This window comes from Sycon ciliatum, chromosome 1 (genome assembly GCF_964019385.1).
Source record: "Sycon ciliatum chromosome 1, ocSycCili1.1, whole genome shotgun sequence".
Taxonomy (NCBI): domain Eukaryota; kingdom Metazoa; phylum Porifera; class Calcarea; order Leucosolenida; family Sycettidae; genus Sycon; species Sycon ciliatum.
The window spans coordinates 64,747,721-64,889,621 of record NC_088643.1 but is presented as its reverse complement, the minus strand read 5'-3'; the positions used below and the strand labels follow the sequence as shown (position 1 = coordinate 64,889,621).

At 46.4% G+C, this 141,901-nt stretch overlaps 9 protein-coding genes, 1 long non-coding RNA gene and 2 other non-coding genes across 16 annotated transcripts; 6 read left to right on the top strand and 6 right to left on the bottom strand.

Moving 5' to 3' along the window:
- Positions 1–205: 205 nt before the first annotated feature.
- On the top strand, positions 206–2,327 carry LOC135804872 (uncharacterized). The gene is made up of 2 exons (XR_010551089.1): positions 206–535; positions 1,484–2,327. It is a non-coding gene; the product is annotated as an uncharacterized LOC135804872 (long non-coding RNA).
- Positions 2,328–7,930: 5,603 nt separating this feature from the next.
- LOC135804871 (Golgi SNAP receptor complex member 1-like) lies at positions 7,931–22,469 on the bottom strand. Of its 2 annotated transcripts, XM_065318845.1 has the most exons (10): positions 22,164–22,469; positions 20,103–20,208; positions 19,728–19,803; positions 18,800–18,940; positions 17,823–17,884; positions 17,436–17,504; positions 16,776–16,805; positions 9,699–9,781; positions 9,304–9,431; positions 7,931–8,619 (listed from the first exon to the last, which is right to left on the bottom strand). In XM_065318845.1, the coding sequence occupies exons 1-9, from the start codon at positions 22,180–22,182 to the stop codon at positions 9,313–9,315; spliced, it is 705 nt and encodes a 234-aa protein (XP_065174917.1). In that variant the 5' UTR covers positions 22,183–22,469; the 3' UTR covers positions 7,931–8,619; positions 9,304–9,312. The 2 variants fall into 2 exon arrangements, with proteins under 2 accessions (XP_065174917.1, XP_065174915.1); XM_065318843.1 differs by lacking the exon at positions 7,931–8,619 and having other exon boundaries at positions 9,242–9,431.
- Positions 22,470–22,639: 170 nt separating this feature from the next.
- On the top strand, positions 22,640–43,242 carry LOC135804870 (unconventional myosin-XIX-like). 3 transcript variants are annotated; one of them, XM_065318841.1, is made up of 27 exons: positions 22,640–22,903; positions 24,520–24,648; positions 25,164–25,365; positions 26,033–26,121; positions 27,051–27,173; positions 27,596–27,660; positions 28,616–28,680; positions 28,999–29,068; positions 29,205–29,307; positions 29,622–29,733; positions 30,824–30,903; positions 31,313–31,373; positions 31,893–32,091; positions 32,326–32,399; positions 33,151–33,272; positions 33,826–33,936; positions 35,136–35,324; positions 35,698–35,817; positions 36,764–36,844; positions 37,239–37,346; positions 37,846–37,916; positions 39,051–39,756; positions 40,341–40,458; positions 41,327–41,745; positions 42,180–42,257; positions 42,596–42,643; positions 42,749–43,242. In XM_065318841.1, the coding sequence occupies exons 1-26, from the start codon at positions 22,877–22,879 to the stop codon at positions 42,623–42,625; spliced, it is 3,552 nt and encodes a 1,183-aa protein (XP_065174913.1). In that variant the 5' UTR covers positions 22,640–22,876; the 3' UTR covers positions 42,626–42,643; positions 42,749–43,242. The 3 variants fall into 3 exon arrangements, with proteins under 3 accessions (XP_065174913.1, XP_065174914.1, XP_065174912.1); XM_065318842.1 differs by having other exon boundaries at positions 24,523–24,648; positions 42,596–43,242; XM_065318840.1 differs by having other exon boundaries at positions 42,596–43,242.
- Trnaw-cca (transfer RNA tryptophan (anticodon CCA)) lies at positions 40,954–41,025 on the top strand. Its single transcript has one exon. It is a non-coding gene; the product is annotated as a tRNA-Trp (tRNA).
- Positions 43,243–45,734: 2,492 nt separating the features above from the next.
- LOC135804868 (uncharacterized) lies at positions 45,735–56,928 on the bottom strand. The gene is made up of 10 exons (XM_065318839.1): positions 56,630–56,928; positions 56,442–56,503; positions 55,392–55,471; positions 52,403–52,487; positions 51,360–51,451; positions 50,648–50,731; positions 50,324–50,370; positions 49,454–49,570; positions 48,835–48,981; positions 45,735–47,875 (listed from the first exon to the last, which is right to left on the bottom strand). Exons 1-10 carry the CDS (start codon positions 56,699–56,701, stop codon positions 46,559–46,561), a joined length of 2,103 nt encoding a protein of 700 aa, XP_065174911.1. The 5' UTR covers positions 56,702–56,928; the 3' UTR covers positions 45,735–46,558.
- Positions 56,929–72,863: 15,935 nt separating this feature from the next.
- On the bottom strand, positions 72,864–75,997 carry LOC135806442 (transcription factor SPT20 homolog; the record flags this gene model as incomplete). The annotated part of the gene is made up of 4 exons (XM_065320631.1): positions 75,899–75,997; positions 75,489–75,692; positions 74,556–74,855; positions 72,864–73,940 (listed from the first exon to the last, which is right to left on the bottom strand). Coding segments are annotated over exons 1-4 (1,680 nt in total), but the record flags the coding sequence as incomplete, so codon positions are not given.
- Positions 75,998–83,749: 7,752 nt separating this feature from the next.
- LOC135804866 (fibroblast growth factor receptor 4-like) lies at positions 83,750–96,956 on the bottom strand. 2 transcript variants are annotated; one of them, XM_065318836.1, is made up of 11 exons: positions 96,001–96,956; positions 93,461–93,697; positions 92,723–93,029; positions 91,147–91,257; positions 90,292–90,431; positions 89,515–89,697; positions 88,960–89,030; positions 88,018–88,058; positions 87,381–87,477; positions 86,607–86,706; positions 83,750–84,363 (listed from the first exon to the last, which is right to left on the bottom strand). In XM_065318836.1, the coding sequence occupies exons 2-11, from the start codon at positions 93,587–93,589 to the stop codon at positions 84,283–84,285; spliced, it is 1,260 nt and encodes a 419-aa protein (XP_065174908.1). In that variant the 5' UTR covers positions 93,590–93,697; positions 96,001–96,956; the 3' UTR covers positions 83,750–84,282. The 2 variants fall into 2 exon arrangements, with proteins under 2 accessions (XP_065174908.1, XP_065174909.1); XM_065318837.1 differs by having other exon boundaries at positions 93,461–93,692.
- Positions 86,948–87,029, bottom strand: Trnas-cga (transfer RNA serine (anticodon CGA)). Its single transcript has one exon. It is a non-coding gene; the product is annotated as a tRNA-Ser (tRNA).
- Positions 96,957–100,384: 3,428 nt separating the features above from the next.
- Positions 100,385–107,572, top strand: LOC135804867 (neudesin-like). The gene is made up of 4 exons (XM_065318838.1): positions 100,385–100,640; positions 103,431–103,491; positions 104,675–104,784; positions 107,087–107,572. The coding sequence occupies exons 1-4, from the start codon at positions 100,524–100,526 to the stop codon at positions 107,219–107,221; spliced, it is 423 nt and encodes a 140-aa protein (XP_065174910.1). The 5' UTR covers positions 100,385–100,523; the 3' UTR covers positions 107,222–107,572.
- A 900-nt stretch (positions 107,573–108,472) lies between these two features.
- LOC135804864 (uncharacterized) lies at positions 108,473–113,064 on the top strand. Its single transcript, XM_065318834.1, has 5 exons — positions 108,473–109,301; positions 110,497–110,784; positions 111,174–111,329; positions 111,438–111,848; positions 112,372–113,064. The coding sequence occupies exons 1-5, from the start codon at positions 108,480–108,482 to the stop codon at positions 112,570–112,572; spliced, it is 1,878 nt and encodes a 625-aa protein (XP_065174906.1). The 5' UTR covers positions 108,473–108,479; the 3' UTR covers positions 112,573–113,064.
- LOC135804865 (uncharacterized) lies at positions 112,952–123,211 on the bottom strand. The gene is made up of 8 exons (XM_065318835.1): positions 122,974–123,211; positions 120,899–121,065; positions 119,793–119,913; positions 118,983–119,142; positions 115,871–116,034; positions 114,531–114,662; positions 114,100–114,172; positions 112,952–113,782 (listed from the first exon to the last, which is right to left on the bottom strand). The coding sequence occupies exons 1-8, from the start codon at positions 123,026–123,028 to the stop codon at positions 113,701–113,703; spliced, it is 954 nt and encodes a 317-aa protein (XP_065174907.1). The 5' UTR covers positions 123,029–123,211; the 3' UTR covers positions 112,952–113,700.
- A 1,594-nt stretch (positions 123,212–124,805) lies between these two features.
- Positions 124,806–138,160, top strand: LOC135804863 (serine/threonine-protein phosphatase 2A 55 kDa regulatory subunit B alpha isoform-like). The gene is made up of 8 exons (XM_065318833.1): positions 124,806–125,264; positions 129,077–129,174; positions 129,909–130,062; positions 130,322–130,612; positions 130,942–131,106; positions 132,677–132,938; positions 133,392–133,671; positions 137,914–138,160. Exons 1-8 carry the CDS (start codon positions 125,177–125,179, stop codon positions 138,013–138,015), a joined length of 1,440 nt encoding a protein of 479 aa, XP_065174905.1. The 5' UTR covers positions 124,806–125,176; the 3' UTR covers positions 138,016–138,160.
- Positions 138,161–141,901: the final 3,741 nt, after the last annotated feature.

Genomic DNA, 141,901 nt, shown 5'->3' with positions numbered 1-141,901 from the left:
TCAACAAAAATCGAAATAAAATGCATGCATAGCGCATGTACATAATGTGTACGTGCGTGTATGTACGTGACATATGAGGTGACGTCATAACATTAATACACAGCGTATGTGTACGTCAGTATCACCGCCATCAGGGACAGGGCCAGGGAGTTGTATCAGATACCTTGAAATACTGCCTGGATGACTACTCCCAGTCGATGCGCCAAGCCAGCTGAGTGGGTCTTTTTATTTTTTCGCGCGAAAGTTTATGTGGTGAACTGTGTTGGTAAAGATGAAGATGTCAGTCAATGAAATTTGCTATATTTCTTGTGTCTAACCAACCCTGTACGGATCGAACTGACGATTCCCGAGTGCGACAAATGTCCTGAAGTCTGCTCCTATTAGCTAGGTATCTAGAAATTTCAACTTGAGTGTCAAGTGAAGACTTTGCCAGTTGCAGACGAGGGAATTCTCGCTTCACGATTTTCCTGGTGTGTGGAGATACGCCGGAATGCCGACCCACCACACCCGACATGATGCTTCGGCCGGAATGCAGGTTGGTGCAGATAATTGCCTAATAATATATGTCTAAGCGTGTATACCTTTCCTTTCGTTGCATGCTTGGTTAATCCGACGGCACGAAATTATAGACATTTCGAAATTAACTTGAATATTATTTGGTCGTTGTATGTCTTAGTATTCCCTGTCAGTTTGTGCCTTTTTGTCGCGCTCGCCGACTGTATATGATCTAGCGACATTGGTACATGGTGGACAGTTAGTCATAACTCGTAACATTTTGTCCTTATTCTTTTTATCCATGATTACATTGGCTCACCATCCGAGTTTATTTATATATTTTTGATAGGGCAATATGTAATGTACACACACACACACACACACACACACACACACACACACACACACACACACACACACACACACACACACACACACACACACACACACACACACACACACACACACACACACACACACACACACACACACACACACACACACACACACACACACACACACACACACACACACACACACACACACATACACACACCACCCACACACACAGTGACACACACACCACACGCACACACCATCACATTACGACAAAATCAAGGCAATGCCGGCGAAGCTCTATAATTTTCTTGTGCCGCGTGCTAGGAGCATAATGGCATTGCCCGATAATAGCACTTGGTGTAAATGGGTTCCCATGTTCAAACACACACACATACACACACACACACGCACACACCATCACATTACGACAAAATCAAGGCAATGCTGGCGAAGCTCTATAATTTTCTTGTACTGCGTGCTAGGAGCATAATGGCATTGTCCGATAATAGCACTTGGTGTAAATGGGTTCCCATATTTGTGAAGTACATGTATTATTCGGTTGCTGGCTATCAATTGTGCTGTGAGCATGGCAGAGTGAGGTCTTCCAGCTTTGTTGGTGTTTGCTCTATCTTGTGTTTACGCTCTGCAGAAAGGATCATATGTAGTGCCTTCTCAGCATTACATTACATCCATTGCGTAGCAGCAATGTGCCATCCTTCCGCGACTTAGGTGGAATGACGTGCAAGTGGTGCTCCAGGGTCAACTTCAATTTGCCGAGCACGTATGCCGCTGGCTTGGGGTCAGCAGCTGGGTGCAAAGTCTCTGTATACAAATCGTGCACTGTTGTCAACAATATGGCATCCTTGTCCAGCAATTCCCGTCCTGTAGCGGCAATGACTATAATATTGGGGAAATCACTCTCGGCACCTTCCGTGCTGTACTGAGAGATGATGCTTCGCAATTGGTGGTCTGTGCTTGGTGCATTGTCGGCAGGGAGCATGTCAATTTGCTTTTGGTAGCAGCGTCTACAAAATCGACTCTCGTCTGAAATCCTGACATGGTGCATGCTACGCAACACATGCTCTGCAAGCTGAAAGTTTGGTGACTTCCACCTGTGTTCTGGTGTGAGTCTCGACTTACACCAAGCACATGTTGCATGGCCCACACACTGCTGGTAATGGGTTGGGCACAGAAGCGGTTCGCACTGTTCTTTCAGACTGTGCACGCGCAGTTTGTCTGCAGGACAGTGTACGGATGCCGCTCCGCTGCAATCATGTACACTGCATGTGCTTTGGCTGACTGGTGGCTTATTTTCTTTCCCTGCTGTGCATACTTGGCGTCGTAGTGCTTTGACGCACTTGCAATAAATGCATTGGCCTGACGTGATGGATGTGCATGTGTGTAGCTTTTGCCAATTTTGCCAATCTGACAGCATTGAGTCATGTGTAAATCGCTTGTCAGATGGCACTTTGGAGCAAATGCTTCATTCTGGGCCACATGGTCGTCAAGTATGTATGCTTGTGCCAGTTGTGGCATTGCTGGGTCTTCCTGCCGCTGACATCTGTGCACACATGCATGGAAAATATACGTAAAAACACTAGTTAGAAATCACGTCACCAGAGGCATGCCCTTTTTTCGGCCAGAACATAACTTCCGCTCCAATGTCACAAAGACTTACTCTTTCGATACGTCCAGCATAGAAGCAGCGAAATGCCTGGTTAATTCGGTGGCACGAAATTATAGGTCGGGCGACGAAATTTCGACGAAAAAAGGAAAAGAGACAAACCGACGTGTAGCGACACCAAACTACAGAATTTCGTCGTTCTTGAAGAACTCATAACAGAAAAAGGTGAAAGGCGACTACTGAATCCTCGAGTGTGACGAATAACTCCGAGAAAGCGTGAGACTGGCCAGCACGTACATACATGAAAACGATCGTATGTTGAGAATGCCTTGAGAAAAGTGCCCAAAAAGGGTGTATCTGAAAAATAGAACTCTGTGTTCCGACGTGATTTTTCAAATCTGGCGCATCGACTGCTCCCTTATAGCTTATACATAATAAAAGTCATTCCCTGACCTCAGCCCTGATGTTTAAAAGACGAATCAGGCTTCAAAGACAAAGAGTCCAAGGGGCAAGGACTCTTTGCCAAGTCACTTGGTGTACCGGCATACACAATGATACAGAACCCCTCGGCCTCGGGTGAATTTCTTGCAGAGTTGGCCTCTGCATGTCTGGCAGGGCATACAATCATTTACCATTCCGCTATCGGGCCATTCACATAGGCACTACGAGTCCATGTACATGTATGTTCTCCTTCATTGCACACAGCATAGGCATAATGTGTGGGTATACATGTATTACGCTTTGCACATTCTTGTTGCTGTTCAATCTTTCGGCTACAGCATGCGAATAATTAATTAATTATACAGAACACTGCACACAAAATTGCAACTTCAACTTTAGACTTCATGGAGAAAAAAACATTGCACAGCTCAAGAAATGAAAGCCTTCAATGCATAGGCAGCACGTGGGAAATCAATTTCCAGGGGAGCCTGGAAATAGAACCCCAGTCAACATTGGCGCTTTTTTTTTTTCCCCCCCCCGATTCCCATCGGAGCAATACTCAAGTCCTCCTACGCAGCATGTAAAGCGAGCGAGCACGTCTATAAAATATAAGCTAGGAGACCTGGAGAGATTCAGCACATTAAATGATTATAGAAAAAAAACATAAGAGCATATTCAGCCTTCTGTGCAAACTATTGGCAGATAAATTAATATGAAAACAAATTTAAACAATGAATATAATACAGACATATGTCAGTATACGGATACGTCATGTCCAGCTATTGGGCCAACAACGTGCATTCAACTATTGTACAAGAATAAGATATGCAATAACAACAGTATGTTCACTGATACGCCTGATGTACATGTACGTGTACAGCGTGGAGCCGCTCGTCAGTCAAGGTGCACTGCACTCTGCCGCCACTTTGTGTACTTGTAAAAGTTATCCTCGTCAAGTTAAACGGGATAGAATTCAACGAAAGGCGCACCAAGCAAGCACTGTTGCACTTTCGTCGGGCACATGACTCGCAGGGCTGGAGAAGACGCATGGCTATGGTCGCTCATGCAATCATGAACAGAAAGAGCAGAATAGAAAGAGAGTATAGAATCGCATGGTGGGACGGGTGAATACAATTTGTACATGGACAGCTTTTAAAAAGCTCAATGGCAGGCAGTCCCTGTGCTAGTGCTCGATAAGCAGCAGCAGCAGGATGGACTGAAGGCTACCGGTCACCCGGTCAGCAAGCACCGCAGCCAGCGGATGCGCCAACGAGAGAGCTTGGAAGCTCAGGGCCCTACGCTATGCTTTTTTGCCTTGATGACCTAGACAAAAAAAAAGCATAGGGATGTTATAAATTCTTTAAAAAATTCCTTTTTTTAGACATAACCTGGGATTCGAACCCGCACTATCGCGCGCCCTGCATTCATCCCCCGATGCACTTCGCATACATACTAATTCTTCCAAGTTGTTTCACATTGTGATCTTGCATTTGAAAGCCCTATTTGAGTTATATGCATTGTGGCCAGCCGTCTTTGATGGCACGGTACGGTAGGGGATAGGGACGGGACAGGTACGATCGAGGGTAATACGACACCGTCTCCAGTACCGTACCGTACCATCAAACACAGCTGGCCACATACAGCTTCCCGCAATATTCAAATAGGGCTTTCAAACGCAAGATAATAACGTAACGCAACTTGGAAGAATGGGTATGAATGCGAAGTGTATGGGGGAATGCATGTAGGGCGATAGTGCGGGTTCGAATCCCAGGATATGCCTGAAAAAAAAGGAGAATTGAAAAATTTATAACATCCTATGCTTTTTTGCCGTCAGATACGGATAGCGCCAGGCGTGACACAAACAAACACACAAACAAACACCAAATTAAAGCTGTGTGGACCCTGGCTAGCGCCAGACGTTACTGAAGTAACGTCTTCTGCATAGCTACGGGAATAAATAGTATTACATGAAAAGGAAGAGGACAATGATGCACACGGCTATCACGCTGCCAAGGATGATGCTGTCACGACGCTTGCGCACATTGATGCGGCCCACCAGGCTGTTGATGGCAGGAAATCGATCTAGGTAAGTACACGGGTCAAGGAAGACACCTACAAAGAGGCCAGGAAGCCTTGACTAGCGTGCACACACGCAAGCACGCACACACACACACACACACACACACGCACACACACATCTTTTTCAAAAAGCCCTGGACCCGCCGCGTTCATAACAGACACTACACTAGTAACACACACACACACACACACACACACACACACACACACACACACACACACACACACACACACACACACACACACACACACACACACACACACACACACACACACACACACACACACACACACACACACACACACACACACACACACACACACACACACACACACACACACACACACACACACACACACACACACACACACACACACACACACACACACACACACACACACACACACACACACACACACACACACACACACACACACACACACACACACACACACACACACACACACACACACACACACACACACACACACACACACACACACACACACACACATACACACACCACCCACACACACAGTGACACACACACCACACGCACACACCATCACATTACGACAAAATCAAGGCAATGCCGGCGAAGCTCTATAATTTTCTTGTGCCGCGTGCTAGGAGCATAATGGCATTGCCCGATAATAGCACTTGGTGTAAATGGGTTCCCATGTTCAAACACACACACATACACACACACACACGCACACACCATCACATTACGACAAAATCAAGGCAATGCTGGCGAAGCTCTATAATTTTCTTGTACTGCGTGCTAGGAGCATAATGGCATTGTCCGATAATAGCACTTGGTGTAAATGGGTTCCCATATTTGTGAAGTACATGTATTATTCGGTTGCTGGCTATCAATTGTGCTGTGAGCATGGCAGAGTGAGGTCTTCCAGCTTTGTTGGTGTTTGCTCTATCTTGTGTTTACGCTCTGCAGAAAGGATCATATGTAGTGCCTTCTCAGCATTACATTACATCCATTGCGTAGCAGCAATGTGCCATCCTTCCGCGACTTAGGTGGAATGACGTGCAAGTGGTGCTCCAGGGTCAACTTCAATTTGCCGAGCACGTATGCCGCTGGCTTGGGGTCAGCAGCTGGGTGCAAAGTCTCTGTATACAAATCGTGCACTGTTGTCAACAATATGGCATCCTTGTCCAGCAATTCCCGTCCTGTAGCGGCAATGACTATAATATTGGGGAAATCACTCTCGGCACCTTCCGTGCTGTACTGAGAGATGATGCTTCGCAATTGGTGGTCTGTGCTTGGTGCATTGTCGGCAGGGAGCATGTCAATTTGCTTTTGGTAGCAGCGTCTACAAAATCGACTCTCGTCTGAAATCCTGACATGGTGCATGCTACGCAACACATGCTCTGCAAGCTGAAAGTTTGGTGACTTCCACCTGTGTTCTGGTGTGAGTCTCGACTTACACCAAGCACATGTTGCATGGCCCACACACTGCTGGTAATGGGTTGGGCACAGAAGCGGTTCGCACTGTTCTTTCAGACTGTGCACGCGCAGTTTGTCTGCAGGACAGTGTACGGATGCCGCTCCGCTGCAATCATGTACACTGCATGTGCTTTGGCTGACTGGTGGCTTATTTTCTTTCCCTGCTGTGCATACTTGGCGTCGTAGTGCTTTGACGCACTTGCAATAAATGCATTGGCCTGACGTGATGGATGTGCATGTGTGTAGCTTTTGCCAATTTTGCCAATCTGACAGCATTGAGTCATGTGTAAATCGCTTGTCAGATGGCACTTTGGAGCAAATGCTTCATTCTGGGCCACATGGTCGTCAAGTATGTATGCTTGTGCCAGTTGTGGCATTGCTGGGTCTTCCTGCCGCTGACATCTGTGCACACATGCATGGAAAATATACGTAAAAACACTAGTTAGAAATCACGTCACCAGAGGCATGCCCTTTTTTCGGCCAGAACATAACTTCCGCTCCAATGTCACAAAGACTTACTCTTTCGATACGTCCAGCATAGAAGCAGCGAAATGCCTGGTTAATTCGGTGGCACGAAATTATAGGTCGGGCGACGAAATTTCGACGAAAAAAGGAAAAGAGACAAACCGACGTGTAGCGACACCAAACTACAGAATTTCGTCGTTCTTGAAGAACTCATAACAGAAAAAGGTGAAAGGCGACTACTGAATCCTCGAGTGTGACGAATAACTCCGAGAAAGCGTGAGACTGGCCAGCACGTACATACATGAAAACGATCGTATGTTGAGAATGCCTTGAGAAAAGTGCCCAAAAAGGGTGTATCTGAAAAATAGAACTCTGTGTTCCGACGTGATTTTTCAAATCTGGCGCATCGACTGCTCCCTTATAGCTTATACATAATAAAAGTCATTCCCTGACCTCAGCCCTGATGTTTAAAAGACGAATCAGGCTTCAAAGACAAAGAGTCCAAGGGGCAAGGACTCTTTGCCAAGTCACTTGGTGTACCGGCATACACAATGATACAGAACCCCTCGGCCTCGGGTGAATTTCTTGCAGAGTTGGCCTCTGCATGTCTGGCAGGGCATACAATCATTTACCATTCCGCTATCGGGCCATTCACATAGGCACTACGAGTCCATGTACATGTATGTTCTCCTTCATTGCACACAGCATAGGCATAATGTGTGGGTATACATGTATTACGCTTTGCACATTCTTGTTGCTGTTCAATCTTTCGGCTACAGCATGCGAATAATTAATTAATTATACAGAACACTGCACACAAAATTGCAACTTCAACTTTAGACTTCATGGAGAAAAAAACATTGCACAGCTCAAGAAATGAAAGCCTTCAATGCATAGGCAGCACGTGGGAAATCAATTTCCAGGGGAGCCTGGAAATAGAACCCCAGTCAACATTGGCGCTTTTTTTTTTCCCCCCCCCGATTCCCATCGGAGCAATACTCAAGTCCTCCTACGCAGCATGTAAAGCGAGCGAGCACGTCTATAAAATATAAGCTAGGAGACCTGGAGAGATTCAGCACATTAAATGATTATAGAAAAAAAACATAAGAGCATATTCAGCCTTCTGTGCAAACTATTGGCAGATAAATTAATATGAAAACAAATTTAAACAATGAATATAATACAGACATATGTCAGTATACGGATACGTCATGTCCAGCTATTGGGCCAACAACGTGCATTCAACTATTGTACAAGAATAAGATATGCAATAACAACAGTATGTTCACTGATACGCCTGATGTACATGTACGTGTACAGCGTGGAGCCGCTCGTCAGTCAAGGTGCACTGCACTCTGCCGCCACTTTGTGTACTTGTAAAAGTTATCCTCGTCAAGTTAAACGGGATAGAATTCAACGAAAGGCGCACCAAGCAAGCACTGTTGCACTTTCGTCGGGCACATGACTCGCAGGGCTGGAGAAGACGCATGGCTATGGTCGCTCATGCAATCATGAACAGAAAGAGCAGAATAGAAAGAGAGTATAGAATCGCATGGTGGGACGGGTGAATACAATTTGTACATGGACAGCTTTTAAAAAGCTCAATGGCAGGCAGTCCCTGTGCTAGTGCTCGATAAGCAGCAGCAGCAGGATGGACTGAAGGCTACCGGTCACCCGGTCAGCAAGCACCGCAGCCAGCGGATGCGCCAACGAGAGAGCTTGGAAGCTCAGGGCCCTACGCTATGCTTTTTTGCCTTGATGACCTAGACAAAAAAAAAGCATAGGGATGTTATAAATTCTTTAAAAAATTCCTTTTTTTAGACATAACCTGGGATTCGAACCCGCACTATCGCGCGCCCTGCATTCATCCCCCGATGCACTTCGCATACATACTAATTCTTCCAAGTTGTTTCACATTGTGATCTTGCATTTGAAAGCCCTATTTGAGTTATATGCATTGTGGCCAGCCGTCTTTGATGGCACGGTACGGTAGGGGATAGGGACGGGACAGGTACGATCGAGGGTAATACGACACCGTCTCCAGTACCGTACCGTACCATCAAACACAGCTGGCCACATACAGCTTCCCGCAATATTCAAATAGGGCTTTCAAACGCAAGATAATAACGTAACGCAACTTGGAAGAATGGGTATGAATGCGAAGTGTATGGGGGAATGCATGTAGGGCGATAGTGCGGGTTCGAATCCCAGGATATGCCTGAAAAAAAAGGAGAATTGAAAAATTTATAACATCCTATGCTTTTTTGCCGTCAGATACGGATAGCGCCAGGCGTGACACAAACAAACACACAAACAAACACCAAATTAAAGCTGTGTGGACCCTGGCTAGCGCCAGACGTTACTGAAGTAACGTCTTCTGCATAGCTACGGGAATAAATAGTATTACATGAAAAGGAAGAGGACAATGATGCACACGGCTATCACGCTGCCAAGGATGATGCTGTCACGACGCTTGCGCACATTGATGCGGCCCACCAGGCTGTTGATGGCAGGAAATCGATCTAGGTAAGTACACGGGTCAAGGAAGACACCTACAAAGAGGCCAGGAAGCCTTGACTAGCGTGCACACACGCAAGCACGCACACACACACACACACACACACACGCACACACACATCTTTTTCAAAAAGCCCTGGACCCGCCGCGTTCATAACAGACACTACACTAGTAATGGAGACCTGCACTTACAACAGACACAACAGGAATTGGGGCAAGACACGGAGGTCTGCACTGATAGCAGAGAACGACAATAGCACTGGAAAGGATACTCAGCAAGTTTCTGACACTTCCAGTGATGTTCAGCAGTCGCCGTCGCTGTGCTTCCAAACTCTGACGCGCTCGAACAGCCACCCTGAATGCAACAATGGTATTGTTTAATTAATAGGGAAAACAATATACAATGAAAAAACTAGGGGTGAAACGGTTACCCTTTTAAAAGGTAAAAAACGGGTATCTGGCTTAACGGGCGGGTTATCGGGTACCCTTTATCCGCCATACTTTTTCCAAAAACGTTGCATTTGCTTGGGATCGTAAGCGCAACATGTCTTTTACAGGCATTCTGATAGGAGAGCGATTTTCGGGCAACAATTGCTACAGTAGCCTTCCGGATTTCACGCCGGGAGGATATGCGAAGTCATACAAGTACACTACACCACGACAAGCACAGTGTGCACAATCACTGCGCTACATGCTAACAGTCGAAATTGTCGTAGCTACAATGGATACCGTGATATGTAGCAGGATTGAACGAGGAAAAACACACTCAAAACTGTGCACTGAACTGTACAACTGTACAACTGTACAAGCAAGCTTCTAATACTGTACCCTACAATCCTACAAGACTATCGGGTACTCGTTTGCTAACGGATCAGCAGCTAAACAGACGGGTACCCGGGTTACCCGGATCACCCCTTTCACCCCTAGAAAAAACCCACTTGAATTGAGGATGATGTGTGGAGGGGTTTTCATGTAATAATCTTAAAAGCAACGAATAAAACGCTCTGGAACCCTTTCAATTGTTGCTACGATTGTGATATGAGCGGCAACATAGTTTTATTCATTGCCTTATTAAAACAGAGGACCATCACACTTGTGCAAGTGCAGATGATACTACAGTTGCGCTCACTGAAATCCGACCCAAAGTGCAAACCTGGTGCCCTGGACCAGTTCCGATTACATCACTGTAATTGTACATGTGTACGTCCAGCCGCATTCGTGCCACTGCCAGGGCGACAAGGGCCGTGCAAGCTGAGGGCCGGATTTCAGCGAGCACAACTGTAGATACCATATACATTCTCTATTATAAGCGCCGTGCTTATATTTTTTCAACACCCCTCTACCCCGTGCTTATATTTTTTCAACACCCCTCTACCCCGTGCTTATATTTTTTCAACACCCCTCTACCCCGTGCTTATATTTTTTCAACACCCCTCTACCCCATGCTTATATTTTTTCAACATCCCTCTACCCCGTGCTTATATTTTTTCAACACCCCTCTACCCCGTGCTTATATTGGAGACCGCGCTTATATTGGAGACCGTGCTTATATTTTTTCAACCAATACATCCATACAAAGCAAGAAGAAATACATGCTAGATATCATGCATGCAGCATTGATTTCCACCAAGACCGTGCTAATAATAGAGACTGTGCTTATGTTTCGAAAGGTGCTCACAGTGTGCTAGTATTAGAGACTGTGCTAGTAATGGAGACCTGTGCTTATAATAGAGAATATTATTATTTGAAACTCGGGTATAGTATAGTATCTAGTTACAGTGGTGGAGAGTTACTCTTAACTCGTTTCCATATGTCCTTTTCCTTTCTAATATTATTATTTCAAAATTTTGCGAGTGGCGCGGGGCTCTAGACACCTCACTGGTGGTGTGAGACTGGAACTGGGCTGTTATCACTGCTGTAGCGCAGTATCTACTTTCCTCACCGTTTGTGCTTGTGTTGTCATGTATATGTAGTAATGCACACCCGCCATGACGCGCTTTGCACTTCTCTACGCGCGCTGTCACTATGTACCGCGCTTTGCTTGCTTGCCTCCTTCTTTTATACTGCTGTTCTTTCCATGTCCACTTCATTCCTGATGATGGTCATAAAGACCGAAACGTTGTAACGATACCAATGGATTTGTGTGAAATGCAGTGCTCTCTTGAGTGTAGGCAGGTTGCCTGCAAACAATTCAAGTATAATGAAGCTGCGTGAAGCGTCCTTCAAAATTTTGAAACGGTTCTCCCCCTCAAGGACTCAGACGCCCTGGTTGTTCGTGAAGTGGGCATGGAAACTAGAGCGGAGTCTTTGTCAGGTGCATTTTCTGCTTCAATGTCGGCGGAAACATTTAGTCCCATATTTTATTCAGCGCAGCGTGCCCCAGCCTATAGGTTCCCGTCCTTCCAGAGCTACCCGTCGCGATGCCTATGTTCGCAACCTTCTGAGGGATGCCATCGAGGACAAATTTCGGTGGAAGTCCCACTGCTATGGACTATTCACGGCGCGGAGGGCCGACCTGCGCTCGTACTCCAAGCAAGACTATATTTGGCTACGTGCCTTGTGCAATGCTGTGTGTCATGCGGAACGACTTGCCTCCCGACGACGGCTCACCCTTAAGCTAGAGCGTCTATGCCAGCAGCAGTCGTTCGTGGGCTTCCCCCATTGCCAGCTGCCTGCAGGTGGTCACCGCAACAATGTCACGACGCAAGACCGCTCTGGATGTGCTCTTGACTTAGACAACTGTGTGTCGAGTGAGGCGCTGGACCTCCTTAGACTCGGGCCGGGCTTTGTTCCGTCGGCTGGCAAAGCCAACCAGAGAGTTATGCAAGACGTCGAGGTGGGCGTCGAAAGAATGGCGTACTCTCTTCGCTGGTGGAGGCAGTCCTCGGAACAGCAGCCATCTATGGCTGACGGAGGTCCCGCCAAATTTGAACCCAAGATCTGGCACCTGAAGGCACATGGTTTCCAGCAGGGCCCTAAACTGTCCAAGGACGAAGAGTACAGCCTGGCGAGCTTCAAGCGCGAAGCAATGGCCCTGTACAAAAACTCGCGAGTGCCGCAGCCGAACCTGTCTCACTCTGATCGTGAGCAGCTCATGAAGGTCGGCAAGGACGAGTCGGTCATCATAAAAAAATCTGATAAAAGCAACAAATTTGTAGCAATGAAAATGACCACTTAGCTGGAGAAGGCAGAATCCCTGTTGTCGGACGAGTCCCGGTTTGAGAAAGTTGAGCTTACTATCGACCAGTGGGAGGAGGAGACCCGAAAGATACTCCGCCGAGTTTGCGAGGGATCCTTGGAAAAGGATTTATACACAGCCGTGATGCCGGGTGACAACAGCTTCCCTGAAATGTACGGTCTTCCAAAAGACCACAAGTCCAATATTCCTCTCAGACCAGTCGTTGCGGCCTGCGGCAGCCCAGTTACAAACATCTCCATAGTCCTCGAACGCATCCTCAATCAATGTCTCCAGTTCGTGCCAGCACACCTGGAGAACACTGTTGAAGCACTCCAGTGTATGAGGAGCGCGTTTCCCAACCTCAAGGCCCCGCCCGGCACCATCATTGTGACTATGGATGTGGTGGCCCTTTACCCTAGCATCCCGATTAACGATGGCATTGCAGCAGTCATGAGAGTCCTCCGACAACACGAGGGCAGCATCGATCTGTTCGGTTTCCGAATTGGGCAGGTCAAGGAGCTCCTCGCACATGTGCTGAGCTCCAACTACTTCCGGTTTGGAGCGCAGGTGTACCACCAGAAGGATGGTGTGGCTATGGGCAATAACCTAGCGCCCCCCTTTGCCATCCTGTACATGCATGACCTAGAGAGTTCGCTCTTGCGTAGTGCACCTGCCAGCCCAGTTCTGTACAAGCGCTACATCGATGATGTTTTCATTGTGTGGAACCTCGGTCCGGAACTTCTGCAGAGTTTCCTAGATCACTTCAATAATGCCGATCCTAATATTAAATTCACTCACCAATCCACGGAGTTGACTGGCTCAATCAATTTCATGGACACGACCGTCCATGTCTCACCAGATGGATCTATATCCTATGAACTATACCGCAAGCCATGTCACAGCGGACTGGTATCAGACTACAACTCGTCAGTTCCCAACCAGCAAAAGAAAGCAATTGCTTCCTCTGAGTTCCTGCGTGCCGTCCGCCTATCCTCCGATGCCGACACCCTAAAAAGAAGTGAAGAAAAAGTAACCAACATCCTAAAATTCAACAACTTCCCAGAGTCAGTTATAGTTTCGGCACGTGAACGAGCTATGCGCCCCCGACGTGTCAGAGTGCAGAATGAATACCGTGTCACCCTCAACCTACCGTTTCACACCGAGTATATCCACAACAAAATTCATAAATTACTCCGGAAGTACAAGATAAATGCCCAGCTGATTTACAGGAACCGCCGACTAAGTTCTATGATTTGCACGTCTGCCCTCCGCAAACCACCATGCCGCAGGTATGTAGACCCGTCCAGGCCCCGTAAACGGGGGCGGCCCAAAGCTGCTTGTGTCGCCTGCATGTCCGGTTCAGGGGCATGCACGGAGCGAAATGTTGTATACCACCTCGAGTGCAGGTGTGGTGATAAATATGTCGGAGAGACGTACCGCAGCCTCGCTACCAGGACAAAAGAACACAACGACGACGCACGCAACACAGTGAGCGGCACCGCGCTGGGTGAGCATTTCGCGGCCAAGCATGCATCTGACCCATTGCCATTGGGAGCAACGGCTTTCTCAGGTATCCGGGTTCTCGGTTCTGAGCGTGACCGCCCCAGGAGGAGGATCCGGGAGGCCATCAATATCAGGGAGCGATCCCCGGAAATTAACAATAACAGTGGCTGGGATCTGCTATAACACCACCTTACTGCGAGTGGCGCGGGGCTCTAGACACCTCACTGGTGGTGTGAGACTGGAACTGGGCTGTTATCACTGCTGTAGCGCAGTATCTACTTTCCTCACCGTTTGTGCTTGTGTTGTCATGTATATGTAGTAATGCACACCCGCCATGACGCGCTTTGCACTTCTCTACGCGCGCTGTCACTATGTACCGCGCTTTGCTTGCTTGCCTCCTTCTTTTATACTGCTGTTCTTTCCATGTCCACTTCATTCCTGATGATGGTCATAAAGACCGAAACGTTGTAACGATACCAATGGATTTGTGTGAAATGCAGTGCTCTCTTGAGTGTAGGCAGGTTGCCTGCAAACAATTCAAATATTATTATTATTATTATTTAAAAAGGCGACGTGGAGACAATAATCTTAATAATGCAATGAATATAACTAAATGCGCACTCATATCACAACCATGGGGACGAATCATGTATTCCAGAACGTAATTGAGTCACCTCATTTACTACTTTGAATGCCGACAATGTGGTAGTCGGTATGTTGGTAGGACCCTTCAACATCTGTCCGAACGTATCAAACAACACGTGCCGCTCTCAATATTGTCACAGGCGGCTAGGTCCTCCCGACCAAAGCGTGGCCGACCACGTAAGCACCCAACTCCACTGTCCGTTCCGGCAGAGGCTTCTGCTCCACAAACGGTGTCTCGGAAAAACCAACACAGCACGCAGAAATTGGGAACAAACATTAATGTAAACAAAGACGAACACTGTGTCTTATCTTCATTATCAGCGAGTACCGGAACGCCGGACGCAGACAACCGCAACTCACCAAAGCTGAGAAGGAGCAAACGGCTGGCGGCAGCTCGGTTTGCAGAGGTGACTGGAAAGATGCATCGAAACTCTCCGGATATGGATGATGCCAGCGGAAGAGTTGACGACTGTCAGGCGTTTGGCAATGGCAAGGGAAGACCGGTCAGGAAGAGAACGCGACGGCAGCTGGAGGAGGAGTGTGGAAGCGACGTGTGCAGTGACGATGATGAACCCGGTGGTCAGTTGCTGGGAGAGCCGACGACAGGTGAAGGTGGCAGCGATGATGAAGAGGACGGTGACGATGATGACGATGATGGTGCAGATGGTGTGAAGGACGGTGGCGGTCAGAAACCAAGTGAAGGCGGAGGCGGTGAGAAGAAGAAGAATACATCGGCAATTAAATTGCATTTGTTGTCTAACCCCGTGTGTCGTGAAAGTTATGATGATTCTTGGTTCAGTGTTGTTCGTTCTGCAAGTAGTTTCAAGCAGTTAAAAGTTCTAGAAGCAGTCTACATTCGCATTCGTGATCCAAATCTTTGTAAACAAAAAGAAAATGTCACCGCACTTACGCTATTCCAGTAAATTTGCACTCACACACACTTACACATGCATGTCCATTGTCACACTGCACTTGCTGAATTTCCTATCATTTCTCACCTCACCTATAGTTTATTACCTGTGCAAATTGTTCCTAGGTTTGTGCTATTTTTCTTACTATGCTTGTATCCTCGCTGTTCCACTGCAAGTGTATAAATCCTATTGTAGTTTCATCATTCTCTTTAGTCACGAATTCCATTGATAATTGTGACAAGAAAACGTTCTGGAATACATGATTCGTCCCCATGGTTGTGATATGAGTGCGCATTTAGTTATATTCATTGCATTATTAAGATTATTATTATTACTCATAAAAAGGACACACTTCAGGCTCATTACAAACATCTTGAAAGTTTTTGTCTTCACAAGTATACTTTCAAGCCTTCTCATCAGGTGAAATACAGGCAAGGGAAAAGGAACAGGAACAGTGGATTAAATACAGTAAGAAGGTGGTAAAACAGCAAAGTATACTTGTGAAGACAAAAACTTTCAAGATGTTTGTAATGAGCCTGAAGTGTGTCCTTTTTATGAGTATTATCGCATTTTTGTCTCAGAGGAAACTATTATTATTATTATTATTTATTTGTAAGAAAGGGTTTGCTCCCCACACCGGAGCTCGGTGTGGGGAGCAAACCCTTTCTTACAAGTCATCGCCGAAGTCGCAACCACTACTTCGTATTATTATTTATTCATATTTTAATAGGGCATTCCCCACAGACGAATATACGGTATACAGGGCCAGCATATCGAATGTACTGGCACAGCACACTCCAAAATTAGCAGAACAGTATGCAGCCAGATGGGACATGCATACGACACTGGGCCACATTAGGACATGGCAAGACCCATGATGCAGCTGAAACAGTCCTTACAGCAGTACAGGATAACACTGCCGATGGGGTGGAGAAGGCCAGTTACAGATTCCCCGTGCACGAAGGCCACTGTCTATCCGTCAGCCCCAGTGACCAGTCGACAACATTCACCACCTCACACAGAACCAAATTATGGCTTTAGTCAAAGCAAGCAAAGAAGACAGGAAAGCAACGAGAACGAGCCAACAAAATAAAAGCTCGACAAAAGCTTACCCCAATGCTTCATCTGCTACTCGATCAGATCTGGAGTGGAAGTCAAGATCAATACAGGTGTAAACATGACTAAAATGCATCATAGTACATGTACCCGAACCAACAGCACAACACTAGCAAACCTGAAGGATCTTATAAAGTTTCAGTCAGAATACTGTAAAAGCAGAAGTTTTCGGTAATTTCGGTGCCGACAATTTTTACCGAAAAGAAAACGCACCGAAAATTTCGCTACAACCAGTACTGTAGACATGTAGTACTAGTACACTTACCTGGAAAACGGGTTTTACCGAAAATTTCCCTCTACCGAACCGCCGATTTCGGAGAATACGGAAAATATTACACCACCGCAAATTTCTGCTTTTACAGTACGAGGATTGAGAACTGCACCCACAAAAGAGGTAAGACCTAAAAATCTCAAGAATTTGCGAAATGGCAAAAATGCACGCCTCTTATACCCCCCCCCCCCCTTCTTCCTTGGGCCAAGTCTAAACTGCTTCTGCACAAGAATAGGAAGACAGTTCGAAGCAGGCTACACTGTAGATGTCCTACCTACAACTCAACACAGCGACATTCCTGCAGAAATGGAATGAAAACACTAACAGCATGGCTCGGTGTACAAAGGTACACGTAGCGCAGACAATGTGAGAAGGAAGGACTTACGAAAGAAGACGTTCGTGCTCTCCCATATAGAGCGCCGTCTGGCGATCAACTCCGGACGACTTGTGCGCTCTATTGGAACACGCAGGTCAGAAACACAAAATGGTAGCAGCCCATTTACAGAGTGACAGCACTAGATGTTTCCGGCCCTTGCAGGTACATTGCACTGAATTTTCACTGTAATTACGTGTGCTTCAGTTGTACAATGATGAGCTAGGCTACACACACACAACACACACACGCAGACACACAACACACACACAACACACACACACGCAGACACACAACACACACACAAACGCACGCGCGCACACATGCACGCACACACACAGCAGTTCACGAGAAAACTGAAGTCCGTCTATCTTTCTTCTAGGACAAGCAGAAACTCACGCTATGTCTCGGCGAACCGACCCCAGCAAGTCGGCCCTCTCCTGCTCGATATGAATCCTCGACTGCATGTAGAGCAAACAGACAGTTGAACATCGATAACATTAAATTTTTATTATCCATGCAGTCAGTTCTAAATTGTTCAGGGGGTGCACATAGGGCATTCGATACCGCAACACGATGCATGATTGTGTTGCCACGTTAGTAATGCATGACATTAGGGCACCTACAGCACTGGTACTGCTGTGCCGCGTCGTGTACATCTCTGTGTTTACATGTCCACTCTGTTGTACATGATCAGTACAACCAGACATGCAACCAAACTCCAAAGCATGGCATGCATGGGGACAAGCGCAACAGTAAAACAAAAGAAACCAAAAACACACACACACACACATGATGATCAAGGGTTTTAATATAGGCCAAATTTGGATTTCCAGCAAAAATCAATATTTTGTAGGGAATTTTTCAGGATATTTCAGGATGTCCAAATGTGCTACACGGTGATCACCTCACAAGCAGGTGAAGGATCATGTCTGACAAGTGTGGGTATGAATTTCCCTTTCGTGAACAGCAAGTTGCCAACAGAATGTGGTCCTTTTCGGGGCTACAAAGTATTGTTCCCTGTTCTGACACTTCATCAGTTTGATCCTTCGTGCTGCACTGGTACTGAACTCCCTGAGCTTATAGCAGTGCATTCCCAACACAGTGTGGGCGTGAATTCAACGGCAAAGCGCTGCATATGTATTGCCGTATGCTCTTAGCAAATCACCACCGTACAAAACCGGTGATGGCAGGACAAAGTGGATGCTACAAAATACAGTGCTGCTAAATGAAATCCGTGAGTCACGTTTGCACCTTGTACCGTTTCGCAGCTCAGCGTTCGCAGGTCTACTCTACTGCTATGCAACGCCCGGCGCGTACTTAAGTGACGCGACTGGATTTCATTGAGCAGCACTGCACAAGGCAACGACGGCTACCTTGATCTTGTCGAATTCCAGCGTGTAGCCCTGCAGAATGCCAGTGTGCCGAGCCACGGCACGCTCTACTGCCGCGCTGTTGGACGAGACTTGACTGACGTTTCCCGCCGACTCAGCCAGCTGATCGTTCAGCGATGTCAACTGAGCACAGACAGCAGGAGCGACAATATTACTACTTTGATTAGTACACGTAGCAGCAAATGTGTACTACTACTTGCAATGTGTACTACTACTTGCGCATCATACAATCAAAAGAACCTACGCCAGAGTATGCGACTCTGCATACGAGATCTGGACAGCGCAATTCACTGTTCACATCATTGTCGTCGTCATTGTGCTCATGCAGCGCAACACTACCGTTCTACGACTCGCTGAGAATGCCGCTAACGACGGCATTCCACTCTCCCAAAACTCATGCTGAGCTGCACACTCTGGTCTACGTATTCTGGATGTAATTGACAGTAGCACATACCATGCAGCGTAGAGAGGCTTGACTGCAGAAGCAGTTGCTGCAGTGAATAGTACTGAATACTATCACGTACGTCATGATGTAGTGCGCACACACCAGTATGCACACTTGTGTACGCCCGGCACCCAAATACACATCCATACGTCTGCATGGCATTCTTTAGTTGGAACATCACCGAGGTACATGTACTAAATTGTTAGGTCCCTACCATTCATAATCCCCATTGGCAATGAATTTCACCAGCAAGGTTGATTACCAATACGGTCAACCTCATGAATAACAACAACGCGCGAATAACGACACAATCTTCAGCCGTAGTGACCATTTGACTGCATTCTTTCAACCTCACCAATAACGGCATTTTCTCATGCACGATCGAGGGTCATTATTTGCAAGTTTGACCGTATATAAGACAAGAAAGAATTTCTGAACAGGTTAGACCATGAGACTAGTCCTCACTTTATTGATGAGCTGCTCAATCTCAAGTGCCATAGCCTCACATGTTGTACTGCTCGAGTGACTGGAAAGCGGATCACTTCAGCATGAAAAAAAACAAAACACAGATGCAAATCAGAATCTCAGTAACTGGATAAAGAGAGAGAGGGAGAGAAAGAGAGAGAGAGGCAGAAAGAGAGATAGAGAGAAAGATAGAGAGAGAGGAGGAGGGGGTGAGCAAGACATACCAAAGAAGAGGTAAGAAACCGGGGAATGTTCAAAAAGGCATAGTCCTGCAATCTGAATCATGAGTAAAATAGGTGACTCCATGTGGACACAATAGAAACACAACAGAGACAGAACACACGCAAAAGAAGGCAGAGGCAAGGAACAGCATACCCATTGCTCCAGGCGCCGGCATTCTGAATGCTTGTCCCTAGCTTGCTCAGAGACACAAGCTTAACATCAATTTCATTCTCGACCTGCCGCACATCGCGCCGTAAGTCTACAAGCCAATACACACAACACGCACACACGTATACGAACAAACACACACCATACACATACCGGTACACACACGGGCACACACGGGAACACACACACACACACACACACACACACACACACACACACACACACACACACATGTACACACACACACATACGTACACACGCATACAGTACATTCAGTATGCGGATAGCTTCTTCAACGGGCTATGGGTATGGATGATCATGAAGCTACTATGAAACACACACACACACGCGCATGGTAGGACCTGTTTCCTTTCCTTTAATATATACCGGTATGAATAACGATGGAAAGTGAAGTGCAGTCAAAAAGAGCGCTGGGCCACCTGCCCTGGACAGCCAAACTCAGTAATTTGTCGGATTCCTGGTATCGACTGTAATGTAATGAATATTGTGTTCTTTTCGAGAAATAAAACACAATTTCTTTTTTTATTTCTCGCAAAGAGTACAATGTAAAAAATAGAGAAGAAACCACATGAGAACGAGTTATGCAGCAACTTTGCACGACTGTAACAAGATGATAAAGAGTCAGAACGTGCGATAATAGGGCACAGAACTGATAGTCCTGTGACAGCAGGGTCTACGTAGTGGGCAGCTCTGTGCTGAGCTGTCACACCCTTTTGATACAACGTGGTTTGGCCAGTGTCTTGTCCAACGTGCTTAGCATGAAGGTTGAGCGACACGCGCTTTCCCCCGTAGGTGACATGCCTTCTTGGGATGGCACATCATGTAACCCAACGCCGGAACCTGGTCAGGTATGTTCTCGCGTTGTACGTTTCCTGGAAGTGTTTCACTTCCTGGAAATGTGACTCCAGGCTTTGTGCAAAACCACGTCACTATGACGTTCTACAGGTTTCCACGATGGCTCGGTGCTTTGTGCAAAGAGCCAAGACTAACAGGACATTGTATAACAAGAGCTAAGTGCAAGAGAGGAGATGTGTACAAGAACCAAAACCGTCACCGCGCAAGAGGTCAGAGTATCACGCAAGCAAGATCAAGAATGCAGCAGAACTTACCCATAAGAAGCCGCTGAGCAATGGCACGTTGGGTGAGCGGACTCCCCAACGTGACCCTCATATATACGCACATTGTACTCTGACGTGGGTGAGCGGGCTCCCTACGTCCTAATTTGGTCTTTCTTCTCTCCATGTCTTTCTTTCTCTTTCTTCTCGAATAATTACCGTACGTGCATTCTGCTTTTCTGCTGACTGGCTGCTCATATTCCGGTTTTACTTGTTCTACTATTTCCTGGAATTACCTCGTACCATTCTAAGCAATGATCACGCCTTATCTCTAAATTGGCCTATAAAAGAAGCTCTCATTCTCTCTTTTACTTCAGTTCAGTCGAGTCGAGACTCGGGTCTCAGCTCTTAGTCTTGGTTTCACTTTGAGCTCGGATTTGAATACTACTCACAACGTGAAGCTAACAATCCTTGTCTGTTGATCGTGTGGGGTTGAACTTGGACCAAGCCAACTATACTGGTTGGCGCCTGGGTTGTGTTGGGCTTGTTGTGAGGCCACACGTCTATTCAGTCGCCGCTCGTAGTGATTCCTGGGTCCGGTCACTGAGCACAGGAATGCGACACTGACAGGCAAGCTGGGACCTAGCTCTAACACATCTCCAGTGCGCAAACCAATAGCCTTCCAACTTGGAAGGTTCATGGTTACGTAGGATGCTACAGTTGTGGATAATTGCTGCATAACTCGTTCTCATGTGTTTCTTCTCTTTTTTTACATGTATTACTGGCTCAGTATCCGAGTTAAAGAATACAATATTCATCATATAATTTGAGGGAGTAGTACAATCCAATTATTTTAGTTTTGTTTGTGTCTCATCGTCACACAGTATAACCTTATGAAGGCAAGAGCTACAGCAGACATACCCTTCTCTCTCTATTGCATCTAATGCAAACTACACTAGTGTTTTCTTACCTTCAAACGGTCGCTGCATCTCCCAGTCACAGCTCAAGTCATTTTCCACTCATAGCATGCTCACAACACACTTGAACACAGACACGATGATGTAGAAATACAGTGTCAGCCCCCTGGTACAGCTTGTTACAGCAGTGGAAGCAGTACCCCGATCACCACCAGCATCGACCAGGAAGAGGCAGAGGACTATTGGTATTCTCGTTTTGAATGTTGAGACAAAGTACAGCCACAAACCTCCACATCAAAATCCTGATTGATGAAACATAGTCCTGTGATATACGCACCAGATCAGATAAGAACACAAGTACAAGCGAACAACGTAAAATCAAAAACTTGAAAGACCAGACTTCAAAACCAAAACATGAGTAAGACACTTACGTCATTCTTTCGAAACCATGGAGATACCCTACTTGCGGGCTTTTTGAAATCAGACGCGTCTGCACGTAGACGGACTGCCTGGCCCGGGTCTCGACTGGTTCTTTCTGACATTCTGTACTGCATGTTATGCAGTCTGTTGAAGTGTTGATGAGACCACTGCCAACAAACTAACTAAAAAGTAAAAACAGTCTCATTCTCATCCTTTTAGAGATGATAACTGACATTACTTTGAACTGATTTGTCTTTTTGTAAACGTCCACCAATATTCAATGGCAGTGAGTAACTCGTAGGTCTGACACGTAGGAAATCGTAGTAGAATTAGACCCTCAGTGGATATGGATTTCGGTTGCTCTGAACGTCAGGTGAGCCTACGAAAGTTATGCTAGGAATCTCCACGCTGGGTGTACTGAGTACTCTTCGATATTAGCTATGACGTACATTCACATACCCGTACCCCCGCACACGCACGCACACACGCACACACACACACACACACACCACACGCACACACGCACACACATACACACACACGCACACACACACACACACACACACACACACACACACACACACACACACACACACACACACTTGCTCACTGCCAGAAACTGGTGACAGGTTATGTGGGTCTTCCAGGAAGAGGTGAGAGAGAGAGAGAGAGAGAGAGAGAGAGAGAGAGAGAGAGAGAGAGAGAGAGAGAGAGAGAGAGAGAGAGAGAGAGAGAGAGAGAGAGAGAGAGAGAGAGAGAGAGAGATTCACAGGGTATCTTGGAAAGATGACTCAATTGGCTATTGCCCATCGGCCGATACCCCCTGAAGCCTCCAAACTCAACTTTCTTATGCTGAACCCTACATGTTTATCCCCATGCGATCGAACATAACACGACAATATTAATCCAAGAATTGGGTGCTACGGCTGTGACTGCTCAAATCAAGATTGTGTTTCATGTTTGGAAATGATGGACAGTGGTCAGCCGCAAAGGCATTTGTCTGCATTACAGTACTGTTGGGCGCCGAAGAACGGGGGGGGGGGGGGGGGGGGGTCATGGTTCTAGCCTAGCCCGTTCTTATTTTTAGGCAACACAGCAGTTTCGTTCTTATTCGATGGTGCAGTCTTACATGTACATTTATGCAGAGTTATACCGGTACGTCTGAGTGTACATTATGGCGTATATTACGGCTTCCGTTCTTATCTGCAAAAATCCAGCCTACACCGGTCTTAAAAATTGGTGAAATTCTAGCCTGACCGTTCTTCGGCAGTCCGTTCTTCGGCAGTCCGTTCTTCGGCAGTCCGTTCTTCGGCAGTCCGTTCTTCGGCAGTCCGTTCTTCGGCAGTCCGTTCTTCGGCAGTCCGTTCTTCGGCAGTCCGTTCTTCGGCAGTCCGTTCTTCGGTGCCCGACAGTACTGTATCGTATCGATATCGCACTGCCAATGTAATGTGGGCCAATGGGAGCAAAGGAAAGGTGCACATCGTAATCAATGTAGTTAAACTGAAGCATTCTAGTTATTACTACTACTACTACCGTACCTTCTCTCACAGGGAACCACGGACATGTTGCTTGTTGCTAATGTGTAGCTGCTCCTGGATATAGTTATAATATGTGCTTCTTTAGACTACATGACTGTACGTACTGCTCTGAACCACTTGCTTCTCATCTCTCTCTCTCTCTCTCTCTCTCTCTCTCTCTCTCTCTCTCTCTCTCTCTCTCTCTCTCTCTCTCTCTCTCTCTCTCTCTCTCTCTCTCTCTCTCTCTCTCTCTCTCTCTCTCTCTCTCTCTCTCTCTCTCTCTCTCTCTCTCTCTCTCTCTCTCTCTCTCTCTCTCTCTCTCTCTCTCTCTCTCTCTCTCTCCCTATCTCCTCCTCCTCCTCCTCCTCCTCCTTCTCCTCCTCCTCCTTCTCCTCCTCCTCCTCCTTCTCTTCCTCCTCCTCCTCCTCCTCCTGCTCCCTCTTCCCTGTTTAATTTTTTTGTTTGCTTCCAGAAGGCGTTCACACCCATCCTGAAAGGATCTGCCCAGTCAAGACGACCACTCGGTGAACTTCCCAACGTGAAAGTAACACCCAGTGGCAATGGCAATGGCAGCCGGCAATTCGATGATGTGTTCATCAAGGTATGACTGCTGCAAAATGGAAAGAGGGACCGCACCCACCATATCCACCGTAAACTATAAAGTACAATTAATGATTTTCATCACGTGTGGAACTGGCAGATATTTATAGGACTGCTTCAATGGGAAGAGGGACCGCATCCACCCTATCCACTGCAGTACACTATAAAGTACACTTGTCATCACGTGTTTCAACTGGAATGTACTCATTCGATTTCTCATCATAGTACACACCAGATGGTCTTGGTTACTTTGCCGTGCTGCTGTAGCTGTTGTCTCCAAAGAAATTAGTACTGTGCTGGTGACGGAGTGCGTTGGGCCACACACCTCTTGCACGAAACCCGGACACGAATGATTTGGGTTGCAGCACTGACCTATCAAGCCGGTCTGGATTTCTTTGGCCACAAGTATTTGTGATTGATGTCACGTTGGAAACACAAAAGTATACCCGCACTCCTCTTTCCTATGCATGCTACATGTACCTGTGTTCCGTTTCCCCCTGAATTGCTCGCGTGCAGCGATCGGTGTCATCACCGACTACGCCCACTGTGGAGAAGTCACGCAGCCGGCGCTCCCGTCGGCGCAGCACTCGCACCCAGTCGCTGCCCGACCCGGTGATTGCCAAGTGGGACTTGACATGGCTGGTTCCTCTCTCACCTGACAGCATGCTGCAGACGCTGGAAGGCCGCTACGCTGCAGGCTGCTACTACACGTTTGCAGGTATAACTCAACAATTTCCTCTCGCCTAACTGCTACTTTATCGCAATTCACAATTATCAACATTTCGATAGGTCTGTCTCCACAGGTCAAACACCTTTCTGCAGAGTACTTGTAAAGGCCATTTTTGCATGCACTGGCACGAGGGTAACATGGATGCAGCGAATGGGATTTTCGGTCTTGACCACTTGGTGGTAGGTCTGATCTACTCACCTCTCGCCGCTTTTGGAGCTGCATCTGCACCTTGATACCGAGGGTGGTTGCATTCCTGTGAATGCGGAAAACTCAGTCTGACCGAGTTTCATGCAAGCCGTAAACATGCATAAAGGCTGTTCTGTTGACTTCAGAGGTCATTAATGTACTACCTCATGTACTCGGTTTCTCCGTATTGGGGCTAGGCTACGCTGTATTTGCCATCCCCTTTCATTCCGTATTCATATACATGTATGGACTATCAGTTCTCAACGTGTGGACCTGGATATCCTGTATACTTGTGAGTCGCGACCCGCTTGACTTCCTCTGTTCTTGCCTTTACTGGGTCTTTACTGGGTACGCTAGATCTGATGTGTTCGATGAAGTTTAAATCTGTCTTCCAGCCAGATTCTCAATTCTCAATTTCTAAGTTACCATTCTCCCATGATATGTATGTTTGCTACCTGTGTCAATCTAGGTGTTGCTTTGGTGGCCATCAATCCGTTCCAGCAAATCAAGAGTCTGTACAGCACGGAGGGCATGGAAGCATACCGGGGCTTTGGCAAGGTACGTTGTACATCTTCCTGGGCATGTCATTGTAGTGGCGTAATGCTCAAGTATGCACCGCCTGTAATGATTGTGATGCTCGGATCAGCTGTAGGGTAATGCTCCAAGTATGGACCAACTATGGGGTAAAGCTTAAGTATGGACCAGCTATAGGGTAATGTTTATGTGTGGACCAGCTATAGGATTATGCCCAGGTATGGACCAGCTATAAGGTAAAGTTCACGTATGGACCAGCTATAGGGTAAAGCTAAGTGTGGACCAGCTATAGGGAAATGTTCCAATATGGACCAGCTATAGGAGTGTCACATTGCTACATTGTCAAGTAATTGCAGAGATCATCGTTTGGAATGCTTATGTTTGTATGCACTGCTAAGTACACTGACCATCTTTACAGTGCTAGTGGTTCAACTATCAGACCCACCACTTAGGGCCGGGTTCCACTGCGGCTCCGCTGCTCGTCATCCGCGGCTTGAAACGTCATCATTACCATAGTGACCGCGGCTCGAGCTGGAGCAGCGAGGCCGCAGCTCACCGCGAGCTTTCGCTACGATTCTTGATCAAAAACTGCGAGCCGCGGTCACGGCTCGACCTGTTTCCCGTACTTTGCATTGTTTTGTACGCGAGAATTTTTAAAATTGAAATTCTTATTCGTTGCGCAGGCCAGAACATGAGCATTTTTTTCAATTTCGCGCGCAGGCAGGTAAAACGTCATCAAAAACATGGAGCACGACCGCGGTACCGCGAATGGCGAGTGCCAGTGGAACTGCGCTGCTCCGCTGCATGCAGCCAAGTGCCGCGGAGTTGCAGTGGAACCCGGCCCTTAGATACACTTTCCATCAGTCATAGATCCTGAATTCGGTCACTGTTGAATCATCATGTGCATCAGTGTGTGTATGTGTACGTGTGTTTCTGGCTGCATCCTATCACAGGAGTGTAGGGAGTCACTTCCACCTCACTTGTTCAGTATTGCCGAGGAGGCTCTGGCCAACATGCACTGTGGATTGTCAGTGAATCAGTCCATCGTGATAAGCGGAGAGAGCGGGGCTGGAAAAGTGAGTAACAGCACTCCTACTGCACCGGCACATCGCAATGTTGCTCTCTTCGAGGCATGCTTTTAAGTTTCCACCTATTGTTAGCTTGAACAGTATACCTGCTTATATTCGAATCGTCTTTTCCGTCAAGCTCTACTGCAGCCACTTCATAACATGGAAAACCCTAAACGCAAGTGGTCTCTTTGCTGCAAACTTGTATCATTTCAATCCTTTTTTTGGCCAAGAGCCTTATTGGTGTCTCCTAAGCATATCCAGTGCAATGCCACACAGGTGGGCATTGTTGCTGTGCTAGTGCCCGACCCACGGCGTGCAGAGCCATTCACGCGCTGTGGAAAGAACGGAACAGCACGGTGAGATCTTTATCAGCTGGTTTGATTGACGCAACCCTGTCCTGTGTCACGTTCACTTCTCTCTTGCTGCAGACGTTCAGCGCTCGGTCGTTGATGGAGTACTTTGTCATGACCAGCGCTTGCCAGGGTGCAGTAATGTAAGTGCCATGGGTTCCTCAGCTTTCCTGCAACCGTCAGCATCTCTCTTCAATGACATGTAGTGCGTGTCAGTTGTGGTCAGCCTACATACGGTTTTGTGTGGATTTGTCCATTGTCCACTTCACATTCAGCGTGTCAGAGCATGGAGATCATCAGATGGTGTTATGAAGGTTTTACTTGCAGTTGTGAAGGTGATAGGGCAGCTCGAAAACTGTGCGTGAAGCAGGTATATCTCGAAAGTCAGGGACACTGTCAATACTAGCGCTGGCTGGTCGCTGCTTTGAAGCCATCAAGCTCTTCCTTACTAACCATCAAGCTCTACAAATATCTAATCCTTCTAATGTTTATGGTATAGGTAACCAGTCTACACTGTTGATACGTGAATTTGTCACCAGAAAAAAGTGGCGTGGGTGATTGTGGAGGGTGCATACTTAGCTTGGATGCTCTTCACTTCAGATCTTTGTTTAGCACACGAATACCAACTTTCAGCGAGTTTCAGAGCACATTGACTCACGCTTTCTGCTCTGTACAGCTGCCTGTATAAATATAGCCACTCTTTTGCCTGGTCAGCACACTGGATTCTTGTGACCTGATGATGGCAGAACTGCCGCCGCGTTGTTGAAATGTACATGAAACCCGTGTTCAGTGTCTGTAGAGCGGTGGAAAAGAGCTTGTCAGCTGGATCGCTTTCCTATGTTGTCAGAGTTATTCTGAAAGCTGCGCTACCTTGGTCACGGATGCAGATGTGTGCACGGCATGACACAGCTCCGCCTGTTTATGTGTACTCAGTTATCTGATTGTGCTGGGAATGGACACAGATGCACAACTCATTGCGAAACTAATGCTATTCCTTACTGCGTAGGGTGTAGGATTGGAGGACCACACGAAGCAGAGTGGACAGCATTTCGGTGACTACATGCCACGTTTACCTGTAACCATTTTTTTGCCCTGCAGGAGCGAGAAGGTGCGGGAAGTTGCCGACAAGATAGTCATGTCCAATCCCTTGCTGGAAGCTTTTGGTGAGAATCCCCAGCCCAATGCACTTCCACAGGCTCTTTGATGGTTGCTTATGGAAATTTCAGTCCTAGGTTTCTCCTGCATATGGTGCCCACCTGTACATATGAGCCACACTACAATGGTCCATTGAGCGGTCGGCACACACATGTGCTAGTACCACACGATCACTCTACCTCCATTGTGTAGCTGTATGAAGCTTTCAGTGAATTATTCCAATCAATATTTCACTAAGAACGTAGTACTTGTCGAAGCCAGTCTCTCTCTCTCTCTCTCTCTCTCTCTCTCTCTCTCTCTCTCTTTTCCGCCATGCCGTTCACTAGGCAATGCATGCACGTGCCGTAACTCCAACAGCAGTCGCTTTGGCAAGTACATCAAGCTACAGTACGACAGGTGAGTGATAGCCTAGTGACAACACGTTATGCTCTGGGGCCAGCTGTTGTTTGAGCAGTGCCTATTTTGTTTTTGGGCTTGTGTCGATGGGGCGACATACTGTTGTGCCTATTTTGACCATGTTTGTGCTGACTAGAAATGGACAGATTGTCAGTGCGGAGATGCAGACATACTTGATGGAGAAGACCCGCGTCACCTATCAGGCCGATGGAGAAGGCAATTATCATGTCTTCTATCAGGTAAATTTGGTGATAATCGGTTGACTAGATTACCTTTATCTGGTCACATGGGTTTGAAAACTTACTAGAGGCCCTGCTTGGGATAACATTGAAGGAGTTTAGTTGCCGTTGTAGATCCTCACGTTTTGGCTCGTTGCTCATCAAGGATCTTGGAAGCTTGTAAAACAGTCCTGTTTGAAGGAAATCCGTCTCTTTGGCCTTGGACCTCTCTCCATCTCTCTCCTTGTCTGATTCTTTCACTCTGTGTGTTCTTCTTGGATCATTCGGTGATGTTTTGTTTGTGTGCACCATGCCCGCCTGTCACCTCCACCCAGCTCGTCAACGGTGCGAGCGACGAGGAGAGGCAACTCTGGCACTTGCCAGAAGGATCCAAGTACCGGCTGCTGCCCAAAGCAAGCCATCCTGTATCTTACGGAGGCTCATCCTGTGAGTGACTGCACTGCCAGTACATGTACAGGTCTATCCTCGTTAGTACGACATGTCGGTTACCAGACAAACCTCATTAGTAGACAACTATCTAAAATCCCCTGACGCTTGAAACGCGTACATTCATGTCCGGATAGTAGATAATATTCGTTATAGGACAAGCAATTTGAAGCCCCCGGGGTTGTCTACTAACGAGGACAGACCTGTACAGTAGTAATTCATGTTCTCTTTCCGGTGTTGCACTCACAACTTCCTTGCATGTCTTTGAATGAACATGTGTATACGTATCCCGGTCGCTACACATGCACTCTGATCTGGCCACAATCTCTGCACAACCGGTGCAGTGCCAGAAACATGCAACAGCATCTTCAACAAATAGCTACTGGCCGTCACCCCCTGTGCATGCATCTTGCCTGATGTCGCTGTACATGAACTGGCAACAGGCGCGTGCGCTGGTGCCCTTCAAGGGGGGGGGGGGGGTTCGGGGGCCTCCCCCGGGAACATTTTCAAAAAATGAAGCAAAATCCTGCATTTTGAGCGAAAAAAGGGGGCGGGGGTTCCGGGCACCCAGGACCCCATACGGGGCACGCACCTGGGCAAAGTGATACCAAAAGACGCAGGTATGGCTCCATAGGATCACCTTCTATTACCGCATCAATCACATTTTTGTTTACTTCTGTGTTTACATTTGTCCATGGAAGAGGCTGGCTTCAAGAATTGCTTTGTACACATGATAACCGCAAATCAATAAGACTAGCAGAATCGACATTTGTGTATACTTTATTCATGCTATGTGAAACGGTGGAGACAATTTCTTCCCACTTTCATCGTTATATTGCACATTATCTCCAACGTTTTACATTGCATGAATAAACTATACACGAATGTCGATTCAGCTTATTGATTGCGGTTGTCAAATTATTGTCTCCTCGCCGTTTGTTTGTACACATGTGTATGCCTTTCAGTTGTAGATCTACAATGTCATGTGATTCACACAGGCCGCTTAGCTAGGCACTTGCCCTGCAGCAGCACTGACGACTGCAACCATGTGTCCACTTTTTTCTTCTTCTGTTTGCTTTGCTTGTGCCAGGTACTGATGCGTGGCAAGAGACGTGTGCGGCATTGCAAAGTGTGGGAGTGAGCAAGTCGGTCATGAAGGACATTGGCGCTGTAAGGAGTACAGTCACTTTCTCATCAGTGACGTTGATGAGCAGTTTGTGATGAGAAGTAGACCTGTCCAAACTATGTTTCCTGCTTCTTTCCTTTTCTTCTTGCATTTTGGGTAGCCAGGTCATTTATAGCTTCCTAATTTTTGACCCAATTTTCACGAAGCATTAGGTTGACCCAGTTTCCATCAAGTGTTGGTTTGACCCAGTTTCCACGAAGTATTGGCTTGGCCCAGTTTTCACAAAGTATTGGTTTTTAAATCACACACAAACCTCATTGGCAAGGGAGTGCAACTTTCACTCACATACTTTAGTGTTCATGCAGGCACTCACATGAAGGTAGACAATGTACCGGTATGTTTAGCAAGACCACTCTGTCTCTGTCTGCGTGTACTTCTCTTGCTCCATCACAGCTGCTGTCGGCGCTGCTGCATCTCGGCGAACTGGACTTCACGGAAGATGTCTCAGACAGCGGTATGCTCAGTCGTAGTACATAGTACATAGTACATTGTTCACAACGTTCATGTTGTCACCTACATGTAGTTGGTACTGCATGCTGGAACATCCAATCTCAGCTCCGAGGCAGTTTTATATACAGTGGAACATATCTACAAGTAGGACGACCGCTCAAGGGACCTTCAAAACGTGATCTCTATTACCATGTTGTCTCCTTATCCAGGGTCATTTGACTGGAAATAGCAGCCCTCGGTCCTGGTTTCAGTGGTCTTCTTGGACAGGTGGTCACCTTATCCGAGTGGTCACTGCCTTGACAGGTGGTTTACTCTACATGTAGTATCAGTTCCAGCAGTCGACAGAATCACGACAATAACAACTTTTTGAACCACTAACAACTACCGCCCCATTGCAAGTGTGAGCAGCTCATCGTGCCAGACTGCTCAACACCCCCTGGCCTTCTTGGAATGTGTGTTCATTTTCACATTGGGTATGTTTGGCATTGATTGCCCTTCATCCTTCTTTCCAACCATGACATAGATGACCTGCGTCATGGTGCCGAGCTGCTAGGGCTTTCATCGGACCTGCTGCTCAAGACCATCTCCCATCGTCAGATCACAGCCGGTGCCAATGCGTCACTGCGTGCCACTGCTGCCCACTGTGAGAGCTTCAGCAAGCCTTGTGAGCCGGCGGAGTGTCGGAACAGGCGCGACGCCATTGCCAAGTTGGTCTACTCAAGGTCAGTCTCTCCTTTTCTCTCTTCGACCTATTCATCTTTTCTTTCTCAGTCCCCATCCAAAGGATAAGGTGCGCTGTTACAAATATATTGTGGTTATTTTTCTAACTAGCCATCAAAACTTTACACACATTCCCATGCAGAGCGACTTCGCAACAATATGACAATCATAATTTCTAGTGGATGATGGCATAACTAATTTGTTGTTGTTGTTGTTTTTGCTGCATCACTGCCCAGACTCTTTGACTGGCTTGTTGCGTATGTCAATGACAGTCTGTGCTCTTCGGGCCCTGATTCACACGCCTTCATAGGTAAGTTTTCTGCTGTAGTATACTCAATCTGTGTACATGTGTAGCGGGCCGCAGTCTCTCGGAGGCAAGAATACACAAGGGTCACCAGCGTGCCAACGCTACACATGTACATGTATTGTCAGCGTTACCGCAGTCATAATAATTATGTGTACAGTTTTTTTTCCAGTTTTCTGCAAGGTCTTGAGTTCTGCTTGATTTTTTCTAGGCCAGCGGAATTCTCTTCGCTTCATAATTCCGCGCCTTTCCTTTTCTTGTTCGCTAGCAACAACGTGTTTTATCTCAGCCAAGATTTAGTCTCCTTGTTAGGATCGGCTGGTTTCCAACTGTTAAGGCTGCCACATCTATTGGGTATTTTAGATATCTGTTGTGCAAACTGTGCAAGTACCCTACTAGGCTGCAGATGTTGCATGTGACATTATTGTTTCTATGCTTTAGAAAATGTACTGTAGTAGTAGTGAGAGGGAAGTTGTGTGTCTCACGTAACCGGGTTTCTACAATAGCAGACACTGTGCGCAGGCTTGGATGAGAGAATGTCAGCGAAAACAGAAGGCCTGTTGCTGCCAGGATTTGATGTGGAGAACGCTACACATGACGGTAGTACTTCGAAGTACATACAAGGGTACCGGTAGTTCAAGTTGCGATGTGCCTCTATGCCTGCTCACCTGTTCACCTGTGCACGTTCACTTGTTCAATATGACGGTTTTGATTTACTTTATTTTACTTACGATGACTGATGTTTCTCATGTTGCAGGTCTTCTCGATGTGTATGGCTTTGAAAACTTTGCTCGCAACAGCCTTGAGCAGCTGTGTATCAACTATGCCAACGAGCGACTTCACAATCTCTTTGTGCAGCGCTTCATCAAGTCACAGCAGGTAAGGCTGACTGCATACAAACGTGGCAAGGAAAAAAAATACTTCGAAGTACAGATTTTATACTCTTCACCACCATCATCAGGACTCAATGAATGTTTTCCACAAACCAGTTTTCGCTCTTACAACCGTGTGCTTGATTAGCACTGACTACATGCTCTGCAAGGTGCCACTGTGAGAATACCAGAAATGAGGGCGCAGGCAACGAAAACAAAGCGAAGAGAGATGAGGACGTAGGCGACGAAAACAGTTCCAAAGCGCAGCCAGGGATTGTATGTGTGTGTGCATACGGGTGCTATATTGGCATGCATGTACACATAACTTGCGCATTTTGAGTTTCTGGTGCAGTCATCTGGTCATTGCGATATTGTGATGGCATTATGAATGGCAATGATTGTGTTAGCCACCGGCATGTGTTGGCATTCAGTAGCTACAGTACAGTGATACATCGGATATAGTACAGTAGTGATTATCGAGCCTTGACAATCGTTCTGGCCGGTGTGTGTGTATGTGTGTGTGTGTGTGTGTAACTACGCTGTGTTAACACTTTCTCCAGACTGAGTATGGTGCTGAAGGTCTAGACTGGACTGCGGTGGACTACCAGGACAACTCTGCTTGCTTGGTGGCCATGGATGGACGCTCGGGGGTGTTTGCCGTCCTCAATGAGGTGAGCTAAGCTTGTTAAGGCTTTATGACACACTACACATCCTTCCATGTATTACAGTAGATACTGGTTATAACGTGCCCTTCTGATTTTTCACATTTTATCACTATAACCGGTATATCACTACAGGCGATTTTCAACTGCTCGCGTCATACATACACATTATACACGTGTGGGTACTCGATCGCGCTAATGTAGCGTACTGATACGTGATGGATGCTACTGCACCTTGTCCAGTCTAGAGTGAAGAACTTCTTGGCCCAAAGGCATCATCCAGGAAGCACCAGACCAGAATACCCTATGACAACACACATGTGGCTCCAAATCGAGACATCAATGCCTCACACTCGTGTGTTGCTATCACTATAGACGATAATTTTTCTGCACAAAGAGGTGTTTTGAATGGTGATTCTGTATCCTTATAGCCGATTTATCGCTATATACGATATATTGGTTATAATGATAATTTGACTGGCTTTTTCTGGTTTTGCTTTTGATATTTTCATTTTGTATCAATATAGCCGGTTTATCACTATGTCCGATGACTTTATAACCGATATCCACTGTATACCATACAGTATCGCGTGTACAGCTAACCGCTTCTGTCGGTAGCTTTTCTTTAGCACTAGTAGTGAATGGATGTGTTCTGCTCATTTGTGTCTACTTGTTGCCACCGATATCTGACCATGTTCTGAGTGTGCTGTGATATCATTCCTACCATGTAGCATATACGGCTCTCTCTCTCTCTCTCTCTCTCTCTCTCTTTCTTTCTCTCTCTCTCTCTCTCTCTCTCTCTCTCTCCCTCTCTCTCTCTTTCTTTTTCTCTCTCACTCTCTCTCTCTGTCTCTCTCTGTCTCTCTCTCTCTCTCTGTCTCTCTCTCTCTGTTTCTCTCTCTCTCTCTCTCTCTCTCTCTCTCTCTCTCTCTCTCTCTCTCTCTCTCTCTCTCTCTCTCTCTCTCTCTCTCTCTCTCTCTGTCTCTCTCTCTCTCTCTCTCTCTCTCTCTCTCTCTCTCTCTCTCTCTCTCTCTCTGTCTCTCTCTCTGTCTCTCTCTGTCTCTCTCTGTCTCTCTCTCTCTCTCTCTGTCTCTCTCTCTCTCTCTCTCTCTCTCTCTCTCTCTCTCTCTCTCTCCCTCTCCCTTTTTCGTGCTGCAACTCGCACATCGTGTCTCTTTCTCCCCCCCCCCCCCTCCCTCCCATTCCAGGAGTGTCAACTCAATCGCAACATGGACTCAGAGGCGGTTGCCGGTCGGCTGCTAACAAGCATTCAGAGCGCCAACTATGCCGTCATCACTCGCCCGCCCAGCAACCAAGTGAATGAGCCGGCGTTCCAAGTCAGCCACTATGCTGGCACTGTTGTTTATTCTACAGGAGAGCTGGTGGAGAAGAACAAGGTACATGTAACACCAAGGCTGCATACACAGAGTGCTGGTAAATACAGCATGGGGCAGATTGTATTCTAACAAAGAGGTTTGAGTACTTCTTTCATTGAGGTGCTGTTATGCGGTATTGTCTCTAGGAGTAACTTCATTAGTTTTTGACGTTGCTGTCTGGGACTGTACCATTACGTTCACCATAGCTGGTTGTATACACGCCAAATGCATTCTAGAAAAACAAACTCTAGAAACCTCTTTTGCTGCCTTTTGTGTGTACTAATAGTGAACCACATTATTGTGCTGAGCCCTCTCCGCTGGCGGAAAGGAACCTCTTTGTAGCTGATTGTATATGTATCTGTTTCCCTTCCACCTGCTTTCGTTGATGCCTCAGGACAATGTTGCGTCCGACCTGCTTGGTCTGCTCTCACACTCGTCAAAGGACTTCATCGTATCGCTTGCTGATCAGTGTGATGACACTGCAGCTGCAGCAGCTACTACGTCGGCCACCACGGTAAGTCTAGTAGCAGGAGTAATATACTCTCAAGAGAGTTCAACTCTGGATATTCTTCCTTATTATGGGTCTGGCAACGGCGGCGAAAGGTCGAAAGTCACATCATGTGGTATAGTTCACGTTGTGCGTTCCCAGCCTGTTTTCGCGATCAGATGAGTATTAATTAAAATAGCCGAATCCACTCAGCGTATGCAAATGCTAAACGTAATCAGCATGATTGTGGCAGATATACGGACTGGGCGCACCCTAGCCGACGTTGTACTTACTACGAAACGTACTTGGAACACGTGGTGTGAAATTTCGCTGCTGGAGACCCCATAGGCTGAGTTCCACACTCTTGGGAGCTCATTTACTTTTATAGAAAAGAAAAAAAGGACTAAGGAACTACAAGTTATGCTATTATGTCCACTAACACCACCAGTTACTAAACAATCAGCTCATGCGATGACATGCGTTAACATGAGCTGATTGTTTAGTAACTGGTGGCGTTAGTGGACATTATAGCGTAACTTGTAGTTCCTTGGTCCTTTTTCTTTTCGATAAATTAATCCGTGGCTCTCCATCCGAGTTCATTTACTTTTGCTAGTAGTTGTACTATAAAGCACACAGTAAAACCTGTTAAGGCAACCACTCGGATAAGGTGACCACTCGGATAAGGTGACCACTCGGATAAGGTGACCACTCGGATAAGGTGACCACTCGGATAAGGCGACCACCTGCCCCAGAAGACCACCACAACCAGGACCAAGGGATGCTATTTCAGTCAAACGACCCTGGATAAGGAGACCACCTGGCAACAGAGACCACATTAATTTTGGAAGGTCCCCCGAGCGGTTGTCTTAGACAGGTTTCACTGTAGTTGACATGCAATAGGTGTTGGCTTTCACTGGAATGTTACTCAATCCTGAGGATTATTGTTATAACGTCACCGATCTCTGTTATGTAGGTTGATTCACCTGTCCGTGCAAATGGCTCCACACCACGCCGCCAGGGTCTCAAGAGAAAGACTGTTGTTTCCAAATTCAAGGTTAGACATTTGTTTTTTTTGTTTTGTTTTTGTTTTTCTGCCTGGATGACCTAGTTAGAAAGTAGTTTGTTGAGTTTTGAGTCTCCTGTTCATGTGTGCTCTCCTCCTCCTCCTCCTCCTCCTCCTCCTCCTCCTCCTCCTCCTTCTCCTCCTCCTCCTCTCTCTCTCTCTCACATACACACACACACACACACACGCACACACACACACACACACACACACACACACACGCACACACACTTGCCGACGTGCTCCTACAAACACACCACCTCTCTCAGACACCGTTGAGTGGATTCAAAGAGCTTTGTGCCCTAAAGCCAGTGTCAAGGCGCTTTCATTCCTCAGTGGGTACCTCCACTTTCTCTCCACATTACTATGTCCTTTTTTTTGCTAGGCGTCGGTGGATTCACTAGCTCAAGTATTGGATAGCACAACTCCGCACTACATTCGCTGCATCAAGCCGAACTCGTCATCGCGACCCTGCCAGTTTGATCAGAAGCTTGTGAGTTGTGTCCAGCGTTGCCTTTACCACCATTCCTTCTATCAATTTTACACATCAGCTATGCATTATCCTACATCACACATCAGCTATGCATTATCCTACATCACACATCAGCTATGCATTATCCTACATCACACATCAGAGTATACACGTACACGTACACGTGCATGTGCATCGCACCACGCGACACGATGCAATTTTTTTTACAAATAATCGGCGCACATAACCCCTGGCTAGTGAGTGAGATGATCTGCTTTCAGGATTTCAGGGACACGGTATGTTCGAGCGCCGTAAGCTGGTACACGTGTATGTAGGTGTTTTTTTGTTGTAAAACAAGTCTTTTTTAAACAGGTAGCCGCATGATTAGAAGTCGGCAGTCAACTCATGCCCGGTGACGGTCCTATATGTATGATTGGGTGTGTTTTGTTCCCTACTCGTGATTCCCACCATTACATGTACCGTAACTAAAACTATATCTCTGATTGTACTGCCGCTACAGGTGTCAGCTCAGTTGACTGCCAGCAGTGTATTTGAGACGGTGACCATATCACACGCAGGCTTCCCGGTCCGGTGAGCATGAACACCAGTAACTTAGCATTCCCTGCTGCTGCTGCGTACGGCTAGTCTGTACTACTGTACAGGCAGAACATTTCGTCGGTCAATAATTTCGTCCAACTCCAAAGAAAGAGAGTTTGTCCGGTTGTAAATTTCGTCCATGGATCATGAGAGTGTATTGAAAAGCTGGTCAAATCGACGTTAGTCTGGCATTTAATTTAGTCCAAAAGCTCCTTGGACGAAAAAGACGAAATTAAATTCCAGACTAATATTTCTGCTTATACAGTACTATAGTTCTTGTACAAAACTAAGCAGATGAACCATGATAAGTATCCGAGGCAGGATATAGATAGTTTTTTTTTAAACTGCAAAGATTGCATTGTCTGCTGTTACTCGTATGTCACGTACAGTATTCTTGTAAGATCCGTAGTAACTATGGGGCGATGGCATTATTGCAGGCATGATGCAGGTAGATGCATCAGGGAATGGCATTATTGCAGGCATGATGCAGGTAGATGCATCAGGGAATGGCATTATTGCAGGCATGATGCAGGTACATGCATCAGGGAATGGCATTATTGCAGGCATGATGCAGGTACATGCATCAGGGAATGGCATTATTGCAGGCATGATGCAGGTACATGCATCAGGGAATGGCATTATTGCAGGCATGATGCAGGTACATGCATCAGGGAATGGCATTATTGCAGGCATGATGCAGGTACAGGCATCAGGGAATGGCATTATTGCAGGCATGATGCAGGTACAGGCATCAGGGAATGGCATTATTGCAGGCATGATGCAGGTACAGGCATCAGGGAATGGCATTATTGCAGGCATGATGCAGGTAGATGCATCAGGGAATGGCGTGCTCCACACTGTCTACATGTACTTTTGAAATATTTTTGTTTTCAAAGTCTTAAACGAAAATGAAGCGTCTCTACTCCCCATAGTGACCATGCAGGCTATACACCCTATGCTGCTGCTGCTCAATACGGCATTCCACACTTTGTTCCTCTCCGCTGCTTCGTTCACATAAAAGGCCATGTTCCCCTTGTCCCGATAGTCCAATGCCGTTCACCTGTAAATGATGCTTGTGTTCCTGTGCCCCCCTCCCCCCCCCCCCCATCTCTCTCTATCTCTCTCCAGACTCCTGTACAGTGAATTCCTTGGCCGCTATGATTGCATTCTGCGGCGCAATCGCCTCAGCCAGCACCACAAGGTCCTCAAGGTTCTGACACCGAAGGGAACACCGCTGGTCTGGCCCGAGAACAAGAGATGCCGGAGTCCACTGGAGATGATAGACTCGAATGACCTTGGCTCATCGCTGACCATTCACACATCTCTCTCAACGCGACCTGGCTGCACTATACCGACAGCCATACCCGAGCAAGCCGTCAATACTCCGCGTGGCGACTCCGTGATGAAGAGTCTGCAGTTCAACGACGGTCACGACTCCACAGATTCCGCTTCCGCTTCGTCGACCGATCGGAGAAGTTTGTCCACCAGCAGTGTTCGCTTGCATGCGCAGGCGGCGTCGGCGTCGGCGACATCACAGACTGGCTCCAGTCTCGGCACGACACCGCGTCGGCCCAGTCGCGGTACCAAGCGTCGCCTGGAGTCGCAGGAACGCTACGCGCCGGAAGACAGGTCGGTGCTGATGACGGGCGAGAAGGTGCGCACCGCGGCGCTGCTTGCCGCTGCCCTGCTTGGGCACGGCGACCTTAGGGTGCCCACGTGGGACGAGTGCGCCAAGGAGAACTCACCAGTGCTGGCAGAGAAAGTGACGAGGAACTCCGACCTGCAGCAAGTAGCGTGCATGGGACATACCAAGATATTCCTCAAGGAGTCACAGGTTGGTGCCAGCACTCTCTCTCTCTCTCTCTCTCTCTCTCTCTCTCTCTCTCTCTCTCTCTCTCTCTCTCTACATACTGTACTGATACTATAAGCAGAACAGAATATGTTTGCTGTGCCTGTTACTGCTTGTACAGTAGCTGCACTGGACGAGTAGCCTACGGATCACACCGCTAAAGACTTGAAATGCTAATTCTCTATGTTTCTCAAAGTGCGAAGATTCCACTGTAGCCATCCACTAGACCCTTACATCTTGACAAAAAAAAGCTCGATATACACTCACGGTTGAAGTTTGATTTCACGATGGTTAATATTTGCGTTCTGCTCTTCTCGCAAAATTGGCAAACATTAATACGTCGCAAACATCAGGCAGTTTACAGTATTAAACTTCACAGTCCAGCCTCACGGTCTCCATTGGCCTGATACATATACTTGCCTGGTTCAAGCAGTAACTCATGCTCAATTGTACGCCGAGACTTTTTAGGCATTAGAGGTTGAGTGTAAAGTGATTTTACTTACCGTATGTTCTGGGAAATACGGTGTTAAAATTGACTGTGTTGTCTGCCGCGGTGTGCGATGCCGCAGGTACTGCAGCTGGAGCGCCTGCGTGAATCTGTTCTGTGCCATAGTGCGCACCGTCTCCAGGTCTGGTGGCGCCGTGTCCTGCACCGCAGACACTTAGCCGCTGCCATTCTACAAGCAAGTAAGTTACTAGTGCATTGCCTGTGGTATCGCTGCCGCCGCCTGCACGCACTCTATCTGCTGGATGGGATGACGGTTGGAGAGAAAAACTCGGCTGGCTTCTTACTCAGGAGTTTGGATGAATAGTAGTATTATACCATACGCACACACATGTGGTATGAACTGGAACTGAGCTCTCTTGATATTTGACTACCAAACCAAAATCGTCTATCTTGATGTCATCAAGAGTTTAATATTCAAAACCTGCCAAGTATGAAAAGTATGAATACCGCAGACATCGCCGCCCAACATGACAACTTGTTAGAGGTTTGAAAGTGTGTGTTTACAACTTTCCAGAATTGATTTTCAAGCTCGGATCATCAGTGGAAATATGGGACTGAAGTGATCAAGTGAATAAACCAAGGTTAAAAATCCAATAAAGTGTGACAAATGTTCACGTAGATTACTTGATCAAGAGTTACTTCTTGTTGACCAGTTGTGCCACTAGATGTCAGCTGACTCCGTGGCGCAACGGTAGCGCGTCTGACTCCAGATCAGAAGGTTGCGTGTTCGAATCACGTCGGGGTCAGATTCACTTTTTTTCTTCTTTTTTATCCGAACTACGCTCTGCTTTTCACACTTTGTTTCGCGTAGGCCGGTCGGTATAGGGGAAACATGTCGTAAGACGGAAAGTTGACTCGGGTTCAACTTGTCGCGGACTCACACGCGACTCTCACTGCACGCGAAATGAAGTGCGAGACTCGTTTTTCTGTAGCAGCCATTGCAGCAATGACTACAAACTCTACCCAACGCACATGGACATGCTTTGAGTGTGGGGTTTCGGATGGAGAGGAACGCTGTGTTTTTTCTGTTCGTATCTTTGTGTTCAGCATGGCGGATGAGACAAGCACGTCATCGCTTCGTTCACATCAGAGAGGCGGCCGTGCTCCTACAGTGTACCTGGAGGGCGTGCCCCACGTACGAACGCAAGTTCTTGCAGAAGGTGATCACCCCTGTCAAAGAAGTTGAATCTGCAACAGGTGCACAGCAGTGTCAGCTTGCACTCGCTATCCCACCAACTATCCCGGTTGCACCGACTGTCCCTGTAGCGCTGACAGATGGCTCTAATAGCAGCGCATCAACGGCCATGGATACTGTTTCCTGTGACGGAGCAGGGCCATGCCGATCTTCCCATGCAGTCGTGTCCAGGAAGAAGCCTGTCACGTTTTCAGCCAGCGCACTGAGCAGTCGCACCGCTCGACAGGTGGACACAAGACGACGCATGGCAACCGTCCGCTATCTTCCCAAGGTACCTAGGCATTGGTCTATCCGTATCCGTTATCCATATCCCTTATCCATATCCGTTATCCGTATCCGTTATCCGTATCCGGTATCCAGATTCGTTATCCAGATTCGCTATCCATATCCGTTATCCATATTCGTTATCCGTATCCGGCCTGCCTGTCGTACGCATTGCCCTTGGCACTCGCGTGTGTGCGCGTATTAGTACACACGTGCATCGCAGTTTGTGGATGTCCCTTGCTCTGGACAAGAAGTCTGTTCTCTTTGGGGTTTTTGAAAGATAAGCAACAAACCAGGGAGTCGCAACATGGTACGACTCCCTGCAACAAACTCTACCCCGTGTGTTTGCGTTTGTTGACACAACAGGCCCGGCTTCATGCACAAGATGCCAATTCATTTGTGGCCCCGGTTGCTGCTTGCTATCCATGTCATTTTCTGCAGTGTCGACTTCACCTGTTCTGCTTTGAAAGTGCTCTGGCGTGTTCCTCCGTTGTGCCACTTGATCTCCAAGAACCGGTGGTAAGAGACACTGTGTCTTTTCTTTGTGATAATAAAGTATGCTTGTGGACGTTGAAATATAGACCATAATTTAGTTATGGCTAGCGGTATGCCAGTCCTCTATGTTGAAGCTGTTGTCTCAGTCATCTCTATTTCTCCCCCACTCTCCCCTTGTGTGCACGCATGCACGCACGTACAGGCAGTGATTCCTAGCATTGTCCACTACTTGCTCATGTCCAAAGCTATTACCAACCTGTGTATGTGTATGTGTATATGTGTGTGTGTGTGTATGGTGTGTGTGTGTGTGTGTGTGTGTGTGTGTGTGTGTGTTGTGTGTGTGTGTGTTTTGTCATGTACAGGGTCTAAATGTTCTCTTAGCACCAGTGTAGTCAGCATATCGGCAATGTGTGAGTACAGCAATCAGCAATGTGTGTGTGTGAATACAGCAATCAGCAATGTGTGTGTGTGTGTGTGAGTACAGCAATCAGCAATGTGTGTGTGTGTGAGTACAGTGCTGATGTCAGTGCTACTCATACAGTTTGTAGCCACGTGCTACTCAGAGCTACCCAGGACATGACAGGAAACCACCAGGTTTTCGTTTCCAGCCACATGCAAGCATGCATGTGCACCACATGCTCTCGCGGTGCAGACGTGTGTTTTCGAGGATACCAGGCGGCCCTGATCCTGCAGGCGGGATGAAGAAGGTTTGTGTAGTTGTTGCCGCTTGGGTTTGACACAGCACGGTGATCTGCGGTGATCTCCGGGCTAGCAACGCCACCACAATGAACAGTTAACTGCACACAACAGTGTAGTGGGTCAGCAGTGACATAACAATGAACAATTCGTTACGTTGCCTATCTCACATGACCTGTGTAGTGGCAAACATCGTGCATAGGATTATTGATGCGTGTTTTTTTCACATATTCAAAATGACAAATTTACGAGCCATCTGGACATTGTGCGTCGCTTCGTACCAACTATAGTGCTTTGCTCAATTTCCTTGCCCGACCATGCAGCACAAATTGAACCTTGACATCTGCTACCGCATTTCACCGTCTTGTGTCCATTTTCAGAAGCTTGATACTGGTGTTGTAGAACGTGTTCATGTCGTCGATGTTACTCATGAAACTAGCCAATAGCCATTACACTTTAGCTTAGCAGTTTTACAAAGACGCTAACTGTGTTACTCACTAACATTGCAGGGGCCGACTCGCACTCTGTCGACTGTCGATTGCCCTTCGCCTCCCAAATTTTCTTTACCCCTAGGATATCAATCAACTTCGAACAATCGTGTACATACTATACTGTCGTTGCATTTCGAATATTAACCTTTGTGTATCACCATGACTGTGTATCACCAGGTACTACTGGTGCTTCTATCTTCATGTAATAGAATACTCTTTTAACTTCAAGTTTGTATCTCTGTCTGAGGTCTTGGCTGCTCGCTCAGGCGTTAGAGGCCGCCTGTGATCACTTCTGACCGTAGAGGCCGGTGTTACAGACCTCCTGGTTCAATGAGCTCGACATAGTGAGGTTGGTGCTCACCTCCCCTCCTCCCCCCCCCCCCTCTCTCTCTCTCTCGAACATTTGGGGGGGGGGGGGGGTTCGAATTATCACTCTTTGACTTTTTGAGGAGCTTCATTTTTGTGAAGAGGTGGCCTCTTCAGAAAACGAAAGTCTCCTCAAAACTCCACGACCCCATCCAATGGGATCGGTGGATTAGTTTAGAAGAGCTTGGAATATTCCGCGTGGAACTGCCTTTTGTATGCATTTCCCGTAGTACCTACGACAAGGCAAGCTTGGAACAGTCTCGTTGAAATGGTGAGGCTGACAGCAACCGTTCTATTGGGATACTTCAACTCATCTCTTCTACGATGTTTCTCAAAAAGGTGATGAAGTATTCTAATAGCATTCGAATTGTCCTCGAGTATGTGGTCCTGGAGGCGTGTAGTTTATGTGTAGTTTTATGGGGAAATTGGGGTATTTCCCCTATCCAGATTGCAACACAGTACATGTACACGACTCGTACAAGTCACATGTTTGTACTCAGGCGCCTGCACATACCAAACACACATGCATGTACACACACACACACACACACACACACACACACACACACACACACACACACACACACACCTTTTGACACCCATCGCCAGAGGCGATGATAGAGATGCTCCGCAGAAACCATAGCAACTTGTGCTGGGACTGCACCATCCAACAGCTTGCAAGGCTGAAGAATTGACCCCAGCTATTCAGCCTGGTCTAGTGTCTACACCACACAGCTATTTGAAGTGGTTTTTCTGGCTACCTTTTGGTCTTTTTTCTCTCTTTTTTCCATGCACCCATCACACCACAATCATACTCCGGTGCGGCATGCGCTCGCTGTGGGTAACCACCTAGGAGGATGAAAAAAAGTCAGGAGGAGTCTGAGAAAGAGAAGAAAGACGTGGGTGACCATACTCGTGGGGAATTGAACCCGCAACCTCTCGATTGGACATCGACTGCACATACAGTCAGACCTCGTTTATCCGGTCCTCGTTTATCCGGATCCCTCACCATCCGGAGGAAAATCGCTGGTTACCGATGTGCAGCATATGTTATGCATACAACATAACCGGACCTCGCAATCCGCATACCGGTGCATGATTTTGTGTACAAACTGGTTAAAATGTGTACAAAATGCTTCGTCGTATCCGGTTGCATGTGGCTGCCAAGGGTTCGGCGGATTCTGCCGGCAGAAAAATTGGCGAAATTTGGTACTTCTTCTGGTAAGTTTCATGCATGTTTGGTATGTGGATAAAGAAATAGAGCAGAATTTGAGGAATTGCCCGCCATAAGGTTTGTATGGTTCTGCCAATTTCACTGCTCTTCGAGCAGAATCTGCCACCTTTTCGAGCATAATCCGCCGGTCCCTAGGCCGCTGGCTAGTGCTTGCAGAAGCTAGTATCAAGGAGTTGTACAAGCAAATGAGGTCCTTGACCTGCTGGGTGTGTGCGGACAGCACTCAGTTGCATGCACTTGTCATTTTTCTGGCTTGTTTTACATACTGGGCACGCTAGTTGTACTGCATAGGACCTGTCTACCTGTATGTATGATGTCACTGCTTTTGACATGCCACATGCATGTACAGTATGTGTGTTCAGTTATCCGGTTACCTCGCCTATCTGGATGTTTTTGTGGAAAACAGATGTGTGCGGTTAAGCGAGGTCTGACTGTACCACTGTACCACATGGGACACATACACACGCACGCACGCACGCACACACACACACCCACACACACACACCATGTACCACACACCCACACACACACACACACACACACACACACACCATGTACCACACACACACACACACACCATGTACCACACACACACACACACACACCATGTACCACACACACACACACACAGTGCACACTATACTAGGATTTTTTGGTTAGGAGTGAAATGCTGAATATGTTACCATGGTTACTGCTGTCTATCATGGATATGCAGGGTTTGTTGACACATGTAATACAGCAATAGGTAGTACCTCCTAAACATGAAAAAGAGGATTCTGAGTTACATAGGAGAGAAAATCACACTCAAAACGAATTATAGGTCATCAATTTCACAAGGTAAAAAGTCTTGGATACACACCATCACATGGAAACAGCATAATTAGGAGGATAGAGCTTCTCTGTCGGCGGTCAAGGCACTCGGTAACGAAAACAATAATAAGATACTGCGGGAATAAGCTCAAGGGAAAGAGGAAACGAAGTATGACATCTCCCATCAATGAGAATACCGTGTTCAGAAGGTTGGGGAGAAAGAGAGAAGATGGCCTTCAATTACAGCTCTTAGACTTGAACAAAACTGGACAGAAACCTGCTTGCCAATTTCTGGCCAAGTTTTCAGATGAGACTCTTCAGATAGATGCGGACTTTCATAAATTAGCCACAATCAGATGGATAACTTGCACAGCAGCAGAAGCGTAGGAATACAATACAAGGCGAGTAGTGAAAGCGTCTTGTAGCAGACCAAACCAACAGCCTATCTCCAGAACTAGCGTTAAATTAAGCTATATCGTAAAATCACAGCGCGGTGCATGTGTCCACAGATGTGTGTGTGTGTGTAGGTTAGAGAGGGATGTAGGATGTGTCGGGATTCCATCAGCAATAAGCTGCACGAGTAGCCTAGGATGCGTGCGCTGGGAAGGACACGGTTCAAAATGTAACAGGGTTAAGTGGCATCCACACTACTGAACGGCTAGTTGTTGCGCGGCGTCACCAAGCCACACACCGTGTGCATGCACACAACGTGCACCAGCACAGATTGGTTATACATCCATGCTGATCTGGTGTGACGCAGTCGTAGGTTCAAGTGGACGGCTGGAGGAGCGTAATCGTTGCTGGCTACCAGCCTGCGGCAAGCGGCTTGCCACCGCTGCATTTCTCATCGCAGAGTCCGTCGAGCCACTTCGCTGCCTGATGAGGCTGCCGATGCTCCGGTGCTCGACGGGCGGACTCGGCTGGTGAGAAACGGAGAAAGAAGCGGACGCTGGAATCAGGGCAGGCTGTAACCGTCCCACCATGTCCCCGGATGAGCTCGAGTAGGGGATATTAGATGCCACTGCGGCTGTGGTATCGGCGCCTACTTCATCATAAATACTGTCATCTGGTGGAGGTGGAGGAGGGAAGAACTCATCCACATCGGGCAGGGTAGTCGGCGACGGCTTTTTGGTAGCTAACGCTTGTCTAGTCTGGTTGTAGAGGAAATCTAGAGATTGGGACATACGATTCTCAGAAAAGGCTCTCTGTCTGACAGGCTTGCTCTTTACCGGTGGCGGCGCTACTATCTGCTTCGGTGTGGCCGGACCGTCATCGAGCGGCGGCAGGTCCAGGATATCCGGCGGTGGAGATGGCAGGTCCATGGGTGGTGGGCTTGGCCAGTCGCTCTCAGCTTCTCCGGCCGTAGCGTACAGAACCTCTTGTGGTGGCGGCGAGTCTCCTGGCAATTGGCTACCCGACGCCCTTGTAGTAGGAGGTTTCGGTGCAACTGGCGGTATCACCTTGGCCAGCTGTGCAAGCGAATCCTTTGCCGACGTCCGTGATAACGTGAGGTGCGGTGCAACTGGTCCGATTGCTGTTTGCGTAGACGCCAGGCTTATGTTATCGGGGGCGGTGGTGCGTCCAAACGGGTTGATGGGCTGATTGCCGAGCGAGGACACGGAGAGGCTCTGCAAGTCGGACGCACTGCCGGTGGATGCAGTGTCGGACCGCGCTGCCGCGTCGGCGCGCTGGATCGGCGGTATGTGAAGAACATGCTGGTGACGTATTCCCGTCGTCACAGCCGCCGCCACCGGCGTGCACATGTCCTGCATGGTGTCGATGTCGGCATACGCCGGCTCAGGCGACCCGGTACCGGGACAGCCGTCCGGATCGAGCCGCACGGCGTTGAGCGACGGTGAGCTGACATCGGTGCCCTCGGATATGGCCGCCGTCGACAGGTTGTCGCTGGCGATGGTCGGGTTGATCGAGCTGCTCAGAGACACCGTGTCCATGCTCAGCGCATCCGAAGCCAGTGACAAGAAGCTGTTGCGCTTCATCTGATTGGCTTTGCGCGCTTGAGCAATGGCTGGCGACTGGCAAGGTGCCTGCAACACAGAGACAATGCAGCACAGCATGTTGGGAAGGGGACAAACAGTGAGCTGTTCTTAGGCAAACATCATCAACTTGGCTTCTGGCTGTGATGGGATGAATACAGGGTAAGTCCAGCAGCAAATGTAAACAGGGGGGGGGGGGGGGCAGGCTCGGTTTACGACTTTTAGTGGCTCCACTGCAATGGCTTGCTATACTGGTTAGACACTTCTGAGGACGAATGACTCGCTATTTGTAGACAACAGTGTTCCATACACCCACGGGCTGTATCTCATACAACAAATGTACATTATAAGTGTAACATCTTTCCTTATCACACTTCCTTAGTACACCTTTCCTTGTCACACTTCCTTAGTACACCTTTCCTTATCACACTTCTTCCTTCACACCTTAGTGACCTCACCCTACGTGTTATCTTCTATCACGTCCCTGCTATTTCTCACACCATTAGTTCTAGTTCTTCCCGGTTATAACCGCTTGCTTGCTGACCAGCAAGTATCTTATTCTTCAGCCAACGTTTACAAGAAGCATATCCACTAATAGAAACCACAGCAAATACAATCTGGTAACACACTCAATCGGGATTTTCCGGCCAAATTTAAGCCAGTATACACACACACACACACACACACACACACACACACACACACACACACACACACACACACACACACACACACACACACACACACACAGACACACACACACACACACACACACACACACACACACACACACACACACACACACACACAGACACACACACACAGACACAGACACACACACACACACACAGACACACACACACACACACACACACACACACACACACACACACACACACACACACACATACCATGTACACCACACACACACACACACATACCATGTACACCACACACGCATACACACTTTAACCGGCATCAGGATCATGTAAAAATCCAGCAGTTCTCACCTCCTTGAAGAGACGGCCCAGGTCCAATTGAAGATTGTTGACAGCCTGTTCGCTATGTGCTGGCAGGTTTTCATAGCAGAGAGATTTACAATGTGAGCTGAGCTCCTGCAAGTGGAACACCTCATCCAAGACGGTCACCTCTGAGTCCTACCCTCGCATAGAACACAGAATAGAAACAGCAGGTGTTAATAATTAGAGCTGGGCCTGCCCAAGTGATGACTGCATTGGGCAGCGTAGTTATGTATGTGTCACTAGAACGCCTTGATGCGCATTACAATTCATCCCAATCCAGAAATAGATGCAGCTCTGCGTGAGTGACATTGCCAGAACAAGTCATCAAAGACTGATCACTGGATCCCTGGGCATTGTGTTCTTCTTCACACTTCCACCCACAGAAATACAATGATCTGGGGCTACAGCTATGGGAAAAACCCAAACCTTCACACGCAGATGCAATACTTTGCCCACTGTGTGGGTTGGGCAGCACACCATGCAGTAAGTACATCAGATATTCATGCACCCTGGCCTAATGGCCTGGCACGCATACAGCAAGTGCTCACAGACACGCATACAGCAAGCTTGGCCAGTCCACTACCGTGTAGCCTGGTCTGGCACATACCATGACAGGTGCCAGCGCAGCCAGGATAACACCATAGTGTTTTCGTTCCTCTAGGAGCATTTTGCGCAGTGACGACTGTTCAAATGTCTGGAAATCCTCGTACAGCTCGACCGAATCCTGAACATGAAATTAGCAACCACAGCAAACCACACACACACACACACGCAAAACAATGAGTTCCCTGCTACGGTGTTCGACCTTTCCCAACTAGCTGCAAGTAATTTCGCAACGCAGCTAAGCTGTTCTAGGTGTGCCTGAATACCGAAGGAGGAGGATGAGGATGTCTGCACTGAAGGAAATGCATAACATGACCTTTTCTTACTCTAAGCCAACAACTTGGCTGCATCTCACCAGTGATTCAGATCAATATCTAACAAAATGCCTGGAGAAGTAACGATGCTATAGCAATATTTCCGATTGTGATAGCAAGCACAATGATGCACCCGTGTAATAACAAAAATAAAATGCTCTTCCGCCAGTACATGACAGCCTTCAGAAGCTTTCCAAGTCACCATCCTCTACCGTTTATCATACATGTAGGTTGCCTATGTGTGCAAGTCATGTTGGTAAAGTACATCTGCAGGCTACTACTTTACTACAGTGGTGGCAACAGAAGTCCGACACCAGCTCAGTGCACTCGTATTGCAACAAATCCAGCACGCGCTGCTTGTACACTACCAGAATCCAGACCGCTAGAGCCGGTGCTGCTGCTGCACTCGAGCATGAGCACCAGGGGATCCAGACCGCTAGAGCCGGTGCTGCTGCACTCGAGCATGAGCACCAGGGGTCGGATTTCAGTTGCCATCACTGTAGTAACAGATGTTACGGACTGTTCTTCAACAACATGGCCGCCACTGCACAGCTACTAACCTCTAGAGACTCCTCGAGCTTCTCATGGATATTTACATTCCGCTCAGCTGTGAAGTACACACAGGAATAGCAAGCACATAGAAATAATGATCTTCTGCAAGTTAACTAGAAGGGTGCAGCTCAAGGAAGGGTATTGTACACTATGGTAAAGGCGTATAGCAAGGAACAGAAGAAGATAGAGCAACTGCCAATGATACTGTGCAAGTTAGCTAGCAGAATCATCAAAGCAGACAACGCAGTCTACTGCAAAGCCTGGCCTGGGGCAGGTGGAAAGACGGCTACCGTGATTGCATTGAAAGTTACCAAGCAAGCACCGCGACTTACATTTCTTCTTTGCCGTGGCCTTACTTGCCAGTTTGAGATTGCTCTCATTTCGCTTCTTCAAGTCAACTTTCCATTTCTTGTAGTCTGCAGGCAGAGAATGAAAACGGCACATCGTCTATATCCACAGCATAACAACATATGCATGAGAATGTGTGTCTCTAAGATGATGGGTGCTAGACTACTAATAGTATAGGTATAAGTCGTGCATCGTGCTGGTAAGGCATATCCCAGCATGATGGTAAGGCATAGCCCAGCATGATGGTAAGGCATATCCCAGCATGTGCTGGTAAGGCATATCCCAGCATGATGGTAAGGCATATCCCAGCATGATGGGCCAGGATCGACCCACACGACTGTGACTGTAACACAGGCAGTGTGACAGCCTGCTGAGCGTGTGTGCAAGGTGTGGTGCAGCACTAACTGGCACATCAACAGTTACTTCATGCAGCGGCATGCTTGCAGCAAAAACAAAACCGTCCACCCATATTCTTCCATTGCCACTGGTGTGAATGCATCATTAAGCACTGGTGCAACTGCATATTGTACAGCCACCAAGGACATGATGTTACAACTGCACACACAGCCAGCCAAGGCATGAACATCAGGGATCATGCACCTATAAAACACAGGAAACTGAACCAGAAGTGTAAGTCGAGAAGAAACTCACAGTCGTCTGGCTATGTGTACGACGTGTTCAGTGTGAGGGACATACCTTTGTCATGTTCCTTTTCCACGGCTAAAAGTGTTTTACGTCGTAGCTCCATTTTCGTCATAAGATTCTTGCACACCTCCTCGCCAATAGTTCTGAAATGATCGAAGAAGAAACCAATCCAAATGCATTAACAAATACATTAGGCAATAATAGCTGTTGTTGACTGACGCCTCACTTGTTCATTGTTCACTGTGGACATTCGTGGGTGTGAATGTGTGTCATGGCTAGTTCTGTTTGATGGTGGAGAATAACCAAACCAGCCACATATCTCGCAACAGAAGAAGGAGCAGCCATTGGCACAATCATGTACATGTGCCATCACTGCACACTGTTCATTGCGTACACCGCACATAACATACTATTTCCAGGCGCGTAGCCCGCATGGGGCACGTGCACCCCCCGAAAAATTTCGACCTAGGTTCAGCATGCACCTGATGACCATCAATAGCATGTACTAGCCATCCTTCACATGTGGGGCCATGCCCCCCCCCCCCCCCCTAAAAGGGGGACCAGCTATGCCCCTGTATTTCTATTATAAGCCCGGGGACCAGCTGGAGGACTCTCATTAATTTGTAAACTTGGGGAATATATTTTTCAGACCACCCTGATCCAGAGCTTCTACTGGAGACCGGCATGTCAATATTTTCAACCTTTAGTTTTTGTCAATTTACGCATGGTCATTCTACAAGTGCATGACCTGTATACGGTTCCCAAATATGTATCCCTGGCTTGTACCGGATACATACAGTTGCGCTCACTGAAATCCGACCCAAAGTACAAAGCTGGCACCCTCAACTAGCATGCCCTTGACGCCCTGGCAGTGGCACGAATGCTGCTGGACGTACACATGTACAAATACAATGATGTAATCGGAACTGGTCCAGGGCGCCAGCTTTGCATTTCGGGTCGGATTTCAGTGAGCGCAACTGTTCAAAGGGCGCACAGGGGGGACGTATAATGAGATACCCTGCTCTTAAGGCAGACTGTGGTTATATTGGAGCTGATACAGTGCAACAAATCCATAATTATACACAATCACACACCCAGAGAGTGCTGTATATTGCTCGGCTATGGCACGATGCCGAAGGGCCACCTTTGTCAGACATGTTCCCAAGTCACTTGCTCCACCTGCAAAGTCAACACAGGCAGGGAACACACGCGCACACACACACACACATGCACACAGCCCACACGCACATAAAGTGATAAGGACTGTGTTCCTACTAATACTACTCCTACAACCTAACAGTTAGCAACACTCCAGATCTTCTCCAGATAACACTTGTGGATGAAGTGCTCAAACAGTAGTACTTGACAAGTACTGTGAATATGTCATGCAGATGAGTGAGCCAAAGACCACTGCAGCAGTGTGGCAACGCCACGGGATAGAAATGTAGCAATACTTGTGCCCCAGGCAAACTCAAGCACATGGCTCATGCTAGGCATACACCCATCACTAGGCACTGGGGAGCACAACACACAGAGATGTTGCCAGGATGGCAAGCTTGGTGTGTGCATTCCTCTCAGTGATCGGAGGAAAAGCTTATACCCCACGACGAGCCAGTGACCTATGCTAGGGGCCATGGCGGGAGGTTCCGGGGTCGAGGTTCATGGTTCATTTGCAATTCCTACCCAATGCAGCGCATTTTCTACGCGAAACATCTGCCAACATGTGAAACATCTGCCAACATGTGACCTGGGTGATGCAGAGGAAGGCAGCCCGTCCAAGAGGAAACGGCGCACCATTCAGCTGCTGCTACATGAACACAAATAATCTACCAAGTAACACATTCTCCCTCCACTGTACGTGTCCTACCGTGCACCTGAAACTCTGATTCTGAAGCAAATGCCAGGCTAGTGCAAACAGGATGTCACAGTGCATACATACATCACCACCATGTCCCCTCCTGCTCGCTCTAGACCCTGCGGCTACAGTCACAGTGTGCAATGCTGAGGTCAACTTGGCAACAGCAGGTTCACACAGTACTTATTTACAGCCACATGTCTACAGCAACAAGCTAATATGGTGATGCACAAATCACATTGCTCATTTCCCTTTGTGCATAGTTTTCATGTACACGCGACTCAAGCCAATCGGCCATCGACCACACACTCAAAATTCACCATTCTCCACAGCCGAAAACTCAATTATTTTCAGATTCACGTGTGGTGAGACGCTACTGCTAGAGCACTAGTGCAGTGGTACATCCACCCCTGTAACAGCTGCACTTGAGGATGGCATTTCAAAGGCGGGGTGGCTCACCCTGTCATTACTACTAGCAAGGCACAATCACAAACTGAGATAGGAAAACATGTCACTGCTTACAGTACAAGCAAGTAAGTAGTTAGTAGTTGGTTGGTTGCTCCCTGGGCCTGGCCTCAGATCACTAGTGACAGGGATCTCGCACAACTACAACAATTGTAAGTTACAATAATGAATTCATAGTATCTACATGGTGTACAGGGTGTACTTGGCACAGTGGCTAAAGAATAATCCCTGGCTATTGCCACAATGAATACAGTCATGTACATACAGTACTAGCTACAGTAGCTACAGTTACACCGCTGCACACTACACAATCAGGTAAACCAGGTTACCTGCTGCTGCTCTTATCACCTCTCACAAGGCACGCCGATACTAGTGACTGTACACAGTTCGTTTGAGCGTATTCCGCTTTGATACCAGCATGCAGCAGCTAGCTATGCGGAAACACAGGTGGTGCTGCCTGGGCATTCGGGCAAGCTAAGCCACAGTGGTTACTGCGCCACCTGACATTCAGCTGGCAGAGAAATATCTGAGTAAAGATCTACTTCACAATGTTGCTGCTCTTGTTGCATGCAGTGTGCTGCAGAAAGGCCTTCCTGTTCCGAAGTGGCGTGCTTGGTTATGCTCACTGTGTTGTGTGTCTGACTCAATTGCGATCATTGAAATATTGATTATGCTCCGTCAATGTTACCATTTCAAGTACAGAGATTACAACATAACAGAAGCAACTCTGACAACACCAGCAGTAGTACTAGTAGTAATACGATGTAGTGATACAGACACAGACACAGTCTCTGGACTAATAACCATCAGTCATCGTCAAAACGATCACATGGTACACTGCTAGACAGCACTTTGTGACTTGGAAAGGTAGCCTTGGGCCGTTTTGAGGTGCAGCTATCATGCACTACTACTACTAGTGCCAGTACTAGTGCCAGTAGTGGGCCAGTGGAAGTGGTACTAGCTGGTTTGCTTCGATGCACTTCATCAAGCACTAGCCAAGTGCCGTTCCACTTACACACAAAACTTGTACACGTGAGAAACAAAAGCTCCCAACACATCCAGGGCAATGAATGCAAGATGGGGTGCGTGAATTTCCCAGTTTGAGTGCACCACTACAACAAGCACATAAATCCGACGACCAACGCCTGCTAAGCACTTCCTCAAAGCCCAAACATCATCTCCCAGGGCACAGCCGACAAGAAATATCAGCGGCTCGCGCTCCCCAGCAGCAGCAGCAGCAGTCACACAGATAATTTCAAATAATTTGCGTAATGCTTTGTGGCTGTCACGGACATTCTCCACGGTAATCTACCACAACGAACATACATAAAAACAACATGACCGCGACCAGCACCCTGGTCATAGCCCGTGCTGCTGCAGTACTGAACAGCACACTGACCCTGGCCTGGGTCCACAGCACTGCACCACCGTTCCATGTTTCACTCAAGCCGGTCGTTGCCGTCTGGAAGGCACGTCTCAAGAACGACGCAGAGCCAGCACAGCGCACGTAGCTTTCACTGGTGCGGTGCTGGCGGCACATGGACACGGCAAGACCTGCACGACGTCAACGCCTTGTCTACGGAGCGCTGACACAAGCGGGCAGCTCAGCCTCTGTGTTATCACCGTATCGCGGTAGCAAGCGTCGCCTAGTGGCGAAGTCGAATAGACACGGATAGCACGATATTCGACAGGACGAGCGCTCCGACACAGCACAAGGAACACTGTCATCGCACAGACAGCACAGTAGATGTACGTGCACTTACCGTATGAGCTAGCAGCACTGGCCACATCTGCAATCTTCTGAATGGCTTCAAGAAATCCCAGCAAGGCGGATGCCGTGGCGCTGAAACAAAATGACAACAAGTCACAGAAACAATGGGTAAAATAATTAGTTAGCTAAGTCTGAAAACGCGAACCCGGAGCCATTCATGATTCAAATAAAACATAAGAAATACAAAAAATAGAAATGAGACTAGTAGTAGTACTAACTACTTCTAGTAGATCTACTATACTAATGTCTTGCCATTACATGTACTAGTAGTAGTAATCAGCAACACAACAAGGATTGAGCTCAAAATCCTCGTCCATGTATTTTGACACAGAGGACGAGAGCTGCGCACTGGAGCCTGTGCCTGTGGTAACAGGCTACGCAGCGTCGTTTCGCGCCGCCCTGCCGCCAAGCGAAGTCCGTACGAATCGTTATCATGAACTTACTTATCCCTAGCCTAGCCTAGGGCCTCGTAAAAATAATCACAACGCTGAAAGATAAACTAGAAAGAGCGACCCTTTGCCAAGAGCTAACGTAGCAATGTAGCTTTGTAGGGTCTTGGGATTTAGTCGAACTCAGTCACATTCGTGACCTGCTGTAAACATGACAAACCGCTACTTGACGGGCGAACGTCGAAGAAAAGGCTCAGGTCAGGATCTAGGAAGCACTAATGCATACACTATTACTAGTATTTTCTGTCACACAAGCTGCTGCCCGTAAAGAGGAACCTAGATTATGCGTCTTTCACGCGTACAAACAGAACGATCAGGAGGACCCTGGTGTTGAACAGGCGAACAGTATAGAGCACACTGACTAACGAGTGCAGCTCGGTGTGCATCCATTCACAATCAAAACACGGACACGAAGAGCGAGCAAGGCATGGACAGCGTGCTGCAATAATCACATTGAGCAGGCATTTAAAGGGCGATATTCTGATCAGGCCAAGTGAGAAAAGATACAATTGGATACAAACGGTAGAATAATTCATCAGGGAAATCCACAGTCACGCACTGAGTGACAAATGGCCAAATAGCATCACACTCACTCGAAATGACGTTGAAGCTTGCCAGCTCGAGCTACCAAATCCTCCACGAGAGGTGAAGTTCCCTGCATTCCAAAATTGAAATCAACATGTATCGCATAATAATATACGTGACGTGATGTCCTGCGTTTGTGATCCGATACGAAATATTCGCAGCTCAGCAGGAGCAGCACAAGAAAACACTGACATACCTTGACCTCGTCCACAACTCGACTGAAGTCATTGGAGAGCTGGGAGAACTGTTTGCTGGCATCGTTGGCCATTGCTGCAAGAAGCTAGCCAGCGAACGAGCTTCTTCGACGACTAACTGAACACCAGCAGCAGCAGCACAGAGGACAACACTCTTCTCCACAAGGGCACTCTCCACTACTGGAAGCGACTCTCTACTGCTAGGTCCGCCGAGACATGAACTTTCAAAGAGAAGCGAGTTCAGCGGCAGGTCAGAGCTGACTGAGCTGCTTGGAGGATTTGCAGACGCTGCATTATTGTTTTATCGCGCTCTAGCTCTGCATGTACCCACTTCAATCACCGATCCAGCACCGCACATCACCAGCTAGTCGCTACACGTACACCATGTAGATCTACATGATGTGCACGCGCACACACTGCGTGCAGTCTAGTACTGAGTGTAGACCAGGTAGACCAACAACACTCAACAGGCAGTCCACAGATAAGACTCAGCCATATGAAACTGCGTAGATCTACTGCATGTACTGCCTACAAGTACACGTACTATCTGCCAGCACTCAGCAGTAGCTAACTCTAGCTAGCTAGGCGATCGTACTGTATGTAGGTCTACATGTACGTTAGACCTCCAGCTACGTCATTATTACTAGTGTGGCGCATGGCGTAGACTCGACGCGCAAGATTCATGTCCCCTTCGCGTCCCCTGGCCCTATCGATCTCCGGCCATGATCCGTTCCATCTGCGGCGACGGCGCGCGCCAGGAGCTATGACTATGAATACTCAGAATAGTAATAAAATAGTATGATTCAGTAATACAGTATGAACATGATTATGATGATGATTGTTTATGAAAATTATGTACGAGCACAGACAGACTCAGTATGGGCGACAGGATACGCATTGAAGTAATTAGTTAGTTGAACTTCACAAAAAGCCCACACCTACATGACTTGTATTATGATAATTGACTCGGATGGAGAGCCAAGGATTAAAATAGAAAAGAAAAAGACCAAGGAACTACAAGACTTATTAGTTACGCTACATGTACATGTACATGTATATAATGTCCACTAACACCACCATTTACTTAGAACTTCACAACCAGCTCATACTAGTAAGTAGTAGTAGTAGTCATTGCACGACACTCACCATTCAGGCAATGGTACTGACGTTCTACATGTACATGACTGTACAACTAACCGCCAATCAGCTCTAGTCTACTAGTAGTAGTACATGTACGTCTTGGGTGGCGCACACTCCAAGTCCAACAGCCTTCCAACTAACTTACTTGGAAGGTTCTATAATAATTATTAGTTTAATAGTTATAGGAATAACAAACATGTCTTGTAGGAGGGGAAGGAAGGTGGCTATTGGAGTGCGCAACCAAGACGTGCTAGAGCTGATTGGCAGTACATGTAGGTGTCAGCGGATTATGCTCTAGCGGATGCTCGCAGGATGCTCGAAAAAAAACAACAGCCACAGCATGTATCCAATATTTGTACGAGGTCAATATACAATGTAGGATGTAGGAAATAAAAGCCGAGGAAAAGACCAGAGGCGAAGCCGAGGTCTTTATTTCCTATACTGACCAAGTACGAAGTCAGTATTAGATTTATTACGACTACCCAAAGCCTGTGTTCAATCCCTGAAAAGGAGTCAAAATACATGTAAGCAGTCAATATGTACATGTACATGTACATGTACATGTACATGTACATGTAGCCCTAAGGAGTCAAATATGCAGGAATATTTGACTGCTTAGGTATAGCAAAAACCTATGGGAGTCAATACTAAGGGAGTGATAAGCTTTTACATGTGCCTGTATGCTTCACCAAAAATAATATGCAAGAGGAATACCAAATTCACAAGCAAACGCTGAACGTTTGGGAGATGTCCTATACTAGGCTATAGTGGCTGCTAAAATATTATTCCAAATCCGCAAGAAGCGCTATGTATGGTCCTTCAATAGCAGGTGTGTATAATTATAACAGCCTCATTGGGCATCTGCCCTTGTTTTTCGGATGCCATTTGATGCTCCTTCTCAAAAAGGACCTGATTTATATACCTTCAATTATGCCTTCAATAGCAGGTGTGTATAACAGCCTCATTGGGCATTTGCCCGTGTGTTTCGGATGCCATTTTATGCTCCTTCTAAAAAAGGGATCTGATTACGCCAAAAAAATATGCCGGCATAATCCGCTTAGCCTAGCAGTTAGTTGTAGAACGCCAGTACCATTGGTCAGTGTCGCGCAATGTTATCGCACGAGCTGATTGTCAAGTAACTGGTGGTGTTAGTGGACAGTATAGCGTAACTTGACGTTCCTTGATCCTTTTCTTTTCTATAAACTCTATAATTTCCACTAACACCACCAGTTACTAGTACTTGACAATCACCAGCAGCTACTAATAAACAATCAGCTCATGCGACAACTGTAAACATTGCACGACACTGACCGACGGTACTGACGTTCTGCAACTAGCTGGCTATCCTGAGCTCTAAGGCATCTTGACTTGGATGCGCACTCAAACATCAGCCTTCAACTAGTAATGTTACTTGGAAAGTTCTAAGTTATTATGATAACCCTTTTAGATCTTCGCATCTTTGAGCCACACAAGTTAGTTGTGTGGAATGTTGCTTTGCGTCCTTGAATCGTGGTTTGACCGCATTGTCCAATGGTCTTGCCAGGATTGTCATCGACATGCATGTACATCCGCCAACGTCCTTCACAGCTGAGACTTGTCTTGGTTGCGCTCACCTTGGCTTCCCCTCCTACCGGGTATGTTATCGTAATAACTAACTTAGAACTTTCCAAGTAACTTAGTTGGAAGGCTGTTGGAGTGCGCATCCAAGATGTGCTAGAGCTGTTAGCCAGTTAGTTGTAGAACGTCAGTACCGTCGGTCAGTGTCGTGCAATTATGTTATCGCATGAGCTGATTGTTTAGTAGCTGCTGGTGGTGTTTATAAATTATAGTGGACACTATTATAGCGTAACCTGTTCTGTGTAAGTTGTAGTTCCTTGGCTCTTTTTTCTTTTCTATAATATTAATCCCCGACTTTTGCTGTCTTATCTGTACAGTGTACCATGGTGTAGTGACAGTCTTTGTAGACTACGTACATGTACATGTACTGATGTAGATATGTCGTTATTTGTACTTACTCTACAGAGGGAGAAGCGCATGCGGATAGCGTTCAGTTGACGGTTTGTGATATAGCCACGCATTGTACGGTATGCAGTCACGCCAAGGCAAAAGGAAACGCAAGACGCATCCACATTTTTGGCTTTACCTGGTCCGGACTCTGACTGGCGCACTCTAGACGCTCATGTCGACATGTCAAGGCTGAATGAAACACTTTTATTACTTTTATCAGTGTTTTATGCGAATGTCAAATCCAAAAACGTCGCTCTTGATCTTATCTGACTGTCATAGTGTCAGGCTACACATACACATACAGACAGTCATATGCATGTAATATTATTATTATTGTAGATCTACAGTGTACAGGGGACAACTGAAAGATAGACAGTAGTTATTCAGCCTGATACTTCAGTGATAGCAAGAGTACATGGGGGTTATGTACTCTTGCCTCTTGATCTTGGTGATAGTGATACTGCACTGACACCGTGACAGTATTCATGATACTGCAGCAAGCCGTGGGTGCACATGGTCCGCAGTCCGCGAGCCCTGAGTCCCTGACAGTCACTGCCGCAGGCGAGAAGTCTACTCAAGTCAAAAGCCGAAAAGGTCATGGACTTTACTATCTGCACCCACGTAACTCGTTATTTTCATGACTGTAGATCTACCGACAGTCCGTGGGCATGGACGGCGGGCTGCATTGATGTGATGGCTGATATGATGCCAACAAGACAGACTCAGTGCAATATGTATTTTGTAAACGCAAGAGGACCCAGCTGTCAGCCCTGCTATGCAAGCCTATGCTCCCGCTGTACTTTTGTTTTATACAATTATTATAGTTATGGTCAATGTACAGCACTTTGTAGACTAAATGCACTTCGAAGTACATCATGTACTTGTAAGTACACTCATTTGCATGCATTGCGTCAACCATGCCATGGTCAACATTGACCCATCCGGCCATCGTCCTAAGGAAAGGAAAGGTCGAAACGCCAACACCGAAATTGAACCGAAAGATCCGCTGTACTGGCACTGCAATGCACCAGACTGTCGACCCGAAACTTGCGAAAGCTGACAGTCCTGTTGTAAGCAAATACTCAGGCAGGGCATAAGCAAATACCGGTCATTCAATGGTGTAAGGTACAACGTAGCCTAAATAATGCATGGAAGTAACCTGTGACCCAGGTGAACCGTCCAGCACAGGATCTAGGACCTTCCGCACTGAGTGCACATGGCAGTATGACTATGACTCTGAGTATGAGTAACGTGCAGGTGAGCCTGGTGGCCGAGTCGTGGGGCCAGTGAGGACTCATTGCACACGTAACGATTACGTTGATCCTCTGCTGGCTAGTCCATTTTCAAAACTCAGACTAGTGCCAACAATGATAATATTATACAGTAGATGTACAGTACACGCCACATGTTACTGTAACAATAATTATGTCAATGGGAGGCTTGGGAGCTGATATACATGTAGAAGGTTGGTACAGTGTACATGTACATGTACATGTATAAGGAACAATGCTTTCCCGCTCCCATGGCAAGGTAGCCATTGGCGGCTAATGCAGATAGAAAATTGGCAGACAATTTGGTACTTTCTCTGGTACATGTACATGTATGTCTCAGCCATCAACAATTGTTCATGTACATGAACATGAACAATTGTTTTTTACAGCCCGAAGCATTTGTGGACAACTATCAACCATTTCACCCATCGCACAAGCACCCACATCCCTCCCGCGATTCCGGCCGAGGACCTGAACGACTTCTTCTGCAGCATTGTTACGGACGCAAACCCAACATCCGACATGCATGGTCCTGTCAAGTAGTCGTCAGATTTCATGGTCACCGTCGATTGGGTCATGAAACAACAATAGTCGCTGAGCATCGGCAAAACCCCTGGCCCTGATGGTCTTCTGCCATACCTCCTGAAGCCTGACGGCTACTGCAGCAGTAATACGGTATACATGTACATGTACATGTATGTAGCCCCTTCCCCATTGACATTGTCACAGAATATATGACCATCTGCACGACCATCAATTCGGCTTCCGACCGCAGTGCTCGACAGTCCAACTGATGACCCTGGCCTGGCTGCTTGGACATTGCCAAGAGATGACGGTCAAACGACGCTCATCGCACCTACCGTGTTATCTCTAATAAGCACAGTCTCCAATAATAGCACGTCTCCAATAATAGAACACCTTGGGGCGGCATTCAAAAAATAAAGTGCTCAGTCTCCATTATAAGCACACTGTGTAAATTCATTATCTGTACCGGCGAAAAAACCCCTGAAATGTGTGTGTCTGACATGAATTTGGCATGGCAACAAGCTTCTGAAATGACGTTGAAATAATAATGGAACAGTCTCCAATAAAGGAACGTCTCCAATAATAGCACGGGGCGGATGTACATTGAAAAAATAAAGGACCGTGCTTATATAAGAGATAATACGGTACATGTATACAATCATGTACTTGTAGATGTAGATCTGAGCAAAGCCTTTGACCGCGTCAGACACCAGAATCTTCTCTTTGCCCTACATGCTGTTGGTATCAGCAATTTTGCACTGCAATGGTTCTCTTCGCACCTTCCTTACCAGCGTGTTTGTGTGAGGTCCGACATATCGTCCCTTCAACCAGCTACCAGGGGTGTCCCTCAAGACACGATCCTGGGCTCTACTCATTTTAATATTTACCTCTAATAGACACTAACCGGTACCTGATCTTGCTGCTCGAAATAACGCTATAAATGCTTTTTATGTTCGAACTTTCGCGGGTGACAAGACTTACATGATTGTACATGTACCCGTACATGTACATGTACATGTACATGCATGTGGTCTACACTACAGCGCAATGCGAGATGCTGCAATGGATTTGGCAGCGACAGGAAGATTCACTTTGTAGCTGTCTATCTTGTAGTGTTGTAGCAAAAGCTACATGTACATGTACACTGTGAGTGTGAATACTTGAGAATGGGTGTATTCACAACACCAATTGGGCCAATCGCGTGAAACCATAAAGTAAGAATATGGAAGATGGCAACAAAGAATCATGAAGTAAGAGTCAAAGCAAAAAGACAACCCAAATTCGGAAATAAAATACATGTAGAACACTCAATTGAAATGTAAGATTGAACACTCAATTGAAATGTAAGATTGAACACAAACGCTTCACAAGAAAGCGTTACCTACAATGTAGATAGCCTACTCGCACCGGCAAGCTACATGTACATTGTGAATACTAGTACTCGTACCCAGACATGGACCGTGCCTGGACCATGCACGGCCATACGCTCACCAGAAGCAAAAGACGTTCGGATCAAAATATGGACAGTGTCAACTATGACATTGCTCCGTGATCATGCCATCAATACCATCATAATTATTACGGACTACAGTGACAGTGTGGGTTTGGAATGGCTAAACGCATACATATACCGGTACATGTACATGAACTAGCAACCGGTGTTAGAACCATACAACAAGTACAATTATTGTAGTTATTTTTGTGTCGCCATAGTTGGATAGACAGGCAGTCGCAAGCTCCGATATCTTATGAACACTGTCCACCCTCACCACATCTTCAACAAGAATATTTACGTAGAGACCAATCAAGCCCCCATTTCGCAAACCTGTAAAGAGCGCCGCCTCCTGTGGCTGGGGCACGTTGCACGGGAGGAACCAGATGCGGCCTCTTACAAGGCACTAGCCCTCTTCGGGCATCAAGCGCCCCCGAGGACGAGTCGACCCCACAAGAGATGGGTCGACAACATCCAAGAAGACCTCAAGCCTATGAATGTACCGATTCGGGAATGCCTCAATCTCGCCACCAACAAGCAACTCTGGTTAACGATCATTGACAGATGCTGACCCCCGTATGATTTGTTTATGTGGGTGGTATGCGACCTGTTCATATTATCCCCCCATCAGCACTCGGCCGAGCGCCGGAGATTGGCACCCACCGGGCTAGCATCCAGCAGCCAAAGGTGGGGTCCAAACATCATATTATGGATGTTAATATGATGGTAAACAACAGAGAGAAACACACAACACTTTTTAAGTATAGACCATGGGAAACACGAGAGGGTTTGGAGGAAAATAGGACCGAAAGAACTCCACAACCCACTCCAGAACATTACAAATGAAGGACCTTATGCAGGATAGCTGCTGAGCCAAGGAGAGCATTCTTTTGCAATTCAGACACAGAGCAGTAGCTGGTTTTTACCGATGGTGTCAAGGTATCCTGGCAACTGTTTGGGAACAGTGCCCAAAGTTCCAACCACCACAGGAACAATCTGAGTCTCAACTAATTATTTGCTATAGATTGTCCCTGTGGTAGATGGAACTTGGGCATTTCTTCTTGCTGTTGCTGCTGTCCCCGCAGAGGCTGTTTGTTGTTGCTGTGTGCGTGTGTATGTGGGTGTGCATGTGAGTGAGGTGTGTTAGGGGTGGGAGCATGTATGGTGTGGCTGCACACAGGAGTGAGAAAGAGAGTAAAAAAGAACAGTGCCCAAAGTTCCAACCACCATGGGAACAATCTGAGTCTCAATTTGCCATAGATTGTCCCTGTGGCTGTGGTAGATGGAACTTTGGGCACTGTTTCCAAACAGCTGCCAGGATACCATCATTGTTATTAATCATTATTATCGCTACAAAATCATTGCATGCATCCTATTTGCGCCCACGTTACAATGTAACGTTAACATGCACTATTTATGCCGTACAGACCGGAGTACTTCAGTTCATTTCCAGGCTTCCTGAGAGAGGGAAAGGCCCGGCTCTGTGCTCACAAGCGTGCTGCAGGGCTGCGGCACCTACGACTACGTCATTGTAAGTCCTTGTACTACTACTAGTACTAGTACTAGTAGCTTCTGCATCGCGGAAGCCATTGCTGCATTATCGCGTTTGCTGCCTTGTTGAACATACCTGCCCTTCGTACGAGTTGTTAATCCATTCCTACCTAAAAGGTTTTGAGCTGAATACTTGATCGCGTTTGAAGAATGTGAACGACTCTCGCGATCGTTGTCGATCATTGAAAATAATAATGCAGATCCTTCATGCACATCACGGCGATTGCCATGGTAGAATACTGCCCAGACTGTAGACAATACATGTAACTTGATGTTCCGTGACGGTGAGAATCGCCTCGTAGCAAGTGAGCGGATAGGGGTGAGGGCAGTGTTCAAGGAAACCACCGCGCCATTGGCCCACACCTACTCTAATACCAGGATACTCTCCACTCGTCTCATACTGACATAGCCCTGGCCTCAATCTATCAGGGTTACGACAAGCACAGCAGAACTAGCCACGGCGAATACATGTACATGTACATGTCCCGTCGAATTGGGAGCCGTCAAAATGATTTCCATCACGTATGAATAAGGCATCGTGTTTTCAATCCATGTCTTCTGCAGAAGACCACTCTGATCAGGCAACGACGGGTATCATGCAGACCAGTATCTTGACCCTGGATAAGGAAACCATCTGTATAGGGACCGCATTTTGGAGGTCCGCAGCGCGGTCGGCTTAGTAAGGTTTCCATGACCCAGTGCCTCCTCATGTACACGTATTGGTTGATACTGTATTAGCGTGGCTTTGTTTGGTTCATAATTATTGTTTCAGTTCGGTGCTTCAACAGTACAATGTACAACAATCAAGATGGACGAACGAGAAGAGAAAACTACATATTAATTATTAAATAGAGAGCGAAAAACAGAGAGGTTCCAAGCTGTCCAAGAGAGTGCTCAATATCGAGAGGCAAAGCTAGTTCAAACAATAAGAGGACGGAAAAAGTACTTCAAAGTAAAAGAGAGCAGAAAAGAAAATGTAACGGAAAAGAAAGAACAAAAACTGCGAATGTGGACTGGAGTGGATGGACTAGCGGGCCAAGACAGGACCAGAAGGGGCCACATGCGTAGGTAGACATGATTGTGTAAGTACAACGTCATGTAAAAGTAAGGTAAACGTTAAAGGTACACGTACATGTACATGTACAGTGTGCATAATTATTGTAAATGCCAAGCCTTCTACTTCTACTATTCGTGAAAGACATTATCAAAAGCAGGGGATAGAGAATCTGATACAATGATCGTACCGACAATACGTCATCGTTTTTAGAGACTATGCGTATGGACGCCGATACTTGATGGCAGGTGGGATGAGGTGTGTGTGTGTGTGTGATAGACGTTGTGGCCGTGAAAGAATGTGTGAAGGCGAGGTGCTGCAGGATTCTTGAAGTAACTTTGTCTTCTTGCGAGGTGCTAGGGTATGCTATTGCTACAGTCACAAAGGTCACATAGCAGTGCAAATATGCAAATGTGTAAACTTCCAGTTACACTACAAAGCCAGAGTAGGGTCCAGCGGATTCTGCCGGCAGAAAAATTGGCAGAATTCGGTACTTTTTCTGGTAAGTTTCATGCATGTTTGGTATGTGGATAAAGAAGTGGAGCAGAATTCGAGGAATTGCCCGCCATAAGGTTTGTATGGTTCTGCCAATTTCACTGCTTTTCGAGCAGAATCTGCCACCTTTTCGAGCATTATCCGCCAATGCCTACGTTGTGGCCGTGAAAGAATGTGTGAAGGCGGGGTGCTGCAGGAATTCTTGAAGTAACTTTGTCTTCTTGCGAGGTGCTAGGGTATGCTCACAACGGTCACATAGCAGTGCAAATGTGCAAATAATTGCAAATGTGTAAACTTACAGCTACACTACAAAGCCAGAGCCATGTACATGTACATGTACCTATGAATGTATCCGCTTTGGCTTTTAGGACAAGATATTTTATACGTAAATTCAAGAGTTGCAGGAGTGGGGACAGAAAGGGGTGAACGATGGGCAATATACATGTACATGTACATCATACATCATACACGTACGTGGCTAGCATTCTGTGGCCCATCACTTTGGCGTGAAGCATAATAATCATATTACATGTACATGACTATTGTACATATATACATTGTACGTTCAAGTGTACATGTATCCTGCGACATCCTGCGACATTACACCAGCAAAAACTAAAAGGATCACACAACACAAGTCAAGGATAATATCCTTTCCCCGTTTCCACGATCAGTTGCTCGAGCGCGGGCCAGTTATTCTCGCTTCATGCTGCGCAGCGACACATGTGCACGCAAGAATGCTGAACCGTTGGGAATGATACCCGCAATGGCGCAAGGCCGTCTCTGGATTGATTGGGTAGTACAGTGTGTCTGAGAGCTGTCATCGGGTAGTGTGATTATGTACATTTTGCAGGGTCGGTTCTCAGGGACGACACAAGAGCAGGTGACGAAAAGAGGGTTCACGCCGACCGGCAGGTTTGAAATAGACAACATACTAGTAGCATTGAAAATACATGAAGCGATCATAATGATCAGAACGCTGGAATCAACAATGTGATGACACGTGATCACGATGAAATACATAATAATTGCAGGTAGAGAAGGTTCCCGCTCCGGACCATAGCTCCCCATCATGAATGCTGGATTGAAAGGTCGTTAGACATTTCCGGGGCAGTTTATCAAGTACATGATTGTACATGTACAATCATGTACTGTGCCACGTCATTGCAGCAAAGATATTCCTGAACAGTAGCATCTCAACAGATCTCAATACGCCACCCAGTTCAATCACAATCATGTACATGTAGACTGTAGTAGAGATCGTTGAGGCTTTGTGGGCAGATGCCACGTACTGACAACATGCAGCTGGGCAGTGGCCATCATTTTGTTCCTGAGGATCTCAGGTAGCCTAGAACCCACCACTGCACCAGATTTCAAGCACTTATTCACTCAAGAAGGATGTTACACCATTTTTGGCCCTCTGACTGTTGTGGTCGTAACAGCTACTACAGTATTGATTGTCAATTACAACGCAATTTGCCAACGCGCATGCCAATGCATGAACGGACCAAGTACTAGTAACCTGCTAGTGCTACGTTTACATGGCTTAGGTTAGTAAATTAAACTGTTGTACTTGTGTTGTTGTGGGTTCAGCTGGCGCACTTCAGTTTTCTCCACAGGGCTACTGGGCTAGTACAGGGGGATAAATGCTACCCACGATCCACTTGTGGGCTGTGTTTCTTCACCTTACTGGTACTAAAAGTATACTAGTACTAGTATGATGGTACATTGTAATGACAACATAATTACACGTTCAACGACGTTGCGTACAAGATTGTACATGATTGTACATATTAGTCATCGGCCACAGACTTTGCCAAATTGCCAGCCAGTCAAGTAAGAATCAACAACTCAGGATAATTTGCTGACCTAAGGGATAATTTCACATTGTCTTTCAGTTTCTGATTACCTCTGGGGTACATGTTGTCGGGGTAATCAGGTGCTGGCGCCTGAGTGATGCCAAAGGCAACTACATGTACATGTACATGTACGTGTAGGAGTACTAGTGAGTAGTATCTTGTCTCGAATAATCAGTGAGAATTGTTTCAAAAACAGGCAGTGTCTGCCACGTTATGATTAATACATGGGTCGAGGGCATAGAAGCCCAGGACTTAGGCATTGGCGGATAATGCTCAAAAAGGTGGCAGATTCTGCTCGCAAAGCTCGAAAAGCAGTGAAACTGGCAGAACCATACAAACCTTATGGCGGGCAATTCCTCGAATTCTGCTCCATTTCTTTATCCACATGCCAAACATGCATGAAACTTACCAGAAAAAGTACCGAATTCTGCCAATTTTTCTGCCGGCATTATCCGCAAAGGCCTAGCCCAGTTAATTTTGCAAGCCAATTACAAGTATACATTGTATTACTACAGTCATCTACATGTACATGAATTGTACATGACATGTGGCAGTGAAATGAGTTCATTGTCCATACATGTTCATTGTATCAGTGCATGATTTCTGTTCCCATTTGATGAAGCCTGAACTAACTGATATTTGAACTGTTGAATTGCATTACAGTCATTGTGCTGCTCAGCTGTATAGGGATAACAAGACACAATAGAGAATAGAACCTTGATCAAAATTGTAAGTCCTATTGTATAGCCGGTCGTAACGCGGACGTGCGAACTTACTTCGCTCCACAGGTACCCTCGGTCTCAGGTACTCTCATATTTGTGCAATTGTTAATTTTGCTCCTGAATTGTCCTCCCTGTTGCTTTGCTACCGTCCTCCTCCTTCATACATACATGCGCATGTACATGCATACAATCATAATAATTATTATGGAGGAGTGCTCCGTAAGCCTTGCGGTGCTGCTGCACAATGCATGTTCACTTCACACAGACACAGTACTACAGAAGCATGTGTGCATGGAATAGTTCAAGTGTGTGCTTGTATGGTATTTGTACAGGTTGGAATGTTGCTCACACACCCCGGGCCATAGTCCATACCCGCATCTTGGAAATCTCCGTATAGTGTTATAAGGGTTGAGCACATGGATTCATGCCACCCATTGTGACGCTGAGTAAGGACTATTCTCACTTCACGAAGCACTTGAGCCAAGCAGATCAACCGCCATTCCAAAAAGCCAGATGTGGCACTCGCACTCAACTACTCACACGAGATACATGCACATCCATGTGGCGACACGCTGAGATGAACAAAGTGATCCACAGTCCACTTCTAGAATTCTAGTGCTGCTCCCTCTTCACTTTTCACAGTCAGTTACATGTATCATGAGATGTGATGGTGCTTCCCCAGGCGTCCCTCCCATATCACGATGTTGTTGCATGCTCTGGTCCCCATGTCCAATGTGCACCAGTTTTGCGCAACTACATGTACAATTTTATAATAGTATAGACTAGTAATACTTCACTTGTTCGTGATGCGATGGTCCAACCACGTCAAGAGCAAGAGGTGGCATTCATGCATGCTCTGTGCATGTATTTATGCAGGTACATGTATGTACGTATGTCATGTATTATGTATTGACATACTTCACCAGCTGGTGCTGCCAAGAAGCGACAGTGTTAAACAATGTAGGATTATTATTATTATTATTATCATTGATTGATTGATTGATTGATTTTATTTTACTTCGCAAGTTCAAACGGGTTCCTGGCCCAGTTATATGAAAGCGAAGGATAGAATTTGCCAAAATTCTAATGAGCAACAGCATAGGCAATATTATCATAGAAGTGGAGTACTATGCGAGCGAGAATACTGAGAAGAAAGGAACATGTCAAAACCTGACGAAACACAACCTATTTCAGGCATACATAAGGAAGGCAGGCTAGCTTAAAATTGACCGTTGAAAACTATAATACTCAGTGTAATAAATCTCTAATAATCTTTATTTCAGGATATGCACTTCGTTTTTGAAGCAGAAGAAACAAGAGATGTGCATCATGTGGGGCGCGCGTGCGACCGACTTGTCCGAGATTCATACAGTCATGTCCGTATAGTGTATACAGTCAACTTCGCTAATAACGACTGCGGACATAACGACAATTCGCGAATAACGACATAATCTCCATGCCCAGAGAAAAATCCCATCCCACTATATAAATACATAATTATAATGAGACTTCGGGTATAACGACACTTCGCGAATAAGGACACCTTTTTGATGCCCCGCCGAGTGTCGTTATAAGCGAAGTTGACTGTACAAGTACATGACCGGTTTGTACATGTACATGTACATGTAGAGATCTACACGACTATTCTCTGAGTCTCTTCCTTCTACATGTACATGATTGTAGTCATAATGTGTACAGTCATGTACATGTACCGTGTACACAAGGCAGAACAACAGAGACCAAACATCTTTCTCGTTACTCCGAGTTTCGTGTTCAAACACACTCATCAGACGATAATACATAATAGTGCTAGTATTTTATAATAGCAACAAAGAGAACAACTTACGGTCTGCAGTCATCGCCACACTACAACGAAGTCATGAAAGTTTACCAAAATCAAGATTCTCTTGACACATTCATCAGTGGGGGGGGGTCGTGACTGAAGAGTAACCATGCTGAACGATGATTGAATATACATTCAAATGAATAATGTGTTACGAGAACAATAATAATAAAGTGCTAAAATAGAATGAGGGAAGGTGAGACCGTGGCTATAGAAGTGAAGTGAGAGCTAGCTAAGTGCAACGGAGGGGGGGGGGGGAGACACTAATTGTAACGCTAGAACTGTGTAGTGAGACAAACAATCATGCTGTGCACCTACGAAAACAATCTTAGCGCAACTGCATGTTTCTTCTGCTTACAAAGATCAGGCTTATGCAAACGAATACAAAAAGCCTCAAGTACTTTCAACTGACTAGCATACCGTGCACGACAAAGAACAGAAAAACTAAAATCATCATACACCTGCAGACACTTAGGGTGAGACAACAAAATGAAAAAAAACGGCAGACTTCTTACGATCACAATCACCGTCCGATTCCTCGTCTCCAAAAACCGCAACCTCGTCCTCCGTCTCATCTTGAAACTCGTCCTCAGTGTCGTCCTCCGTGTCATTCTCCTCATCAACACCGATCGGCCCCAGGCTCGCTTCATGTTGCTTGACCTCTGTTCGTTGGCTCCTCCTTTGATTTTGATGGTAATTTGTTACATGTACCATTGTTGTTGTTTTTTATTTATTTAGGATTCCCCAAAGGCCGAGGCCTAAGTCGAGGGGGTCTCCGTTCATGGCTTACTGGGAATATAGATTGAGAAGAGGAAGGGTTATAACAAATGCGTACTGTAGAAATCAGCCATAACATTCGTCACTATGTTATAGAAACTCTGGAAGGAATGAAACCAGCGGGTTCGAAGCGGGTGTTGGCAAAGATGGTACGGACACGAGACACAAAGCAATGACTATTTTGGGTGGTTCTAATGTCAGTGGGGAGAGAATTCCAGGTGGCAGCGGTAACAAAAAGGAAAGTGGCATGCGAGTATGTTGTGGTTGTGGTTGTGGTTGTGGTTGTGGTTGTTGTTGTTGTTGTTGTTGTTGTTGTTGTTGTTGTTGTTGTTGTTGTTGTTGTTGTTGTTGTTGTTGTTGTTGTTGTTGTTGTTGTTGTTGTTGTTGTTGTTGTTGTTGTTGTTGTTGTTGTTGTTGTTGTTGTTGTTGTTGTTGTTGTTGTTGTTGTTGTTGTTGTTGTTGTTGTTGTTGTTGTTGTTGTTGTTGTTGTTGTTGTTGTTGTTGTTGTTGTTGTTGTTGTTGTTGTTGTTGTTGTTGTTGTTGTTGTTGTTGTTGTTGTTGTTGTTGTTGTTGTTGTTGTTGTTGTTGTTGTTGTTGTTGTTGTTGTTGTTGTTGTTGTTGTTGTTGTTGTTGTTGTTGTTGTTGTTGTTGTTGTTGTTGTTGTTGTTGTTGTTGTTGTTGTTGTTGTTGTTGTTGTTGTTGTTGTTGTTGTTGTTGTTGTTGTTGTTGTTGTTGTTGTTGTTGTTGTTGTTGTTGTTGTTGTTGTTGTTGTTGTTGTTGTTGTTGTTGTTGTTGTTGTTGTTGTTGTTGTTGTTGTTGTTGTTGTTGTTGTTGTTGTTGTTGTTGTTGTTGTTGTTGTTGTTGTTGTTGTTGTTGTTGTTGTTGTTGTTGTTGTTGTTGTTGTTGTTGTTGTTGTTGTTGTTGTTGTTGTTGTTGTTGTTGTTGTTGTTGTTGTTGTTGTTGTTGTTGTTGTTGTTGTTGTTGTTGTTGTTGTTGTTGTTGTTGTTGTTGTTGTTGTTGTTGTTGTTGTTGTTGTTGTTGTTGTTGTTGTTGTTGTTGTTGTTGTTGTTGTTGTTGTTGTTGTTGTTGTTGTTGTTGTTGTTGTTGTTGTTGTTGTTGTTGTTGTTGTTGTTGTTGTTGTTGTTGTTGTTGTTGTTGTTGTTGTTGTTGTTGTTGTTGTTGTTGTTGTTGTTGTTGTTGTTGTTGTTGTTGTTGTTGTTGTTGTTGTTGTTGTTGTTGTTGTTGTTGTTGTTGTTGTTGTTGTTGTTGTTGTTGTTGTTGTTGTTGTTGTTGTTGTTGTTGTTGTTGTTGTTGTTGTTGTTGTTGTTGTTGTTGTTGTTGTTGTTGTTGTTGTTGTTGTTGTTGTTGTTGTTGTTGTTGTTGTTGTTGTTGTTGTTGTTGTTGTTGTTGTTGTTGTTGTTGTTGTTGTTGTTGTTGTTGTTGTTGTTGTTGTTGTTGTTGTTGTTGTTGTTGTTGTTGTTGTTGTTGTTGTTGTTGTTGTTGTTGTTGTTGTTGTTGTTGTTGTTGTTGTTGTTGTTGTTGTTGTTGTTGTTGTTGTTGTTGTTGTTGTTGTTGTTGTTGTTGTTGTTGTTGTTGTTGTTGTTGTTGTTGTTGTTGTTGTTGTTGTTGTTGTTGTTGTTGTTGTTGTTGTTGTTGTTGTTGTTGTTGTTGTTGTTGTTGTTGTTGTTGTTGTTGTTGTTGTTGTTGTTGTTGTTGTTGTTGTTGTTGTTGTTGTTGTTGTTGTTGTTGTTGTTGTTGTTGTTGTTGTTGTTGTTGTTGTTGTTGTTGTTGTTGTTGTTGTTGTTGTTGTTGTTGTTGTTGTTGTTGTTGTTGTTGTTGTTGTTGTTGTTGTTGTTGTTGTTGTTGTTGTTGTTGTTGTTGTTGTTGTTGTTGTTGTTGTTGTTGTTGTTGTTGTTGTTGTTGTTGTTGTTGTTGTTGTTGTTGTTGTTGTTGTTGTTGTTGTTGTTGTTGTTGTTGTTGTTGTTGTTGTTGTTGTTGTTGTTGTTGTTGTTGTTGTTGTTGTTGTTGTTGTTGTTGTTGTTGTTGTTGTTGTTGTTGTTGTTGTTGTTGTTGTTGTTGTTGTTGTTGTTGTTGTTGTTGTTGTTGTTGTTGTTGTTGTTGTTGTTGTTGTTGTTGTTGTTGTTGTTGTTGTTGTTGTTGTTGTTGTTGTTGTTGTTGTTGTTGTTGTTGTTGTTGTTGTTGTTGTTGTTGTTGTTGTTGTTGTTGTTGTTGTTGTTGTTGTTGTTGTTGTTGTTGTTGTTGTTGTTGTTGTTGTTGTTGTTGTTGTTGTTGTTGTTGTTGTTGTTGTTGTTGTTGTTGTTGTTGTTGTTGTTGTTGTTGTTGTTGTTGTTGTTGTTGTTGTTGTTGTTGTTGTTGTTGTTGTTGTTGTTGTTGTTGTTGTTGTTGTTGTTGTTGTTGTTGTTGTTGTTGTTGTTGTTGTTGTTGTTGTTGTTGTTGTTGTTGTTGTTGTTGTTGTTGTTGTTGTTGTTGTTGTTGTTGTTGTTGTTGTTGTTGTTGTTGTTGTTGTTGTTGTTGTTGTTGTTGTTGTTGTTGTTGTTGTTGTTGTTGTTGTTGTTGTTGTTGTTGTTGTTGTTGTTGTTGTTGTTGTTGTTGTTGTTGTTGTTGTTGTTGTTGTTGTTGTTGTTGTTGTTGTTGTTGTTGTTGTTGTTGTTGTTGTTGTTGTTGTTGTTGTTGTTGTTGTTGTTGTTGTTGTTGTTGTTGTTGTTGTTGTTGTTGTTGTTGTTGTTGTTGTTGTTGTTGTTGTTGTTGTTGTTGTTGTTGTTGTTGTTGTTGTTGTTGTTGTTGTTGTTGTTGTTGTTGTTGTTGTTGTTGTTGTTGTTGTTGTTGTTGTTGTTGTTGTTGTTGTTGTTGTTGTTGTTGTTGTTGTTGTTGTTGTTGTTGTTGTTGTTGTTGTTGTTGTTGTTGTTGTTGTTGTTGTTGTTGTTGTTGTTGTTGTTGTTGTTGTTGTTGTTGTTGTTGTTGTTGTTGTTGTTGTTGTTGTTGTTGTTGTTGTTGTTGTTGTTGTTGTTGTTGTTGTTGTTGTTGTTGTTGTTGTTGTTGTTGTTGTTGTTGTTGTTGTTGTTGTTGTTGTTGTTGTTGTTGTTGTTGTTGTTGTTGTTGTTGTTGTTGTTGTTGTTGTTGTTGTTGTTGTTGTTGTTGTTGTTGTTGTTGTTGTTGTTGTTGTTGTTGTTGTTGTTGTTGTTGTTGTTGTTGTTGTTGTTGTTGTTGTTGTTGTTGTTGTTGTTGTTGTTGTTGTTGTTGTTGTTGTTGTTGTTGTTGTTGTTGTTGTTGTTGTTGTTGTTGTTGTTGTTGTTGTTGTTGTTGTTGTTGTTGTTGTTGTTGTTGTTGTTGTTGTTGTTGTTGTTGTTGTTGTTGTTGTTGTTGTTGTTGTTGTTGTTGTTGTTGTTGTTGTTGTTGTTGTTGTTGTTGTTGTTGTTGTTGTTGTTGTTGTTGTTGTTGTTGTTGTTGTTGTTGTTGTTGTTGTTGTTGTTGTTGTTGTTGTTGTTGTTGTTGTTGTTGTTGTTGTTGTTGTTGTTGTTGTTGTTGTTGTTGTTGTTGTTGTTGTTGTTGTTGTTGTTGTTGTTGTTGTTGTTGTTGTTGTTGTTGTTGTTGTTGTTGTTGTTGTTGTTGTTGTTGTTGTTGTTGTTGTTGTTGTTGTTGTTGTTGTTGTTGTTGTTGTTGTTGTTGTTGTTGTTGTTGTTGTTGTTGTTGTTGTTGTTGTTGTTGTTGTTGTTGTTGTTGTTGTTGTTGTTGTTGTTGTTGTTGTTGTTGTTGTTGTTGTTGTTGTTGTTGTTGTTGTTGTTGTTGTTGTTGTTGTTGTTGTTGTTGTTGTTGTTGTTGTTGTTGTTGTTGTTGTTGTTGTTGTTGTTGTTGTTGTTGTTGTTGTTGTTGTTGTTGTTGTTGTTGTTGTTGTTGTTGTTGTTGTTGTTGTTGTTGTTGTTGTTGTTGTTGTTGTTGTTGTTGTTGTTGTTGTTGTTGTTGTTGTTGTTGTTGTTGTTGTTGTTGTTGTTGTTGTTGTTGTTGTTGTTGTTGTTGTTGTTGTTGTTGTTGTTGTTGTTGTTGTTGTTGTTGTTGTTGTTGTTGTTGTTGTTGTTGTTGTTGTTGTTGTTGTTGTTGTTGTTGTTGTTGTTGTTGTTGTTGTTGTTGTTGTTGTTGTTGTTGTTGTTGTTGTTGTTGTTGTTGTTGTTGTTGTTGTTGTTGTTGTTGTTGTTGTTGTTGTTGTTGTTGTTGTTGTTGTTGTTGTTGTTGTTGTTGTTGTTGTTGTTGTTGTTGTTGTTGTTGTTGTTGTTGTTGTTGTTGTTGTTGTTGTTGTTGTTGTTGTTGTTGTTGTTGTTCCTGTTTTTGTTAAATCTTGTGTTCCCAGTGTCTTCGCCGGTGCTTGACATCCAGTACACTGTACTGTAATAATTCATTGGTAACAGTTGATCATCTAGGTCTTTGAATGTTGATCGTGTTGTTTTCTTTGTTGAATTCCGTTCCCTTCAGCCTTCTATTATACCTTGTTCATGTTCAGTGCTTGCCTCATCCATATTTACACATGCCACCGACACCACAGACTCAGCCCCAGCACTGCCGATGACAGATGCAGGTGGCGGTTCTGGGGGAGGCAACGGCAACGACGGCGATGGGGGCATCACCCCATCGCAGCGTGCACTTCATTGTTCTCGTAACACATTATTGAATGTATATTAATCATTGTTCAGCATGGTTACTCTTCAGTCACGACTCCCACTGATGAATGTGACAAGAAATCTTGATTTTGGTAAACTTTCATGACTTCGTTGTAGTGTGGCGATGACAGCAGACTTTGTTCTCTTTATCACTATTATAAAATTGTTGTCTCCGCGTCGATTATTTAAATAATGCTATTCGCTATAGGGTAATTGTAGTGTAGGCTAAAACAGTGCTACAACCACGAATCTTGAGGAGATAGCATCAGCGCTGGAATACACTGAGAGTAATAGGAGTGCAAGTGTCATGGCTGAGGTATATTTCTATAACCAGCAGATACCAGTGTAGATAGTGACGCAATATGTGGTTTGGTGTGAGTTTGAAATAATGAGGGTGTACATGTGGGTGCATGAGAGAGAGAGAGTGTGTGTGTGTGTATGTGTGTGCGCGCGTGTGTGTGTGTGTGTGTGTGTGTGTGTGTGTGTCAACCTGTCGGAAGGCTACCCTCTTGCCAAAGCATTTGGAAGTTGGACTGGTTTCGGTTCCACAATCCAGTGTGTCGTTACTACAATAATTATGTTATAGCGTTCATGGCTGAGGTTGTTGGTATGTCTGTTGGCTCTGGTTTCCCAGTTCTCAGTAGCCGAGGCTGGTTGGTAAAGTAACTCAAATTTCACTTCAAGGTACCAGTGCATCTAGTGTCTGCTTTAGTTAAAGAAGCCTCTTTTACGGGCCAATAAAAATCTAGTGTCTGCTTCTATCAAAGTAGCGTGCTGTCTATTGGTTACCCCAGCAAGTGTAGGGTGTGCATAGGTAAACTGTCTTGGCCGTTTTATGCCGATGTACTCCGTGTGGTATAGACCAGGTGTGCATTGGTGGTCGATTCACATGGCTTCGCCAGTTGTGTGGATTAGACAGTTACCTGACGCAAGTCTTGATCTGTCTCATTCAGATCTTGTTCGCTATCGTTGCTATAGCTTATAAGAGAAAATCTGTGGGTGCACATCCAGTGCATTTGCAGATTTGCATGCTTCTCTTGTGACGGGCGTATACATGGTACATGGTGTGTGTGTGTGTATGTGTGTGTGTGTGTGTGTGTGTGTGTGTGTGTGTGTGTGTGTGTGTGTGTGTGTGTGTGTGTAAAAATGCCGCATATCTCATCATGTGACCCCAGTGTAGTTTGCGAGCGAGAATTTGTTGGCATGTCTGCACTTCGAGATGAGCTCGCTTCTCTTGTTGCATGTTGCTCTATACTACCAAGTATAGGCGGTTATGATCCGGAACTTCTCCGAGAGGCAAAGTTGGCACCTCTTGTTGATGTTGCTGTAGGCTCGTGCTCGTTCCGAAATACACCACTGGATCGAGTAGTCTTCCTGTCTCTCCTTCAATTTGCAGACATACTTGGATAACTCGGTACTCTTCCTTCTCTGCTCGTGGTTGAATGTACTTGTGGTTTCCGTACCGGGTCTTGAATGTTGGCTCTGTCCCTCCGAAGTACACACGTGCTGGGTTAACATTACTGCTTGTCACTTCGGCTTTGTAGACCAGCTGCTGTGTCTGGCACTTTCCTCTCATAGGACAGTCAGGCTTCGCTCGGCAGTTGTATGGCAGGTCTTCCTGTTGCGGGCTGAGTAGCTTGTTGTTGTTTCCACGGATGATGGCGGCTACATTCGGTCAGCAACTGTAGCTCACCTTCACCGAGTTCTTGTTGAAGATCTTGTGAAGCTTTGATGCCGCAGGGAAGTGCCTTGCCACGAGGGTCAGAAATGACTTGGCCACATTCGTTGATACACTTCTGCTAAACGGGGGGTTAAACCAAATTATCTTCCTTCTTCTTTTCTTATTTCTTCCTCTTTTTGCCTTTTAGGTGTACGATCCAGCGTTTCAGAATGACCGCTATTAGTCAGAATGACCGCTATTAGTCAGAATGACCGCTATTAGTCAGGGCGCTCCTGTATACCGGTACTGCCTCCTGGAATACATCATGACTGGATGATATGTCGGACAGCCTCCTTCCGATGGATTTGGGGAGGTTCAGACTGATCACTGGTGGATGATTGGACAGGGCATTGAGGTACAGAGGTGTATCGCCCGGTGTCCTGTACGGCTTGTACTGGCCAGTCTGTAGGTTAATTGTAACAGGGACACCTCATCCTTTTCATGGTGATGTTTACGAAGTTCACCACCTGCAGGTTGACGTCGATTGTGATCTTCAGATCATGGCGCTGGAATTCCTGGGTTATCCTCTTTTTCAGTCTGTCAGAATCACTTCCCGAGGTGTTCCGCAGCACAGCCAGGCCGTCATTCTTTCCTTAATCAATTTTTTACTATGTTCACATACCCAACTCGTAAAATAATAAGGAAAGACAATGGTACTGAGACAAGGACAAACGTGACAACTACTGAGTAGGGCCTGCACCGAGACACAGCAGTGATGGTGGGGCATTGATGGCTCTGCCGACCTGAGGTCTCGGTATCACGACCAGAAACACGCACCAAAAACAAAAGATAGAGCTGTAAGGGTCAGGAAAATAAAAAGAAAGCAAGGGTTAACATCAGCTAGTGTGCAGCGCAGCATCGTACCAATGGGAGTCGTTGACAGGGCACTAGAATGTAGATGGGTCGACAGGCAGAATGTCCGTGGTCCGTGGACCATCGCCAATCCTGGCCGCGGAGGTATTCGTTGATGTTGCATTTAAACTTTTGAAGATTTTTGCGAGTTGGGGCGGAGTCTAGAAAAGCTGGCGGCAGGGAATTCCATAGCTGGATTGTACAATACGGGAAACTGCGGAGAATGGTGTCTGGTGCTTGACGCGGTAGGGGATTTCTTGTCTGGCAACTAGTGGCCGGTGGCCGTGCGGAGATTGTTTCTGGTGCGAGTAGCGTCACAGGTCTCCAGCCTTGGTGGGAGGACTGCTAGCAATTGAGTCGGACCGGTGAGGAGGTGTAGTTTGTACGTGTATGTTAGTGCAGCAACATATCGCCGTAGGCTGAGGCTCTGGAGCACCGTCCCAGGACCAATGATGCGCAATGCACAGCGTTGGATGCTGTCTAGGCGTGCAGGATGGGAGGGAGCAGCTCCCATCCAGACGAGCGGAGCATACTCCAAAATGGGCCGTAAAAACCCCTTGTACGCTGTGAGGCGGCCTTCTCGGGAGAGATAGGGCGCAGCTCTCCGCAGGAGGCCCAGGCCCTGTTTGCCATGTATACACTGCGTGGATGTGCTCCGCGAAAGACAGCTTCGGATCAAAAGTCACCCCCAAGAGCTTTATTGTGGATGACTCTGGCACAGGGTTGCCTCCGCAGAGAAGAGAGGACAAGGCTAGCTGCGCTCTTTGCAGCGTTACTGTTATAGCCTGGGATTTTGACGGCTCAAACGCTACACGCCATTCCTTGCCCCAGTCTAGTTGAAGTTGTCCTGAAGCAAGGCAGCAGCAGTGGGGAGGTCGTTGCGAAGAAGAGTGTACAATGTCGCATCGTCAGCAAAGGCTTCCAGCTGCATGTTCCCAGCAAGGCATGTTGATACGTCGTTAATGTAGACGAGGAACATGGTTGGCCCCAGAATGCTGCCTTGTGGGACTCCCGCCTTCATGGGGTATGGACGGGAGGTTGCACCACCAACAACACACTGCATGCTTCGGTTGCACCACCAACAACACACTGCATGCTTCGGAACAGGTACGATGTCAGCCATGCAAGGAGGATTCCTTGAATGCCACATTGCTGTAGCTTGAAGAGGACACCTGCTTGAGAGACCTTGTCGAAGGCTCCAGCAATGTCAAGTGCAAGTACGCGTGCTGCGCCCCCACGTCCGATAGAGAATGCACAGGAGTGGTGTAGCGTAGTAAGAGCATCGGCTGTACCCAGATTCCGTCTGAAGCCAAACTGATTCGCTGCAAGCAGTGAGTTACCCTCGAGGTAGTTCGTACAAGTAATTTGAATGTTGATAATGGTCTCCATTAGTTTGGATATCACACTAAGGAGAGACACGGGGCGGTAGTTCTTGAGCTGTGAGTGAGATGAGAGCTTATGCACAGGGACAACATTGGCGTGCTTCCAGGCCTGAGGCTGAGGTTGGTATCCATGCCGGAAGCATAATGAGAAAAGCTTGGTCAGGACCGGTGCGAGCACCGAAGCGCATTCTTTCAGGACACGGGGGAGAGGGGGGGGGGGGAGGGGGGATGCTGTCCGGCCCCGTGGCTTTCGACTCGTCGAGACGGCGCAGGAGGCGGTGAACATTCTGACATTCTGGATGCGGAAGTGGACGTGGGTATACAGTCCGATTGACTAGCTGCATACGTGCTTCTCTAGTTCTGACAGGAGGAATGCACCCACCAGCTCGCAAACCTCAGCCCCATCAAAGGAACCCATAGCAGCGTCAAATCCGTTTGCTGTGTTCCGTTTCACCCTCTGCTGGCCGTCTTGAAACAGAAGGGACTTTCTTGAGTGTTTGATGGCTTCTTCTTCATTGGTGCTCACACTGCATAACTGCTTGGCGAATGATAGGGCCTTATCCAGCAAATGTTCCGTAATTGAAGGGTAGAACTCTAGTACGTCGAAACATATGAACGTATGCCTCTGTTTGTCGAGAAATGGCTTCGAACCAGTCAATGCACAGACGCTGTGTTTTTCATAAGTTCTCGTTCGTAGCTTGTTTTATTGCCAGGAGTATATTGTCCAGAGAGTACTCACGATTCCCATTTCGGATTTAGCAGGGTTCAAGTGATTAGTCTGCAAGGGAGGTTGTTCTCGAACCGGTCTTTGTGATCCTTCAATGTGATGAAGGCACTCGCCTTGGGTCACGCCTCCATTCGGTCGTCGATTTTCAGCGCAGACGCTACTTGCCTGGCTTCACTGTTGATCTCTTCGTAGAATCCATCTGGTGTGGTCTTGTATGTCCCGGTGACGTTATCGTGCAGCAGCTTGCGGTACTGCTCTTGCGTGACTTCGTACAGGTTCCTTGTTTTGTCCGCCTTGACTAGTATTATGTTCTTGGAGCTCTTAAAGGGGAAGTTAAGGCAAAAATTAAAATTTCACCAGTTGTAGTCTTCGGGGTGCTGAGTCGAATGGTCTTGGTCCGAGGAAGCTGAGACGCTTCCTTCCTACTTGAATCCCAATCGAACTCGCGCACTTCCACCGAAACTGGGTGACTGCGCCCTACGAGATGGGGATTTGTATGCAAAATGTCACTAAAAGCGCCATTTCGTTCTTATAAAAGCACGGATGACCGCGATTGGCACATATGTTGTAGTCTTTTGGACGCTGAGTCGACTGGTTTTGGTCCGAAAAGGCTGCGATGCAGCGTTCCTCCTTTATTCCCAATCGAACATGGTTGAACAAGTGGTCACGTGCTCCTGGGTGCCCAAATCACCTGGTCACCACGCCAGCAGGTGACAACTTTCACACCAAGGTTCAACTCGAGTTCAACTCGAGTGACAGGACTGCACCCAAAAAAGGTCAAACAAGCTAGTAAGTTGTACCCTGCAGGCACGGTGACCAGGTGACTGGCGTACGCAGGAGCACGTGACCGCTTGTTCAACCATGTTCGATTGGGAATAAAGGCGGAACGCTGCATCGCAGCCTTTTCGGACCAAAACCAGTCGACTCAGCGTCCAAAAGACTACAACATATGGGCCAATCGCGGTCATCCGTGCTTTTATAAGAACGAAATGGCGCTTTTAGTGACATTTTGCATACAAATCCCCATCTAGTAGGGCGCAGTCACCCAGTTTCGGTGGAAGTGCGCGAGTTCGATTGGGATTCAAGTAGGAAGGGAGCGTCTCAGCTTCCTCGGACCACGACCATTCGACTCAGCACCCCGAAGACTACAACTGGTGAAATTTTAATTTTTGCCTTAAAGGGGAAGTTAAGGCAAAAATTAAAATTTCACCAGTTGTAGTCTTCGGGGTGCTGAGTCGAATGGTCGTGGTCCGAGGAAGCTGAGACGCTCCCTTCCTACTTGAATCCCAATCGAACTCGCGCACTTCCACCGAAACTGGGTGACTGCGCCCTACTAGATGGGGATTTGTATGCAAAATGTCACTAAAAGCGCCATTTCGTTCTTATAAAAGCACGGATGACCGCGATTGGCCCATATGTTGTAGTCTTTTGGACGCTGAGTCGACTGGTTTTGGTCCGAAAAGGCTGCGATGCGGCGTTCCTCCTTTATTCCCAATCGAACATGGTTGAAGAAGCGGTCACGTGCTCCTGCGTACATCAGTCACCTGGTCACCGTGCCTGCAGGGTACAACTTACTAGCCTGTTTGACCTTTTTTGGGTGCAGTCCTGTCACTCGAGTTGAACCCGAGTTGAACCTTGGTGTGAAAGTTGTCACCTGCTGGCGTGGTGACCAGGTGATTTGGGCACCCAGGACCACGTGACCGCTTCTTCAACCATGTTCGATTGGGAATAAAGGAGGAACGCTGCATCGCAGCCTTTTCGGACCAAAACCAGTCGACTCAGCGTCCCAAAGACTACAACATATGGGCCAATCGCGGTCATCCGTGCTTTTATAAGAACGAAATGGCGCTTTTAGTGACATTTTGCATACAAATCCCCATCTAGTAGGGCGCAGTCACCCAGTTTCGGTGGAAGTGCGCGAGTTCGATTGGGATTCAAGTAGGAAGGGAGCGTCTCAGCTTCCTCGGACCACGACCATTCGACTCAGCACCCCGAAGACTACAACTGGTGAAATTATTTTAATTTTTGCCTTAACTTCCCCTTTAACTTCCCCTTTAATTTTCCGAATATCCTCTCTGAGCTGAAAGTCATCTGCCACCTTCCGGAATTTCAGCGTTTCGATCATCTTCTCCAGGTCATCTTCAAACGACTTCATCTCCGGTATCTGAGGTGGGCAATTCTTCGTTTTGAAACCGAACTTGTTTGTGTTCTCTTCCGGTACGCCGCGGCTGTCGCTGCCGTTGAGGAAGAAGAAAGCCTTCCATCTCATCCGTTTCAAAAAAAAATCTCATCCGTTTCACGGCGTCCTCGACCCGTTCGATGAGGCTCCTCGTGTATAGTCTTTAGCCGTTGGCATAGGTATGTTCTTGTATACTCGAGTGCTGCGTCCCACGAGCCTAGCGCCTGTGTGGATTCACAGGACTGAGTGTGCGTTTCGAAGTCTGGAGCCGGCCGTGTGGGGGAAACGTTGAACAGCCAAGCGAGGGTCCCCGTGGTTCGAGTCCTAGTGGTAACAGTCGATTTTTTCTTCCGATTTTCCCCGTTTGCACCTTTCCCTCAAACTCATGAATACAATACGTACTTTTGAAAACAATTTTTTAAATTTCTCCTTAGCCCCGGTCCCTGATGATAGCCCCTGAACGAACACTACTGCATAATACTAGTACTAACGTTAGTAGCAAAAGATTGCTGTGTACTCCTCTGGGCAGCTATTTTCAGAGGAGAGGGGTAAATGTGTGGTGAAAAATGTAGTGCTTTAAATAGATTGTTAATGTTGACCGTTCCAAAATCTGAGATGCAGGTTAGATTTCTCCAGTAGCAGCAGTGGTAGTTTGTGTGAAGATCCGGCACTTGACCAAGCCGTGGACTGAATTGGGTATCTGCATTCGCCTTTTTTCATGATTGCATCCAAACAACACTGGTGATATCAATATGACTAATGATTGTGGCTTTCACTGGCTGCACATACATGTAGAGGTCAGGCTAGCTGGTTCTGTGCACCGGTGGCACACTCACAAACCTAACAGAAATGTCCATTCATTGCATGTGCCAGTTACGGCACACTCTTCTCAACGTAACATGATCGTATAGTAGTTTGTTTCATGACGGCAAAGCACGATGTGCATGTTCATATGCAAGGCAAGAATCAGTGACTGAAGTCACAGTATCAATAGCATTCTGGTTAAACGAAATCATCACAGTTCCCGAGAACGTCTAAGGTTGGAGAGTCAACACGTAAAATCTTGTCAGAATACTTTTCTATGATAATTGTTCTCATATGCAGGGTCAAAAATTCAAATATTTAAAAGTTAGAAATATTCTCAACTGCATGATACGACAATGAATTCTGTTCAAAGTAATAGTGGCGCATTGACAGCTTCACCTTGGCCACAAGAAGAGGAAATGCAATATGGGTAATTGACAAGTATGACAAGGTCAGAAAATCTACAATTGAGGCAATTCAAGTTCATACTGCTGAAGTGGCGTCGCTGACTTTGTGACTGGTTGTGGCAGCCAGTACTCCAAGGGGTTGCTGACCTACAGTAAAACTTCCAGTCACAAGTTCTCTCTATAGCAGCTGAGATTCCTGGTACTCTGCATCAAACTTGGAGTAGAGTGATCCGTCGTACACACCCAAGTCAAGATGGTCCTGTGCAGGGGGGGGGGGGGGGCACGGACAAACACAAGAGCAGAATACACACTTTGAAAGGTTCAGGAATCGGTGGCAACAGGGCCACTCTCCACTTCACAGCGGCCTTGCACCAAGCTTCGTGACCATGACCATGACCATGGCGGTTCAAGGCAGAAAAAATAGAACAGCTCCCGGTTGGCAATATCATCAAGAGTGCATATGACTTTTAAAGTGTTGTCTTTGCATTATCAGTTGCCTGGTGATTGTGAAAGAACTCAGAATACCAGCAACATCCACTCCTGCGTATGTAGAGTACGTCTCTTCCTGTGTACAGGGTGATAATCACTAAGAGGCAATGAGGCATCTCTAAAACTTTCAAAGAAGCTTGCTATGTTCTAGATGGGCATGTGTGGCGCACATGGATTATGCACTGCCAGTGCAGAATCCATCCCCTCAATTTCCGGAATCCCGGTGACCAGACGATCAGGTCTCCCGTTACCGGTCTGTTAGCCCGTTTCTGGCAACTGCCGCCTTCTCCCGGCAGTGCGTTCCGAATCCACGGGCACTCGCACTGCTCTTTCTCTTCTTCTCCCCTTCTCCGCCAGTCTTCCACCCTGTTCAAGCTGTAACTGGTGACGCATCTCAAAAGCCTACCCGAAGCATTTGGTCAGTAAAAAAAGTGAAACCTGTTATGTTCTGAGTCTACTCACAAGACCATGGGGAGGGAAACCTGTTCTGTTCAGAGTCTACTCAAAAGACCATGGTGAGGGAAACCTGTTCTGTTCAGAGTCTGCTGGCATGCGCTGCAGCAGGGTTTCTCCATGTACTTGAACAATGATCATGTCATCCCGGATAGCACTTTGCAGTTAAAGTTTCGGCAAGAGACCATGGGGAGGGACTAGACATGCAAAAACTACTCACAATGCTCAAGGTAAGTGTTTGTAAGACGCCAACATCAGGAGATCATGGTCAATTCTCCCAACTGCCTGGCTCAAAGTTAGTGTTTGTAAGACACCGACATCAGGAGATCATGGTCAATTCTCTCAACTGCCCGGCTCAAGTGAGACTAAGACAAGACAGTGGAGTGTTCTCAAGAGGCAAGAATGCATTTAAAAAAAGGAATTAAGCCCTTGAAGACTTTGATGATCAAGTGAATGCGGATACCAAGTCCCAGGCGCTGTCATTATCAGAGATATTGAGACATGTGGTACAGAAGGGGAAGAGCTTCAGATCAACTACTTGTACCCTGATACACTACATTGTCTAAGTTTTTTGGCAGCGAAGTTCAAATAAGGTGATATGAAGGTGTGACTGTATTGGACAGCAGCTTGCTGGTATGTGTGTGCATTCCTCTGTTCTCCACCCCACACTTTCTTTCGGCATAGGCATGCGACTCCACAGTGCACGCCAAAAACCGGGCCGGCCGGTAAAAGACACAATTGTAAATGCAGCCCATCTTGGCAAAAACAGCAAGCATTGTAATACATGCTATATGCTTGCACATTGGATAAGTAAAGGATTACCCTTTCAATTCCATGGGACGTTACCACCAACCCATGACTCAAGCATAAGATGCGGTTCCTAAATGGTGGGTTGATAAACCAGATCCACCAACAATGTTTAAACGCCGAAATCTCATTTTTCTGCATCCGTGATACCATTGTGCCATGCCACAAGTTCCCAATTGACTGCGAGCAGCAGCACTGTCGGAAAACCCATGTGTGTTTCTGAGCAGGTCTTGGACCTGGCATCTCTAGCTTCTCAATCAAGGTCTTAGACCAACCCACAGTGTCTGTGCGACGCCGGGACGAGTAGAAAATGTACAAATACATGTATTCTGTGTCATTCGTGCTCAGCCGGCAGACTAGCTCACATGTGTGTAACTAGTTACTTGAAGCTACAGGTATTATAGTTTTATTCAAGTCCGGGTACGAGAGCACATCATGTGACATGACCTTCCTGCTTTCATGCTAGTACCCTGTTTCTGTTCCAAGAAAAACAAACTTGCATGTCGAATGAGTACAAATACCCGGCAGCAAGCATGATTGTACCCATGATCATAATCAGTCTGGAATTGTAACGCAATAGGGTGGCACCGCACTGCAAAAGAGGCACCCTGGCACATTGCAGAGCTGTTCATGCTACGCACCATCAGCTCTGCAACCATCCATGAGCCCTGGCATAGCGTAAAGGCATGCATACACGTCAGCCCGGGATCTCAGCGTGCTGTGCTGTACCGTAACAGTATTACTCGTACTGACCTCTGGTTGTATGGCAAGCAGCTGTAGTCCGTCTACCAACTGGCTGAATCTAGGTCTCCATGCTGGCATCGCCTCCCAGCAACCCAGCACAAGACCAAACCTATCACGCATCACGACAGGAATAGCGAGCAAGAAAGTGATTTCAGTGAGACACACGGTCATTGGTGAAAAGTTATAGGAGACATGGTGGACGTGAGGTAGTATGGCTCTCTTGCATTTCCCCTTATTGAGACACAATAGGTTAACTACGAATGCCACTGATATACCTTTGATTGCTTCATTCCATGTGTCTATTTTCTCTACTAGACATTCATGTATAAAGAAAAAAAATAGGTGACATTCGCAGTGAACAGGATTCGAACCTGTGCGGGCAGAGCCCAATTGATTTCGAGTCAATCGCCTTAACCACTCGGCCACCACTGCAGATACAAAAATCAAGATCTTCCTTTCAATATTGAGGCGGCACTCTACGTTTTCGAAATGGATTTAGGTGCGTTTCTCACCAGCGGAACCTCACCATGACCAATAACTCTCTGAAATCACTAGAAGATGTCTTCAGATTGAAATCAGACCAGCAGCCGGAGAGAATACAAAGAAGTGATCGTATGTGAATCTTATGCACAGAGTATACAGCATTCCCCCACTAGTGGGCCCATTGTTATTAGGCTAGGGCCTGTTTTGGACTTCCCACTCTAAATAAAGAATACAAACAAACAAAACAATGTGATATCCTACCCAACCCCATCAGCTAGCATTATTAATTTTGCTGCTTACAGTTGTTCAGAGCAGTGATGTGGCTGCTCCATGCGCTTTCCTGCCTTTAGATACAGCAGCATGTTGTCCGGCCTTATTCCACTGTATGGAGCTCCACCTGTATAGGAAGACAACGGTTTGCAAGACACACGCAGGTTGGAACACTGGGCACAGGGGAATCTCAGTGACTTCTGAGCTGGCACAACAACAAGCCGGAATGCGGGTGTGAAGTATTATTGTACATGAACTGACACCGTATTCAATACAGCTATACAGCCTGGCAACCGCTGCCCCGGGGCAGTGTGTACATAAACCTCAATCAACCGAGTGCCAATATAGTACTGTGACATGTGCATGTACTGCAGTGTGGCCCAAGTGAAATCCAACCTGTCCTGTATAGACCAGCAATTCCACACGGTGTTGATGTGCACAGCTCAACATGTCTGCAGGGCTAGACTAGCTGTAGCGTATACGCAGGCAGGAGCCGGAAGTTCACTTTGTCCCGACTACAGAATCGAGATATTCATGGCACCCTCCCCCCCCCCCCCACACACACACCTGCCACCCCGTAATGCACAGTCTAGTACTACTAGTACTACTATTGATGTATTTGATGTAAACTGAAGTGTGTGCCTTACATACAAACCTACAAACCTACCCATGGTTATGATCTCCCATAACAGAACTCCAAAAGACCATCTGCACATACACAGGCAAGCATAACAGCTGCATGGTATTAGGCATAGCGGTATTGGCTGTTACGGCCGGTGCAAACACGCCTGCGCATATTTGATTGACTGCACATCCCATGCACATGCAATGAATGGATAAGAAATAATATTATATTATTCAATATCAGGGTACCAGTACCCAATGCATAGCTCAAGATGGGAACTGATTCGGGCATATACCGCAAATTATGCAGCAGCATAACTTAGCGGCACACGACCGCTGTAGCAGAGGAAAAGACTCGTCGGCTATCAGCACGGAAAACATGTTTACGTGGACCACGTCAGAGGACAGGAACTTGCTTCGGACTCTTCCTCGAAAAAAATATCAGACGTTTCCATGAATATTTTCACTGCTTTTTTTATCGCATAACGTTATATTTAAACACAGCCAGAAAAGACACCCAGAACAGGGTTATGTCCTTGCCAAAGACATTTCCTCTGCCGTATGTGATCAGAGGCTAGGGGGGGGGGGGGGGGAGGAGAATGGGAGAGTAAGGCACTGAAGGAAAGGAAGAAGAAAACACGTCTTCAAAGTACCACGCCAACAAACAAGTTTTGTTGATAATTGTGAACACGAAATGGTGGAGTGCTTCCCTTGGTTCACATGTCTATGGCCAATAGGCAAGAACATGTTTGCTCATGCTTCTGATACTTTTCATCGCTGAGTGTTTCCGACCGAGGTCTGTATCAGACTCATCCCTTAGCCAACCATCCTAGGTGCCATGGTCCCCTTTGAATATCAGTATGCTGTTGTCACTTGAATATTATGGTCACATCTTTCACAATCAGGACACGAGCATTGTGCATGATGCTTGTAAAATGTATATTCTGCGCAGCAGTACAGTGCTGAGTAGGATAGAATAGCTTACACATCTGATGCTGACGTGTGGTTATGCGTCGTCAGAGTTTCCAGCGAATTCCACTTTTCCGTTACTTGTTTCTGTAGGTACAGAATAACAAGGAGTGTGGCGATGATTAATCCTGGTGATGATCGAACAGCCCTCTAGTGACTTTACAGTCAGTCTGAACCTAATGCATACATGCATGAGCTGGGGGTCTTGACGCACTCTATGCCAGGAATGTGCTTTGGACAGAGCATAGGAACTGGTCAAATGCCCACAGTCCCACACACCACGCCGGGCACAGAAATACTGTCTTTCTATCTAGATCAGAATACCTACCAACAGCACAGGATATGCATACTATTACAATTTGGAGTACCCAACGGGTTATGTATGGATCACAATCTTTGGAGAAAAATCCAATCGGCACCCTTGCATGCATGTGATGTCACACCAACGGTCCACACGTCATCCATGCACGTGTTGTCAAACAACATACAGCTGTGCCAAGCCAACCGCAATGTACTTCTATTTTACTCTGAGCAATTATGATCATCGCCATTAGCTCTAGAAAGACGGTACCTTTCGATTGAGCAAGAACTTCGGTTCCTCTCCTCTGTTATACTTGAGTGCCAGGCGGCCCTCCACACAGCTGTTGAAGTTGCCGATCTTAGGTATCAGGTCCAGTGTGAGGAACACATTGCGTGCAGCTACGTCCCTATGCACCGTGTCCGTGCTTTCAAGATACGCCATACCTTTTGCAATCTAACCAAGTCATTAGAAAGTCAGAATGATCCGGGAAACAGCAGTGAGACGGACGAGCCGTAAAACAGAAATAAGCAACAAACACAGGGAAAGAGTAGAGAGGGGGATAGGGGAGGGGGAGGGAGAGAGAAAGAAAGAAAGAAAGAGAAAGAGAGAGAGACAGAGAGAGAGAGAGAGAGAGAGAGAGTGTGTGTGCGAGAGAGATTAGCAAGAAGAGTCAGATAATACTAAGAGAAAGTGCATTTCTGATGGGAAATGAGGACCACGAAGAATCCTAACGTGGGAGTCATCATTACTGCTCGGTGTAGTTTAGAGAAAGGAGCATTGTGTTGCAATGCCAGACTGCTTCAGGAAGGGAACTTTGCATACTGAAGCTTGCAAACCCTTTGACTATAATAACACCATCCTCAGAGTTATCGATGGAAGCATATGATAGAATGGCATAGTATTCCCCAATTTACAACTCAGTGCACCAAGTGAAGTACAGAATACTCCTTGAGTTGACTTCAATTGTTGCAATGGCCACAATAACATTATTTTTCTGTCGGCACAATTTCACATAAAGTCCCTCCTTTTCTATGCATCATGTCTTACCAGGGTGGCAAAGGTCAGAAGCTGTCCTCCCGTTAGAGGTGGGACATCATCATCCAGATTAGGTATTGCCCCTCGACTTGTCCTCATGTAGCGTAGAAGACTTCCGTTTGGTAAATATTCCATGACTAAGCATGGTGGAGCTAGAAACAACCAACGGTACAAACTGGCATACATGATGAGCTAGAAACAACCAACGGTACAAACTGGCATACATGATGAGCTAGAAACAACCAACGATACAAACTGGCATACATGATGAGCTAGAAACAACCAGCAGTACAAACCGTGGCATACATGATGAGCTAGAAACAACCAACAATACAAACTGGCATACATGATGAGGGTGAAACGAGCTGTGATCATACTTGACCTCCAGCGCACAATACACACGTCGGAGAGCTTTCAGGAATGCGGGAACAAAAGCTCTCTCGCAGAATATTCGAGATTCCTATAACTGTTTATGTTACTGAGTGTGTCATTGGTTGGGAAGGGTGTGAGAAGTCAGAGCAGAATACCAGTGACCGGGTAAGGAGGCATAAGTGTCATGTGAATTAACTGACCCGCACAAAGTGGAGGCTATCTTTGAAAGAGTAGGGAACGCTTTGTATTATTTCAAATCTATTTGTATTTGTAGTTGGTGTTTGCCTCGGCTTCCTCGCAAGTAGTGGCCTGATGGAGCCCAGTGGGCAAAATATTGGCAACATTTTAGCTGTTGTTGATGCAACTGAGACTCTGTGACAGAGTGCACACAGAAGGGAGGTGTTGTATAACATATTATGTCAAGTGGGGCAGACTCTAAAAGGTATTATCATTATTTAAAAATGTGTAGTGCCATATTTAAGAGAAATGACTTACAGCGCAGCATGCACGAGCCGACGATGCTGACTATGTTCGGATGTGGCCCAATGTCCTTGACTAGCTCGAGCTCACACCGGAGTAGTTTTGTGTAGCGTCTATGCACACCATCTGACAAGAAAGACAGGAAGAAACACACAGGGAGCTTTTTTTGTGAGTCTTTTGTACAATGTGTGTCACGGGTGAAAATAATGGTTTACCGATCTGCAAACACATACATGTATGCTAAAACACATACCGTAGAATCCCGCGGATAAGCCCATGGGCTTATCTGTTTCACAAGGACATTTCGGTGGGCTTATACGAGAACATGGGCTTATACGCGGGCATGGGCTTATACGCCGACACCAAGTTGTGCTATTGAAAAGTATCAAGGAAGTGAGAAGTACATTGCTGAAAACCACTGTGCAAACAAAAACAACCGATGATTGAGCTGAAATGTACGAAAACAAACGATAATAGAGAGGTTAAGTTTCACGTAAAAGTCTTACGTCCGTAAACTTTTACGTCAAAAAGTGAAAAAACTCACGTAAAATTTGACGTGTTTTACGTTTGTTTGTTTGTTTGTTTTTTATTATTTCAGTTCGTTGCCTCAACAGTACAAAGTACAAATATCAAGAGGGACGAACGAAAAGAGAAAATAAAACAGAGCAGAGAGGAAGATGCAACTGAAAGGCCGGAAAGGAAAACTGAGAGAAACGGAGAAGGAATGTGGACTGGGCGGATTCATGAACCATTACTAGAGAGAAACGGAGAAGGAATGTGGACTGGGCGGATTCATGAACCATTACTAGAGCAGGTCAATGCATGAACAGAAGGGGCAAGTCCGTCGATATTCATGTTTAAAAAATTCCAAGCCTTATATTGTTGGTGAAATACATTTTCAAAAAGGAGGGGATATAGGGATATAGTCAATTTGTCGTCATTTAGAGCGTGCAAAAGTTCTGTAGAAAATGATCTAATGTCCTCACTTCCTTTCAAGTGAGCACGTGAGTTGACTGTCCCGCACGTAAGTTCATGACGTGAGTTTTTGGAAGTTTCGCTTGGTTATTCCGGCCGAATTTGTGTGAGTTTCCGGAATTGTATCGAGTTTTATCGAGTTTGTTGGAAGATTTGACATTTGTGCGAACTAAACCCGAATCCTGCCAGGCAAAATTTCACGTCACGTCGCACGTGTAACTTAACCTCTAAAAATTACACGTAACGTGAGATTTGCACCGCGTTTTGAAAAAGGGCAAAAAACGTGTAACTTAACCTCTCAAATGTGCATGTACTACGTACATGGTATGGCCAAGAGTCCATAATTTATGGACTCTCGGTATGACCTAGGCCCATGGGCTTGTACTATGAAGCTTTGTGATGTTCGAACAAACCCTGGGCTTATGCGCGGGCATGGGCTTATACGCGGGTGGGCTTATCCGCGGGATTCTACGGTAGTAGTCTGCATTGCATGACACGTAATCTGCATTAGAACTGCTTCTACCTGGAAGAAGCACACTGATGCAACAACACATGCAGTCAGCCGTGGCCATCCCGATGTCTCAACAGCCTACTGCGCGTGTGCTCCTTCCCTTACCTTTGAGCATTTTCACGCACACCACTTGGGAGTCGTCGACACCGTTGATGCCCTCTCCCTCGGCCTTCATGATGCACGTGAAATTGCCCTCGTGCAGAATTTGCCCAATGACTAGGTTGTCCGAGGGAAACTCAAGCCACGAGTCGAGAAGCTCCCCGCTGTTCTCCGTACTCTGGTCGCTACTGCAAACAGAGACGGACGCTACGTGCTCCATGGCCTCATCCAGCGACCCATCGTGATAATCCGACGCTGGACTCTGGCCGGAACCCATGCTGATGTCCCATGCTGTATCGGAACGCTTCAGGCCCTGTGATCATAAAATAGATGCATACGACATGCAGCATTCAATTGATTGGGAAAGCGGAGTGCTGACAATAACCCATGCATCTACATCTATAAGCACAGCGTAAATCTGTATGGAGTAGCTCAACTCAATCAGCCCACATCCCTCGCAGCCTACTGCAAGCTCTGTTCTCTTCCTGTAGATGCCTTGAGGCTTCTTTCAGCTTCATCTCAGTAGGGAACAGAACTTGAACGGACCCTTCCAATCTCACCGGCAGTACTGCAAATCCTCGGATTTGCACTTGGATTTGCAGTGTTCTGGAGTCTTCCTAGATCGAGAATACAAAATATTGGGGTACCTAATGCAACGCAACATGTAAAAAAGAGGGATGATGTGAGAGGGTTTTAATGCGCTCAATTTATTTTAACTAGGTGTACATGCTTGCGCGGGCTTACCAACTCGTATCTTCCTTCAGCAGACTTCGTCTGCTCGTGGGCATCGTACAGTGCGTTCAGACGCCTTGCTCTCTGACCAGCTCCGTCATCCGGCGAGGACTTGCGGCGGTTTTTCACCCACTTCAGCATGGCAATATCGCTGGCAGGCAAGCAGGCTGCTGTGACCAGGTCAGTGATTCAAGCGCGAGAATCAGCCGACATACCTCATAGCAGATGGCCTTCTTATCCGTGACTGTGCTGGCATGGACACAGAGACACATAACTCAGGCACGTGCCCCGTATGGGTTCCTGGGTGCCCGGAACCCCCCTTTTTCGCTCGAATTGCAGGATTTTGCTTCATTTTTTGAAAATTTTCCCGGGGAGGCCCTTGAAGGGCACCGGCGCAAGCACCTGTAACTGTTAGGATAGCACAGACAGTTTGCTAACGGAGTACTAAAACATCGCCGGGCTCTTCACCGGCTTCACTACATTGTAGCTACATCAACAGTCAGTTGACTCGTACTGCACGGCCGTGCACCTCTTGAACCAAAGCGGCGCATGGCATTACGTGTGCCGCGCATGGCATTACGTGTGCCGCGCACTGCATGCTTGCATGTATGTACACGTTTTGCTTTCGCATTCCGCTTTCCTCTCTATCTTCATGAGCACCGTTTCACCTGACTCTCATACTACCTGCCTCGCATCAGTTTAGTGTCCGGCTAACATTACCGTAGTTAAAACACGCATTGCAACACCATTTCTGATGTTACGGCACTCCTCACACACGCTATTGTAGAAAGGCAACAGGTTAGTCTTTGCTCATCTTTCCTAAGCTGTGTTTGCATCCTAACACTCCTGCCAAACAGCACACGGCACAGATAACTACGGCAAACAACACGCTTCTTAACATACTCTTCGATTATACTCTTTCTGCGGGGAGTCTTTATCCCATAAAACCCGAACTCCCTTCTTTCTTCGGCATCTCACAATCTAGTCACAACTTTCTGTAGTCTGACTTTACATGTCGATCATCCCAACAGTTGAACACGTTACACGTGCTGTCATGTACGTCCCCACTTCATGTCTAATCTAGTGTCTTTGGCATCAGCATCGCTCTAACGTCCGCACGGCGTCATTGGTACTACGATGCGGCGTCACAGAGTGTCATAGTATACCATACAACAGTGGGACAAGGGTATTCAGAGTAGCGTTGACCATTGTGGTAACGTACCATACTATTGTGTACACAGAGACATACATGAACATGAACATGAACATGCTTGAAGTACATTGTACGTTTGGTAACAAAACAACACAAAACCTTCAACTATGCAGTCGGCAGTCAGCAGTCAAACAGCATGAGAAATTTTGCCTGACATACATGTACATTGCAGTGAAGTGCTGGCTGAACTCACACTCACAGCCAGTAAAATAGTGCCCATGTGCAGCATGGTACCTAGTACACAGATTAAAAATGCCTGACTGTATTCAAACAGCACACACTGATTAGCCTAATTAGTATCTAGCAGGTAAGGAATACACCTGCACCATAGGGACATCTGGATCCGGCACAAGGCATGGGAATACAATCAAGGCATACCAGAGATGCAAGGCATTTCAGATATTTACAGTCACGCTACACAATCATCTGTCGACTACTAGTACTACACTACACCACTCCTGCAGAAGATTTCAAGCTTGCCACGTATAGATCTAAGTGACAGATCACTGCAGTTCAGTGCAACATACAGCCCTAGCCCGGCTGAAAGTGGAAAGGCCGCAACAACTGTGCCAGTGTCTGCTGCAGTTGCAGTGGCCTGGCCTAAGTCCTAGTAATGGCAACTGCACAACCGCTGAAGCCACTGGCTCTGTTGCTACAGTACTGGACACGGTCAAGTACTGGGTGTGCTCTCAGAAATTAAAAAATAATGTGATTGGATTGATATGAACACAGCCAGTTTGTGCTGCATGCTGCTGCATTGGCTACCCTTATCTACTCTTTTATCTATCTAAAACGCCGCACACTACACTGCAAGCGCCAGGCACGTGAACTGTCCAGATATGCGCTGAATCGTACAGCGCGTGGTCAGCTGTTGCTTGTTTTTCTTCCCATTTCCTTGCCAATGTCAAATGTGTACCCTTCTCAGGCAGTGCTAGGTAAAACTGTGTTCCTCTCGCGTGCTATGGAAGTTTTATTTCGCTGTCTCTCTCTCTGTCAATAGACTACACAGGGTGAGATTCACCCTTTGTCACAAGTTTGTTTCACTTCTCCACGTCACCTTCTTGAGAGGGATTCGCATGATCATTCCCAGCAAAGCAACGTAACAAAGTTAGGAGGACCAGCCACAGAACGTCCATCAAATTTCAGGTGAAGCGTTCCCCATTCCGCGCGAAACACAAATTCACTAACCCAAAGCCAAAGCAATAATTAATTTTCTCTTTCATTACCTCGACACGGCCCTTGGCTCTCTGACCACAGAAATATTTTCTCAATGACATCCATGAAGAACCCAGCTACAGAGCACAACAGTACATGTAGTCGCTATCATCAACTTGCTTACCGAGCAGCCTGGAGCGTCGTGCGATGGCCTACAACAAGCCCGTTGAACAGTCGCCTCTGGGCGAAGAATGTGTGCACCTTTCGCCTCCCGAGGAGGAGCCCTGGCTCCGAGAATATCCAACACTGTATGTCACTGGCCCGATCCGGGTCGTTGGTTGTCTGCTGACACGACTCCGCAACAGGCAGGAGAGAAGAAACTAGGACTTGTAGGAGCTGATGACAGTGGTGTGCTCGTAAGCTTCCCTGTGCAGGATCTAGGAGTGTCCGCGCAACTAGAAACCATCCACGACTTCAGCAGACTGGCAAATCCACAATGAGCCGACAGCGTACACACCCTGCGGACTTGGATTGGCCGCGGAGGTCACGGTGAATAATGGCTGTTCCGTGTCCGCTTCCCCCCTCACAGATGTCCTACAGTTACGTGTGATGTTGCGAACTACTACTTACTAGATACAAGTCACACAGACCGCGATGGAAACACAAGACTACAACGTACAAGTCATGTAGATATTCACTACAAGACACACATAGGCTACGACTTACGAGCAGCGTGTAGATCTACCGCCGGCTATCTACCTGCGCTTCGATTACATCTACAACTTTTGCGGAACATTCACTTCAGTATCGACAATTTTCTCGTACAAGTGGATCGACGCTGCTGTCACTTGCAAACTCTGGCAGGTACCAGTAGGTAGTGATGGACGAGTGCGTCGAGTGCTAGAACTTGAATCACCGACCGACTGCTACTCCGAAGCATTACGTGTTGTCTATCAAAAGTATCGTCGAGAAAAGAATGAAGCAAGACCCAGAAGCCTCAAGAATTCTGCAGCCTAGCCGCCCTACTCCAGATTAGATTTTCTCTCATTAGATTTTATCAAAGCTACGGTTGTTGCAGTCAAAGCAAATGCTAGTCTTGCATCCATCTGAACTAGACTGAAGCCCATCGATACATCCAGCTCTGGCTGCTGTCTGGTTGACCGCGTTGTGGCGTTCAGCATCACCACGAAGCTGCTGCATAATTATCACTAACGTCGACAGCGACATCAGTCTCCAGCTTACCTAATCCTAGCCTTCCAGTACTCGGCAGTAGACCTACCACTACTGCACTAGTACCAGACTCCAGAGCACTGGAGCTCGAGTGTCAAAATGCTGGGGTGTTCTGTCTTGGATGATGGCTGTGGCTGTGGTAGCACCAGTACAAAAACATGATTGTGCACAATGGTCATGTAGTTGCAATGCTGTTGAATGTGGCTTGCCTGCGTTTGTCTCCAAGCCTGGTACATGTAGCACAGTACTAGTACCTGACTAAGTACAATACTGGTCGTAGACCTAGCAGAAGATCTACTGGACTCCCCTGTCAAGTATTCCTTGCAGGCCAGCCATTGCAGGCTCATAGAGGCACACAGTCAGTGCACAACTCAGCATGCGGTGAAGATGTCATATTTCGCCTGAGCTCAGCCACGAAACCTTCGTCAGCAGTCACTGCATTCAACTAACTGGTCTTCATCTTACACAAGTTAGTTGAAGTTACACTGCTACAGTTTGGAAAGTCATATGAAGAAGCTGGTGACTGAGGCAGTAACTGACGGGCTGTGTTCCCGTATGACGTATTCTCTCTGACAGTAGTGACAGATTCGTCAGTATTGCCGCTCGAGTGAAGGTACGTTGCATATGCTTCAAGCCCGTCATCGGATTGGTGATAGGTCCGCATTCGACAATCTCTCACAGTCGTCAGGCTCCTGGACAGTAGCAGCTGGGTGTGAGCTTGACAGTTAAGTTCAGGACGAGTACAGCACACGTCAGGACAATGTACCCATGGAAAGGCGATGACAAGACCACACATGAAGATTCGGCCGTACGTGGTAATACACTTTGATGATCTTCTAGCTAAAAGACGACACAGGTGTGGAACATTTCCCACACTGACTTAACCCTGGCCGCTGCCATCATGAACAAATCGGCTAGAAAGCTTAGAGGAGCAGGTTGGCCATCATTAGACTGCAGGTATTGAATGATCATCAGCTACTGTCCCTTGTAACCAGTATGAGTTGTTCCTCTGGTGCAACTCTCAGATTATGGTGTCATCTATGGTCGTGTTACTGAGTGCATGATGATGTCAACTTGAGCATGCTCTTTAAAAGTATCGGGCCTGTAGCTGTGTGGCCAGTCAGTTCAGTCAGTACTGGTACTAATAGTACAGTACTAGGAATTGTGCCGCATAACCTCCACGTGCAAGTAGCCATGCTAGTATAGCAACATGCCTGCTGGTATCTCCAATAACTGATATTCATCGACAAGTACTGACATCTAAGAGAGGCCCTTTGAAAGGTTTTGTGAGACCTAGAAGCAATCCTTCCATGCACCATGAAGTGATCTACGTGCAGAACAATCTGTCATGCGTTGTCCTATGTCCTACGGCGCTTTGCAGATGAAGTTCAGAGCCGACATGGTGCAAGTTCACTGCGATCAGGCATAACGATCAGGTAAAACTGGTGCAGAGAACGAGGTGCTTCCTTGCTAGACGATGGAAGTTATGTGATATTGGTAAGCTGTACATAGCTGCACATAGCGTCTCATGATGCCATTGTGTGATGGTGATAAGCTGCACATAGCGTATGCAGATGTGAGCTAGTGTGGGAGGTCCAGGTAAATGCACGGTACCAGCAACTGCAACTGGCGCTGAGACAGGTCAAATCCAGCTACACTGGGGCATAGTGCGTGGTCCAGCAGCGTGGAAGGGGAACGGCTTTATCTGGTGCGGATTCGCTTTACATGAACAGACTTGCTACTGCTGTACACCGGCCACCGTGGCTGATCCCTAACCGATCCCACTAAATTGCCTCCGCCGCTGTTGTTGCAGAGGGAGAGGTCAAGCTTGTACCCAGGGGTGTATCGACATTGACTTGAACGTAACCATCGTGACTCAGCTGCGGATTCGCCGCCGCTCCAAGCCACTACAGCCATTATATGTTCTGCAGCAGGCCTCATCTGCCATTATCTGAGGATATGTTGATCATGTGGCATTGTCCATCTTCGAGAGCTGGCATGGATCGATAGTTTTCGCTAAGCCGCGTATGTTTCCTTCCTACAAACATAAACAGATAGTTGCAGCCGGTAACAGATAGGAAGTGAAACTGCATGTGCTACACTGTACCCCAAGTGCTTGATGCTTCAATTAGCAGTGCTGCAATGGTTGACAAAGGAAAGACAGTAACGAGAACTAGGTCAGCCAGACTCTATCAACAACCGTGTGGCATCAAGTTTGAACTTCCTACCCGTTGACTGACCCACCTCTCCAAGCAGCGGAATTAAAAGGCGGCCGGGACAGTACTGATCATGTGCCCTTATTACCAAGAGTACATATTTTACAGGTTTAATGTACTCGTGATGCTACCAAACTGTACCCTGACCTCATGATCATGAGCGAGTGAAGCTGAATGTCTCGAGCTCGATGACATGAAACCGAGATGACTCGGACTTTGCACATCTCTATCTCTCTCAGTCTTCCTCTGCGCATCCAAGATGCCGCGGCTAGAGTTGTTAGCCAGTTAGTTGTAGAACGTCAGTACCGTCGGCCAGTGTCGTGTAATGTTATCGCATGAGGTGATTGTTTAGTAACTGGTGGTGTTAGGGGACATTATTGCATAACTTGTAGTTCCTTGGTCCTTTTTCTTTTCTATAAATTTATCTTTGGCTCTCATCCAAGTCCAAACTATTAGTCGTGTAAAATTGAATCCAAGCCGCATACATGCATGTAGATGCAAAGAATGATATTGATGAAGTGAGCACAATGAATGAGAAGTAAGACGTCACGAGATACTGACACCTACGGCTACGCATGTAAAAACAAAAAAACAAAAACATGTAGTGAGAGTTAATGCCGATATTATAAGTGAGATATAAAGGTAACTTGGGGCAATTTAAGTCGGCAGATGTCACTGTGTTGTATCAATGATTTTTTAAAGGACATGAGGACAAGGCGACGAGATATCGCGGCATACATTGTCGCGGCATTGTATTTCATTGCCATTTTGCACTCCGAGCGCAGTATTCCCAAGAGTATGACTGTACTCGAACTCTTGCCTATTGGCTTTAGTCTTGCCTTGATGTACTGTAGATCTACCCATGAACGTAACAACAAGACACTACAAATGTAAAATTTAATAATTTTAGTCATGTTGCTGATATCCACTGCACTGCCAGCTGGCGCATGGCCTCACCCAAAAAATGTGTAGCTGACACCCTACATGATTGTACTACTTGAGTACGCCGATACCTGGATACGGGAGGCTCACGTGGCCCCTAGCCTAGGCCCGAGGGCAGGGCTACATACATACAGATCTACCACAGCCTACAAAAAAGTACAGGGCGGATTATCATTCAAACACTGACTGACGAGCGTTTTGTGTGTTCAAAATCAAAGCAGCTGTAAGATCACTAAAATCTCTTCGACTGTTCAAGATCGAGAGATAATAATCAAAGCCATTGGTCAGAATTTAGCTACTGCAGCTAGTTGTAGTGAATATGGTGTCTCTGCTCAATCTGTGCACCACGTGCTGTGCTTTTCTTTTCCTCGCGTCGACTGTGGGCAGTGATCGTGTGTTCACTGAAGAAGAACTCGCAGAGTACGATGGATCAGACGTATGTACCCCACGTATAGATCCTCAAGCCAACTAACTGGTTGGACGTTTACTGGGATCATTTCTAATATTCATTTTAGTATGCAAGAGATCATAGCAAGCCTCTTTTGTAATACAGCACAAGAAGCACAGTTTTTTTTAAGAAGAGGATCCGGAAATAGAGAATGAATCAGTGAATGAATATATTCAAATGCAAATCATTTGGAGTCCATGCCAGAAAATTCCAGACATATCACTCCAAGTTGGTACCGCGCCGCGTTCATTGCGAAATGTGGTCGAAAACAGGGCTGGGTTGCGTAGCCTGGTCGCGTAATTTCAGTGATTTGTCGGGATTTTTTGGCGCCGACTGAACAGTTTTTTTTAATCAATACAAATAATGTTGGTGAATAGAGCTAGAGGTCGTAAATTTTAGGCTGCATTTCGAATTTCGATCGTGCAAGGAATCGGATCTGATGCGCCCAGCGCACCTCTACACTTACCGGTACATTATAATGATGTCCACCTGAGATCAAAAGGAAAAACTCAAATTACAATGTTGTATTTTTTCCAAAGAACGTTGAAAGGCCAAACCGCATGGTGAGGGCTAGACTCCTAGGTCCGTTCTTTAATCCTCTGCAAGACTCTGCAAGAAGTCGGAGAAGAGTAATTATGTCCTCTCTGAATTATGGGGGATTCTCCAAAGCTCACCAAGCTCTCTGAACTTTGGAGGTGGTTGAAACTTAGAGATTCCCACGCTTATGGACCTACGCGTGCGGATTACCGCAAAATACGGGTGTTTTTCGAGACATGGCCACAAAAACACGACCACAAAAAGATCATGCGGAAATAGTTGCTTTCTCTCATGGAAACCCTCAAAAATGACTAAAATTCCAGATTCGATCATGGGCAGCGTTTGATTGGACCTTGGTGGATCCAAAGGATCCACTCAATTGATCTGGATCCGGATCCAACCAATCGAACAAGCCCTTGGATAACTTTGACTCTACTTGTGCAATAGTCTGGTATCACATCTATCACGTGAACATGTTGGTTCCAACTGCGTCCACCCCTGGCCCCTGGGTAGGCCCAGACAGATCCTGCCGGCAATTCTTTCGGCAAAATATCGAAGAATTGAGAGAGCGGAAATTGCCGGTAAAATCGGAGCAAAATATCGAGATGTTGGGTAAAATTGATGCCTGATACTTGGATTTCCTTGTTTTTTACCCGTTCAGCAGGATACACTGCACTGCCCTACACTGTAGGACGAGATCATGTCACCGAAATATCACTGGGATTCACTGTGGATCGACTTGATTTTGGAAGAACCCAGGGACATGCGTGGAAACCAGTGTCGAGAAACCGACCCTGCGATTTTTATGAAACGAACGGGAAGTGGATAAAATACACGTTTTTCCGGAGCAAAATATCGAGGTTCTTGTGCCAGACTCGGCAAAATATCGAAGATTTCGCAGCAACATTTTGCGGCAAAATATCGAGGCGAGCGGAGCAGAATCTGTCTGGGCCTAGCCCTGGGTCTATGGGTCACATGATGTCGGCCATGTTGGTCCTACTGTCCACATGCCATGATCACTTTCTACCAGGGAGTCGGTATTTTTCGACTCCCTGCTTTCTACACAAATTTAGTCACATGATAAGGGGTCATCGGGCATTATCGATTACTATCACGGAACGAAAAGGTTTAGTTAACCCCCCAGCACCAAAAATATATTGACTTGACAGCTAGTAGAATGAATGGATTTTTCACCTATCGATCTTTTCAGAACAAAACTCTCCTTGACGCACCTACCCATAAGCGAATTTTTTTCGTGTTAGAGATCGACAATTATGGATGGCCCCTTAAGATGTGAAACCACTCTATACAAAGTGCGACTACGAATTGTATAGTGCGCCATAGTTGGCATGTGTGCAAACGTGCAATAATTGCACATTGCAACAAAAGGAATCCGAATATCCTGGAAAGGGGCACGCGCGGTGAAAGGGAGACACATTACGGGGTATGTACTCGTAGATGAGTATGCGGCGCTAATCCAGCACTGTATGGTAGACATGTGTGCAGAACATAGTTGCGTTACATACCAGTGTAAAACAATGTATTTCAAATCACATTGTTAATTTCTAGCGAATCCTTCAAACGAAGAGTTTATAACAAACCGCCACCAATCTTCTGCAGAAGAACAGTTGAAACTCAAGCCTTTTCTTGTGCACAGTGTATTTTGAAGGAAAGTGTACTATTTTCGAAGAAGAGTTAGCCATAACGTAGCGAACTGAACAGCAATGGTTGCGTTACACGCTACATCTGTCAAACATTTCATCTTAGGCGTGTAGGCTCTTTGCACGTCAGTATTGTACGGGTTCTATACAGTGTTAATATGCAAACTTCAACACAAGATTATGCCCAGGCGTTTAGCTTGCATGGGGCACTGGGGGGGGGGGGGGGGGGGGGGGGCATGTGCACCCCCTAAAACTATCGACTTAGGTTCAGCATGCACATATTGACCATGGATGACATGCACCAGCCATCCTACACATGCATTGTATGCGGCCGTGCACCCCCCTAAATTGGGACCTGCTGCGTCCATGGTGTCCAACCGTCACCCATTTCTGTTGGGATAACCTAGTGGTGGCGACTGCGGCGACGGCGGGGCGGGGATGTTGGTGGTGCACTATTTGTGCATTATCTCCTGCATACGGTCCATTTGTATGACCGTAGGTACTGTCCAGTAACGTTATGTGCTGAGCATGGTCCCTTCTGTGTGCATGATTTTACTGCCCTGTTTATGTGCCCGCGCAGCCAAGTAAGCCTATCTACCTCTCGATCAAGGGAGCTGTGTATGATGTGACTAAAGGAAAAGGTTAGTACTGGGTGCTGAATACGCTGCTTGTGCTTGGCATGCAATACTTCGAATGAGTGTGCTCTGTTAGTTTGTCTGGGCCGCCGGATAACATGCAATGGCCTGTACAATCTCTGGCATTGTCCCCGAAGACATGCTCTTGCAGATAGCTGTTGGCTCGAGCGTTGTCCTGTGTGCACGGCCTCTCTCGAACTGATTGCCTCGCCGTGTCCTTGCAAAGTTTCTCATTCTCATCCGAAGCTTTCTCATTTTGGTGCATGGGTAACTAGTAACTACACTGGAAAACTACAACAGTGTCAATGTCAGCCTTCACAATCTAAAATTTCCGATGCAAAAAGAAGAAAAAAGGGGGAGAAGAGTAGCCGAGAAGTGTAGTTTGGATAAGAAAAAAGTCCTGGAACGTTTGGTCTAAACCTAGTCAGAATCTACCTGATTGGTTAGCGCGACTGCAGACCCTGCCTCTTGCTGATAAACTACTGTAAATCAACGTATTTTCACTGATTTCGCTGCTTGGTCCCAACCGGCCAAAGTAAATCGCAGGCCAAAGTTTGTCATAGAGGCAAATGATGCATGATTTAGCCATGGATGCATGTGAGAGCAACAACAACTTCGAAGTACTGATCAATTTCTTTTTTGAAAACCCCAATCGGCCAGAGTTTTGATGGCGGCCAGAAGATTCATTTCGAGATCGGCCAAAGTTTCTCACCAGCCAATTTTTTTTGATTTACAATAGATGAATTCCTGACGAATGGATGAATTTCGGAAAGGCAAGCCAAGTAAAGTTTGGTGTAGTTGTCTTGACGGAAATGAAGCACTGACTGACCTGCATCAAGTGTGCATGCTCATGAAATTCCCACAGCGTGACATCCCCACACCCAAGCAGCCCACCATAACACGTGCAAAGTATAGTACTACTCAATGAAATCCAGTGGTCCAGCAAGTACATGCCTCGCGTTGCGCAGCCGTAGACCTGCGAACACTGGGCTGCGAAATGGTGCAAGGCGCAAACTTGAGTGACGCGACTGGATTTCATTGAGCAGCACTGTTTCTGCTGAAAAAGAACGGCATCTTGCGTTTCTCTTGTTGCATCAAGCCAGTGAGAACCAGATCAGTTATGGTGTCTTCAGTGCTGCTGCTGCTGCTGCTGCTGCTGCTGCTGTTATCGTTCTCATTTTGACCTTAGACTTCTACGGCAAGGATGCGGCGTACAATGCATTGGTAGGACGGGACAGCACCGTTTCAATTGCCAGAATGTCCCTCGAGCCTGCAGACCTGGCCCTAAAGCATGACATTGTGAGTAGCTATCGTTTTGGAGAAGTTTAGCTTCTGTGGTGCCTTTTTCTGTGAGGTAAAAGCACATACGGTAGTGTCTTGTATTAAAGCCTATCTCGAATAGAAGCCTATTTTGAAAACAAGCCTAATTTTTAAGATACTTTGTCGGCACATACGCCTGGTTTTAGTGTTGACACGCATAGAAATACCTGGTTTGTATAGAAGCCTGATGTGAATAGAAGCCTAGCCCTGACATCGGCTTCTACAGGAATAAGCCCGGCTTTAATACGCGACATTATGGTATGTACTTGTAGATGAACAGAAGAGTCATTCGCCCTCTTTGCGATGCGCTAATACATAACTTGAGTTACTGTGGAAATTTTAGAACCGTAGGCCTGATATCAGTGAACTTCTCCATGCAATGCTGTTCTCTTGGCTGATACACTCCACTTGCACACCACCACTATTGTGAAGCCTTATTCCGCACCGAGACATGGGTATTAAATGGGAAGTACAGTCAACTTTGCGAATAACGACATTCGGCGGGGCATCAGAAAAGTGTCCTTATTCGCGAAGTGTCTTTATACACAAAGTCCCATTTAAATGTATGTGAACCCATATTTTTGTATAGTATGACATGCATATCAAAATGAAGCTCTTTTCATGCTCTATGCAAATGTGTACTTTATTTTCATATTACAATTGAAAGGAACTATAAAGTCAATGTGGAGGGGAAATAGATTGAAAAATTAGCCTTTTGGAGCCATCAACAGGGACATGTACAATCATGTACTAGTACATGTACATGTGCATGTATGATGATTAGTGTACAATCATATACAACTACATGTAGTTGTGCTGAACACTCCAACTATTTAGAAGCAATATAAAATATAAATGCCCCCCCCCCCCCCCCCTTGGCTACATCTTCTTGACCGTGTGCCTTTATCCATCTCATGGGTTCTGGCACTTCTGAATGACAGGTACTTGAAATAGCTGTCAAAAGCCCAGAAAGTCGTTATTCAAGCAGTGAATATGACCTCGGGGCACTAAAAGCATGTCGCTATTCGCGAATTGTCGTTATTCAAATAGTCGTTGTATCCGAAGTTAAATGTATACAGTTAGATGGGACTTTGCTCTGGGCATGGAAATTCTGTCGTTATTCGCGAATTGTCGTTATATCCGCAGTCGTTATAAGCGAAGTTGACTGTATACCCTAAAATCAAATTTTCACCAGTTGTAGTCTTCGGGGTGCTGAGTCGAATGGTCTTGGTCCGAGGAAGCTGAGACGCTCCCTTCCTCCTTTATTCCCAATCGAACTCTGCGCACTTCCACCGAAACTGGGTGACTGCGCCCTACTAGATGGGGATTTGTATGCAAAATGTCACTAAAAGCGCCATTTCGTTCTTATAAAAGTACGGATGACCGCCATTGGCCCATATGTTGTAGTCTTTTGGACGCTGAGTCGACTGGTTTTGGTCCGAAAAGGCTGCGATGCAGCGTTCCTCCTTTATTCCCAATCGAACATGGTTGAACAAGCGGTCACGTGCTCCTGCGTACACCAGTCACCTGGTCACCGTGCCTGCAGGGTACAACTTACTAGCCTGTTTGACCTTTTTTGGGTGCAGTCCTGTCACTCGAGTTGAACCTTGGTGTGAAAGTTGTCGCCTGCTGGCGCGGTGACCAGGTGATTTGGGCACCCAGGAGCACGTGACCGCTTGTTCAACCATGTTCGATTGGGAATAAAGTAGGAGCGCTGCATTGCAGCCTTTTCGGACCAAAACCAGTCGACTCAGCGTCCAAAAGACTACAACATATGGGCCAATCGCGATCATACGTGCTTTTATAAGAACGACATAGCACTTTTAGTGAGATTTTGCATACAAATCCCCATCTAGCAGGGCGCAGTCACCCAGTTTCGGTGGAAGTGCGCGGGTTCGATTGGGAAAAAAGAAGGAAGGGAGCGTCGCAGCTTCCTCGGACCAAGACCATTCGACTCAGCACCCAGAAGACTACAACTGGTTAAAATTTGATTTTAGGGTATACTTCCCCTTTAATGCATCCTCCAGACAGCTGTTTAGGTCTATCAGAGCTGATCTGCAGAGATAGTCTGTCGATGTCTAAGATTTTCTTGTATTCTTTCCGCTGAAAATGATTGATTTGAGTTTGCAGAAATCAGCAGAACTCAGTCTCTTCTGAAATATCCAGAATTGGGGTTTGCTGAACACGATGCCATTCTTTGTTGACTTGCTGTATTCTGAAGTTTCACCTGTCGGGGTGTTTTCTGACCGTGTCGCGACTGTGTCTTCCTCTGTCCTCACAGAGTGTACTCTCGTCATCTGAACTGGAAGCCCTGGAGAGCGTAATAACCAGCACATATGTACCAAAATACCCCGTTGTTGGCCGGCTAGACGTTGCCGCTGCTGAGTCGGCGGATAGCCGCCGCACTGACCTCTAGAAATGCTGCTGATTTTAAAATTAATTATCATGTGCTCTGCTTCGCTGAATAATGCTGATGGTTAATTTCCGTGGCATCCGCTTGCCCTGTTGAACTCTGGCACCCAACCCAAGCCCCGTGTCCATGGTGTCCTTAGGTTTCCAATGCTGCGCTCTACGGTGTAGTGCGCACTAGACTATTAGTGATGTTCTTCTCGCATTGACTTTAACTGGTACACGAGTGTGCGGTGTTCCTTATAATAATTCCTATTTTTACACATATTTTATACTTGTCCTTGAACCTCTATAGCTCTCCTGGATATAGCACCGGTTTAATACAAGAAGAAAACATGACTTCAGTCGATTTTCATAATATGGTGTGACCATCAGTTTGTTACTTGCGGTGTGCTGGCAGATGTGCTGGCAGATGCTCTGATCTGCGCCAATGCTGTGTATGATCAATGACGTGCATGAGTACACTATATGAGTTGAGCAGGGCCTGGTGTCTGGCGATGTAAGGACATCTGTGCACATGTGCCACTGCTTGGGCCTTGGGCTTCTGCTGATCAATAGTGCATAAACTGCTGGTTTATGCACTCTTGCTGCAGGTTTGTGTACATTGTATTTGTGAAGTAACTTAGTTGTGGAGTTGTAGTCTAGATCTAGATTGTATACTGTAAGTATGACTGGTATTAAATTTTATTTTGACAATGCACATGTAAGTGTATGGTGTACACGGTGTATGACTGGATAGAAGAATCTACTGTGACGTTGTAGCTGAACTACAAGTAGAACATTTTCATTTTGATATCATCGTTTCATCCCTTGTGTTTTTCGGTGTTCTTCCTTCTTTCCATGTCGTATTGTTTGAATAAACTTGTTTAGACAAGTAGAACTAGAACAGTAGAAATACTAAAACGATTGCACGATGTGTGCATGTGACAGCGTCAGACTCAGTGGGCCTGTCTGTGTGTCACCAATAGTAAAATTAGTACAATCATTCTGATACCTACTTGTACTAGTCTTGTACTAAGTTGTAGCACATCTGTTGTGTGCATACCAGCTGTGTGCGCTGTATGCATGTGGGCAAGTAGGCGATCCGCGCCGCATTGACATACAGTGCTGGCAACTGAAATCCGACCCCCTTGGCGCCGCGCCGCGCCGCCAAGGGGGTCGGATTTCAGTTGCCAGCACTGTACATAACAATCATTATTACGCGGTACGGTAGTGGATAAAAAAATGTATGTTTTTCTTCTTTTAGCAGATTCGACTGTCTTTCAATGACTTCTTGGTGGTTTGCAATTAATTTGATCATGGCGGAAATTTCTTTACGAAGATTTGTTGGAATACTCCTAGTGGTGTGGATCGCTACCTACCGTGTTGTGTCCACAGCTAGTAATGAAGTACTGGTTACAGTAAAGCACGCTTCAGTAGGCGAGCACGGTTTCATTGTAGCTCGCGATAACGTCCTATCCTCCGAAAACATTCAAGATTTGCGTGCACTCGTTCTAAAACATTCCGTGTGGCGCTATGTGGGTAGACCAGCAGCAGCAACACCAGCAGACAATGCGGATCTGCTCGGAAATAGTGGATACGAGAAATCTGGCTGGCCATGGCTGGCTTACATGAATGTCTCGTTGTTCAAGAACTCTGCGGTAGGAGGGAAATTGCTAGCTACGGTCGAGGAGCTAGGCAATACGAATACGGCAGAAGGTGGCAAGTTTGATGTGGAAGATGCGACGGCCTATCTGATACGCCGTGGGGACGACTCACGAATGACCAGCGGTAGTGCTGCAGGTTTAGCGGCTGACGATGGCCAGAGGCGGTCAGTAAATGTTCATGTGGAGTTGACGTCTGGACCGTGGAAGAAGAACGACTACGGCGAAACAGTATTCTACTCGCCGCATGTGGATGACGTCACCGGTATGAATGAAGTTCAGGAGGCGGTGCACCTGAAGCCGGGTCGGGTGATGGCATGGACGGATGGCATTCCATTCACTCTGCGTCCACCGTCCATGAACAAGCCACAGTGGCGCTGCGGGCTTCTCGTTCGCTACTCCACCAGTGCCGATCTGGCACGGGAAGCTGTGTCTAGATATGAGGTAAGCGCTCACAACAGCTATGCCGGGAAAACTAAACTTGCATGACGGCTATACCGGGGAGACGATCTCGCACAAAGCTATCGGAGAGACGATCTTGCACAAACCTATCCTGGGGAGACAATCTTGCACAAAGCTATGCCTGCCCTAAGTATGGAGTGTCTGAGGGTAAAACTCACATCCCATGAAACACCCACATATTCCGCAAAGTACCGCGAGAGCGCCCCACCTTGATTTCACAACCAAGGGAAGGAAAACTGAATGGCAGAGTGCTACTACGTGTGTACGGTGTGAGAACCTTTGTGTGCTAAGGTCACACTTGGCACGTTTTGCGTGGAGCCCACATGTCCTGTGTACAGTGGCGATGCAGTCTGGATATCTGCCAGAGGTGTTATTGTCCTCATTCTTTCAGGCAGTGTGTTTTGCAGTTTTTACTTCTTCCCAGCATGCTGCGCAAGTATTCTGGATGCATGCAATGAAAACATTGCACCATGTACTTGAGAGTTTCGTCGTCATCGTCCACCTACATTGTATAGCCATCCCTGACGCCGGCTCCTGAGGGGTGATACGGCCCAGGTCGGCTTCAGGGCCGATTGTCCCCCCCCCCCCCCCATGCCCAATTTCATTGTCATGGGAGGATTTATCTCTAGCTCTATGATGCATCATACCTACTGTACTTGTTTCAGGTACACAACCTGAATCCAGCCACAGATATACAGTTAGCACAGTAGACGTCACCATGCTCACTGGACTGCAAGAACAGTCAAGGGCTGGAGGAAGAGAATGTAGCGAGGAGTGTACGAGGGCCATGCAACATTATTTCTATAAAAGCACTTCAGAAGTATTACATTAATTGTATTGCTTTGAGATGGCGATGCAGCGTGGCAGCGCTCTGTTGGGCTACTCGACACAGTCACATGGTGTGAAGTATTCACGGTAGAGTCAGACCTCGCTTAACCGCACCCATCCGTTTTCCACGAAAAATATCTGGATAGGCGAGGGAATCGGATGATCGAACACACATGCTGTATGTATGGATGACATGTGCTGTAAATCGGTAACCAACGATTTTCTTCCGGATGGTGAGGGATCCGGATAAAAGAGGACCGGGTAAGCGAAGTCTGACTGTATTGCAGAGAATGATCACTTGCATATTGTTGTTGTACGGTGTACTTCTGCTGCTCATGTTTGTATCCAGCAAATCTCCAAAGCCATCGAGGAGGAGCAGAGGCAAGAGTTTCCACCGGCCTTGCACCCTGGGGACTCAACTATCCCAAGCACTGGTGCCCTGGAAAAGAAGTTGACGCGCACGTTTCAGGACAGCGACGGCAAGACCATTGCCGTGTTCGATAGCGTCTGGAGTGCCGAGCAGATGGAGGAGCTGCGCAGGTACCTGCTGTCTGCGCATGCCAGGTACCGTCCGCGCCTCGACTTCTCTGATCCGGACGAGATGAAGGACAATGCCCGTTGGTCGGCTGAGTTTGAGGTGAGGAATGTACCGAACTAACTACTACACACACCCAGTCTAGTGAAGTCTGATGCCTGGTGTCCGATTATCCCGGTCTGGTTTTATAGCAATGCATAGGGCCGAGCAGCAATGATACTATGTTGTGATCTCTCGGGATATACAGCTCAGCAGTGCTCAGCGCATGAGATATTGAGCTATGGAGCTGACACTACTTTTCCTCAACCAGTTTGTGAAGCATCGGTGACTCGATACGTATACCTGTGTGTCTGATACGCATGGAGTGAGACCTCCACAGCTTGGACTCTTCCCTTTGCTACAGACCCTGACTTTCAATGCATTGCCAGGGAGCACATGCTAGTCAGCACTGGCCGAGATCTGACCCCAGCGCTTTTCTCTCTTGCTTTCAGATTGGCAGCCTGGTGAAAAGCCAGTACTGGGCAGTCATGCAGAAGCTGGTGACATTGGTGTCGAAGACGTCGGGTTGGTATCCGGTGGGTGTCGGTCTGACCGCAACGCACAGCGCCGACGACGTTCATATCCACCGTAATTGCCATGTGGATGAGGTGAGCGAGTTTGTTTTGCCATTGCTATTCACTCAGCACAGTACAGCAGTTACATGATGGGTGGCCTCTCTGTCTTTCGAATGTTCTTCCCGCTATTTCTGTCTGCAGAACGAGTATACATTGCAGATGTACCTCGGAAATGACTATCCCGACGCAATACACGGTGAAACCATGTTTTATGAGCCCATGGCACTGCCATCTCGACAGCAACGTGTGCGCAGGTTCGGGGAAGAAGGCTACGAAATGGATGGCCCAGACGAAGACGAACCGGAGGAGCTAGATGAAGACGAGATGGGACCTGGTTCCGATGGTGCAATGGCCGGTCGCAGCTCAAAGGCAAGAGTCAACTATGACGTCATTGGCGGGGTTCGACCCCGCGCTGGACGGATCTTGCTATTCCACAGCTCTATTCTGCATTCGGGCAGGCCGCTACGAGCTGATAATCGCACTATTCACTACATCCTTACCGTGAAAATGGCCAGGACTGAGCAGATTGGGAAAGCGAAGACATTACATGCGGTAAGAGACGATAATGGGTGGCAAGTGGTACAGCCAGAGACTGTAGAGTTGAACGCACCACATGAATTTGGAGTGTGATCACAGGGTTTAATGCAATCAGGAGTCACAGCAGACCGTTATCTTCTTATGGACCCGGTCCGGGGATGGCCGGACCTTAGTTTGAAAAAGTTGACCCACCCAATTTGTGCAAATGGGGTTGTTCGTGAATAAAGTTCATTTCCGGTCAAATATCCCATTTGGCCGGACCACTTGAAATTCCAATGCTATACGGCCCTGTGTGTAGTTTTCCAACGGAACTCATGCGTGGTCGGGCGCAGTGTGTGTGGTGGCCTTTGGTGGTAGGGAGGTACCGGCCATGAGGATTCTGTTAATTAAGGCAACATGGGTGCAAAACTTGGCATCACTGTTTACAGTTTGTGTGCACTCAGACTGTACTACACCCCCCCCCCCCCCCGATGTGCATGCGTTCCTTCACCCGCTCACAGTGTTGTGTACAATGTACACTGCATGTGCTTATGTTCAGATGACTCCCGGCACGGAGGCACTCGCCGAGACCTTGCACAGTGGTCTACAGGCGGCAGGAAAGGAAGCTGCCAATGATGGTGACTACGTGAGTAAACATCTGGCCAGTGCGGAGGAATTGGGCAAGCTGATTGAAGCTAGGGAATCCGAACTGGCCGCATCTAACGAGAAAGCTGTCCAGGATCTCCACGGAAGGCTATGAATGCTGCCGCACGTATCATCGACTTGCCTGCTTGGACGTGGAGTAATCGATGCGGGTGTCTCCATTGCTACCTTTGTAACCATGGTAACCGACCGGCTTGATGTATACTCCTGATCTCACTTACTGTAAAAGCCATTATTCTAACAAGGCGCATATATAACGATTTCCCAAAATTGACCAGTTTACGTGTGCCAAAGATAACGATTCTCACTCATTCTCAACGCTCAATAGCAACAGTATCGTATTTCTCCTCGTTAACTCGTTAGAATTAGCACTTCGTTATATATACATGTATGGCTTTTACGGTAGCTAGATTATCTCTATCTTATCAGCACGTGTTATGCCTCGTGAAGAGGCTGCAGACTCCCAACAACATACATAGTCATTCGATCACTCTTGATTGGTAGCCCTATGCGAAGTACATTGAAATGGAATATTGTCCTATCCACCATAATATTTTGCACAGAGTATTCGTAAAAAAATTATATCCAATTCTTGCTCTCGCACATGATTCGTTACAGAAACAAAGGAAGGAAATCGGCTTTAGTATTCAGTATTATAACAATGTCATTAGTATATGCTTCGGAGTGCAGCCAGGCACATCTCATTCAGGATAATAATAGAAATAGTTGTGCTTGGATATCGTTCACGATACTGTGGTTCGAACCAGGGGATCCATGGCTAAGCATACTTTGAAATGGTTTGTGGGTGGCACGAAGGACAAATGGGAGGAGGGGGGATCCATGGCTAAGCATACTTTGAAATGGTTTGTGGGTGGCACGAAGGACAGATGGGAGGAGGGGGGATCCATGGCTAAGCATACTTTGAAATGGTTTGTGGGTAGCACGAAGGACGGATGGGAGGAGGTGATGGCAAGCGGAAAATACAGGGTATGCGATCAAAGGCTGGTATTGATCTTGATGCAAGAAGCTGCAATGGTGTAATTAGAATTAGAAAGGGCAATTTCCAGACCTAAAAAATAGCAAGAGACTATTGTCTAGTACTTTTCAATCAACCTTGACTGGTATTCATCCCATCGGCTGTGACTGGCGGAGATATTCAACTGGGAAAGAGCCTGGCAGATGGGCCATTGGAACACCTGAACACTGTGGCCAGCCATTGGAGCACCTAAACACTGTAGCCATGTGGCGGACTTGCACTGTCTGTGCGTGTTAACAGGGGCACATCTCCTCCAAACTGTTGAGAAGTCCTGTGAAGGGTAGAATGAGGAGAACAGCAAAAAAAAACACTATGAGTCATGGCTTCCTCTCCATTACCTCCCTCAGTACCGGTACAAGCTCATGTACTTCATCATGGTGATTCCTGGCAGGTGCATTAGAGGGAATCCCCATCCCCATATCAGCAGGAAATACAGTACTCTTACTGACATTACACGACTGCCGGGTATTGGTGTCAGGTATACACGCTATCCCTCCCCCCTACCCCCCACCCAGTACATGGCCCGCGTAGAGCCAGCCTTGGGCACTTCGGCACTGGCTGTCCCAACGCTAACGTCGTATCCCTCACCTTCTGTACATGCCACCGCTACTGCCAATGGTGACTGCACCATCAGTCCCGGTTGACGCGCTGTTGGGTAGATCTGAGCACACCGGGAGAAAAGGGCAACACAGACATGGATGTTGTTAATCGAATTACCTGGCGCCAGCCTTACAGGCCATATTCGCAGTGAGCCACTCACTTCAATCGAGTCCATTATCACCACACATATAATACACTCTTTCTGACCCACAAGTCTGTACATCATGCAGAACTTACAAGGAGGCATATCCGAAAGGAACTTGATTTCTCTGAGTCAGTGAGTGAAGGAGAGAGAGAGAGAGAGAGAGAGAGAGAGAGAGAGAGAGCGGGGGGGGGGGGAGGGGGAGGGAGGGAGGGACTCAGGGAAAGAGAGGGAGAGAGAGAATTAGATCCAGTCATATGGTGCTGTAGGTACTGACCCTTTTCATACAAGATCTTGATTCTTTCCTCCTCTTTCTTCTTCGCCACTGCGTTGGAATACCGCACAACAACAGTCATCACCAGTATCACACCTAGTATTCCCAATGATGGCCACAGTGCACCCAGTGGATCTGAAACATCAAAGGAACAGAGAGGGTTACACACACGCGCGCGTGCGTACACACACACACACACACACACACATACACACACATATGCACGCACACACACACACACACAAACACACATACATGCCCGCAGAGAGAATTACTAGTATTATAATCATAATTTCTTAATGTGCGCAAGCTCCACTGCAGCCACTTCATTGAATGGAAAATCCTGATGATGGCTCCTGGCCGAATATTTGATTGAGAATTATTGTAATTTGCAACGAAGAGACCACTTGGATTGAAGATGGTGTGTGTGTAAGGTTTTCCATTTTATAATCATCGTTGTTCACCTAAACAACTTGAGCAGATACGAGTACTAGCCATTTTGGCAACCGTGCACGCACTACAACCCTGTTCCGAAAAGTAAGCGCCTGGCATGCAGTGGCACTTGCAGCCGCGGCGATTGCTTTGTAAGCGCCTGGCATGCAGTGGCACTTGCAGCCGGCGCGGCGATTGCTTTGTAAGCGCCTGGCATGCAGTGGCACTTGCAGCCGGCGCGGCGATTGCTTTGCACTACTGACTACTCACGTTCTACTGTGGAACTGAGTACACTGTAGTCCTCAGAGGGAAGGTTTGCAGCTTGCACTTTTACAGACTCTACTACTCACACAGTCATGTGACTCGAGTCGGTTTTGCACTGTTATCATCCTCATATCTATACCAGCACAGTGCACAGAGCTCACTCTACGGACTGACGGGCAGCTTAGGGGTCACGGTAGGACATGCCATGGTCACTACGGCAGTGTCCGTTCCACTTTCTCCCCGGGTACCTCATGACCTAATGATATAAATAAGGACTTAGTCGGAGGGTAACTTATAAGCACACGAAAAGACGAAGTCAGTTGTGAACCTGATGAGGCCTTTCGGACCATTACTTCTCAAATCAGTACATGGTGATAATGTGATGAAGCACAATGACCTTCTCTTCATGCGCTAGTTAATGATATGCAATCGGATATGCCCCATGACCCCCCCCCCCCCCCCCCCTCCAGGGATGCACATTGTACTCACAGTGCTAGTATGTTGTATCATCGTCCCAAAGGTTGTGAAGTACTCTACGCCGCAGTTTCCCTGCACCTCCCAAGGTTTTAAAACTCCACTAGCCTAGAATACCTTCAACACGTCCCTATAGCTACGCGATAAACCACAATCATGCAAACTTCTCTTACCTCGTACCCGGACCAGTGCCCCGGTGCTCTCCACTTCGCCTAGTGGGCCTGAGCTGCTGTTCGCCTCTCCGTAATTCTGACCGACGCACGTGAACATGCCATCGGAGCGATCTGAGTATCGAGCATCCTCGATTGATAGCGTGCTTTTTGTTGCCCGTTCCGTCCTGAATGCAGTCCATGCCCATGCACAGCAGAACAGTTACATGATTCAAACTCAAGCAATGTGTGTGTGTACGCGTGTGTGTGTGTGTACGCACGTGTGTGTGTGTGTGTGTGCAGTGTGTGTGTGTGTACGTGTGTGTGTGTGTGTACATGTGTGTGTGTACGTGTGTGTGTGTGTGTGTGTGTGTGCGCGCGCGCGCGCGCGTGTGTGTGTGTGTGTGTATGTGGTGTGGCCAGCTAGTTGGGTTGGCGGGTAGAAGAGACGGTTTCAAATAGGACATAGGTTGAAAACAGAGCCGGGCTCAATATTCCCTTTCTCTCTTGGTATTAGATTAGAAACATATGTCACAGTGAGACTACGATGTGTTTTACTCCGAGCCAAATTATCATGGCTCTGCGATGACCAGAAGTGCCATACTAGGCAGATGAGTTTTTGACGTGCTGCTTCGCATTGCAACATGAGTTAGATGTCTTTCGAAATATCAACAATGGCTCAACTGATTTCGAGTGAACGTAGCGTCCAACACACCTTAGGCTTTATCTACTCCTCAACTAGTCAAAAGCTGGAAATACCGGGATGAACAGAAGAGTCAAGACACAAAGAAACATCAATCGTTGCCGCGAAGATGGAGATCGCTGGTATCTCCACCACTAATTTCCCTGCGGTTTTGCCACGCAGCTGCTTCTTCCTCGCTGCTCGCTTGGCGCAGGCGTGCTCAGGTCTCCAATATTTCAGTGTGTACATCTCTTGGTCCGCACCAAAAGGCTGGCATACCGTGCTATTGTCCTTCCTGCTCTTCTCTGCGGTGCGGAGACATGGCCCATCAAGGCGGGTCATATTCACCGACTCAACACCTTTCACCATCAGTGTATTTGCACAATTCTCGGCATCTCTCGTCGTGAGCAATGGGAGGAGAGATTGTCGTCGGCCTCACTGAGCGAGCTGGCAGGGGTAGACGTCGACATGGCCGATGTGATCAGGAAGCACTGCTTGCGGTGGCTTGGTCATGTTACACAGATGAAGGAGACCCGGCTGCCCCAAGCAGATGCTGTTTGGTGAACTGTCCTGCAAGCGCCCGCAACATGGTCCCAAGAAGCGCTGGCCGGATGTTGTGTCTGCGGACTTTACTGTCATCGGTTTACCTGAAGCGGACTGGTATGACACAGTGCAGAACAGATCCACCTGGTTTCAGTGTTGTCGACAGAGGGACGGCAAGGTAGACCCAGACATCCTGTACCCCAACTGAGAGTGAAATGGCCGATGAGGATTGATCTTCAGGACGATTCCAGCGCCGGAGCGCTGTCGCTGGGCTGCTGCACTGGCATTGTCGTGTGTGTTGACTTGAGTTTGAGCTCAAACTGTTCCCCTTGCCAAGATCTTTCCAGGGAGTCCAATATCAAAAAATCGATTAAGGTAAACTAAGTTATGACTCGTTGTGTGTCCACATTTCAGAAAATCGCCGCAAATTTTATTCTGTGATGTGATTAATCGGCCGGTAAACGGTTAAAGGATCTTCTTGTTAAACCTTTGCTGGTACAGTGAGACCTCGCTTAACCGCACACATCTGTTTTCCACAAAAAATATCCGGATATGCGAGGGAACCGGATAATCAAACACTCGTACTGTATGTATGTATGATATACATGTATGCTGTAATTCCCTGTAAATCGGTAACCAATGATTTTCTTCCGGATGGCGATGGATTCGGATAAAAGAGGACCGGATAAGCGAGGTCTGACTGTACATCACCGTAGTGATAAGAAAGCGTTTGCTGCAACAAATTTAAAGGGGAAGTTAAGGCAAAAATCAAAATTTCACCAGTTGTAGTCTTCGGGGTGCTGAGTCGAATGGTCTTGGTCCGAGGAAGCTGAGACGCTCCCTTCCTACTTTAATCCCAATCGACCTCGCGCACTTCCACCGAAACTGGGTGACTGCGCCCAACTAGATGGGGATTTGTATGCAAAATGTCACTAAAAGCGCCATTTCGTTCTTATAAAAGCACGGATGACCGCGATTGGCCCATATGTTGTAGTCTTTTGGACGCTGAGTCGACTGGTTTTGGTCCGAAAAGGCTGCGATGCAGCGTTCGGCCCTTATTCCCAATCGAACATGCTTGAACAAGCGGTCACGTGCTCCTGCGTACACCAGTCACCTGTTCACCGTGCCTGCAGGGTACAACTTACTAGCCTGTTTGACCTTTTTTGGGTGCAGTCCTGTCACTCGAGTCTACCTCGAGTTGAACCTTGGTGTGAAAGTTGTCGCCTGCTGGCACGGTGACCAGGTGATTTGGGCCCCCAGGAGCACGTGACCGCTTGTTCAACCATGTTCGATTGGGAATAAAGGAGGAGCGCTGCATCGCAGCCTTTTCGGACCAAAACCAGTCGACTCAGCGTCCAAAAGGCTACAACATATGGGCCAATCGCGGTCATCCGTGCTTTTATAAGAACGAAATGGCGCATTTAGTGACATTTTGCATACAAATCCCCATCTAGTAGGGCGCAGTCGCCCAGTTTCGGTGGAAGTGCGCAAGTTCGATTGGGATCAAAGTAGGAAGGGAGAGTCTCAGCTTCCTCGGACCACGACCATTCGACTCAGCACCCCGAAGACTACAACTGGTGAAATTTTGATTTTTGCTTTAACTTCCCCTTTAATGATGGTGGACATTGAACAAATTAAACATACCATTGCAAGAGTATGAGTTTTAAATTCAATGGTATACAGACGTTGTTTTATGTGTTTTCACAGAACATGGAACTGACATACCGGTAGTTTTGACTGCCCTGGCCGGTCTATTTCGAATTCACTTGCTATGATTTGCACACCAAAAGCGGTTTTAAAATCGATACCACTACAGTGCTGATGCACAGGCCAGTGTTAGACGACCACAAAAGAGACCAGCGCGGCAAAGGCATGGCGTGGCCTGAGGCGGCTGCTGTTGGGGCAACTCACAGTTCGTTGTTGGTTGATCTCCTGCTATCGTTGACCAGCCTGCCAGCCTGCATCCAAACAACGTTCGGTGCCGGGAATCCAGTCACAGTGCACGAGAGTGATGCAGAAGAACCCTTGTTGGTCTCGTCCGTCGACGGGTTAGTTTGAATGGCGGGTGGAACTGCAACGGTGCACATGAGAAGCAAGAAAGGGGTACTCAGCGGTGACATGAATAGTCACCGTCCCACAAGACGATCAGGCACATAACACTGATAGCTTCTCCTCTTTCTAAGGCTCTGAATTAAACAGAGGTCATTGTGAACTACTTCAAGTATAATTATGAGAGAGGCCAGTGATGAAAAATCCATTACCCAGTCTGCTGGTATGATATGGCTATGTTATAGACTAAGCACTCTTCGTCAGTGTTCCAAGCAGGGAAATTGGTACCTGACCTTCCATTTTGCGATATGACAGCCCAGCTCAAGGTACTAAAAACAAAGACTATAATAGTTATCTCTCCTTTCATCTCTCAGGCCTTCCCTAATTTGGACAGTGGTCGTGTGTTGCCTGCCTGCCCGGTGGATGCCCAAACGCAACACCGTAAACAGTAGTGCAGGCATGCGTCGTATCATGCCATTAATGCAGTGGATGACATCGTACAGTCACACACACACTGGGTGCAAACTGTTGTTGCCTCACCAAGGCCGGGATAGTAGATAGTCGCACTTGAAAAGAAAACACTCATCAGGTATTCAGTAAAAAAAATTAAATTAAAAAAAATCAGTTCCGGGCCACACGCCCAAGGTCTGAAAACTCAATACCAGATCTTACAGTACAAGGTGATGTTCCTGCTCGTGCCAAACCGGTACACTCCGGCATATTCAACAGACGGACTGCAGATTGTCAGCTGGCCTGTCACGGAGCTGGAGTAGCAGCTTCCGCAGTCACAATTCTGTCCGGGCAGAGACACCATGAAAAGAGCCACTGATGAAGGCAGTGCCAGATCGTAAGTCCAGAAATCTACGCAATGGCCTTCAACTAAGCACCCGTGACATGCTTCGGAACTGGGATAGGTCATCCCTGAGATCCAAACGCATGCTCTCAACGTTGGCCCACTGACTAGGCTGTAATCTTCAGATAGCCTGACACAATAGACATAGCCACCACGAGCCAGTGCCAGGACCTGATCGATACTGGATGTGAGTCGATGCAGTGGGTGCATCAGGTACTATACTACTAATGTTTATATACAAGGAAGCTAGCATTACTGACTTGGGGGGGGAGAGCCAGAACCAAAAGAGTCAATAGTAGCTTCTTATTGTTCTTTCGTCAAGGTAGGCCAGTGTACTATGGAGGCCACAATCCAAAATGAATGGATGAGAAAATAATGCAACCAATCTAGGATCCTGTTTATGGCAATCATGCGGCAATGTTTCTAGCTAATTTCGAATGTATCCACGCTGAGTACCTCATACCGATATACATACTAGTGTGCGTGTGTGTTTCGTAAGGCCACATATACATTGGGAAACCGGTAGAGAGAGAGAGAAAGCAACAGACAGACAGAGACAGACAGAGACAGACAGACACTGACTCAGACAGACTGACAGAGACAGACAGACAGATACAGACAGTCAGACAGAGACAGACAGAGAGCTAGAGAGGCAGACAGACAGAGACAGACAGACAGACTGATGGAGAGACGGAGAGACACACAAACACACACACAGAAAGAGAGAGACGGGGAGGGGGGGGGGAGACGAAATAAGAGAGCAAGAGCTAATCCAGGTCTGTTCACCAGGCTCTAACTCTGCTGCTGAGAACATGATAGCCCTCCGCCCTATCCTATGAAGTCACAAAAGTGATGTTTAGCAATTGTATCTCACAAAAGTGTCTGCTAAGAGCGCAACGTTGGGTCCTCACACCACATCACTCACATCTGCAGTGATAATTTTCTTGCTTCCAAAGTACCAGACCCCTACACCGTCTGGGCTGCTGTTAGTGCAACTGATCGTAGTATTAATACCGGCGTTTAGAACAGTGGTCATCACGGACGTGCCATTTCTTTCGCTGGTCACCGAGCATATTCCAGCCACATCCTCGACTAAAACAAACAAACACAAGTGCAGCAACAAGGGGGACTAAGTTCGCCTATAAGCCGATTTCATATTTGTCAACATGCAGGAGTGTAGTGTAAAACGATGATTTGTACGGCACAAAACAAGAAAGAAAGAGAAACTTTGTTCAGAACCGTTTTCTTGATACGATCATCAATCGAAACGCAAGAGCATTCAAAGTTTTCAAACACATGCACACTCACACACACGCACACACACACACACACACACACACACACACACACACACACACACACACACACACTTGTACTTGTTGCTCACTGCCAAAACTGGCCACGTGGGTCTCCCCAGGAGAGGGGAGAGAGACTCAAAAGGAATCTTGGAAAGATGACTCAATTCGCTATTGAACTGCCCAACGGCCGACACCCCCTGAAATCCCCAAAACTCTGGGTGGACTTGAGCGGATCCCACTTAAGTTATGGGCTGACCACACCTCAGTAAGTGGGTGAGGACAAGGTGCAGAAAAAGGATTGACGGCATCAGGGTATCCGTCCAGGGATCCAACTGCAGTTACCCCTGCCCTCAGTGAAGGTAATACTTGCTACTTGTGTGGGTGGCTAAATCAGAGTGAATTAGCCCCCCCCCCCCCCCCCGAGCAAAAGCCACAGTCCCAACGGAACAAAGAATGTCGATTGTTACTGGACGATGACGAGACCAGTACGATATTTGACAAAGCGGTCTAACTACAATTCGAAGCAGCAAAGCAGCACACCACCCAACTTGGGTGGGTCATAAATATCAAAGATAAGTAAAGAAGGGGGAAGCTTTGCGAGAACGAATTGTACAAGCCGAAAGCCAAACTCCTACAGTACTCCTCATGCATGACATTGTGATGAACTAGTTCACTACAAAACAAGTTGTTTCACACGACGTACGTAGTTAGACCGCTTTGTCAAATCGCCTACTGGTCTCGTCATCGTCCAGTAACAATCGACATTCTTTGTTCCGTTGGGACTGTAGCTTGTGCTCGTTTTCGTTGCGCTTGCCTTCCCCTCTTTGGTCTTCCCATAACCTTGAACCTTCCAAGTTGGAAGGCTGTTGGTTAGCGCTACGGAGATGTGTTGAAGCTAGGTGTCAGGACGTCGAATGTCTCAGTACTCTGTCAGTTTTGTGCCTAGTTGTTGCACTTTCTGACTGTATACAGTATCTAGTTACAGTGGTGGAGAGTTACTCTTAACTCGTTTCCATATGTCCTTTTCCTTTCTACTTTTATTATTGGAGCTGATTGTTTAGTAACTGGTGGTGTTTGTGGACAGTATAGCGTAACTTGTAGTTCCTTGGTCTTTCTCTTTTTGTATAAATTAAACCTTGGCTCTCCATCTGAGTATATTTTATTATTATTAAATTTTGAATAGGGCAGTCCCACAGGCCTAGGGCCATTTTACAGGGTACCCTATGAATTGTTGAATAGATGAACATGTGGTAGTACTTCAAGCAGTGCTGCAAATTTATCCAAAATAGCTCATGAATATAGCATCCTCGGGACTTCACCGCCTGCACTGACCGTCTACAATGTATAAACGCGGCGGCTTTAATCATGCAGCGGATTTCATTATTGTAAGAGCTGAAATGTGGTGCTGCAGCATGATCACCCTTTGCTCGTTTTTACAGAGGTTGTGTATTCAAGGCAACAGGCCCATCGACCATATTCATCCATCTGTTGAGCGTAGGAGCTGCGGGTAGCCATCAAAATCCCGGTGAGAGGGCAGATAATGAGATATGCCTGTTACAGTCTAATCGTGAATTTAAATAGGGACTTGCAGTCCTGCAGCGACTTCGTCCGGTGGTAAAGCTAATCAACGAAAAATGTAACTATTAAACCCACTCGGCCCTTATTTTAATATTTATGGTGACCTACACTTCACTGAACTCACTTGCCAGGATACAGATCACACTTGCAATGAGGAGTAGCACGCACCGGACGACCATCGCCAGTCCTGCCGCGCGGGCCCTGCTCTTGAGATTTGATGATCACAACAATGCTGCGGTTTAGCGCGTAGCGACCGGCACCGATCGAGCTCCCCCTCATGCACCTTCCCCTAATGTCGTAAAGATACGCAGCAACGACAGACGACGAGATCGAGATGCTACTCAATATCACAAATTAATAATGATTGTCTGGTCCTCTGGATAAGCTGTGCATATGCACGTAATATTTGTGGCCTCATGAGCTCAGTTTAGGGCTAGGGCTAGTACAGTAGTCATGGTACTGGTAGTCGTAGACTCGGAACGAAAATAATTCGTGAAATGAAAAGTCGTGAGACTGGTGATCGATAGACTAGAGTACGAGTAGATCTACTAGTACTAGTACTAGTAGTGACTTACTAGACTAGAGTAGAGACTAGACTCAGCTCAGCCGTAGTCGATCGACGTGTTTCCATAGTGCCTAGGCTGTGGTGCATGCTATGCTCTGATGAGTGATGTGATAGATTCAATAACTACAACTAAGTACAAGTGCCCTTTCAGCCTCTCACTGTCTCAGGCTTCACTCTTCAGTTCTGTTATGTAGCTTTTCTGGTCTTTGTTGCCAGTGGCGAGTAGTAGGCTTTTCCACATTACGTTTTGCATCTTTTTGCATCTTGGGGGTAAAATCGCATCGTCCCAGAAAAAAACATCTTCCAATTTTTTTTTGGGGGGGGGGGGGTATTTTCAGCCTCAAATCATTTAAAATGGGGTCCTTTTGCATCTTTTAAATTTTTTTTGGAGACAAAAACATCATTCGATATTCCCGGAAAAAATCGAGTTTTGCATCCGCATCTTGCCGTTATTTTTTCGCTTAGTGTAGGGAGGTGGAAAAGCCTAACGAGCATGCGCACGTGACATATTTTCGATTTGGGGATCACGTGGGTATATCGCGGCCATGTTGTTGCCATGGCAACGGATGCATTTTCGCGCGCATCTTGGCTGAATTTTTGCATCTTTTAAATTTTTTTGGAGACTGCCATTCGCATATATGCATGCCCCAAATGGCAAAAATCATCATTCCCCCGAAAAATCGAGTTTTGCATCCGCATCTTCCCGTTATTTTTTCGCGTATTAAATGTGGAAAAGCCTACAGTGCATTTCAAAACTATAGACGCGTAGGGTTTTTGAAATATTTCAAATTTGGCTGGAACTTTTTGAGAATAGTTTTCGGAATATTGCTCAGGATCGCTCCACAATTACTCTCATAATTATAGTTTCTAAAGGATTGGATAACAGACGCCCAATTTGGAAAAAATTATGCACAAAGTGATCACAGATTTTATGTGGTATAGATGCTGGCATAACGGTTTTTGCCTAGGTACGCGTCATAGTTTTGAAATGGACTGTAGACTAGTGCAGTGAACACAGTGACATGATCACTGCTCGCCACTACACTCGTGTTACGTCACCTGGTACTGACTAGGCCAGGGGTATAGGGCAAGGGCGGCGCGCTGTCTCCTCGACCTCCGCCGCTCCGACTTTTCGCGCACGGGTACGGGTAGGTGCTAGCTGTACGTGCAAGTCTCGTCGATCGTAGCGTTTCAACGCGGTGCGCCGCGCCGTTTGAAGGCCGGCCTGCTGCGCAGGCTCGTACGTCGCTCACTCGTACTGCGGTCGTAGATCTACGTACTCAAAAGGGGGTCCGGATCTCCTCGCGAGGCTCGTTGTGTCAGTGTAACATTTTCTACACATTTTCTACACAAACAACAGTCATGCACGTACAGTCTGTGTACGCTTTTGCAGTGTACAGAGCCTTCAACGCTGAGTGAACTTTTCGGCTCGTTTGTCATTGATTTTTTGGGCCACCGACTGGAATCTGGCTTATCGTCGTAGGACGTGAGTTTCTGTTTGCTTGGCGGTGGCTGTTTCGCTGGGAAACTCTGATGCAGAATACTCCATAGTGCACCATTGCTCTTACTGTGGAGAGCTTTGGTAGAAGACTTGGTGTGTTGAAGCCCTCGAATGGTGTCATTGCTCTGACGTGCGTGACCATAGTTGGTGTGGATATAAATTTTCTGAAATTGGAGGATGGCGGCAGGTATGTCCTGTTAGGTTCTCGACCTTCTCCGTTGCGAATTTCTTGGAGGTGGGTGCCAACCCTGAACGGTTGCTATGAGTTCTCACCTAAGTACCTCAGAGGATGAGATTGCATGGAGGTTTTCGCAAGTGAAAGGTAGTGCTGACGACGATGTTACCGAAGGTAAGACGATTCCCCTAGACTTTGTCAGTTTGTGGGTAGGATTTGTTGCCCATTGTGTCTGTGTGTTTGTATGTAAAAGCAAAAGGGAAGGGGAATAGAGTTCGTTGCGTTTGAATGTAGTCATACAGACGTATTCTAGAAGTCGTGGTGCGAAAGGGCAGTTATGCGGGCTATCCATGGTGCTACTTCAAGAGTTTCCGCTTTTACGATTGGGCAATTGCCTTGCTATTCTACGGGCGTGTTCCTGTCTGGCCACGAACTACAAACACGAGAGATGCTTGCACTTGCTCTACAAATGGGCTTGTGACTATGGTCTGTGAAATATTCATGTATAAAAATGTATTAGTATGCAGTGCTGTGAAATGTTTGGGCTCTATAAGTATTTATTTGGTGGATAACTATTTTCATTTTCTTGAAAATGTTATGTAAAGTACGTTAAAGATCATCACGTTTGCCCCCCTTTTAGCAGCTTATTCAAAAGTGGAAGTTATTCTCTGGATTTGTCACAGCAGTAAACTGCTTGAAGAGAAAAAATACCAGCAAGCATATTGTGAAAGAGGAGGCACCCTACAATTTGTACATGGCACCGTGGAAAAGATGCCAAATTCTTGCATTATCCAAATTGTGTTATATGCGGCAACTCTCATGGAATATTTGCTGCATGTGCTACGTCCAAACAACTTGGTGACCAACAGTGTACTCTAGTGTAATAGTGTATTATGTGGCCGTAAAATTCCGTGTAGGAATATTTGTACAGTAGTGTAGTACTGTGACCTGATGTCCATTTTGTTGGTATGGTTTTGTATGCCGACCTCAGATTAACGGCTTTCACATGATATGTAAATGTCGTTAACCTGATACTAGTATTATCCTCCTGCATGTAAGAAAGCATGCACAGCCTTATGGCTGTTCATAGCCGAGAGAGTGTTAAAAAAATTATTCCCTGTCGTACTGTTTCTCATAATTTGTGTGGGGGGGGGGGGGGGGGCGAACTCTTCACTGTCTTTAAGTTTAAGATGGACAGTGTTGTTGCAAAGACGCTTTGCGTGTTCTCCCCCGGGTAATGTAGGGCACAGAATGCTAACATACTAGACCCTACCTTATCAGAGCACCTCTCAGCTGGACACCGTTCTGTGACTGTTGAGTGTACACGTAGTGATATGCGTGTACTGTAAAAAAACTAATGCAGTATTCTAATGAGGGGCGAATTGACCGATTTCCTTAAATTTTAATATTGCAACCAAGACGACACACTGTGCGATAACCATTCTTGATTTATGATGCATGGCTACAATAATAGAAGCGAACATGGGAGAGAGATAATGTGAAATGTATATGCTTCTCCGAAACGCTTGTTTCCTAAAAATCGACTGAGCTTTAACGATTCTCACTACCGTATCTCCTTGAACAACCGCCGCCCCTTTATTACCAGCCGCCCTTGAATAAGCGCCGCCAGTTTATTTGAACTGAGGGTTATTAGTACACAAGTACAGAGCAGTTGACAATTTATACGCAATTTCACAGCTACGAGATAACCTTCAACTACGATGTCATACTCCTTCACATGCAGCTAGTGCTGCTTTCTGTTCGGACAAGGGACTCAAAGGCGATCTAAAGAAGGGAACAAATCGAACACGTCATGATGATTACCTCTAGCTCTCACAACATAACGAAGAGCAAGACGAGTTATTTTATCGACCACCAAAAAAGAAAATGGTACGCGAACAAAGTAAACGGATCAAATGTGAAGACGCACTGAGGATTGTCAAATCTACAAAACCAAGAACTCAGATCGGAGAACTTGTCTAGGAGAAAGTGGACACTGACGCTGTGAAAGAAACGAACGCAGAAAGAGAAATCAAACGGGAGAGAACAAAACTTGCGCGTCCTTTTTTATTATTGCATCCAAAATGTTCAGCGTCGACGTCTTCTTGAAGCTCCTCTACTTCATCCTCGTCGGCATGAGGGACTGCTGCTGCTGAACATGCAACTAACTTGCTAGTCGAGCCTCAAGCTAACTCGCCATGATATTCTTTCCAGTGCAACTGGAGAAGAAAAGAAGATGCACTAGCCTACAGTGTAGCTGGACAACACAGGTTCAACAGTGCACATCGTATGTGAACTCTACGCATACAGCACGCACATTGTGACGTACAACTATTTTTCAGGGCCGCACCCGTTTTGCTAGTTTTGAATACAGGCCGCGGCGGCTGTTCAAGGAAATACGGTACTCAACGCTGATTCTCACTGACAACCCTACTACCTAGTATTGAAAAAAAATAGCGACAGAGTTCTCTGCTACAGCCACAAGGAGGACTAAGTTAGCTTGTACTCCCCATTTCATTGTTTCGTAGATTCACTGATGACCGTAAAAAGAAGACAGTTCTGAACAAATCCTTTCGTTCTTTCTCATTGTGTGCCCTGTAATCATCGTTTTTACATGATACTCATGCATGTTGACTAATAGGAAATGCTTTCAGCTAACTTAGTCCTCCTTGTAGTATAAAGCTGTTGTCTCCAAAAGGTTTGTTTGCAGATTTATCTGCGTTAGCCCACTAGTTTTAGCATTATCCCGTGCGTGATGCTGCCATGGAGATTCATTCACCTGAGCTCATATTTTGGCGCGAACGTATCCCACGAGCTATCCCGGTAACAAGTTACGATCCCGGTGCCATGAGGTAGCTGGGGGTGGAAATGGCATGCCGTGGCATTCCGTGGGCTTTTTTGTAGTGCAAGTACCGTCGTGCATCCTGCCGCGTGAATCGATTTTCGTTTTTCCCGCGTCACGGCAAGCTCTCGGGATCACGTGCTTCACTTCCCAACGGGATGCGCTGCAGTAGTGTAAATCGCCTCTTAGTGTGCGCCGTGTATTATGACTGTGCAGTCACCTTAATCACAAGGTATACCTATGCACAAGTGTTCGTGTAGGCAAGGGACGATTGAGTAATTCTGTGTGTCTGTATCGTGTATCATCAGGCTTTTACCGGTATATGTGACAAATTATGGTATTGAAATGATCGAACGCCGCGCCAGCAGCCTACACCGGGGTTCTTGTTGTTGGTGCGCCATTCTCTCTTTTCGTTGCCATGATTTTTCTTGTCTACGCGAAAGCTATTCATATTATTTTAGCAAAGCGAAGTCATGTTGCTGGTGTGATGAGGTCAGCCACAGAGCGCATGTGGGGGAGGTGGAATTGCTTTAAAAGTTGAAACGAAAGTATTTCGTTTCGGCTTCATCACAAGGTATACACACGTTCTAATGCTGTCAAATAGGAGCGCCCGTTGGTCCGACAGTGCTTGTGTAAGAAAGGGCCGATTGTGTAATTCTGTTTGTCTGTAACATCCGTGTATTGTCAAGTTTATTTTTATAACATATTATGGTATTGAAAGGATCGAATGTCGCACCAGCCGCCTACCCCCTCCCATGATGGAAAATTAGATCCTCGTTGAATGTTGGCCATATGATTTAACCGTTCAAGTTTCAGGATTTTCTAATTGAAAGTAAAAAATGTAGTGTATAGCTGTTGTTGTTGTTGTTGTTGTTGTTGTTGTTGTCGTCGTCGTCGTTGTCGCCACCGCTGTTGTTGCTGCTGCTGCTATTGTTGTGGCTGCTGCTGCTGTTAGAAATCTTTATTCTCACTAGGGGCAGTGGCAGAGAAGAAAGGCTGTTGTTGTTGGTGGTGTTGGTGTTGGTGGTGTTGGTGTTGGTGGTGTTGGTGTTATATTGCTGGTCCTTCAGCCCTATACAGGTATCCATGTACATGTACTGATGTTTCACCTGACCTATGTGTGTGTGTGTGTTTGTTACTGTAGCTGATATCATCTCTGCTGTCGAGTTTAATGAGAGTGGTAACCTTCTGGCCACCGGTGATAAAGGCGGCCGCATTGTAATCTTTCAAAGAGACTCATCTGTAAGTGGTCACCTCACTTGGTCATCTCGGTGTTTTCTTGCGTCCAGTGACAGATGTGGGCATCGTGTTGCCTAGTTCTTTTGGGGGGTATTTAGTGCTGGCCGATGGTAGTCATGTGTAGAATGTGAGGAGCAGTTTGCCGCTGGATGATAATGTACCAGCGTGTTTACCTTGTTCTAATGGACAACTTGGCGCAGTTGTTCCAAGCTGCGTGTCTACTGTGAATATACAAGAAGTGCGTAATGCAGTCCATAGGCTGTGGACATGACTATCTCACGCGCAGCAGGGCATCTGAAGGCCCAGCTGGAGTGTATTGCCAAACAAGGCGTTTGATTTCTGCTGCACGTTTCATCCATCTATCGAGTTGCTGAACTTCACAAGAAACTATGAGTATATGTAAAAAAAAAGAAAAGAAAAAAAGCTCTTGTTACAGTGGCCCCTTTATAATCCGGCACCATTTGTGCTACAGAAATTCTGCTGGATTAGGAAGGGTGCTGGATTATGAAATCTGATGTTCTGCTGCAGTGTGTATGATGAGGACTTTTTTGGTTACTGAAAATGGTGCTTGTCTAAAGAGGGTGCTGGTTTATAAAGTGCCGAATAAAAGAGGGACGGCTGTATAGCCTTTTATTATTTAATTTGTCTTCATTGTCTTGGATATTCTTGTTGCTGCTGCTGCTGTTGTTGGTGTGGTGGTGGTGGTGGTGGTGGTGGTGGTGGTAATGTTGCTTCAGGTACGGAATACGGCTGACTATAATGTCTACTGCACATTTCAAAGCCATGAAGCGGAGTTCGATTACTTGAAGAGTCTTGAGATTGAAGAAAAAATCAACCAAATCCGATGGTTGCGCCAGCCGAATCATGCAAACTTCCTTTTAGCTACAAATGGTATGTTTGCGTTCGGTGTTTTGTGGAGCATGTGCACTTCTGTGTCTTTTCCATGGGTATTTCCTTTGCTTAAAAGTGGGTTGAGGTAGTAAAATTGATCTGAACAACGCATCTGCATAACTTACAGCGTATTTTGACAGAGCTCATTGCCATTTTTACGTGGGCTTGGGTTAGAAATTTCATTGCTTTCTATTCAATCTCGTCTTTGCTCTCTCTTTTCTTTTCTTTTTCTTCTTTTATTGTCCTGGCCACCCTGCAGATAAAACCGTTAAACTATGGAAGATTGTGGAGCGTTCAAAGCGGGCGGTTGGTTTCAACACAGTCACAGACGGTGGTGTATTACGAGACAGCCAATCAATATCAACCGTCAAGGTGCCGTTCTTCACACCGTCCGACCCAAGTATCGAAGCCATTCCAAAGCGTATATTTGCTAATGCCCATGGCTACCATATCAACTCGGTATCGTTAAATAGCGACAATGTCACATTCATCTCCGCAGATGATCTTCGAATCAACCTCTGGAATATCGACAACAACATGGAAAGCTTCAGTATCCTCCTCAGCATGTTTTACTGGTGTGTTTGTCCTGATTTAGCCGTAGTTTAGTCGAACACGCTGGAAGGTCTTGTCTATGCACGGCAAATATTGGAATTTATTCCTTGCAAGCAATGCTGTGTCTCTGTTTAAAAGGCTAATGCTTTTGTCAGCTCTGCGGTGAGGGTCTACACTGGGCTGGAACTTTCTCTACAGTGCTAGCACGTGTGTCATGTGCTGAATTCAGTTTTCACAGTGTTTGTTGATATTTGTGGCCAGGGTCCAGGGTTACTAGTACTCTCGTTATTGGACAATGATTGGATTCCTTGACGGGGGCGCCCTCAGATATTCTCGATATAAAGCCGGCCAACATGGAAGAACTCACGGAAGTTATCACCGCCGCAGAATTCCACCCGAGCCACTCGCACGAGTTCGTCTACAGTATCAGCAAGGGATCCATTCGTATGTGTGATATGCGTGCTTCGGCCCTGTGCGATTCGCATGCGAAAGGTATGTAATACGTACCTTGTTACCATTGTTTTACAGATGAACGTCGACACCGTGAGTGTGCCAGGGTGCTTTTATTGTCGTACATTGTGCCCGTTATGTAGGATCTCCCGGTGACCACCAACCCCAGCATGTACCGGTACATTGTACGATATATGAGTACAGTTTGGCTAGGCGTTAACCAACCCAAGCCTGGAGCAGCTCCTATTACATGACTATTTGTACATGTGTGCGTCCAGCAGCATCTGTACCTCTTCCAGAGCGTCAAGGGCTCTGCAAGTTGAGGTCGCCGAATATGCACTTCGCTGTGTAAATACCTTTATGCAACTTTCAGGGAGATCGTGATACCGTTTACGCAGCCGTTCCATTTCATCTTTATGAATCTAATATCGCCTTTGACCATGAACAAATGTTTACAGAAGAAGTGTTCTAAGTTGTTCTCTGGCATGCATACACCCCAGAAATGATATTCTTGTAAGGGGTTTAAATATTACTTACTAGTGTGCACTTTGTTGCCGTTATGGTGGGTTGCAAGTACGAAAAATGCAGTTTTCCGAACTTTTAAGGCCCCATAACTTTTGGGCATAAGTACAATACAATGTGTCTCCCATATGAATATCATTCCTGTGATCTATGCGTGCCAGAGAAACTAAGAAAGTAGCACTTCTTCTGTGAAAGTTGCACGTACAAGTATGTGTATGAACTGCCGTATTAGTCACGATATCCTTATTGGTGCTGCAATGTGTGTTTTGTAAGCTTCCTTATTTGGCTTACTTGTGCTTATTACGAATTAATAGTGGTAGCGACTGCGGCATTGATTTATTAGGAAAGGGTTGTACTTGTACTTGTACTTCACCGGAGTAAAAGGAAGCGCGTCTGCACATATGGAATCAGGAAGAGCTATCACCAATGGTCCTTATGCCCGTTGTACAGATGTACAAAGTTCTGTACTACAGTCTGTCCGCGAAAAGAATGCAGTGCGACTTTTTCATGTAAATTTTATATTTCACAAGCGGAAAATGTGAACATCACAGCCTAAATTGAGGTAGGGCCGTAGGTGTGTACATGCCCAGTTGGGTGTTCGCTGTGTGCTATACTTGCACACTTGACCAATTTAGCGTCATTATCAATGGCAAACAGTCGCTTTTCCAGCTGCATCACTTTAGATAGAACTAATGAATAGTCGTCACTGTCACATCTGAGAGGAACCTGGGGAGTCGCGGGCACTCTCGGATCAAAAACAATGGTGCGCTGCCTCGAGACGGGCCTTGCGCTGGTATGGAATGTGCGCATGACATCAGAAGATCCGATTACGCTCGACCAAGACCCTATGCAGAGCTGGATCAGGCGTTGCATGCACACTCTGGGGGGTTATGTACTCTTGGTGGTACTCATGGCTGTTTGGAGGGGGATCAACATTCTCAGTTATCTCGATAGCATTGCATACCGTCTCCAAGTAGTTGGTGAATACTGTCCTGCTCTTTCTGCTGCCACTGCTGTTGCTGTAATCCTGGTAATCACCCCTCATGTCTGCTTTTGTCCTTTCTTCATTTTCTGCCTCTGGCCTTCGTAGTATTTGAGGAGCCCATGGATCCGTCTAGCAAGTCATTCTTTTCAGAGATTATTGCATCCATATCAGATGTGCGCTATAGTCATGATGGCCGCTATTTGCTGAGCCGGGACTACCTCACCATCAAGGTGTGGGACGTCAAGATGGAGCGGAAGCCGGTGCACACATTCCAGGTGCACGACTACCTGCGCTCACAGCTGTGTCCTCTTTACGAGAATGACTGCATCTTCGACAAGTTCCAGTGCTGCTGGAGTGGCAACGATACGTATCCTCTCTCTCCTTTCCTCCTACTATTGTGCTCCTCCCAACTGTGTGTGTTTGTCATGAAGTTGTTTTCAAAAGCCTAGCTTTGTCTTGTCCAAACCAATTCGAGAGCTAGTATTCTAAGCTGATATGTCCATGGATTCCGGCTTGATTATCACTACTTCAAAGTACAAGTAAGCCAGGCCCATGTGCCCAATGCTCTTTCATATCAGGCGTGTTTGACATCATCTCTTTCGCTGGGAAGCGGTGATGTCATTCCAGTGGATTATCTTGGAAGGGGGGGGGGGGGGGGGGTGCGCACACGTGATCACATGCCATGTTCATGCTGGTATTTGTCATCGTTTGCAGTGCTGATCGTTGTACTAGTGGTGTGTTCACTTCAAGTATTGCTGTTGCTACTAGTAGTTCTGGCCCTGTTCAGTGGTGTTTTGTCCTTGACTGCGTCCGCCACCAGCCACATCATGACTGGCTCGTACAACAACTTCTTCCGTGTGTTCAATGTGAACACTGGCTTCAATGAGTGCTTGGAGGCGTCGCGTGAAGCCATTCACGCTACCGAGCCGCTGCAGCACCGTGCGGTCTCCAACAACGCGTCCAGCAAGCGTAACCGCTCCGAGCTCAGCGTTGAGTCTATAGATTTCAACCGGAAAGTACTGCACTCAGCGTGGCATCCGCGTGAGAAGGTTGTAGCAGTGGCCGCTACCAACAACCTATTCATCTTCCAAGGCTGGCCTGTAAGATAGTCAATGTGGTGTTGCTACTATTAGGGTTTTGACAATAGTGGCCATCCTGCGTTCCATCTCTCGGGCGCGCGCGTGCGTGTGTGTTTGTGTGGGTGTGGTTGTTTATGCCAGTTCGTTTGTGGTTGTCTTTGTGAAATCAGTGAAACACTTGAGCTCTTTCCCGCTCTATACTCTAGCCAGCCACCTTTCCTTTCCTATATAGCATGTCACGAATAGCCATGCCAATGCTTTTCTTATTGGATTGACTTACATGTATATCCAATCATTCCATCCTTGCCATTCCTCTGCCATTGTTTGGCCACAAATTATTTGTTTCACTGGATTTTGAAAGATCTTCTATTATGATTTTGCCATTGTCCTATCATACTAGGACACGACCATAATATTTCTTTTTACAATTTTTTAACCAAAGCACCGTCACTTTTCAATCTCTTTTCATTGCCGACGTTTATCACTCACTGTCCCATCCCATGAAGGAAATTATCTTCTCCGGCTAACTTACGCCACACCGCCACTTACCATGTGGCTTTCCGTCATTGTGCATTGCATTCGCACCATGCAATGTGCTGATACCTCCTGCTTTCAGTCACTGCCATCTTGGTTTATGAGTTGCCACGTCCATCTCAATGGGGTTCGGTAAAAACTGAAGGAGCAGGGGTGAAATGCATTCTGTTATGTTTATTGGATATGTGAGGGATGCTTTCACTGGAACAGTACAGTGAAACAGAGGTTGCTAAGGCTGACTGCTCAATGCCGTTTGGGGTTCTGATACCCCCTGGACGCTTGGTACTCATTCACAGGTATGAGCCCTTAGCCGCGGTCGATTTTAGTAGAACAGATCGTTTTAGTGGTCCTCTGGTCCACGTGGCCGTCTCAATGAGTATGTGGGCCCCATGAACAGGTTTTACTATTAATGGCAGCTTGTGCAGATCTGCCATCGCTCAGATATCAGAGGTACATGCCGTATTTTCCGGGGTGTTAGCCGCACCGGGGTCTAAGCTGCTCTCCCCCCCCCCCCCCCCCTCTTTCAGGCCCAAAATTGTGTCATTTTTGTGTTAGCCGCACGTTCGACTGTGAATTTGTTGGTCATGCAAACTTTATGATCAAAATAATCAGTTTATTAGTTTTAAGTGCCAGGGATGGATGTGGCAAATGGGATTTAGGCCTTTGGTTGGTGGATCTGATCTATTCTCCCCCACCGTTTAGGAGCCGCATCTGACGCCTGATCATGGGGTGGTGGCGTCCCACGGAAGCGGAAAGGTGGTTCTTGACCAGGGAGTTGTACGACTCCTTGTTCTTGACCTGCCCGGTACGTGAACCCGTCGAATTTATTTATTTAGGTGCCAGGGCATAACAGACGTTGCCAGTACCAGTAGTTTAAAAGTTGGGAAGCGCGGCTGAAGTTTGGCAAAGGCATCCAAGTTTATCATTCACTCTGAACTGACAACATGTAGAACTAAGCTTTGTACTATTGCAATACAGGTAGACTCCCTTTAATCCGAACCTCAAATTGCCAGGCCCTGACTTCGAATTATCCAGAACTTCTAATTATCCAAATGCAGCCCCATGCACTGATAATTATGTATGTCAAAATGCTTGAAATCGCTTGCTGAATATTTTTGGCACATTTTTATTTGCATCAACGAAACATAAGTACGGGTCAGATCATGTACAACGCTAACGGATCATCAAAACACTGGATCGACACAAAACCATTTTGACATCTAGTGAAGAAGTAAGTTGTCAGTCACTGCAGCTTTCCTGAAACAATTTCAACGGAAAAGAACTGCGCTGCCTAATCGGCGTCATGAAAGGCCGTTGGACAGCAGCACGTCGTTCTGAAGAACGGAAGTGGAGCAAAGGCATAGACAATATTTACGACAATAGTGTTGTTGTGCGCCAACATCTCCGCGCACGAGCTGGCGCGGTAAGAAAGGCCATCGAGATCCGCGAAGAGAGTCTGCCACCAGGAAGAAGTCGTCTTCAATCAAACCTTTGCAATTTGCCTCGCACGGGCTTGAATCAAATTTCGAGAGAAGGTGGGTTTCTTGGACGCTATAGTCGATCCTGCAGCGGACCATCGATCGATTTTTGAGCTACTCTTGGCTAGAGAAGGAGAAAAGAATGAACTTCGAATTACAAGGATTGCAACTCAATCTCACTTCGAAATAAGCGTTCAAGGGACATAGCCAATGTACTGTAAACAGCTCTTCTGTACGAAGACTGGGTTCGAATTATCCAACCGGCGCACTTTTCGTACTTCGAATTATGCATTCGATTTTGACTTGAAGTGACTTGCAGAAGATCGGTACGACGAAAAAGTTCGAATTACACGGAATGTTCGAATTATACCGTATTCGAATTAGAGGGAGTCTACCTGTAATAGATTTGAAACTCGGATGTTGAGCCAATAATGAAATTAATGTAGAAAGGAAAAGGGCATATGGATACGAGTTAGGAGTAACTCTCCATCACTGTAACCAGATACTATATACAGTCAGAAAGTGCAACAACTAGGCACAAAACTGACAGAGTACGAGGTGAATAGCAATTTCTGGACATGAAAATAAAATAGAGCCCTACTGGCTGTATGTTATACATTTTTCTTATATCTTTGTATTTATTGTATGGCCTAATCCTTTATCTTTCCAAATATGTGACAATTGCTCATGCTGTGATTACAGAGACTTGATAGCAGGTAGTTTTGGACAGGCCAATTTTTGGCCTAAATTTCAGTGTATGGAATTCTGGACATGAAAGTAAAATAGCGTCGATAGGCATCCTATACTGCACCATTTTTGTTTTTTCTATTGGTGGACTGCAGTTGGCCTCTTCACACTTCTAGCCAACAAGTCCAAGACTATGCAGCGTCTGAAGTGGAGTGCACATGTGGAAGCCAACAATTCGTCCATTACTTCTTATTTTACTCAAAGTTCAAAATTCTCATACGATATAGTACCACAAAACTCGTTGAAATGCCGCACAAGCAAAGGCTATCAACAAGGCACTGACACGAGGAGAAACTACAACAGCCCAGCTGTCAACTACGGCAAGAAAAAACTTCATCAACTTGACTGACTTGACTCTACTTCAAGTACACGCAACGAAAAATTATTTTACTCGAAATGTCCAGAAATGTACAATGTCCAGAAATAGCAATTCACCTCGTACTGAGACATTCGACGTCCTGACACCTCTGAATACAGTGATGGAGAGTAATTAGATATCCTTAGCAAAAAAAGCAAACCTTTCCGTACTTCGGATCGTTCAAGCTGACTTTTCCCTTAGCACAATGTACGTTATAGTTCAGACGAAGTAGTCGTGACAACCGTGGCAATATGAATTTTCGTGGAAACAGGTGCGGGAAATTCAAAATTTTGAACCAGGTATTAGTTTGCTGTCGTTCCGAAAGAATACCTTGGCGAGGTCTTTCACTCTGGAATAGAAAAAGCACGGCGAAAATAAGTTTTCGCTGTTCCCAGGTCCTTGGAAAACCTTTCCTAAACGCAGCACCGAAGGCTGTAAGGGTTCTCCAGCTCCGGCAGCACGTCTGGGAGAGGCCGATGAATTTCTTCCTCAGGAGTGCCGTGGAACTGGTCCTTTGTTTCCCAGATGGGATAGAGGGTGAAAGGCACGAAGCAGAGGACGCAGACATTGTCAACTGAAAGGCAAAACTAGCCAAATAAGCTAAATATTCACAAGAGGAAGGAATCTCGACTCTCATCTCGATCTGGACGTGCTTTTTATCTCCCGCCAGTTACAAAACAATGAGAGTTTTTGCATTTTTTGCAGAATTGCCATAATGAACATCGGCCCGTTATTTTGAGCTCTATAACGTTTTTCCGTTACCCGATAACGTCTTTTGTCACGGCTGGGAGTGAGTACCGTAAAAGTTAGCGTTATCGTACTTTTGCTAAGGATGTCTACTCTTAACTCGTATCCATATGTCCTCTTCCTTTCTGCAAAAATAGATGGCAGTAGATAAAAAGTAGCCAAATGATACTATGCATGAATTATATGCACGGAGCACTGTAGCGCTGATCAATTCACATCCACCATTCGGAGTCGTTGCTGCAAACAGTTTATGCGCTTCAAAGTGGGGCCACCACTCCCGTTACCCTTTGGGCTTACGGCCGTTGGTATGTGTAGTATAATTACATAATGATGTGTGTTCTTGGGCAGAAAATAGCTTTGTGCTTGGTCTCCGTGTTCTCTGGTGATTCTGCATTGTAGGGCACGGAAAGTTGTGTTGTTAGAAGGCCAACAATGGCTCCTGCTAGTCCTATGGCCTCGTGGAAACGAAAGTTGCGGAACTGGAAGGGTAGCGGAAGTTGAATGGCTTGAGTTCGGATTCCTCTGGAGTGTTTCACGAACAGCTATCCTGTCCTCAAGCCAGACTCGGTGATTGTCGCGGACGTGAGGAGTACAATTGAACCTCTCTCTCTATCTCTCTCTCTCTCTCTCTCTCTCTCTCTCTCTCTCTCGCCCCCCTCTCTCTCTCTCTCTCTCTCTCTCTCTCTCTCTTCTCTTTCCTTTCTCTCTCTCTCTCCCTCTGTCTTCCCTCTTCGCTCTCTCTCTCTTTTTAGTTGCGTTCATGTATCTTGCCTTTGTGACATTTTCAAGCAAACATAGTTTTCTCCTAACTGTGACACGGTGAACTCTGTGTTCGAGTGACGTTGCGCACTTTTCTACACATTGCCGTGTGTTAACATCCTTCCATTTCTTTGCTTTGCAGCCAGAATGCCGCTGCAGCGGCCAGTAGTATGCTGGCTTTAGTTTGTGATGGTGGCTGACGACACGGAAACTGGACCTGTTTTTTCTTCTTCAGCTTTCCCCTCCCTTGTTGTTGTTGTTGTTCTCCCTTTTACTGCTCTCTTTTTTTGTCCGGGGGTGTGGCGTGGTGCGCTGACCTCTGCATGATTCATGTCACCGCTAAACTGTTTTTTGTTTTGTTTTTTTTTGACCGGAGGGGATTGTACTGCATGGTGCAGTGTATCACTTGAGTTCCACTTTCATCCTGCCTTCTTGCCGTCCAATCTACTTTAGTGATTATTTGTTGGTATACTTTTTTTAATACTTGAGAAATTGGTCTTCCAAGTAGGGAACCGTGTCTTGACAGACTGGACCCTCAGCTGCAGTTTTCAGTTGCTGTACTCTTTTAAGAATTCTTTCACCAGCACCTTACACGTCTTGAGCCAGTGCGTAATAGTAATTGTTCTGAACGTTTTGTTTTATTTGTGAGTTTTCAGTTTCTTTACTATGCCATCGTTGTGTTCTTGCTTCACTGCTTGGTGATTCTAACAAAAATGTCTTATAACTTTATTGCAAGGAGATTGTTTTAATTTCTATCACGCAGCACATTGTGTTGTCTTGGAATCGTTCCAGAGCAGACCATCGTGAAGTACGGCCAGCCAGAATTCATGTGCATATGGTGGTGCTAGTGCCTGCTCGTGATTTCTTGAGTGTATGTTAGCTTCCGGAGAAGTGAACAGCTCACAAATCTTCACCTGTTCATTTTATTCGGTCGCACCGCTAATTCGTGCTCTGGGTTATGTTACGTCTAAAAACTCTTCCGCTTCGATTTCCTGGACTTTTTTTGCATGGATGTTCTATGTTTAATGAAATATACCGTAAACGCTCGAATACAAGCCCCGTTCGAATAGAGCCCGTGTGCCAGAGGGAATCGGAATAATAAAGCCCCGTCTCGTATAAAAGCCCGGGGCTATAATCGAGTGCACAATGTCCATACCACCAAGAGTACATAGCCCCGGGTTATGTACTCTTGATACCACACAGTGCAGTTACGAATACGAGTACTTTACCGTACAACGATCGAGTGTACCGGTAGTCACTGCATGTACTGATCTGCATGAATAGTGTGAAACAATTGGTATTTCTATTAAAAAATAGAGCCCCCTCTCGAATAAAGTCCTCTCTCAAATAATAACCCCCTCGATGTGTCTTCTGGAAAAATAGAGCCCACTTCAATTCTCACTTGACCGACTCACGACTGCCATCCACAGCACACGAGATGACCATCGAACCTTCCACTCACTCCCTGCTTGTTTCGAGGAATTCACCGTAGCTTGAGTAGGCTGAGGAAGATTGTGCCTGAAGAGCACCTTTTTTACTAGTTATCTGGTTATACATAGTGCTCTCCAGGCACAAACATCACCAGGGGCAGGGATACAAACTAATACCAAGAGTAGATAAACAAGAGTGTGCAACTCCGGATGGATTGGCCCACGGCGGAATTTTTTGTTGACGTAATCTTTTCGACGACGCACGCGCTGCGAGCCTTTTGGAGAGTTTTCCCTCGTGCACTTGGCTGGGCTTTACACTACAAGGTCGGTGCCCAGCACGTGCTCTCACACTGCTCTGCGGCAAAGCCGCGTTTCTCTGAAAAAAGGTGACGTAAACAAAAAATTCCGCCGTGGGCGCGGGGTATCTGCAGATTGTGCAGGAGAGATCCGGAGTTGCACACTCTTGTTTATCTACTCTTGCTAATACTAGTATACTAGTAATAGACCGATCCCCTTATTATACTGGGTTCGAGCACGGGGGCAACCTCACTCGCGATCGAGCTAGTTTTTGAACGTGACAGCATCTTTGACAGTGTGTTTCAGGTTTGTTTTGGAATGTCTTCTGCTTAGTTCAAGTAGTTTGCGATGGCTTCGAGCGGTGCTAAACCTCCTGCTGGTAGGAGCAGAGTCTCCGAGAGAGACATGGACTGTGATGCCGCTGCAGGATTTTTTCAAGGCGCGGGAGGGAATGATCTCGGGCCACAAACAGGAGTTACTCCAGAGGTGAGTTTTTTTGTTGTTGAAATATTCGAATCGCGAATCGTGTTGTCAGATTTATTTTGTGCCTTGGCTACAGCAGACCATATTTCTTTCTCCTTGCGATCGGTGCTGAAGATAATAGTAACCTTTTCTGGTCTGTCTTTTCCTCTCCAGAGCCGTCTTCTATGAAGGTAACCGTGGTGCTGCCAAGTCACCAAGTCGCGATCAGCAGCCCTGAAGTGGAAAAATCGATTTTCCAACGATCTGGTTGGACATCAGCCACTAAAGTACTTCTGATTTGCCTGTAGTGACAACAGCAGCCATCCTTGGACACCTTGCAAAGACAGGAAAAGGCACTGGTGGAAGCGACTGCTATGAGGTGACGATAGCAGTGCAGTGGTGATCGCTGTTTTGTCAAGTCGAAGGGCTAGCCAACCCAGAGGAAGCATAAAAAAAACGATGAGCAGTGCGTGGTATTTGTTGAGCGTGAAGAGCTAGAGGAGGACAGTGCAAACACATGGACGGAGTGGATGGTGTTTGAAGAACAGTGTGCTGTGTGCCGGCTGGTGGTGATGGTGGTCTTTGTCAGCATGTATTCGTGCTGCTTCTTGTGCTGGAACACTTCTCGCCCAGGAAGGCAGATTGCGTGCTCCCTGGCCCTCAGTTGGCAATGGGGCATTTGTTCCAGGAACATTACCCCAGAGCCAATGATGAGTCGTACCTTTGAAAAGTCGAAGCTTGCTGTTAATCGCAAGCGTAGCGCAGTGGATTGCTCCCTCTTCGAAGCACGAGGGCCAAAGCTTGCCGCTGTCTGCAGCAAAGTGTGTGTGCGGTTCTTTCGAACCTATGAATATACCCCCCTGCATGTTCAGAGTGAACTATTTTCTAGTATATTTAACATCCTCAACCTGCCACTACCATGCGCTCTTGGCCGAACTAATGCACGAAGCATAAACACACCAGCACAGCAAGGACACTTCCGTTGACAGATATTGTTTACGCCTCTAGACCGCTGTTTCTTTTCTTCGAGCTCATCGTTAGAAAAGGATAGTAGCAGGATACTAATGATGATCTAATATAAGGTGATAGACGGTTTATGGTCCGATACTGATGATTGAAGATCTACGAAAGCAATGACAGTGATTGCGAAATGGATAATATTATCATGATTATATGCCAGTCTGGTAATGCGTTGTACTAGTGGACAGCATTGAAATCATCACTGCATTCGATGCAAATATTGGTAAAACCTTTGGTTTCAGTATTGGAAAAAAAGAGTAAGAGAACCGGGTTGATTTGGTTGCATCTGCGACTGGCTACCGGGTGTTGTGATCAGCAATGTTACCATGGGAGAAAATTAGAGCGCAAGGATCTGTTGGGTCTTGTTATGCCGTGCCGATGCGAGAACCCTAAGTGCATGGCAAAATAGAACTGTTTCA

Excerpts from the sequence above, each read along its gene's own strand:
- LOC135804871 (XM_065318845.1), bottom strand. Across the intron at positions 17,885-18,799 it reads TGGAATTCGACAAGATCAAG|TCGAGGATTCATATCGAGCA; the intron begins GTAGCCGTCGTT and ends CTCTACATGCAG. Across the intron at positions 17,505-17,822 it reads TCGGTTCGCCGAGACATAGC|AGCGCACAAGTCGTCCGGAG; the intron begins GTGAGTTTCTGC and ends GTGTTCCAATAG.
- LOC135804870 (XM_065318841.1), top strand. The coding sequence starts at position 22,877 with ATGGATTTCGGTTGCTCTGAACGTCAG. Across the intron at positions 29,308-29,621 it reads ATTATCATGTCTTCTATCAG|CTCGTCAACGGTGCGAGCGA; the intron begins GTAAATTTGGTG and ends ACCTCCACCCAG. Across the intron at positions 32,092-32,325 it reads GCCAAGTTGGTCTACTCAAG|ACTCTTTGACTGGCTTGTTG; the intron begins GTCAGTCTCTCC and ends ATCACTGCCCAG.
- LOC135804868 (XM_065318839.1), bottom strand. The coding sequence starts at position 56,701 with ATGGCCAACGATGCCAGCAAACAGTTCTCCCAGCTCTCCAATGACTTC. Across the intron at positions 51,452-52,402 it reads CAATATACAGCACTCTCTGG|AACTATTGGCGAGGAGGTGT; the intron begins GTGTGTGATTGT and ends CGATCATTTCAG. Across the intron at positions 50,732-51,359 it reads GGAAAAGGAACATGACAAAG|ACTACAAGAAATGGAAAGTT; the intron begins GTATGTCCCTCA and ends CTCTGCCTGCAG.
- LOC135804866 (XM_065318836.1), bottom strand. The coding sequence starts at position 93,589 with ATGCTGAAGTGGGTGAAAAACCGCCGCAAGTCCTCGCCGGATGACGGA. Across the intron at positions 89,031-89,514 it reads AGTTCTTGCTCAATCGAAAG|AAACAAGTAACGGAAAAGTG; the intron begins GTACCGTCTTTC and ends CTGTACCTACAG. Across the intron at positions 86,707-87,380 it reads CATCACTGCTCTGAACAACT|GTTTGGTCTTGTGCTGGGTT; the intron begins GTAAGCAGCAAA and ends GATGCGTGATAG.
- LOC135804867 (XM_065318838.1), top strand. The coding sequence starts at position 100,524 with ATGGTGTCTCTGCTCAATCTGTGCACCACGTGCTGTGCTTTTCTTTTC. Across the intron at positions 100,641-103,430 it reads CAGAGTACGATGGATCAGAC|CCAAGTAAGCCTATCTACCT; the intron begins GTATGTACCCCA and ends GTGCCCGCGCAG. Across the intron at positions 103,492-104,674 it reads TGATGTGACTAAAGGAAAAG|ACTTCTACGGCAAGGATGCG; the intron begins GTTAGTACTGGG and ends TTTTGACCTTAG.
- LOC135804864 (XM_065318834.1), top strand. The coding sequence starts at position 108,480 with ATGACTTCTTGGTGGTTTGCAATTAATTTGATCATGGCGGAAATTTCT. Across the intron at positions 110,785-111,173 it reads GTTGGTCGGCTGAGTTTGAG|ATTGGCAGCCTGGTGAAAAG; the intron begins GTGAGGAATGTA and ends TCTTGCTTTCAG. Across the intron at positions 111,330-111,437 it reads GTAATTGCCATGTGGATGAG|AACGAGTATACATTGCAGAT; the intron begins GTGAGCGAGTTT and ends TTCTGTCTGCAG.
- LOC135804865 (XM_065318835.1), bottom strand. The coding sequence starts at position 123,028 with ATGGTCGTCCGGTGCGTGCTACTCCTCATTGCAAGTGTGATCTGTATC. Across the intron at positions 116,035-118,982 it reads AGATCAACCAACAACGAACT|GACGGAACGGGCAACAAAAA; the intron begins GTGAGTTGCCCC and ends GACTGCATTCAG. Across the intron at positions 114,173-114,530 it reads CAAGATCTTGTATGAAAAGG|ATCTACCCAACAGCGCGTCA; the intron begins GTCAGTACCTAC and ends CGGTGTGCTCAG.
- LOC135804863 (XM_065318833.1), top strand. The coding sequence starts at position 125,177 with ATGAGTTCTCACCTAAGTACCTCAGAGGATGAGATTGCATGGAGGTTT. Across the intron at positions 130,063-130,321 it reads CTTCCTTTTAGCTACAAATG|ATAAAACCGTTAAACTATGG; the intron begins GTATGTTTGCGT and ends GCCACCCTGCAG. Across the intron at positions 132,939-133,391 it reads TGCTGGAGTGGCAACGATAC|CCACATCATGACTGGCTCGT; the intron begins GTATCCTCTCTC and ends GTCCGCCACCAG.